The sequence below is a fragment of the Eleutherodactylus coqui genome, chromosome 6 (genome assembly GCF_035609145.1).
Source record: "Eleutherodactylus coqui strain aEleCoq1 chromosome 6, aEleCoq1.hap1, whole genome shotgun sequence".
Classification (NCBI taxonomy): domain Eukaryota; kingdom Metazoa; phylum Chordata; class Amphibia; order Anura; family Eleutherodactylidae; genus Eleutherodactylus; species Eleutherodactylus coqui.
Window position 1 is genome coordinate 19,019,829 of NC_089842.1, and position 144,179 is coordinate 19,164,007.

The 144,179-nt window shown below is 44.9% G+C and overlaps 3 protein-coding genes and 1 long non-coding RNA gene across 5 annotated transcripts; 1 reads left to right on the forward strand and 3 right to left on the reverse strand.

Annotated features, from left to right (window-relative positions):
* Window positions 1–307: 307 nt before the first annotated feature.
* ETV2 (ETS variant transcription factor 2) lies at window positions 308–4,786 on the reverse strand. The gene is made up of 6 exons (XM_066609261.1): window positions 4,711–4,786; window positions 4,065–4,220; window positions 2,363–2,794; window positions 1,572–1,688; window positions 868–989; window positions 308–771 (listed from the first exon to the last, which is right to left on the reverse strand). Exons 1-6 carry the CDS (start codon window positions 4,784–4,786, stop codon window positions 553–555), a joined length of 1,122 nt encoding a protein of 373 aa, XP_066465358.1. The 3' UTR covers window positions 308–552.
* Window positions 4,787–54,295: 49,509 nt separating this feature from the next.
* Window positions 54,296–64,758, reverse strand: LOC136631909 (uncharacterized). The gene is made up of 3 exons (XR_010793095.1): window positions 64,672–64,758; window positions 64,436–64,554; window positions 54,296–54,651 (listed from the first exon to the last, which is right to left on the reverse strand). It is a non-coding gene; the product is annotated as an uncharacterized lncRNA (long non-coding RNA).
* On the forward strand, window positions 64,616–119,384 carry LOC136631908 (Friend leukemia integration 1 transcription factor-like). 2 transcript variants are annotated; one of them, XM_066606386.1, is made up of 9 exons: window positions 64,616–64,751; window positions 102,905–103,080; window positions 103,900–104,066; window positions 105,910–106,113; window positions 106,247–106,324; window positions 106,410–106,472; window positions 107,229–107,273; window positions 112,419–112,466; window positions 117,415–119,384. In XM_066606386.1, exons 1-9 carry the CDS (start codon window positions 64,734–64,736, stop codon window positions 117,918–117,920), a joined length of 1,305 nt encoding a protein of 434 aa, XP_066462483.1. In that variant the 5' UTR covers window positions 64,616–64,733; the 3' UTR covers window positions 117,921–119,384. The 2 variants fall into 2 exon arrangements, with proteins under 2 accessions (XP_066462483.1, XP_066462484.1); XM_066606387.1 differs by lacking the exon at window positions 64,616–64,751 and adding an exon at window positions 64,907–65,121.
* A 3,447-nt stretch (window positions 119,385–122,831) lies between these two features.
* Window positions 122,832–133,008, reverse strand: RBM42 (RNA binding motif protein 42). Its single transcript, XM_066606389.1, has 10 exons — window positions 132,862–133,008; window positions 131,186–131,315; window positions 130,979–131,066; window positions 129,413–129,544; window positions 129,212–129,336; window positions 128,239–128,364; window positions 128,058–128,162; window positions 127,870–127,990; window positions 125,048–125,242; window positions 122,832–123,358 (listed from the first exon to the last, which is right to left on the reverse strand). The coding sequence occupies exons 1-10, from the start codon at window positions 132,915–132,917 to the stop codon at window positions 123,246–123,248; spliced, it is 1,191 nt and encodes a 396-aa protein (XP_066462486.1). The 5' UTR covers window positions 132,918–133,008; the 3' UTR covers window positions 122,832–123,245.
* Between the last annotated feature and the right edge of the window lie 11,171 nt (window positions 133,009–144,179).

A 144,179-nucleotide genomic window follows, 5' to 3' on the forward strand; every position in this document is an offset into this window, starting at 1 on the left:
TGATATCTGCACGCTTTCGAGGCTACAAGGCGTATTACTAGCCTGTTAAAGAGGCCTTGAAGGCTTGTTTACATCTTTTTCTGCTTACCCAAGCCTGATGAAGGGCCTTGTATCCTCGAATGCTTGTATCCATTTTCTGGTTAGCCAATAAAGGTATCACCTCTCTAATACGGTTGTCTTTTATTATACACATATTTACCATCATAGATGCTTCTGGCTATCTCAGTAGCGCACTATTTTTGCTCTACATAGGGAAGGAGAAAAAGTTTTGGCCAAGATTAGCCCCCAAACTTGTAACCCCACCCTTCAGTCACGCTCACGTATCAGCGATTGTTAGAGCGCCACCTTCCATAATCCAACATTTAGTCCTTTATAGCGCCCCGTGATTGACCCATCACCCCATTGCGACCAGTGTCTACAGTATTCCTCAGTGCTTGTACTAGGGTGGTCTTACGCAGCTTGGCTGTAGATTGAGGTAGAGTCTCAAGATCAGTCCAAGACACAAGACCTGTATGGAGTCCTCAGTCTTTGGCGTGGAGCCATCTTGGCTCTTCACAGGTTCTTCTGCTTCTGACTGTGGCTCTTGGGTTCTTGCTGTCCTTGTGAGGGTTTGTTCAGAAGATCCTGGAGGTTGCACACGAACTTGTAGACGTAACGTTGGCCGCCGGTCTTGTGGATGATGTTCTTGTGGTAGTAATAGCGCAACCCACGGCTCAGCTTCTCGTAGTTCATCCTGGGCTTGTTCTTACGTCTCCCCCATCGACGAGCCACCTGCAACAACGACCATGAAGGAAGAGGTCAACCAATGGCCCAGAGGAATAGCCAAAGCGAAGATGGAGGGTGAGACATACAGGAGGATGAACCTACCTCATTGGGGTCAGAAAGTTTAAACTCCCAGCCATTGCCTGTCCAGCTGATTAGTTTCTGACAAGAGGAATCTTGTAGTAATTCCAGGAGGAACTGCCAGAGTTGGATTGGACCAGAACCACCTTAAAGGGAACAAGAAGAATATATGTTGTCAATGGGCTGTATCACACACAATCAGCTGAGATACATCCACTTAGCATTGAGTATGATACAATGGGTTTAGATACAGTGACCCAGCAGACCATGCAATAGATTTTAAGCTTAGATACATCCACTTATCAGGCACTATCACACATAATAGGCTTAGATACATCAACTTAGCATACAGTAGGATTAGATACAGTGGTTTCAGCAAACTGTATGATACATTATAGGCTTAGATACAATCTATTAGCAAAAAGTATCATATGAAAGGATTAGCTACAGTGGCTCTGGAGACTATATGATACATTATAGACTTGGATACATCCACCTATCAGGCACTATCACACACAAGAGGCTTAGATACATCCACGTAGAAGGCAAAATCGCCCAATATTTGGGTGATTCTTTGTAAGAATCGCCCATTCTGCCCTATGGGAACCTGAAAAAAAAAAAATCACACTCGCAGGAGAAAATCCCTGGTTTACAAGTGTGATATCATTCCGACTTTCTCGCCCGTGCGAATACCGCGTCATGGAGCTGCAGACTGTGGGAAGGCTCACCTGATGTCGGGGACTTGTCCTTTACGCCCTTCTGACCGTGAGCGTGGTAGCAGCCTTCTTTATCGAGTCTTGAGACGTCGGACGTCTGATGGAAACCGGGTTGGTTGTAGTGGAAACCTGGAAGATGACAGCGTGTTACATGAAGTCACTGACTGATGAAATCGCTTTGCGCCGGCGCTGTTTGTTCTGATGTTTCGTCACTCTGGATTCACAAATCCTCTGATACTCGTTACCTGCGCTGATACATTGTAACGGACAATCAGGACAAGAAGCAGACTGGCACTGCTGGGGTGTATTTATGTGTGATTCATGGGCCTTGTGAGAAGCACAGGAATCACACATGAAAGGAACCCTTTTAAATGGTGATGTTTCGGTGTCGCAGCTTGTCCTATTTTTGGGTGATTCTGAATCACCCATTATTTCCTATGGGAGCAATCTCACTTGCAGATAAATGCGATGTTCACTAGGAATTTTTTAAAGTCGCATCGCACTCGCATGAAACTTACGCACATGCGGGTGCAATGCGGCTACGCTGTGGTTTTTTAATAATGCCATCTCACAGAAGGTCGGGCTGCAAAAGGAAAGATGCCCGTGTAAATAGACCTACTGAAGACAATGGGTTCTATCTCTGAGCGAGTCTTGTGCGTCTCACAGCGCACAAATTTCACACTGGAAACTTTTGTGTGTAACAGCAAGCAGAGATCTTATGAAGAGTTCAAACAAACTGTCTGTAATGAAATGTAGTCGCAGGTGACTGGCAAGAGGCACTCTTGGTTATTAGACCATCTTACCTGTGAGGGGCGCTCTCTGCACCATTTGGTCAGCAGTGACATTCATCTGTAAGCTGGTCTGTGTTCTCAGATCTAGGTTGCAGTTCATCCAGGTGGCATCATCCCAGCTGTGCCAGTCTTGAGATGCCCAGGAGAAGCTTTGATCTCCCACTGAACCAGCAGATGTGGAGTACGTATCTGACATGGTGAAGGTCAGCTCCTCCTGGGTGTGGTATAAGGAGTTGTCACTGTGGTGGGTGGAGTGAAGCTCCTCGTGGGTGGGGTATAAGGAGTCATTGCTGTGATGGGCTGGGCGATGCTGCACCTGCTCCTGGGTGGGGTAAAAGGAGTCATTGCTGTGGTGGGTAGGGTGATGCTGTAGTTCCTCGGTCACCGCAGGGTGTAAATTTTGGAATGACTGCAGATATTCCTCCCGGCTTGCGGACTCCAATCCTAGGAGGAAGCAAAATTATGTTTAGCCAATTCTGCTCAATTTAAAGGGGCAGTGTATCATTTTTGCTTCAATTAATATATCTGACCTTTATAAGAGCAGCATGTCAACTAGATATAACTGAAACCTGCAGTGTGGAAGCCACAGTAGAACCACAAGTACCAGCATGCCTCATCAGATCATGGGCTAACAACGGTGGGCCTCCAGCTGCAATGGGACAACCATTCTTAGCATAGGCTGAGCACAGTACTGAATGATGGGACTTATACTACCATCACTGCTCATGGGGTCTGAATGAAAGCGGATGCTGGGATTTGTAGTTCTGGCTGCTGTTTTATAATGACATTGTTATTAACCCCTTCCCACCTGGCTGGAAAAGGGTTCCCAGAATTGGACATAAACTTATGTCATATGGATGGCACCGGCTCAGAAACTGTGACTAACAGCCGACTTCGTACTGCAACAGTGGGGAATGGTGAGAACACTAATCCCTGCTGTTAACCCCTTACATTCAGTAATAAATGTTGCTTGTGACATGTAAATGGTTCACAGAGAAAGGGTGCCGACCTCTGGAACAGCATCGGCCTGCTGCCAATGTATTATCAGTACCTACAGGGACATAAAACATGTACGAAAAACTTAAAAAAATAGTAAAAAAAAAGTTTAGCAACACTTTCCCCTCTTTGTTTATTGCAATAAACTGAACACATTTTTTATGCTTTTATTCTTATGCTGTTAAGAAAAAAAGCAAAAAAAAAACTAAGCCCCAAAACGCAATTAAAAGTGGTCAAAAAAGCCCTCACAGAGCGCCGTCCTTGGAAAAATAAAAATGTGATGGGACTTTGAATGCAGCGATGCAAAAGAAAAATATGTTTATTTAATTATGTTTTTTATTGTGAAAAAGTGGAAAATCCTAAAAAAATATATATAGAATTTTGGTATCGTCATAATTGTACCAACCCACTCAAAAAATGTCTCACGTCACTAACGCTGGAAAGAAGAAATAAATAGCAGAATTGGTGTTTTTTTCTCCTCACCCTCCAGAAAAAATTAACAAAAGTTATACAATACATTATATGTACCAAAGAATGGTATCAGTAAAAACTACAGCTCGCCACGCAGAAAACAAGCCCACATATGACGGTGTAGACGGGAAAGGAAAAAGGTATGGCTTCTGCAAAGTGGAGATAAAAATCCCCTCCAAAAAAATCACATAGTCCTTGTGGCCAAAAAAAGGCCTTGTCAGTAAGGGGTTAAACACCTTCTGCCTACCTTGGCTGTAGGGTCCCCAATAACACAGGGGCTCCTCTGTGTAGGTACCGCAGGAGAGAGGGGTGCTGTCCGGGCACACAGCTGGATTGGGGTACAGATTCTTTCCTGTATCCAGTTCGAGTTCCGGGAGGAGCGCTGCATCTTCATATCTAAAATCTAGAAGAAAAATGGGGGTACTACTTAATTTTGTGTGTAAAGCCCACAGGGCCAATCACAGCTGGCATCCCCTGCAGGTCTATAGCCTGGCTACAATGTTACAATTCAGACTTTGTGGCTGCAACATTGTAACAAATTGTTTACAAACATGAATGTTGCATTCAAAACCCAAAACTTCAGCATGTCCTATTGATCTGCGATTCCACAGAAAACCCGCCCATTATTTGCTATGGGCAAGTTAAAAATCGTATCCCACTGGCATCGCCCGCGCACGGACATCTGAGTTTCATGCGATGCGATTTTAAATGTTCCTATTGAAACGACATGCAGTTTTCACGCACGCGAAAATCGCGTATGTCGCAATGTGAGCGATTTCCTTGCAAGTTCTGTCCATCTTGCAATCAAAAGCATGAAACTCTCCATGTAAATACACCATAGGATATCAGCTGTAACTGGATTTAACCCTTTATCACACAGAGTGGCCTCTTACCTATGGAAGCTGTGGCGTCCACATTGGGGACCTCCTGGGGGGTCATCTCAGGACAGTAAAAGCTGCTGGATGCCATCTGGGATAGAGAGAAGAGAAGACATGACTGCAGATGTCAGATCTGACACGGAAGAAGTGTGTCTGTATATCAGGGTGCTGGTGATGAATTAGGGGTGACATATAGCTAATGCAAATGACTGCAGCAACAAGTCAGAAACCCCCAGGGATACAATATAGGGTGTCAGGCTGCTGAAGAAGAATTTGGGAGTTGCAGTCAATGAGGGTTCCTAAGTGTATACATTAAGGAGATGTGGCGAGGAGTTAAGGGTGCACAAATAGGAAATTTGGGGTTCAGGGTGCCTGTGAATTATATAGGTTGAAATATGGGGGCTAGCTGTACAATTGATACTATAAGGGAACTGTGTGAAAGTTGGGGTGCTGAATATAAGATTAGAAGAGAATAGATCAGATCTATAGAGAAATCTAGGGTGCAGTAGAAGTTGGGGTAAATATGGGCTGCAGGTAGAAGTTGGGGTCAGTGTGGGCTGCAGGTAGAGGTTGGGGTCAGTGTGGTTGCAGGTAGAAGTTGGGGTCAGTGTGGGCTGCAGGTAGAAGCTGAGGTCAGTGTGGTTGCAGGTAGTAGTTGGGGTGCAGTGTGGTTGCAGGTAGAAGTTGAGGTCATTGTGGTTGCAGGTAGAAGTTGGGGTGCAGTGTGGTTGCAGGTAGAAGTTGGGGTCAGTGTTGTTGCAGGTAGAAGTTGGGGTCAGTGTGGGCTGCAGGTAGAAGTTGGGGTCAGTGTGGGCTGCAGGTAGAAGTTGGGGTCAGTGTGGTTGCAGGTAGAAGTTGGGGTCAGTGTGGGCTGCAGGTAGAAGTTGGGGTCAGTGTGGGCTGCAGGTAGAAGTTGGGGTCAGTGTGGGCTGCAGGTAGAAGCTGAGGTCAGTGTGGGCTGCAGGTAGAAGTTGGGGTCAGTGTGGGCTGCAGGTAGAAGCTGAGGTCAGTGTGGTTGCAGGTAGTAGTTGGGGTCAGTGTGGGCTGCAGGTAGAAGCTGAGGTCAGTGTGGTTGCAGGTAGAAGTTGGGGTCAGTGTGGTTGCAGTTAAAAGTTGGGGTGCAGTGTGGTTGCAGGTAGAAGTTGGGGTGCAGTGTGGTTGCAGGTAGAAGTTGGGGTCAGTGTGCTTGCAGGTAGAAGTTGGGGTCAGTGTGGTTGCAGGTAGAAGTTGGGGTCAGTGTGGGCTGCAGGTAGAAGTTGGGGTCAGTGTGGGCTGCAGGTAGAAGTTGGGGTCAGTGTGGTTGCAGGTAGAAGTTGGGGTCAGTGTGGGCTGCAGGTAGAAGTTGGGGTCAGTGTGGGCTGCAGGTAGAAGTTGGGGTCAGTGTGGGCTGCAGGTAGAAGTTGAGGTCAGTGTGGTTGCAGGTAGAAGTTGGGGTCAGTGTGGGCTGCAGGAAAAAGTTGGGGTTAGTGTGGGCTGCAGGAAGAAGTTGGGGTCAGTGTGGGCTGCAGGTAGAAGTTGGGGGCAGTGTGGTTGCAGGAAGAAGTTGGGGTCAGTGTGGGCTGCAGGTAGAAGTTAGGGTCAGTGTGGTTGCAGGTAGAAGTTGGGGTAAGTGTGGCGTCCCTCACCTCAGTCTGTAGCTGCTGCTTGGTGCTTCTCTATAGCAGTGTCCCAGGACATTCAACTTTCCCTCCCTGCAGCCCCCTATATACAGGCAGACCCTCTCTGATTGGTGGCTGGGGATGTGACGTTCCTTTCGTCTCCAAACTTTTAAGGGGGGAGAATTTCCGTGATGTCACAAATCACAACTCCAGACTCCTGGGGAGGGGGTCTTATCAGTGGGGTCATATGGCAGCCTGACACCAGGGAGATGGGGGGGGGGGGGCTGACAAATGATGTCCAGGAGTCATTACTGAGAGAATTAATGCTGAACTATAAATATCCTGCAGGGGCCAAAGTGACACAATATATTCTGGAGAAGCCGACTATTATAAGGCAGGGAGGAAGATCCTATATAATAATCCAGATATACCTGAGATAGGTGGATAGATAGATAGATAGATAGATAGATAGATAGATAGATAGATAGATAGATAGATAGATAGATAGATAGATATGTGATAGATAGATATTAGATAGATAGATAGATATGTGATAGATAATATCTAGATAGATAGATATGAGATAGATAGATATGAGATAGATAGATATTAGATAGATAGAAAGATAGATATTAGATAGATAGATATGAGATAGATAGATATTAGATAGATAGATATGAGATAGATAGATATTAGATAGGTAGATACGAGATAGATAAATATTAGATAGCTGGATATTAGATAGATAGATAGATATGAGATAGATAGAAAGATAGATATTAGATAGATAGATATGAGATAGATAGATACGAGATAGATAGATATTAGATAGATAGAAAGATATCAGATAGATATTAGATAGATATATAGATAGATATGAGATAGATAGAAAGATAGATATGAGATAGATAGATATTAGATAGATAGATATGAGATAGATAGATATTAGATAGGTAGATACGAGATAGATAAATATTAGATAGATAGATATGAGATATATAGAAAGATAGATAGATATGTGATAGATAGATATGAGATAGATAGAAAGATAGATATTAGATAGATAGATATGGGATAGATAGAAAGATAGATAATATCTAGATAGATATTAGATAGATAGAAAGATATTAGATAGATATATAGATATATATGACATGGATAGAAAGATAGATATTAAATAGATAGATAGATAGATATGAGATAGATAGATAGATATGAGATAGATATTAGATAGGTAGATACGAGATAGATAGATATGAGATAGATAGAAAGATAGATAATATCTAGATAGATAGATATGAGATAGATAGATATGAGATAGATAGATATTAGATAGATAGAAAGATATTAGATAGATAGATAGATATGAGATAGATAGAAAGATAGATATTAGATAGATAGATAGATATGAGATAGATAGATATTAGATAGATAGATAGATAGATATGAGATAGATAGATATTAGATAGATAGATAGATATGAGATAGATAGATATTAGATAGATAGATATGAGATAGATGGATATTAGATAGATAGATAGAAAGATAGATGATAGATAGATAGATAGATAGATATGAGATAGATAGATATTAGATAGATAGATAGACAGATGAGATAGATAGATATTAGATAGATAGATAGGAGATAGATAGATATTAGATAGATAGATAGATGATAGATAGATGATAGATAGATATTAGATAGATATGCGATAGATAGATATGAGATAGATAGATAGAAAGATAGATATTAGATTGATAGATAGATAGATAGATATTAGATAGATAGACAGATGAATATGAGATAGATAGATAGAAAGATAGATATTAGATTGATAGATAGATAGATATTAGATAGATAGATAGACAGATGAATATGAGATAGATAGATATGAGATAGATAGATATTAGATAGATAGATATTAGATAGATAGATATGTGATAGATAGATAGATAGATATGAGATAGATAGATAGATATTAGATGGATGGATAGATAGATACGAGATAGATAGATAGATAGATAGATAGATAGATAGATAGATAGATATGGGATAGATAGATAGATAGATAGATAGATAGATAGATATGATAGATAGGAGATAGATAGATAGGAGATAGATAGATAGATATTAGATAGATAGAAAGACAGTAGAGATGAGCGAGCGTACTCGGATAAGCACTACTCGCTCGAGTAATGTGCTTTATCCGAGTATCGCTGTACTCGGGTCTAAAGATTCGGGTGCCGCTGCGGCTGACAGGTGAGTCGCAGCGGGGAGCAGGGGAGAGCGGGCGGGAGAGAGGGAGAGAAAGATCTTACCTCCGTTCCTCCCCGCTCTCCCCTGCAGCTCCCCGCTCCGTGCCGGCACCCGAATCTTCAGGGACGAGCACAGCGATACTCGGATAAAGCCAATTACTCGAGCGAGTAGTGCTTATCCGAGTACGCTCGCTCATCTCTAAAAGACAGATATTAGATAGATAGGAGATAGATAGATAGATAGATAGGAGATAGATAGATAGATAGATAGGAGATAGATAGATAGATAGATAGGAGATAGATAGATAGATAGGAGATAGATAGATAGATAGATAGATATGAGATAGATAGATATGAGATAGATAGGAGATAGATAGATAGATAGATAGATAGATAGATATGAGATAGATAGATAGATAGATAGATAGGAGATAGATAGATAGATAGATAGATAGATAGATAGATAGATAGATAGATAGGAGATAGATAGATAGATAGATAGGAGATAGATAGATAGATAGATAGATAGATATGAGATAGATAGATAGATAGATAGATATGAGATAGATAGATATGAGATAGGAGATAGATAGATAGATACTGGAATAGATATACTGCATATACAGTATATATATTTGTCTCATCTGGTGGCACCTCCGTGTACCGGATGGAAGCTTCCACTCTCTGTGAGCCGACATGGTTCCTGCTATAATGCACACCCGTATCTGTTATACATAATAATCAATGTGACGGCCGCACCCAACCAGATCCCCTTGAAAATTGATGTGCGCTCTATACTACATGTGCGCCATTGTTTTTTCTTTCTTTTACACCTGAACGATTACGGTGCTCATTTAGTCCAATGAGAAATGCCCCCGCAGCACCACACAGTCGCCCCCTCTGGGCCGGGCAGGCGAAATGCAGAGCCAAGTCAGAGGATCCAAAGCAAGTCCTCAGAGTTATCCAGCAGAGAAAAAGAAGCCCTACACTTGAAAACACAGCGCCGAGGTCGAAGCGGATCTGTTCCACTTGTTATGGGGGAATGAAAACACCTTCTGCTATTCTGCACCCACTCATGCCACGGTCCTTATTTATCACCGCAGGCGTCATGGAGCTCATTTCTAAAGCTTCCCTCATACAAGTTTTTGTGGCTTTTTTTAGGTTTTCATGCGCCTTTTACACACATTTTTTGATTTGAGTTGTTTTTATATATATATATAAATAGAAGTCTGCGGCAAAAGTGAGGAAACAGGCTGGAAAACACAATCCCGCTGTTTGCCGTCATTATTCCGACAGCGAACATCTGGCCGCGGGGTTCTTCTGCACTTGGTGTGATGTCACCCCAACAATCGGAAAACTCCGCAGATCTGTGACCGTTATGGTTACGCCAGCTGATGAGATATAGTGCTGTATATGGTGGAGGGGGGGTTATATTATATACACCGGACTGTTATACCCCTCGCCGCTGTCATGTGACGTCTACATGGACCTGGTGGTCTTTTTCTTCGATACATAACATTCCGAGTTGTGATTCCCCATCATCCATGTTCTCTGCTCCGTTGTCTACCCATGTGGCTGTCAGCGCATGCTGGGAGTTGTAGTTCTGGTGTCTGTATCACTGACTGTCCCTTTCATGTTCTCGGTGTGATTCTGGGATCGCCCCGCGTCAGCAGAGCGGCTGCCCTTATCTCTGAGGACTGATTTATTTTATCTCCTCCCCGGCTGCTGCTGCAGATAAAGGAACATATTAAATCATTGTCTCTCGCCAGCGAAGCTTGCACTCTAAATGATTGCAGTCCGACTATTCGGCTGGCGGTGAATTGGCGCACTAGGCACTTCAGTTCCTCATCTCTTTCTCTAGTGTCCAAACAGTCCTACAAGGCGAGGAATTAACGGTAGAGATTCTCCAATTGATACGCGAATCCGTTTTTTACTGCCAGTTGGCGACCGCACATCACGCGTTCATGGCGAACAGCGGACAACGGAGATCATAGGGTGGGATCAGTGTCGTCAATGGACGACGAGAGCGAGAAAGAGCGGCGAAATAGGATATCAGCGAGCGTGAGGGATGGACTCACCGGACTGTGTTAGCGCAAAGGGTTAATATGGTGCCAGTAAGTTTGAGCAAGGCCGTGCAGGGGTTAATGCCGTTATGTACGTGTCATGCATAGAGTGTAATATAGTCTGTGAAATGTCTATGATGTCCTCAGGATGAAGGATGTGAAATGGCGCAGTGAGGCACACGGCCTAAAGCGTATACAGAATCGACGCGGGAGAGAGACTGATGGTTGATGATGATGATGATGCGAGACGATCTCTGGATTTATGGGACGTCAGAGACGCTGCTCCTACGGGGCGTTTGTGGTCGGGGTCTACGGCCGCACTGATAGTGATGTATGTAGCATCTATGCTGCAGATAAGAGGCAAATGATGCTGAAAGTCAGGTTAGAGTCATGTGCCTTGCTGCTGCCAGGAGGAGTTACAGAGGATGCATCCGGATGACGAGAGATGCCCAGTAAAAATAGGAGTACTGTCACTTTAAGGGTGACTACCCACTACAGTTCTTTTTCACTGCGAAATTCGGAGCATTTTTTTTCCAGGTGACTATGGGACCTGTTAATGTTTAAATCGCATCGCGCAAAATCGCGATTTCGCAGTAAATTGCGTTTTTGCCGCGATGCGTTTTTAACATTAGGAGGCCCCATAGACACCTGGCAAAAAAACGCAGCGCGTCCTATCTAGCACGCAAATAGCCCATTAAAATAAATGTTATGTATGGAAAAGCAGGAAATTCGCCAGAAACGTGCGTATTTCCGCGCAGAATCACAGGATTTATGCTGTATTTTTACACGCACAAATTTGCGGCGTATTTACGGTTCATTGCGTAATATTAAGAATATGCGAACCTGCGGAGCGAGACTTCATTAGCTTAATATTAAGTGAAGATTTTTTTTTTTTGTAAGAAGATGCCGCCTCTGCCTCCGTCTGTCATCGCCGCGCCACCCTGAACCCGCGTCGCACCACCAGCCGCACCATGGGCCAACTATTGTGAAAAACCGCTGCTTCCAGGGATTATTCAGGCGCTGATCGCCCCGTGTAAAGGCATAAAATCAAACAGCCTTACATGGGGCTGCAGGACGATCTGGAATGACAGACGCTGCAGATTTGTTCAGACCTCACATGTGGGGGGGGGGGGGGCAATCCTCAAATCATGAAGATCCAATTAGTCGGGATAAGAAAGTGCTGAACACAACCTGGCCAGAGAGATAAGCTACTGGAATCCACCCCGCCAAGAGTGTGGGGGTCAGTTATCATCCCGCCGGCCTGCAGGACCAGAGCAGTCAAACAAGAGGAATCTACTTTTTGGAGAGTAACCTTAGATTTACTGCAGTAAGCAAATCTGTGCTGATAGCGAGGACTACGGGGAGATGGCAAAGGGGCAATCAACCAGTGCCATCCACAGTCACTGCAGGATGAAGAAACATGCCACAGACTGTAGTGTCGCATAGGAGGGGCGAGGAACCAAAGTAATGGGGTCTTCCGACTCAACGCAAGAGCTGCGGCAGCTGCACCTCAGGATGCCTTCACATCAGAGAGCATGACCAATGTCATGTTCTTAAGGTGCATTCACACTGCTGACAGCGAGTCACGCCCGACTTTCACCCCCTCAACCCGTTTCTTGTAGGAGAGAATAGTAAGGATTGGTGCGCCTCACATCGGCTCTTCTTCCTGATCCCATAGCAGTTGCTGAATCCGTTTTTACAGACTGAATCTGAACTGTATACAATGCTAATCCCCTGTGTTATGCCTATTGTAGATCCTCGGGGGCGGGCCATGCCAAGGGGATTGCACAAACACCAATAAGAGTCAAGCCCCGCCTCCTTGGACCCTGAACTAGGCAAAACACAGTGTATAAGTTTTACCTAGAGGTTCTTTATCATAAGATGACGGGATTGGTTACCCTTAAAGGTCATTGTGATACCTGCCTGCCTACTCCACCGATCGCACTTGATTTCGCTGGAAAAGTTTCCATCTGCTGCTCATTTCCCCTGCAATGACCACTGCTGGTAAAATAAAGTATTGCACGTGTGTAACATACAGATGGACTGGTTTGTTAGCAGCTGATGGAAGGCGGTCTTGACCATCACATCCATGTGCCCCAAAAGAACATATTGAAAGGGGCTGCGGAGATGAGACCCCCCTTTACGAACAGCCTGGTCTACTTCAGATGGTGAAATGCAAATCTTGCAGATCTCATGGACTATTGGACGTTTTCATTGACCAATCAGGTTATAGTGTGCAAACTACTTACCAATGTTCAATTGTTCGCAAACCCCCCCCCCCCCCTTCATCATTTGTCAGTGGGGTTATCTGGGTTTGGGAAAAATTTGTTTTCCCCCTAAAAAAATATGAGCTGCTTAAAAATATTTGTGCCCCTCATAAGTATGTGCACCCCCAAAGTATATATATATATGGCCCCCAAAATTTGATTCCCTTTTGACAACTTCTTCTAGATTGTTTCTGACAAGGAATGTTCATCAGCTTCTGGCGAGCGTTATAGTAAATGCGTCCGGTCACCTGTAGCTCCGCCCCTAATGCTAGATTTTCGTAACGTGGCAGGGCCACAAAAAGTCTCAGTTTTACATGTTCACCAAAATTCCAAGATTTCAAAGATTTGGATTCCATGAAGAATGCTAGAAATGTCCTCAGCGTTTCGTAGAGCCGGGGGAGTATTTTGCGCAGCGAACTTACCTCTTAATTTACTAATTTAGCAATTTCTTCCTTCTTTCTATATTAAAGGGGTTGTACCAGAGTTTCAGGTTATCCCCCATCCACAGGATATCCACAGCATTGGGCATAACCAGCTGATCAGTGGGGGTCTCGCCGCTGAGGTACCTGCTGATCTTAAGAATGGGGGTCTCATGTCCCCCATCCTCCTCACCACATATATTTCCATCAGCCCCATAGACATAAATGGAGCGCTGACCGTGCATACTCAGCCAGCATTCTGTGACATCACTGCGGGGGGGGGGGGAGAAGCGACGCCAGCAGTGACAGGGGGGCGGGACATGGGAGTCCTGTTCTCGATATTAGCGGGGGTCTTAGCGGTGAGACCCCCACCGATTAGCAGTAGCACTGGGGATAAATTATAATCAACTTGTCATTTTGTTTCCATTTTTCACCTTTTTTAAAAATCTTTTTTCTGTATTTTTTACCCGCGGCGGAATTACGCCACAGGACGCAGTCAAATCCGCGGCCGTGGCAGTCTACGCCAAAAATCGCAGGACTACCTGCTGATTTTGATGCAGAATTGCGGCAGGTTTTAAGCCGTTTTCCATTCCGCATCATAATCTGCAGGTCGCCCCGGAGCCCTTAAGTGCCCCCCTGCCTCCCCTCACCCCAGGCACACGCACAGCCGCCCCCTCCGCTGACCCCGGAACAGCAGGAACTTCTGCTCACAGGATTGTGTTTAGATAAGTGTTTTCCACCGCAGCAGAACCCTCTTTGATGGATCTCCGCAGCCGCCTTCTTATTTTGGGAGATCTCACTGACAAATGATGTGGAAGTTGGTCTGGGATCCCAGAGGGGACGGCTGCGCACTCATTACCCCTCCGAGTGAAAGTGCTTTTATCAGGATCCCATTCCAGCATTCGATCCCCACTAATCCCAGCGTCCGCCCGAAATAAGGCGAAAATAGGAGAAAAAGGGATTAATAACGATTTATTACCTGGAAGGAAAATAGTAACAAAATATCAACGAAATAACCAAAAATAGAGATAAAATACCAGCAGGATCCGTTCAGCTCACATGTCTGTCCTTTAAAGAAGCATTCCCATCACTACAAGCTATTCCCTATGCGGGGGCTTGGAACTCATCGGCTGATCGGTGGCGGTCCGACCACTGGGACACCAATGATTCCGATATTTCAGCCCTGGCATGTCCCAAAGTGTGGACAAAGGAGGATGTGCATGCACACCTCCACTCCATTCACTTCAATGGTGGCACCAGACATGGCCTGTCTTAGCTACATGCGGCCCACAGGATTACACAGGGCCGGCCGCCAGCTTGTAACGAAGGTAGCATGGAAGCTGTTGTTCCCCTTTGGCCTGCCCAGCCAGATGATCTTCTTTCTCGGTGTGGCAGCGTCTTGTGGAACTACATGAATCATCCTTTTCCTGGCTCTGTCTCTTCCCCTCTGATGCTTTGAGACTCTGCTACTGTATTTATGCTATGAGCTTGGTTCTGATATTGTATCTGTGTCATGAGACTAATTTATGTTGTACTTGTGTTATCAGTGTGACTGTGGTGGTGAATTTATATACTGAGCTTCGTTCTGGTATTATATCTATGTACTGAGCTTGATTCTGGGGCTGTATTTATGTCATAAGCTGGGTTCTTGTATTGCTTCTATGCACTGAGCTTGGTTGTGGGGCTCTATTTATGTACTGATTTTGGTTCTGGTATTGTATCTATGTACTGGTTTGTGCTGCTCTTATGTTATGGGTATGGTTCTGGTGCTATAATTATGCACTGAGCTTGGTTCTGGTGCTGTATAAATTCACTAAGCTGTTCCTGTGTGAACATGCTGCCATCTTGCTGCTTTCTGTACAAGCATAACACAGGCAGACTGCCTACTAGTGCAATATATAGTGTTTTCTTATGATGGGAGGGAGGATCGATATGTGAACCATCTCATACAATCTATCCCATCATCTACTTATACCCAGCACTGTAACAAGGGGGCGCTCTAATAACTATGTATAGATATATCATGGGTCAGTACAGAGATCTCTCCCAGCATCTATTATACCCAGGACTGTAACAAGGGGGCGCTCTAATAACTATGTATAGCTATATCAGGGGTCAGTACAGGGATCTCTCCCATCATCTATTTATACCCAGGACTGTAACAAGGGGGCGCTCTAATAACTATGTATAGATATATCAGGGGTCACTACAGAGATCTCTACCAGCATCTATTATACCCCGGACTGTAACAAGGGGGCGCTCTAATAACTATGTATAGCTATATCAGGGGTCAGTACAGGGATCTCTCCCATCATCTATTTATACCCAGGACTGTAACAAGGGGGCGCTCTAATAACTATGTATAATATATCAGGGGACAATACAGAGATCTCTCCCAGCATCTATTATACCCAGGAGTGTAACAAGGGGGCGCTCTAATAACTATGTATATATATTAGGGGACAATACAGAGATCTCTCCCATCATCTATTTATACCCAGGACTGTAACAAGGGGGCGCTCTAATAACTATGTATAGATATATCAGGGGACAATACAGAGATCTCTCCCATCATCTATTATATCCAGGAGTGTAACAAGGGGGCGCTCTAATAACTATGTATAGATATATCAGGGGACAATACAGAGATCTCTCCCATCATCTATTTATACCCAGGACTGTAACAAGGGGGCGCTCTAATAACTATATATAGATATATCAGGGGTCAGTACAGAGATCTCTCCCATCATCTATTATACCCAGGACTGTAACAAGGGGGCGCTCTAATAACTATGTATAGATATATCAGGGGTCAGTACAGAGATCCCTCCCATCATCTATTATACCCAGGACTGTAATAAGGGGGCGCTCTAATAACTATGTATAGATATATCAGGGGTCAGTACAGAGATCTCTCCCATCATCTATTATACCCCGGACTGTAACAAGGGGGCGCTATAATAACTATGTATAGATATATCAGGGGTCAGTACAGAGATCTCTCCCATCATCTATTATACCCAGGCCTGTGTCTCTACATCTAGAGAAAAGAAGATTTCTACACCGACATAGAAGGGCGTTCTTTACTGTAAGAGCCGTGAGACTGTAAAACTCTCTGCCTGAGGACGTGGTGATGGAGCACTCGATAAAAGAGTACAAGGGGGGTCTGGACGCCTTTCTTGAGCATTACAATATTATACATTATAATGATTAATAACTTCAGAAGGGTCGGTGATCCGGGGATTTTTCTGATTGCCAGATTGGAGTCAGGATGGAATTTTTCTCCTTAAATGAGAAAAATTGGGTTCTTCCTCATTGGGGTTATTTTTTGCCTTCCTCTGGATCAACATTGGGGGTAATAAGCTGAACTGGATGGACATTTGTCTTTTTTCAGTCATGTGTTACTATGTTCCCCCCCTCCCTGAAGGTCCGCTGCTGTGATGGAATATTCCTCGCTTGTCATTACCTCCAGCTCATGTTCTGCTCCTTATTCCCTTCCGTTGGGTTAGTTTGTCATTTGAGGGTCACTCAGGTCAAACCTCTCAATCCTCCCCTTGTTCCCTACAGTATAGCATTCCTGATCAGCTCACTGCAAGAGAAACTTCACAAGCACATTAAAGCTGTATCATCCCTGGGATCGCTGTAGGAGGCGAGCAGAGAGGTTTGTGCTCTTATATCGTCAGCGCAGATTAATTCATAGAAGTCTGAACTTTGGTTTCATTATCCAGAGTTCCAAATCCCCAGCATAGACATAGAGCTCCATGACAAAATGCTAGCTACCTGCAGCCACCACTAGAGGGAGCCCAGGAGCTTACTGTATACTGGTTATTTGGTATATTGAACTCCGTAATAAGACAGTATACAGTAAGTGCCCTCTAGTGGTGACTGCAAGCAGGCAAATAATAAGGTACCCCCTCTATCAGCTAAATTGAAAATACGCTGAAGCTTAACTCCAAAATATTTATTGACTTAAACAGGCATTTTGCGCTTTTTGCGTTTTTTCGCTTACACTCATGTGAAGGAGCCCTAACACTTTGGCCCGACAATTGCCTCTTGTAGAAGCACCACCACCGTCTGCAGGATCAGAGGAGAATTTGATTGCACAGATCCAAATTGTGAAGTAGCGGCTTCCAAGCAGCGGAGCTCCTGCTGTGGGACTACAACTCCCAGTGTGCACTGGGCCGAGGCGTCCCGAGGCCAGAGAGCTCTGATGTCCGGTGCATGGTGGTCGGGGCTCCAGCACAGATTGTATAGGTGGATCCTTCTGCAGACATCAGCAGACTCCATCAGATAAGCCCCTTATATAACAGCTCTGCGGACCCCCTACAGGAGGCCAGGAGCTGCACACATCGCACCGAGCAGCCACTAATCCCCAGATGAGGAGACACCAGACCCCAGAGCTCCTCTGATGGAGACACCAAGACCCTGTTTAATTATGAAAGCCTGATCTGCCAGGGAATCTGTGGAGTCTGGGGGGTCCGCGTCATCATCTTTAAGGAGCTTGTGGTCCTATAATCAGCATTAGTCATCTGCAACTTTCTAACGTATTTTGTGTTTCTATTCCTCACCATTGTGATGCCATCTGCTTGCTGTCAGTGAATATCACACTTGTTTGCATGCAAAGGTTGGAATCCCACCCTGAGCTAGTCCTGCTTACACCTCTGAGGTTTGTTACAATGTATCAATGTGAAGAAGCCTCTGTGAACACAAATCTCTCTCCTGTCCTGATCTACAAATTGAAAGCTCCACTGATACATTGTATCAAACCCTCAGCTCCTATGTAAGATAACTGCCATCTGTCAGATGCTGCTGCAACAGATCCCACCATCCATGCAGGGCACGGGCAATTGGATCAGCTCTGACAGTCAACCATAGATTTGCCCTCCCCTGGTTGTGCTACTGTTGTCATATAGTCCTTGCTGTGGCATGTTGTGTGAATGGAATGCTAGAATTACAGTAAAGCCTGACACACAGGTAACACAGAAGAAAAGAGGAAGCAGGGCAATGGAACGGCATAAAAGTGAATATGTACTTGTCATTCGGGTGTCAAGCTTTATCGGCAGGCATTAGTCACTTGCTTGTCGTGACCAGCTAGACTGACTTTGGTGGTGCCTCTTCAATGAATGTGGCTCAGCCACATTTGAAAAACTCCATCCAGATGTTGCCCTTGGTCAGAATTGAACCTAGGACCCCAGTGCTGTAAGGCAACAGTGCTAGACACTGAGCCACCAGGGAGCGGGAGAAGAATAAATATAAAGACAATATAAAAACTCCATCCAGATGTTGTCCCTGGGCAGATTTCAACCTAAAACCTATCACTGCAAGGCTACAGTGCTAACCACTGAGCCACCGCATTGGTTCTTTCTTCTCCAGAGTACAAGAAGAAGGAGTAGGATAAACAGAAAGACTCTGTGGTCAGATTTGAGCCTAGAACTTCTGTACTGCAAGGCTACAGTGCTAACCACTGAGCCACCACACTTGTCCTTTCCTCTTGCAGTGCTGGAGTTCTAGATGCAGTTTTTTTGGTCTTTGGGTTTATTCTTCTGTGCCTCAGGAGAAGGAAGAACAAGTGTGATGGTCGGTTGTTAGTGCTGGAGTTCTAAGTAAGGGCAACATCAAAATCGAGTCCTTGCAGAAGTTGTCCTTGATGAGATTTGAACTTGGGACCCCAGCTGCAAGGCTACAGTGCTAACAATTAAGCTGCATCCATCGAGGAGTCACAATCACCCAATTTGGATGTATTAGGGATCTTCTGGAAGCCAAATTCATGAACCTGATTTGGACTCCCATGGATTGTAATGGGAATCGGGATCCGGTCATCCCTATTTCCGATTATTCGTAAATTCGAGCCGATCAGCCCCAAACTGATTGCTCATCACTATCCAACCCCATCCATATGTTCCTCCATCAATGTTCCTGTTAGGTCGCTGCACTGTAGATAACCCCAATCTATTGCCTTTATTTGGTGAACTGCTCAACGGAAACAGTTCGGTGACGGGTTCAGCTCTGCTACATCTGTCCCAACCCCCGTAGACGTCTTACGTCTCCTTCTTGCTGCTTATAACGTTCGATGGAAATTTCTATAAAAGATCCAATAAAACTCCTCCAAAAACAAACATCTCACCCCATTAAGCGTCCGGGACCCTCAGTCCATAAACCTTGCCCCCTGAGCTGACACCTTCAACTCTTATGTCTGAGATGGGGGGGCAGTTAGGATGAAGGTGATACATTTATGGGGCAGCCGCTGTTTATCTGCAGCCTCTTCCTCGCCCATTAAAGCTATTTTGCCAAGTGCAGAGCTTGTTGTTCTTTCCTTTCGGCATTTCCTGGTGTTTTCTCACAAATAAACCCGTCCTTGTTGTTTTTTAGGGTTTTTTCCGATCTCCCTTTTAGCTTCTAACAATGAAATCCGTCCCTTTAAATCCAACTGTAATGTATAAGTACATAATGAGCAAATCCAACCCCAAAAACCCTACATGAGCCGGCCCTTTAATTTTAGGCATAAGAATGTAAATGGAAAAAATCCCAGTAAATTTAATCCCAGCGCTTGCCCGCCACAACCGCCCCCCACCCCCACCCCTCCATCCTGATGCCTATATCATTCCAGATAGACTTGACATTCAGGTGCATGAAAAGCTGGGTGACAAACAATGCAGTCATTAGTCAGGTCTCACACTCCCAAAGTGTGCCCACCCTCCCTAAAAAAAGACATTATAAATGATAGTGTTTACAGTGCGGTTACCTTCAGTGATCACATGTGATGTCTTGTCTGATTGGAGTTGTCTGCTTTCGTTTTTCTTCTCTACCATGAATACATCTTCCAGCTATGACTTGTCTCTGCACACTCTTCCTATCCTAACCCCTCCTTTTAGTGCCCCCCCCCCCCCCCCAAAAAAAACATTCTCTGGCTTTTGGTGCCTCTGCAAAGTAATAATGCCCCTCTGTGGCCCTACACAGTAATAGTGCCCCCTTGGTAGTCCTACTTAGTAATAGTGCCCCCTCTGTTGCCCCACTTAGTGACAATGCACCCTCTGTGGCCCCACTTACTAATAGTGTCCCCACGTACTGATAGAGCCCCTTCTTTGGCCATACCCAATGATAGTGCCCTCTTTGTGGCCCCACTTAGTGTTAGTGCTCCTTATATGACCATACTTAATAACAACATCCCCAATTGAGTCCTTACTAGCAGTAGTGCCCCCTCCTGGCCTTTGCAGTCTACAGCCCCACTACTGAACCTCCAACAGCAGCATCAGAAGACCTGTCTTCTTCCCTCACACAGTCCTAGCTGATACTATGCACTCTATGTACAGCATACCTCCTCTCCCGTCTCCTGCACACACTGCACTGCGAACTGGAGATGGGAGAGGAGTTAGACCGTACACAGAGCGCATAGTATCAGCTGGGACTGTGAGGAAGGCAGTTAGTTCTTCTGATTCTGGACCAGAGGTTCAGGAGAGGCCTGGTGAGTTAGCGGGAGGGCAAGGAGCAGGACCTTTCACTCCATGGCCCCCTATGCCTCTGGGCCCCTGATGACTCCCGCATTTATTATTTTACCTCATTTAGTATTTTCCTGTATTTTCTTATTAGTTTTTATTTATTTTTTTTATTCTTTAGATATTTTTAATTATTATTCATTATAATTTTTCTTTTTTTTCGTGGTGTTTTTTTCCCTATTTCTGATTTTAGGTGAATCTCGGGGTTTGTGACCCATCGCACTGTTTTACAGACCCACTTTACTGCGATCTGCTCCAGGTAGCAGCGCCGGGTCCTCGATTTACAAGGTAGCTGCTAATGGAAGTAAATAAACACGGCTCGTTCTGCTGCAACGTTGATTTTGATGTAATTAATTACCAGTAACGATGTCTTTAGTACGCTGCAGGGCGGGCGGTCCTGTGCGCGGTCCTTACAACAATGAAAGTGGTACCTTAAAGTGTGTGTATATGTATATATATATATATATATATATATATATATATATAGGGTTATTATAGGGTTATAATCCTCCTGCTGTGACCCCCCATAATGACACTCTGATACAGATATTTTATATCAATGGAAGCAGGAACTAAAAAAATTTTAATGTAGTAAAACTGTCCACCATAAGAAGGTCCTTGTTGCCCATATCAACCAATCAGAGCGCAGCGTTAATTTCTAGATATATATGTATACCATATTTTTCTGACCACAGGATGCAGATTTTATTTTGCTGAAAAGCGTGTGCACCTTATCGTCCAGAGGCAGGGGAGGTCTGGTAGATCCAGAGCCCCCTGACCGCTGCCTTATTGATCTGACAGTGTGCTGATCGATCATTGGGAGAACTCTGCAGCCATTCATACCATGGCTGCACAGTCCTCCCTTTTCCTGCCCCCCCCCCCCCCATGGCACATAGCACTGGATATCACTCACATATCTTCCCCGGGGAGCGGGTCTTCCTCAGTACACACAGGGGGAAGACAATAGTAGCAGCAGGACCGTAGATGATGTCATAACCATGTGAGCAGGAGCAGCTAGAGGGGGTCATGTATTACTACACACATATGTGGGGATGCTGTGTTAATAAAATCAATGTTTAACATGTCAGCTGCAGGTGTGTGTGTGCATGTAGCAGAGCTGTGTATGTGTGTGCGTAGGTGTGTGTGCATGTAGCAGAGCTGTGTATGTGTGCGCGTAGGTGTGTGTGTGCATGTAGCAGAGCTGTGTATGTGTGTGCGTAGGTGTGTGTGCATGCAGCAGAGCTGTGTATGTGTGTGCGTAGGTGTGTGTGTGCATGTAGCAGAGCTGTGTATGTGTGTGCGTAGGTGTGTGTGTGCATGTAGCAGAACTGTGTATGTGTGTGCGTAGGTGTGTGTGTGCATGTATCAGAGCTGTGTATGTGTGTGCGTAGGTGTGTGTGTGCATGCAGCAGAGCTGTGTATGTGTGTGCGTAGGTGTATGTATGCATGTAGCAGAGCTGTGTATGTGCGTGCGTAGGTGTGTGTGTGTGCATGCAGCAGAGTTATGTGTGTGCATGTATGTATCAGAGCTGTATGTGTCTATATGAATGCTTTGATTTCAATTTTTTTTAAACCCCACTGATATCAATGAGGTAAAAAACCAGATCCACATAATTCTGTTTTATTTCTGTCTCTCTGCTCCAAAACCGGAACAGGGAGATGGAAATCCAAAATAAGGTCAGCTGCACACGGCCGTGACGGGCTCCGCCGCGGAATATTCCATGGCGAAGCCCGTCACGGCGCCCCCCAGAGACCCCATACTTACCAGCGGATCCGGATCCGGCCACGTCACAAGACACGCCCACAGCGTCACATGACACGGCCGGCAAATAGAGCATGCCGCGGGTGAGGTCAGGTGATTTCACAGTGCGGAATTCCGCAATGGAATTCTGCACCCTGAGCATTGAGCTATTAGGTTCAATAGAACCTAATAGCTGCGGGCGACGCGGCGGATTTTCGCCGCGCATTACGCGGTGGAAATCCGTCCGTGGGAAGGAGGCCTAAAAGTAGATAGAATTGCACCCAGCAATATAACTAAACCTATTCTGCATTGATTATACAATGTGTCTGATTGTATCTAAGTACCAATTATAAACAAACACAATGTAACTAATTACACAGACGGCGGCACCAATCATCATCCACAGTGCAGGGAGGAGGAGTAAAAGCCCGACTGGGTTCACACAGGGCGGATTCGCTGCGGCAGACCCGCCAGCGGCCACTAATCCCGGGTTTAGCTAGCCATGTGGACGTGATTTGTCAACACTCTCGTCCACACAGGGCGGCGCTGCGGCGCAGATTCCCAGGACGCAGCATGTCCATTCTTCTTTTTCTTCTGCTGTGGCCGCGCTCTCCTCTATGGGAGAGCCGGCTGCAACAGAAAAGCGTGCGACAAGCCGCTCCAAAAGCCGGCTAAGTGCCGCGGGGTTTGAAACTGATCTTTCCCGGTGAAAATTTCACGGTTTTTCGCTGCAGCAAAACCGCGAGATTTCTGCCGAGAATACGACCCGTGTGACCCCAGCCTCACACGGCCGACAAATGGTTCAGATTCCTACAATCAGGAATCTGAATGATTATATTGCTCAGTGTAAAGGCACGCCCCGGCTTAACGACGACCGAGAATCCTATTGGTTGGAGCAGTTACAGATGGCGGTATGTGCGACTACGCTCACCGCTCACTTATGAACGACCGCCTGTTTACTGTGAATGGAGGCTGGCTGGAACGCTCCCCGGCCGCTGCACCTCCATTCACTGAGCGATGCTCGTGCCTGTGTAAAAGCAAGTAACGGTTATCGCTGGCACAACCTGTCAGGCATCTGCATCCAACAGGCCGCCCCGTGTAAAAGGGCCCTAACCTGGACTAATAATCCCCACTTAAGTCTCCTTCAGATCAGCGTATCATAAATGTGCACACTTCAGCGCAATGTATTTGCGCATTTTAATGTACTTTTTGCGCACGCCGGACAGTGTTTTTTATGCCCGGGACACAAGCACGCCCCGATTTATAAGCCTAATGAGGTCCAGATGTGTTATTTGTTTCCCGGAATTGCGCAGTGTATTGTGCATTCGCGCAACCACCGAAGACTTCTAATGGGGACCTTCAGTGCGCAAAAAGAAAGAACATGTCCTATTTTTTTGCTTGCGTGCATCCATGGGTTCTATTCCCCGTGTTCTGCACATGGGTATTGTCTCAGTTAGTGCAGGGATCCAATATTTTTGCAATATTGGTCATTCATCCTCTATCAGCATTATTACACAATAGTAAGTAGCAGATCCCGGCCCAATTATGTGTCCGACTCCACAGCAAGCAAACAGGGGATCCGATATTTCTGCAACATTCCACCTGTTAGTAACACTAAGGTTGCCTGTCCGCGGGCGGGTTTGAATTGGGTTCCACATGGCGATAATCCGGCCGCGGGGCACACAGTGAAGGCTCTCCATAGTGTTGCTGTGTGCAACATGCTGCGATTCTCTGCGGCCCGCCTATCTGTCAGATAGGCTGACCGCGAAGATCCGTCTGCCGGCTCCTGGTCCCAGCTGGCGATTCCCGCGGCACAGATCCCCTGCGGGATACGGCAGCGCCCGTGGACAGGCAGCCTAAGGCGATAATATTTAAATGCACAAACAATGCAAACAAAAAACAAACAGCAAGAATAAAAATACATGAAAACCGATGGGATTGCAGGATTATCTCCGCATCGATCCCTTCCGAAGACAAAGTTACAGATATGCTTTATATTCCGCAGTCAATTAGGGATGCACATTTTTTTAGGGGGCGGTAAGTTTGGTCCGTTCTAAAAAATGGAGGTCACCTTCGCTAGGTCTGCGGATACGCCCCAGCGCCCTACAAAGCTAAGGGTTAACCGCTTCCTGCATTTGTAGTAGCTGAAACTTTACAAGCTGTTTAACAAGTTGGGAGATCCAGTTACCCCCGGGTGCAGGGAGGGGGGGGGGCAGGTTAGTGGCCGTCACATCAATCAGCGGTACCTTATAAAATAACAGCAGAGTGAAGGCCTCGGACCTGTTTCCTCCCCCCCCATGTCCCTTCTGTCTGAGGCTATTTTAAGCTCTGTTGTTTGAACTTCTAAGCCCCCAGAGGGGTCTGCAGGGAGGACCTGAGACCCTCAGATAAGACCTCACTGATTTGGAAACTTTTGGCTGAAATAACATTAAGGGAAGAAGTTGGAAAATTGGTCACTGAGACGCCCCCCACCCCGTGCCTCCTCCATCACTTACCAAGACACCTTATACCTCTCCACTAATAGCCAAGCCCATCACCTCTCACCCTGCACTACAACCTCAAGCATGTCTGTGCGTGATGTCCGCAGGGTGAGCTGACCAGTGAAGGGGAAAATGACCTCAGGGAGGCAGAAAGTGCTGCAAGACCATCCAATAATGCATCGTTAGCAGGAAAAACAATTCCTCAAAAATGTCGTTATGTTCCGATTGGACCAAAAATGATAGAATTGTTATCACCGGACCGGGAGATAATGGGCCAGTCTACTGCCCATAATAATCAAACGGGGGGCCACTGGGCCAGTCTGTGGTTCCAGAACCATGAATGGCCAATCTAGATGAATCTTCCTGCACAGTATCAGCCTTAGCTTACATGGCACCCTGTGCAGAATTTGGGGGGGAACACCCCACCCCCACCCCATCATAATAAAAAAAAAACACTATGTATTGCTCTGATAGGCAGTCTGCTTGTATTTTGCTTGTATAGAAAGCACCAAGATAGCAGCATACCCACAGTAGTAGAGCTCACTGCATTAATACTGTACCAGAACCAAGCTCGTAACATATATATATATATATATATATAAAACCAAGCCCAGTATATAAACGCTGTACCAGAATCAGGCTTAGTACATAAATGCAGTACCAGATTCAAGCTCATAACATAAATATAGCACCAGAACTAAGCTTATAACATAAATATAGCACCAGAACTAAGCTTATAAGCAGAGGCGTAACTTGAATACTTTATTCATAGTATGGGCTCCCTATATGGAGAAGAGATGCCTTATGGGTCCCCTAAGGCTCCTGGGCCCGGATGCAACAGCATCCCCTATAGTTAAACCAGTGCTTATAACATAAATACAGAACCAAAACCATGCTAGTACATAAATACTGTACTAGAACAAAGTTCATAACATAAATAAAGCACTAGAATTTATATTATGGTTTTGGTTCTGGTACTGTATTTATCTCCCTAAGTTACAGTACCAGAACCAACCCTATAACATAAATTCAACACCAGAACCTATCTTAGTACACGACTATAGCACAAGAACCAATGTCATAATGTAAATTCAGCACCAGAACCAACACTATTACATAAATGCAGTACCAGAACCAAGTTCATAACATGAATAAAGCACCACAATTAAGCTCGGTACATCAATACAGCAACAGAACCAAGTACAGGGCCATATAAAGCGATACCAAATGTGTTTTTTATTGTTTCGGGTTTTTTTAATGTAAAAGAGTTTTTTTCAACTTAACCCCTTAATGACACAGGACGTAATGTTATGTCCTGCACTTTCGGGGTGTGAATGGAGGGAGATCGCGGGGTGATCTCCCTTCATACAATGCAGGCGCCGGCTGTTTCTTACAGTCGGCAGCTGTCCGCAACAGCTCCGATAAGCCACGTAGCTCATCTGAGCTGTTAACCCTTTAATAGCTGTTGTCAATTCTGACAGTGGCATTTAAATCCCCCGACCGATGCTCCGGGGTCTTGTATGGCCCCCCCCCCCTTCCCGTGATGAGATCGCGGGGTGACGTGCGGTTGTCATGGCAGTCGGGAGTCTTCTGAAAGGCCCCAGGGCTGTCTTAGCAGAATGCCTATCTAGCCATGCCCGAGGCGTGACTTGATAGAATGCCTGTTAGAACACAGTATGATGTAATGTTATGGCATTACATCATACTGCAGGAGCGATCAAAGCATCACAAGTTCTTGTTCCCTCTGGGGACTAAAAAAAAACAACTAAAAGTTAAGTTTAAAAAAGTTTTACTAATTATTTCAAAAAAAAGGTAATAATAAAGTTAAAAAAAAAAACCTTTTGCCGTATGTATTAGAAAAGAATCTAAATAATAAAACAAAAATACAGATTTGGTATCGATGAGTCCGTAAAAGTCCGATCTATCACGATAATGCATTAGTCGCCACGCATGGTGGACGTCGTCAGGAAAAAAAAACGCGTTATTTTGGTCACTTCTTATCGAAAAAGAAATGTAATAAGAAGCGATCAAAAAGTCGTATATACTCCAGAATAAATGCCAACGGGAACTCCAGGACGTCCCGCACAAAATGAGGTGAAGCACAACGACGTGGATGAAAACATTAAGAAGTTATGAAGAAAAGGATTAAAAATATTAAATATAAAAAGAATATAGAAAAAAAATAAAAGTAGTCCGGCAAAAAATAAACTATATAAACTTGGTCTGGTAGTAATCGTACTGACCGCCAGAATAAGGTTATCAGGTCATTTTTGTTGCAGTGTGCACGCCGTAGAAACAAGACGCACCCAAAGATGGCGGAATTTCGGGTTTTTTCCATTTCTCTCCCCTAAGAATTTTTTAAACCTTTTTCAGTACATTAAATGGCACCATTGAAAAAGACAACTCGTCCCACAAAAACAAGCCCTCATACAGCGACGCCGATGGATAAATAAAGGAGTTATGATATTTTAAAAAGGGAGGGGGAACATAAATTGAAAAAAAGGGGGCGGTCCTTTTCTATTTTTGATAACGTTATTAAACCTTTTTAACACTTTTATTTAGTTCCCATGGGGGACACGAACTTGTGATTAGAGATGAGCGAGTATACCCGCTAAGGCACATTACTGGAGCGAGTAGTGCCTTAGCAGAGTATCTCCCTGCTCGTCTCTAAAGATTCGGGGGCCGACGCGGGTGACAGGTGAGTTGCGGCGGGGAGCAGGGCGGGGAGAGGGAGAGAGAGATCTCCCCTCCGTTCCTCCCCGCTCTCCCCCGCCGCTCCCCGACCCCCGCCAGCCCCCGAATCTTTAGAGACGAGCCGGGAGATACTCGGCTAAGGCACTACTCGCTCATCTCTACTTGTGATCCTTGATCATTTGTACTATTTACAGCAATACTCCAGTATTACAGTATATTGTACATTTCAATGCTGCCTAAAGCCTCCCGCAGGCCACAGGCAGAGCTTAGAGGGGTATTTTGGACATTTAACCCTTGCAGCATTCATGGCCTTGCCTCATTATAGGTGAACAAGAGTTGATCGACAGGTTTGCTCCTCAGGATCCCTGGTAATCAGCTGATCTCGGTCCTCTGCACTCACTGGGCCAGATGCTGACAGCTCCATCCACAGTGGGGTCGCAGTCAGAAGTGCAATAGAAGGTATACCTCCTATTGAAGTCAATGCTACACCTTCCATTGCACTTTGAGATCCGCACCCAATGCAGATATCCAGCCTGGTGCAGTGAGTGTGGGGGCTGGGATCAGGTGATCGCCGGGGTCCCGAGCGGTGGATATGTCTTTAACTACTTCATTAATGCCTAATGTAAATTTACGTTGGGTGGCTATAAAGTACGGACGGGGTGGGCTCAGGAGACATTTCTGCTCCATATGCAGCAGCTATCAGCTGTTTCTGATACCAGTAACTACCGAGATCATTGTTAGCCCCGATGGCGGCACTTAACTGTTTAGATGCCACGGTCAAATCTGACCCCTCCCATGCCCCATTGGCATCCCTTGCAATGTGATTGGAGGTTGCATGGCTGACCCCTGAAGGTCCCAGTGCTGCCTTGCATAGAAGCCTATCAAGCCCTGTTTGTGAAAAGGCTTGATAGGCAACATAAAAAAATTGCTATATACAGCAATACTAGAGTATTGCAGTATATAGTGCAAGCGATCAAATGATTTTTTTTTAGCAGTAAAGAAAGTAAGAAAATATTAAAAGTTGAAAAAAACACCCTTTTCACATTTTTCACATTAAAAAAGTTAACAATTAAAAAGTCCCACATATTTGGTATCGCCGTATACGTAAATGTCTGATCTATTAAAATATCGCAATATTTGATCCCAGCGTCTATCTAAGGGCTCCGTTAGAAAAGCATTTTTTTTTCTCGCATAAACAGCCGCACGAAGAAAAAAAAACGCACATCGCACGAAGAAAGAGCGCGTGAACGGGTGCATTGGCACGAACATGTCCGATCTTTTGCAGGTGCAGTTTTTTTTAGCGCTTGTAAAAATCGGACATGTGAGCGCTTTCATTGGAAAGCATTGGTTCTAATCGAGCCGCTTTTTTCACGCGCCTATCCATGCACGAGGAAAACGCTCGTCTGCACACTTGCACTTTTTTGCGCATTTTTTTCACCCGATTGTCAATGGGACTTTATAATGTTAAAAACGCATCGCACAAAAATAGCAAAGCACCAACGTGTGAGGCGATTTTAACCCTTTGCAATCCAATTTCCGATTCACGGTTTCCTAGGGGGTTTTCTCCTTCTGCCATGATAGAATGGCGCCATCTGCTGGCTAGAGCCAGTACTGCTGTATGGGATGCTGTATACCGCATGTCAGTTTGCGCACGTGTTTTGTACGGATCACCTCTACAGCGTGCGGACAAGATCTTGAAAATCTCATTCGCTCTGCTGTTACTGTAAATGCCGCAACTTTTCCATGCGGAGGTTCTGTACGCTGAATCCGTAGCGAATCCGCCTGGCTGACAACCCCGAGGGAAGCTGTAATAGCAGCCATACTGGTTGTCACCCGGCTTTTCCGAAATGAGATATGACCACGGAATACTTGTTCAGGCAGCGATCGGGAGTTTTTCTTGGTGTTTTTTCTGTAGACCCCAGTCCATGACTCGGGCGCCGGGCCCGTGTGGCCCCGAGGAGGGCGCTCCAGATTTTACAATCTCTGGCTCATAACAATGGAGGGCCAGATGCACGTACACAATGAAGCGGGACAATCCTGAGAGTCAGAGGGGGCACGGCGGAATGCAGGACGTGGGGGCAAGGGCCGCGCAGGAAGTGGCTCTTAGTCCTGGGTGTTATGACAGCGGGCAGGAAGTCACTGATGGCACTTTGTAGATTGTTACATCTCAGCTCCTGAAGTCCCATCATCCACAATCAGGAGCTACCCATCATTCACACACACAATGGATGCAGAAGGGGGTGGAGGGTACAGGGCTGCGTGGGCACCAAGCGGCAGCTTGTAGAAGCAGCAGTGATACATAAGTATATAGATATATACACTGTACTGCAGCATCGGGACATTTACGGAACACTACAGTTTCGTCAATCTTTTTATCTGACACCCACTGGGCAAATGTCTCCATGCCCTTACTATTGGGGACCTTCCACCACACACCCATCCTCTGTAAGCATGACCCGCTCTCAATGTGCCTGCTATTTTTTAGATAGAATAAGGCTGTATTCACTATCCTACCAAAAGTAAGTGAACCCCTGAGCAAGACTCAAGAGTAATATTTACTTTCATACGCTAATACTTAGCAGGGCTCCTTTGGTCCTAATGACATCAGATACTCTTCGTGGCACAATGCCTGATACATTTCAGCTGGTATTTCCCTCCATTCATCCTGCAAACGTCTGGTAAGTTTTCTAAAAGGAAATGGGCGCTACCTGTATTTCCTCACCCGACGTCCCAAAAATATTTAGTAGTGTTCAGGACTCTGTGCAGCCTGTCCAATCGTGGAACATCCACATCCTCGCACCAACATAAAACAGCATTGGATGTGTGACAAGGCGCGTCGTCTTGTTGGAAGTATGGCCGACCATTCCCCGAATATTGCCACATTGTCAGCAGCACATTACTGTCTACAATGTCAGGGTCACCTCCGTGTTCACGCTTCTCATCACTACAACCAACAAATCAAGACCATGCCAGGTAAACCATCCCAGACAATAACAGAAGCTCTGCGGTACTTAACTGTTGGCACAGCACACTCAGGTAAATGCATTCCCCAGACTCCTCCACACCCGGGTACATCCATCTAGTGTGAGGATGGGGGAGTGTGATTCATCACTCCATATAACATTCTTCAATTGCTCAACTATCCAATGAGGACTCTCCTTGCACCATTGTAAATGGGCCAATGCATCTTCTTTGAAAGAACTCATCAGACCTTTGCAGGTTGAGTGGAGGGACACACAAGCTGAAGTGTATAGGACATTAGTAGAAAGTGTGCCGCTGAGTGTATCTGATGTCATTAGGGCCAAAGGCGGTGCCACTAAATGTGAACTAATGGAAAAAAATACTATATCTGATTCTTACTCAAGGGTCAAATTCAATTTAATAGGATTGTGTAAAGTCACTGTGTAGCACTACTATGTGGGCACTATAATGCAGCATTATATAGGCAGTGCAGTGTAGTAGGATGTAGACTGGGCAATATTGTGTAGGCATTGTATGGTGTTATTCTGTAGGCAGTATAGGATAATGTTATATATATACTGTACGGCAGTATTATGTACCGTGTTTCCCCGAAAATAAGACAGTGTCTTATATAAATTTTTGTTCAAAAAAGTTTAACTTTTTTACATGTATAGCTGCCTGGACACTATTTAAATTGCCTTTTTTTAATTAACTGTTAGCAGGGCTTAATTTTGGAGTAGGGCTTATATTTCAAGCATCCTTAAAAAGCCTGAAAGATCATTTAGCATCCTCAAAAATTCTGAAAAATCATGCTATGTCTTATTTTCAGGGTATGTCTTATTTTCAGGGAAACGGGGTAGACACAGTTTAGCAGTATTATGAGGGCAATGTAGGGTGGTATTATGGAAAGTGTATAGAGGTCTTCTGTGGAAACTGTAGGGACATATTATGTAGTCACCGAAGGCCAGAATTATATAGAAACTGTATAGCAATATTAGGCACATCATGGCAGTACTATTGTATGTCTTGTATAATCCAGACATCGCATAAACATGTTCAGTGCTTTGTAGCAGTATGATTTAAACACAATATGGTAATATTAAGTAGACACTATAGTGATAATATGGAGGCATACATGTCAGTCAATATAAGGGCAGACTGGATGAGCCATGTGGGCTTTTTCTGCCATCAATATGCTATTTCTCTGTTTATGGTGTAGAATTTATGGAGGTTTGAGGTAGGCAGTATATTGCAGTATTATGTAGACACTATATGGTAATCTTATGTATGCAATGTATGGCAGTATTAAGTCATTATTAGGTAGAAAAGCATTACAGTGTTAAATGCAGAATGTACAGCAGGGCAGTAATATGTGGTGTACTGTGAAGCAGTATTATGTGAGCACTGTATGGCATAGGCTCTATATGGCAGCATTACACACTGAGTGGCAGTAGTGACAGAAGAAGAGACTCAAGGAGTTATATTTACTGTAGGAAATGATCTTTATTGCAGTAAATCAGCTGAGACGGCGTGTACATGTATCACAATAAGACTCAGAGCTCATTGCAAAGAGATGGCACAAGAATATCAGCCGTTTACCACAGCTGCAAAACCACAAGAACAAACACACGCAACCTCCACACGTTACAGCAACTGCAGCCGAGCGCAGACACACAGATGTCAGAGGATATCAACAGTGGAACAGGAGTTCTTCTACATAGCGGGGGCTCATATATACTGGACTATAGCTACTACATAAAAGAACATAACTACTATATCACTGCCGCCATATACTGTAAATGTTATAATACTGCCCACGTGTACAATAATATACCTACTATAATACTGTTCCTATGTACAAGAATATAACTACTATAATACTGTCCCCAAAGTACAGGAATATAACTAGTACCGGTATAATACTGCCCCCTATGTACAAGAATATAACTACAATAATGCTGCCTCCTATGTACAAGAATATAACTACTATAATACTGCCCCCTATGTGCAAGAATATAACTACTATAATACTGCCCCCTATGTACTAGAATATAATTAACTACTGTAATACTGCCCCCTATGTACAAGAATATAACTACTATAACACTGCCCCCTATGTACAAGAATATAACTACTATAATACTGCCCCCTACGTACAAGAATATAACTACTATAATACTGCCCCCTATGTACAAGAATATAACTACTATAATACTGCCCTCTATGTACAAGAATATAACTGCTATAATACTATTCCTATGTACAAGAATATAACTACTATAATACTGCCCCCTATGTGCAAAAATATAACTACTATAATACTGCCCCCTATGTACTAGAATATAATTAACTACTGTAATACTGCCCCCTATGTACAAGAATATAACTACTATAATACTGCCCCCTACGTACAAGAATATACCTACTATAATACTGCCCCCTATGTACAAGAATATAACTACTATAATACTGACCCCTATGTACAAGAACATAACTACTATAATACTGCCCCCTATGTACAAGAATATAACTACTATAATACTGCCCCCTATGTACAAGAATATAACTACTATAATACTGCCCCGTATGTACAAGAATATAACTACTATAATACTGCCTCCTATGTACAAGAATATAACAACTATAATACTGCTCCCTATGTACAAGAATATAACTACTATAATACTGCTCCCTATGTACAAGAATATAACTACTGTAATACTGCCCCCTATGTACAAGAATATAACTACTATAATACTGCCCCCTGTGTACAAGAATACAACTACTATAATACTGCCTCCTATGTACAAGAATATAACTACTATAATACTACTCCCTATGTACAAGAATATAACTACTATAATACTGCCTCCTATGGACAAGAATATAACTACTATAATACTACCCCCTGTGTACAAGAATACAACTACTATAATACTGCTCCTATGTACAGGAATACAAATACTATAATACTGCCCCTATGTACAAGAATATAACTACTATAATACTGCCCCCTATGTACAAGGATATAACTACTATAGTACTGCTCCTATGTACAAGAATATAACTACAATAATACTGCCTCCTATGTACAAGGATATAACTATTATAATACAGCCCCCTATGTGCAAGAATATTACTACTATAATACTGCCCCCTATGTACAAGAATATAACTACTATAATACTGTCCCTATGTACAAGAATATAACTACTATAATACTGCCCCCTATGTACAAGAATATAACTACCATAATACTGCTCCTATGTACAGGAATACAAATACTATAATAATGCCCCCTATGTACAAGAATATAACTACTAAAATACTGCCCCCTATGTACAAGAATATAACTACTATAATACTGCCCCCTATGTACAAGAATATAACTACTATAATACTTCCCCCTATGTACAAGAATATAACTACTATAATACTGCTCCTATGTGCAAGAATATAACTACTATAATACTGCCTCCTATGTACAATAATATAACTATTATAATACTGCTCTCTATGTACAAGAATATAACTACTATAATACTGCTCTCTATGTACAAGAATATAACTACTATAATACTGCTCCTATGTACAAGATTATAACTACTATAATACTGCCCCTATGTACAAGAATATAACTACTATAATACTGCCCCTATGTACAAGAATATAACTACTATAATACTGCCCCTATGTACAAGAATATAACTACTATAATACTGCCCCCTATGTACAAGAATATAACTACTATAATACTGCTCCTATGTACAAGATTATAACTACTATAATACTGCCCCCTATGTACAAGAATATAACTACTATAATACTGCCCCCTATGTACAAGAATATAACTACTATAATACTGCCTCCTATGTACAATAATATAACTACTATAATACTGCCTCCTATGTACAAGAATATAACTACTATCATACTGCCCCTTATGTACAAGAATATAACTACTATAATACTACTCCTATGTACAAGAATATAACTACTATAATACTACTCCTATGTACAAGAATACAACTACTATAATACTGCCCCTTATGTACAAGCATATATCTACTATAATACTGCCCCTATGTGCAAGAATATAACTACTATAATACTGCCTCCTACGTACAAGAATATAACTACTATAATACTGCCCCCTATGTACAAGAATATAACTACTATAATACTGCCTCCTATGTACAATATAACTACTATAATACTGCCCCCTATGTACAAGAATATAACTACTATAATACTGCCTCCTATGTACAAGAATATAACTACTATAATACTGCCTCCTATGTACAAGTATATAACTACTATAATACTGTCCCCTATGTACAAGAATACAACTACTATAATACTGCCCCTTATGTACAAGCATATATCTACTATAATACTGCCCCTATGTGCAAGAATATAACTACTATAATACTGCCTCCTATGTACAAGAATATAACTACTATAATACTGCCCCCTATGTACAAGAATATAACTACTATAATACTGCCTCCTATGTACAATATAACTACTATAATACTGCCCCCTATGTACAAGAATATAACTACTATAATACTGCCTCCTATGTACAAGAATATAACTACTATAATACTGCCTCCTATGTACAAGTATATAACTACTATAATACTGTCCCCTATGTACAAGAATACAACTACTATAATACTGCCCCTTATGTACAAGCATATATCTACTATAATACTGCCCCTATGTGCAAGAATATAACTACTATAATACTGCCTCCTATGTACAACAATATAACTAGTACAAAACTGCCCCCTATGTACAAGAATATAACTACTACAATACTTCCCCCTATGTACAAGAATATAACTGCTATAATACTGCCCCCTATGTACAAGAATATAACTACTATAATACTGCCCCTATGTACAAGAATATAACTACTATAATACTGCTCCTATGTACAAGAATATAACTACTATAATACTGCTCCTATGTACAAGAATATAACTACTATAATACTGCCCACTATGTACAAGAATATAACTACTATAATACTTCCTCCTATGTACAAGAATATAACTACTATAATACTGCCCCCTATGCACAAGAATATAACTACTATAATACTGCTCCCTATGTACAAGAATATAACTACTATAATACTTCCCCCCTATGTACAAGACTATAACTACTATAATACTGCCCCCTATGTACAAGAATATAACTACTATACTACTGCTCCCTATGTACAAGAATATAACTACTATACTACTGCTCCTATGTACAGGAATACAAATACTATAATAATGCCCCCTATGTACAAGAATATAACTACTAAAATACTGCCCCCTATGTACAAGAATATAACTACTATAATACTGCTCCTATGTACAAGAATATAACTACTATAATACTGCCCCCTATGTACAAGAATATAACTACTATAATACTGTCCCCTATGTACAAGAATATAACTACTATAATACTGCCCCCTATGTACAAGAATATAACTACTATAATACTGCTCCTATGTACAAGAATATAACTACTATAATACTGCCTCCTATGTACAATAATATAACTACTATAATACTGCTCCTATGTACAAGAATACAACTACTATAATACTGCTCCCTATGTACAAGAATATAACTACTATAATACGGCCCCCTATGTACAATAATATAACTACTATAATACTGCCTCCTATGTACAATAATATAACTACTATAATACTGCTCCTATGTACAAGAATACAACTACTATAATACTGCCCCTATGTACAAGAATATAACTACTATAATACTGCCCCTATGTACAAGAATATAACTACTATAATACTGCCCTCTATGTACAAGAATATAACTACTATAATACTGCCCCCTATGTACAAGAATATAACTACTATAATACTGCCCCCTATGTACAATAATATAACTACTATAATACTGCCTCCTATGTACAAGAATATAACTACTATCATACTGCCCCTTATGTACAAGAATATAACTACTATAATACTTCCCCCCCTATGTACAAGAATACAACTACTATAATACTGCTCCCTATGTACAAGAATATACCTACTATAATACTGCCCCCTATGTACAAGAATATAACTGCTATAATACCGCTCCCTATGTACAAGAATATAACTAATATAATACTGCCCCCTATGTACAAGAATATAACTGCTATAATACTGCTCCTATGTACAAGAATATAACTACTATAATACTGCCCCCTATGTACAAGAATATAACTACTATAATACTGCCTCCTATGTACAAGAATATAACTACTATAATACTGCCCCCTATGTACAAGAATATAACTACTATAATACTGCCCCCTATGTACAAGAATGTAACTACTATAATACTACCCCCTATGTACAAGAATATAACTGCTATAATACTGCCCCCTATGTACAAGAATATAACTACTATAATACTGCCCCCTATGTACAAGAATATACCTACTATAATACAGCCCCCTAGGTACAAGAATATACCTACTATAATACTACCCCCTATGTACAAGAATATAACTACTATAATACTGCCCGCTATGTACAAGAATATACCTACTATAATACAGCCCCCTAGGTACAAGAATATAACTACTATAATACTGCCCGCTATGTACAAGAATATAACTACTATAATACTGCTCCTATGTACAAGAATATACCTACTATAATACTGCTCTCTATGTACAAGAATATAACTACTATAATACTGCCTCCTTTGTACAAGAATATAACTAGTATAATACTGCTCCCTATGTACAAGAATATAACTACTATAATACTGCACCTATGTACAATAATATAACTACTATAATACTGCCTCCTATGTACAATAATATAACTACTATAATACTGCTCCTATGTACAAGAATACAACTACTATAATACTGCCCCTATGTACAAGAATATAACTACTATAATACTGCCCCTATGTACAAGAATATAACTACTATAATACTTCCCTCTATGTTCAAGAATATAACTACTATAATACTGCCCCCTATGTACAAGAATATAACTACTATAATACTGCCCCCTATGTACAATAATATAACTACTATAATACTGCCTCCTATGTACAAGAATATAACTACTATCATACTGCCCCTTATGTACAAGAATATAACTACTATAATACTTCCCCCCCTATGTACAAGAATAGAACTACTATAATACTGCTCCCTATGTACAAGAATATACCTACTATAATACTGCCCCCTATGTACAAGAATATAACTGCTATAATACCGCTCCCTATGTACAAGAATATAACTAATATAATACTGCCCCCTATGTACAAGAATATAACTGCTATAATGCTGCTCCTATGTACAAGAATATAACTACTATAATACTGCCCCCTATGTACAAGAATATAACTACTATAATACTGCCCCCTATGTACAAGAATATAACTACTATAATACTGCCCCCTATGTACAAGAATATAACTACTATAATACTGCCCCCTATGTACAAGAATATACCTACTATAATACAGCCCCCTAGGTACAAGAATATAACTACTATAATACTACCCCCTATGTACAAGAATATAACTACTATAATACTGCCCGCTATGTACAAGAATATAACTACTATAATACAGCCCCCTAGGTACAAGAATATAACTACTATAATACTGCCCGCTATGTACAAGAATATAACTACTATAATACTGCCCCCCCATGTACAAGAATATAACTACTATAATACTGCCCCCTATGTACAAGAATATACCTACTATAATACTCCTCCCTACGTACAAGAATATAACTACTATAATACTGCTCACTCTGTACAAGAATATAACTACTATAATACTGCTCCTATGTACAAGAATATAACTACTATAATACTGCTCCTATGTACAAGAATATAACTACTATAATACTGCTCCTATATACAAGAATATAACTACTATAATACTGCCCTCTATGTACAAGAATATAACTACTATAATACTGCTCCCTATGTAGAAGAATATAACTACTATAATACTGTTCCCTATGTACAAGAATATAACTACTATAATACTGCTCCTATGTACAAGAATATAACTACTATAATACTACCCCCTATGTACAAGAATATAACTACTATAATACTGCTCCTATGTACAAGAATATAACTACTATAATACTGCCCCCAATGTACAAGTATATAACTACTATAATACTGCCCTCTATGTACAAGAATATAACTACTATAATACAGCCACCTATGTACAAGAATATAACTACTATAATACTGCTCCTATGTACAAGAATATAACTACTATAATACTGCTCCTATGTACAAGAATATAACTACTATAATACTGCCCTCTATGTACAAGAATATAACTACTATAATACTGCTCCTATGTACAAGAATATAACTACTATAATACTGCCCCCCTATGTACAAGAATACAACTACTATAATACTGCCTCCTATGTACAAGAATATAACTACTATAATACTGCCCCCTATGTACAAGAATATAACTACTATAATACTGCCCCCTATGTACAAGAATATAACTACTATAATACTGTTCCCTATGTACAAGAATATAACTACTATAATACTGCTCCTATGTACAAGAATATAACTACTATAATACTGCTCCTATGTACAAGAATATAACTACTATAATACTGCCCTCTATGTACAAGAATATAACTACTATAATACTGCCCCTATGTAGAAGAATATAACTACTATAATACTGCTCCTATGTACAAGAATATAACTACTATAATACTGCTCCTATGTACAAGAATATACCTACTATAATACTGCTCTCTATGTACAAGAATATAACTAGTATAATACTGCCTCCTTTGTACAAGAATATAACTACTATAATACTGCCCCCTATGTACAAGAATATAACTACTATAATACTCCTCCCTATGTACAAGAATATAACTACTATAATACTGCTCACTTTGTACAAGAATATAACTACTATAATACTGCTCCTATGTACAAGAATATAACTACTATAATACTGCTCCTATGTACAAGAATATAACTACTATAATACTGCTCCTATGTACAAGAATATAACTACTATAATACTGCTCCTATGTACAAGAATATAACTACTATAATACTGCTCCCTATGTAGAAGAATATAACTACTATAATACTGTTCCCTATGTACAAGAATATAACTACTATAATACTGCTCCCTATGTACAAGAATATAACTACTATAATACTGCCCCCTATGTACAAGAATATAACTACTATAATACTGCCCCTATGTACAAGAATATAACTACTATAATACTGCTCACTCTGTACAAGAATATAACTACTATAATACTGCTCCTATGTACAAGAATATAACTACTATAATACTGCTCCTATGTACAAGAATATAACTACTATAATACTGCCCTCTATGTACAAGAATATAACTACTATAATACTACCCCTATGTACAAGAATATAACTACTATAATACTGCTCCCTATGTAGAAGAATATAACTACTATAATACTGTTCCCTATGTACAAGAATATAACTACTATAATACTGCCTCCTATGTACAAGAATATAACTACTATAATACTGCCCCCTATGTACAAGAATATAACTACTATAATACTGCCCCCTATGTACAAGAATATAACTACTATAATACTGTTCCCTATGTACAAGAATATAACTACTATAATACTGCTCCTATGTACAAGAATATAACTACTATAATACTGCTCCTATGTACAAGAATATAACTACTATAATACTGCCCTCTATGTACAAGAATATAACTACTATAATACTGCCCCTATGTAGAAGAATATAACTACTATAATACTGCTCCTATGTACAAGAATATAACTACTATAATACTGCTCCTATGTACAAGAATATACCTACTATAATACTGCTCTCTATGTACAAGAATATAACGACTATAATACTGCCCACTATGTACAAGAATATAACTACTATAATACTGCCCCCTATGTACAAGAATATAACTACTATAATACTGCCCCCTATGTACAAGAATATAACTACTATAATACTGTTCCCTATGTACAAGAATATAACTACTATAATACTGCTCCTATGTACAAGAATATAACTACTATAATACTGCTCTCTATGTACAAGAATATAACTAGTATAATACTGCCTCCTTTGTACAAGAATATAACTACTATAATACTGCCCCTATGTAGAAGAATATAACTACTATAATACTGCTCCTATGTACAAGAATATAACTACTATAATACTGCTCCTATGTACAAGAATATACCTACTATAATACTGCTCTCTATGTACAAGAATATAACGACTATAATACTGCCCACTATGTACAAGAATATAACTACTATAATACTGCCCCCTATGTACAAGAATATAACTACTATAATACTGCCCCCTATGTACAAGAATATAACTACTATAATACTGTTCCCTATGTACAAGAATATAACTACTATAATACTGCTCCTATGTACAAGAATATAACTACTATAATACTGCTCCCTATGTACAAGAATATAACTACTATAATACTGCCTTCTATGTACAAGAATATAACTACTATAATACTGCCCCCTATGTACAAGAATATAACTACTATAATACTGCCCCCTATGTACAAGAATATAACTACTATACAATATTGTGCTCTTCGTAAATCCATACACAGCATTATATAAGAACATCTTTCAGCACTGAGCCTTGTTCTCACATCTATCATTGACTAAATACTATTGTAATGTATGTCTGATAACTGATATACTAAATCTGTGACCAATTAGTCTCCTGTATAACAGACCATAACCCAGGCTGTCCTGGTGGTGAATAGTATACTGCGAAACGGTGCTACTAAGCCGTTCCGGTGTATCTAACACCAGATTGTGCTCACAAATGAAATATAGAACAGCGCCCCCAATTGGTCTACTCCACGGGACTTTATTTCACCCTTATCATTCAGATCATTGTTTACACCGCGGTGTATTTTATTATAGTAAATGTAACAACGTTTCTGGTGGAGACCCTTCATCAGACAGACAGAAGCAGTTGGTTGCAGGCTACATCGCCTCAAAATAAGCTTACTGAACAATAAGCCATGTATCTAATTCTATCATGTGATACTTCCTGCTGCTCCTGTACATAAGCATATAACTACTATAATACTGCTCTGTATCTAATCCTACAATTTGTGATACTATCTGCTGAGCCACTGTATCTCATCCTATCCTGTGTGATACTGTCTGCTGAGCTGCTGTATCTAATCCTACCCAGTGTGATACTGTCTGCTGAGCCTCTGTATCTCATCCTATCCTGTGTGATACTGTCTGCTGAGCTGCTGTATCTAATCCTACCCAGTGTGATACTGTCTGCTGAGCCGCTGTATCTAATCCTACCCAGTGTGACACTGTCTGCTGAGCCTCTGTATCCAATCCTATCTTGTGTGATACAGTCTGCTGTGTAATCTTATTATGTGCTATACTGTCTTCTAAAGTGCTGTATCTAAGCCTAGCATTTAGATACAGTCTGCCGTATAGACTTCAGCCTCCATCATGCTCAGGATCTTGCAGGATGTCAGTATTGCCCAGCTAAGTGCTGCAGTTCCTCTGCGCTGCCTTCCAGGGTGCTGCCATCCCGGTCCTAAGAGCTGATCCTATCCGTATCAGCAGGAGATCGCATGGCCCTATAATTCTCCCAATGTAAAAAAGTTGAGAATCACCAGTCTGTGGCCCCCACAATAATCTCTACTAGAACAGTGCCCCTAGTGGCCGCTCACACCACGGACACCAATTTACATGTCCATTACAGGAATAACCTGCAGATTGCGGAAGTGCTTCTTGCATCCTGCGTTCCCATCTATGTTTAGCTCCAGATCGCTGAACGTACGTGAACACGCCCTTAAGAAATGGGACCTTGTATTTCAATTTCTCATAATTTACAAGACCTCTGTTTGCTGTCATTAAACGGAAACATTCTTTTTAATGCTCTGTGCAGATCTTCTCTGTCTCACTGCTGATAGTTTGTTACAATGTACCAGGGTCTGAGAGGGGCTCATTATTGGGATGTGAGAAGCTGGAGGGTCGTATCCATGAATTGTCCCCCACTGGGCCGTTCTGTCCAGACTGTTAGGGGGTGTTGGGACCAGTGGATGTGTGAGGGCACACAAGGTGACCGGGCTCAGGACGCCCCCTACAGACCACCAGTAAAGAGGAGCGTCTGTAGGGGGCGTCAGCGATGGATTCCAGGTTTAGTTTGCGTGCTGACGACGGCTGTGTTCGTGTCCGGGGGCCTCAGGGTAAGCGCCCCAATGCTGCCTTTGCTACAGAGCAGCACACTGCCCCCTGCTGGAGTGATGGACTGGGGGTGGCCTCCATGCCCACTCGTATCACATCCTGTATCCAAGCTAGAGGCGGTACAACAGGGTACTGGAGCCTCCATGCCCGTCCGTATCACATCTTGTATCCAAGCTAGAGGCGGTACAACAGGGTATTAGACCCTCCATGCCCACCTGTATCACATCTTGTATCCAAGCTAGAGGCGGTACAACAGGGTACTAGAGCCTCCATGCCCGCCCGTATCACATCTTGTATCCAAGGTAGAGGTAGTACAACAGGGTACTAGAGCCTCCATGCCCGCCCGTATCACATTTTGTATCCAAGCTAGAGGTGGTACAACAGGGTACTAGAGCCTCCATGCCCCCGTATCACATTTTGTATCCAAGCTAGAGGTGGTACAACAGGGTACTAAAGCCTCCATGCCCCCCGTATCACATCTTGTATCCAAGGTAGAGGCGGTACAACAGGGTACTAGAGCCTCCATGCCCCCTGTAACACATCTTGTATCCAAGCTAAAGGTGGTACAACAGGGTACTAGAGCCTCCATGCCTGCCTGTATCACATTTTGTATCCAAGCTAGAGGCGGTACAACAGGGTACTAGAGCCTCCACGCCCCCCGTATCACATCTTGTATCCAAGGTAGAGGCAGTAAAACAGGGTTCTAGACCCTCCACGTCCCCGTATTACATCTTGCACCCAAGCTAGAGGTGGTACAAAAGGGTACTAGAGGCTCCGTGCCCGCTTGTATCACATCTTGTCCTCCTATGTGGCCCCTTAGGCACCAAAGCCTAAGGTTGGCTTCACACGGCCGTTACAGGCTCAGCAAGCGGAATTCCGCAGCGCAGCCCATTACGGCGCCCCCCCAGAGACCCCATACTTACCTCCGGATCCGCCGCCAGACGTCCCGCATGATGCTTCGGCGCGCATGCAAAATAGAGCGCGTGACGCACCAGCCATGTCATATGACACGACCATAGTGTCACATGACGCACCGGCCGTGTCATAAGACGCGGGTGGCGGTAGGCGGGGAAGCGGTTTCACGCTACCGTATCTTCCGCTGTGCTACAGTGGAAGATAACGTGACGGACGGCTTCCATTGACTGCAATGGAAGCCGTCCGCGCGTACACTCGAGGCAAACAGAACATGCTGCAGGTGAGCACGGGAGAATTCACGGTGCGGAATTCTGCATCGCGAGCATTGCGCTTTTAGATTCAATAGAACCTAATAGCTGCGGGGCAATGTCGGGGATTTCCACCACATAATACGCGGTGGAAATCCACCCGTGTGCAGCCACCCTAAGGCCTCATGTCCACGGGGAAAATTAGGCCCGCCGCGGATTCACCATGCAGAATCCCGCAGCGGGTCCCTCCTTTCCCGCAGACATGAGGCCTAAAAAGATTAACTTACCTGCCGGACGCTGCGAATCTTCCCTCCGTCGCGGCCGGATCTTCTTTCTTCGGCCCGGAGGATGTGCCGAGCACTTCCGCCAGGCCAAAGAAAGAAGATCCGGCCGGGAAGGAAGGGAGACCTGCAGCGTCCAGGACAGGTGAGTTTTAATTCAGGTACGGGGATTCCGCGGATCCGGTCGGCTTCCATAGGCTTCAATAGAAACCTGCGGGAGTCGTCCCCGCGGAGGAGTATTGATCCTTCTGCCCCCCCATTAGGAACTGTATTATGTTGGGGGGGGGGTGAGAATGATAATTTTGCCCCCCATTTAAAAAGCGCATTATGTTGGGGAAGGGTTGATAATTCTGCCCCCCATTATGAATTGCATTGTGTGAGGGAAGGGTTGAGGTTGAATCGCCTGGCCCCCCATAATTGTATTATGTTGGGGGAGAGTTGAGAATTCCGCCCCCCTCCCCATACATTGAATTATATATGAATTATGTTGGGGGAGGATTTATGCCCCCCATTAGGAACCGTATTATGTTGGTGGGGGAGAATGATAATTCTGCCCCCCCCCCCCCATTTATAAATTGCATTATCTTGGGGAAGGGTTGATAATTCCGCCCCCATTATGAATTGCATTATGTGAGGAAGGAAGGAAGGGGGGGGTTGAACCCCCTGGCCCCCCATAATTGTATTATGGGGAGCCATAATACAATTCCCCCCCACTGTGAATTGTATTATGTTAGGGAAGGGTTGATCATTCTACCCCTTAATTAGGAATTGTATTATGTTGGGGGGAGGGTTGAGCCTTCTATTCCCCCCCCCCCCCCCCGCGCCCCCCATTATGAATTGTAGTATGCTGGAGAGAGGGTTGATCCTTCTACCCCTCAGATTGAATTGTATTATGTTGGGGGAGGGTTTATAATTTGCCCCCCCATTAGGAACTGCATTATGTTGGGGGGGGGGGGTTGACAATGATAATTCTGCCCCCCCCCCCCCCCATTTATAAATTGCATTATCTTGGGGAAGGGTTGATAATTCCGCCCCCATTATGAATTGCATTATGTGAGGAAGGAAGGAAGGGGGGGGTTGAACCCCCTGGCCCCCCATAATTGTATTATGGGGGGCCATAATACAATTCCCCCCCACTGTGAATTGTATTATGTTAGGGAAGGGTTGATCATTCTACCCCTTAATTAGGAATTGTATTATGTTGGGGGGAGGGTTGAGCCTTCTATTCCCCCCCCCCCCCCCCCCCGCGCCCCCCATTATGAATTGTAGTATGCTGGAGAGAGGGTTGATCCTTCTACCCCTCAGATTGAATTGTATTATGTTGGGGGAGGGTTTATAATTTGCCCCCCCATTAGGAACTGCATTATGTTGGGGGGGGGGGGTTGAGAATGATAATTCTGCCCCCCCCCCCATTTATAAATTGCATTATGTTGGGGAAGGGTTGATAATTCTGCCCCCCATTATGAATTGTATTATGTTAGGGGAGGGTTTATAATTTGCCCCCCATTAGGAACTGTATTATGTTGGGGAAGGGTTGATCTTCCTGCCCCCTGCTATGAATTCTGTGATTTTGGGGGGTGCTGCTATTCCTGCCGCTGCTGTTGGATTGCTGCCTCCTGCGGCTCTAGATGTAGATAGAGAGGCCGCAGCAGCAGAGAGACTTATCTTCATCTCCCCTGAACCAAATGTCATCTAACCATGGAAACTGTGAGTCACCCCCAAACCGAGGCGGAGGGCGGTGCAGCCCCCAGAGCCGGGCGGCCCCACCTAGTGGTGCCCTTCTAGAGTGGTTATTATTAGACAGAGACTCCATGCCATCAGTAGGAGGGTGCAGTCCTGAAGACACGACTGGCATTCATAATGCAGGTCACTATTCTTCCTAGTAGTAATATTGTAGTTAGTTGCTATTATCAGCTTCAATTAGTAGCAACTTTATTAACCCCTTAAGGACGCCCTTTTGTTTCATTTTTGTTTCTTCTTCACTTTCAAAAAATCCTAACTCTTTTTTTTCTCCATGGATGTGTCTGTCTGCGGGCGAGGATGCCAAGCCGTGTGGGCAGAGATGATCTTGGCTTCAAGACGTTTTCATAGAGGGGGATCTGATACTATTATCCCTTAAGGACGCGGCCGTTTTTAGTTTTTACATTTTCGGTTTTTCCTCTCCACTTTCAAAAAAATCATAACTTTTATTTTTCCGCCAATGTAGCCGTCTGAGGGTTGTTTTCTGCGAGACGAGTTGTATTTTTCGATGATACTATTCAATGTGCTGTGGAGTAAAATGCAAATAAAAAAACAACACAATTCCTCTATCCCTGCAGCAAAACGGACAGAACTTTATTCCACGGGTCACTTGTGATGCTGCAAAATTTATATCGTTTTTTTTTTTTTTTTTGCTGCACTACTTTAAAAAATAAAATATTTTTGGAAAAAATTGCCATCTTTTTTATGTATTTTTTTCTATCCGCACAGTTGTGGGCGGGCTCATGCCTTGTGGGCCGTCCTGTAGTTTCTATTGGTATCATTTTGGAGTACGTACAACATTTTAATCGCTGTTTACAAAGAAAGTTTCTTGGAGACGGAATGACCAAAAAAGCGTAATTTTGGCATTGTGTATTTTTTTTCTGACAATGTTTACCATGTGGGATAAATAATGCGTTACTTTGATAGATCAGACCTTTATATAATCAGTAAGACTTATATATACTAATTTTTCCCTTTTTTTAGCTCACATACGGTACTTGAACTTGCATTCATTTGATCGCTCCTGCAGTATACTGTAATACCATAGTATTACATTATACTGCGATCTGATAGGCAGTCTATCAAGGCTTGCCACCGGCCATTGCTTCAAAGGCAATCTGCAATGGCAGCCCTGGAAACCTTCATAAGGCCCCTGGTTGGCATGGCAATTGAAGGCCCTTCGCAATCTTATTTCCTGGTTGCCATTCGGGAACCCCATGAGTGCTGATCGCGGCAGTTGTAGCAGACATCAGCTGTCAAAGACAGCGAACACCCACGTTGTATGGAGCAGGATCTACCCCCAATCCGGCTTCATACAAACGCCGAACCTCTATGATGTAACTGTATGTCATTGAGTGTCAATGCTTCACAGTAGTGGAGATACTATCTAGATTACACGGATCGGTATCAGTAGTATGGATGATGGGTTGTACTGGACTGCTTGGTATCTATCAGTGCTCTCTGCCCGGCAGTGAAGTATTAATGTTATTACGTGCTGTAGCATAATAGTAGTATTACGTCCAGGTTATTAATATTAGTTTATTAGAGGAACTGGTTACAGTGTTCTTATTAGTCGGAGAACTGTGATTAGGAATGACAACTGCAAAAAATGGCCAAATTCAAATCAAAATCGACAATGAGGGGGCGTGGCCTGGGACATGAGGAAGTGAGACGTTTCCTCGCAGGGCTCCCGCTGAACACCGGCTCATAATCAGCCTACCTGGCAACCACCGGCGGCATCCGGACACCATGCAGCGGGGCAGACGATCTGGACTTCGGGGGATCCCGGACACTAAGAATCCGGGCCCCCTAGACCTATTCCTTGGGCAAAACACCGGGAAGAAGAGAGCCCCAGCAGAAGCCAAGATGGCGCCGACGCTCACTGCAGGGGGCGGAGCTTCCGCGCTCCCCGCTCCCGGCTCGGCTGCAACAGCTTCCCCTCACAGAGGTCCGCAGCGTGAAGAGAAGCAGGGGACACCAGACCCCCGGAGAGGACAGCACTCCCCACAGCAGCCTCAGAAAGGAGCAAAGGACTCGGTAAGGCTCCCGCGACAAGCCCCGCCCACCTCGGCAAACATGAAAACCGGCACTCAGGGACTCCCAGGAACAGCCCCTGGTCTAACTGGGGAGACTCTCACAGCAGGAGGGCCCCCACAAGCAAGCTCCCCCACCAGCAAACTATATGGGCATGGCCACAAGGAATATAGCCACAGCATGTCAGGGAGTGAGTCTAGCTCCCCCCAGTGGCAGGAGGGGGAGAACGCCACAGTCTCAAAACATACCCACAATAAGGGGGGCCCCTGCCAATCCCCATCCTCAGCGTACTATGAGAAAGACGAACCGCCATACGGATCTCCAGAATGCTAGCACAACGAAAGCTGCAGTGGCCAAACTGAATCACCCCTACCAGCTACTAAGCCACAACCAGACCCGAAAGCCCGACCCAGAACTAAACCAACAGAGCCAGCAGACGAAGATGAGGGCTGGGACTGGAAGGCCCACCTAAGAAATATCCCAACACGTAACGAGATAGACGCTCTTATAACAAAAACCGCAAACTCCCAAATGCAAGCCATAGAAGCGCTACAAACAGAAATCCAACAGATAGGCCACAGAGTAGCTGACTCTGAAGAATCGCAAGCGCAACTGCAGGCGCAGGTAAACGATCATCATATTCTACTAGACCACTCTATACAGATATCGACCATATTAACACAACTGGACGACATTGAAAACAGAAATAGAAGGAATAACATTCGCATCAGGGGCCTGAGCGAAGAGGTGGACTCAACAAAGCTGGAAAGATGGGCCAACAAATGCTTCAGAGACATCCTCAAAAGATCAATGGACAATCCGATAGAAATAGATAGAATACATAGAGCACTGGGGCCTAAAAGCACAGACCTGCCCGACCACGTGATGTCATATGCAGGATCCACTTCTTCAACGATAAAGAAGCCCTCCTGAGGAGAATCAGAGAAGATGGACCCATTACATACAAAGGCTCAGCCCTCCTGGTTCTCCCTGATCTATCAAGAAGGACCCTGCAGCTGCGCGGAGCCCTAAGACCCATCCTATCTACATTAAAGGAAAAGAACATTCCATACAGATGGGGATATACCTTTCAATTACAAGCTGGAAGGGACGGCAATACTGCAATCTTTAGAGGCCTCAGCGACCTTCCCAAATTCCTAGCAAAGCTAGAACTTCCAATGATCTCAATCCCAGACTGGCCTAAAGTCGGGACGCCGGAACCTCGGCCACCGAGAGAGGAATGGCAAGTGGCCGGACCAGCCAGAAGGCACTGAGATACGAGACAATGCTATTCCCGGACAGACCTACCACACGAGAGTGGCCCATTTCCGCAGATGCCGCAGTAGCCGCCGGAGTCGTCCTCGTACGACTTGAAGATTGCCTCCATAAGGACATACCCTTCCAAGGGTCCATTTTTGGAGCCGGAGTTTGGGGGAGCCAAACCCCTGTGTTCTAGTCGCGACTCCTCCAAACTAGGCCAGCAACACTGGTTGTTGCACTAATAATTGTTTACTCTTTTGGTAGCGCTATACGCTACACAATTCCCCTTTCTTTTGGACGGGTCTGCCCTGGCCTCAGACCCAGTCCCAACAACAAAGCAGAACCATGGTAGTGTACTACTTAGTCTATTCTTTCTTCTATTTCTCCACTATTTGTCCCCTCTCCCCCCCCCCCCTAACTCTTCCCATTCTTGCTGGGCTCCCCCCTATCTCACTCATACAGGCGGAGATCCCCTGCGGACGCTCCATGCAGTCTGGCACCGCCCCCCGGGGAAAGACCAATGGCTTCCATAACAGTAAGTTCGTACAATGCTAGGGGCCTCAACAGCCCAGGGAAGAGGAACCAAATCCTATACAGCTTCCACAAAAAACGGATCATGATGATCCTTTTCCAGGAAACTCATTTTACCGCCACTAACACCCCTAGCTGTCATAACCGATATTATCCACACTGGTACCATTCCCCACACCCAGACCGCAAATCCTGCGGGGTATCTATAGCATTCCACAGATCATTGACTCCCCAGGTCTTATTAATTGAAAGAGACAAAGAGGGAAGATATTTATTCTTAAAAATAAAATGGTCCAACGACATCTACACTATTGCTAACCTTTATTTACCTAATCAAGCACAGGTTTCCTACAGATCCAGGGTTCTTCGGAGACTGGCGGAGTTCTCAGAAAACACCACCATTATAGCCGGAGGCGACTTTAATATGGCGCTGGACCCGCTCCTGGACACATCCTCCGGCCGATCCTCCGTCTCCCGCTCAGATATCCGCAAATTCAAGAGGACACTGGTGAGTCTACATCTCATTGACCTCTGAAGAACACTCCACCCCTCTAACAGGAATTACACTTACCACTCCCAGATTCACAACTCATACAGCAGAATAGATTATATATTCGTCTCACATAGACTCCTAGATGGTCACCCAAAATGCTCACTCGGTAACTTTACATGGTCAGATCATGCCCCTATATATGGCGAGCTAAGTCCCAGAAGGCAGGACTATAGAGGTTACAATTGGAAATTAAATGATAACCTACTTAGAGATCCAACCTGTATGAGCGACCTATCCAGAACCATAACAATTTTTCTTGAGTCTCACGAGTCGGACCCTACTCCAGCCCCGATCAAGTGGGAGGCTTTGAAATGTGTAATGAGAGGGGTATTCATGTCACACGGCGCGAGACTCAAGAGGGAAAGGTCATTAAATCTAAAACAGCTACTACTGGCCCTAGAGACGAGAGAGAATGCGAATAAAAAAAAGAGCTCAGACACCTTGCTAATGGAAATAACAAATATAAGACATGAGATCCTCTCCATTCTAGACCAGAACACCCTGCACCTGAGGGACAGATTTCGGGCAGGATGGTACGAATATGGCAATAAAAGTGGAAGATGGCTCGCAAGAGCCCTGCATCCACGAGCTCCCCAGACAAACATTTTATCCATAAACACCCAGACGGGAAATACAGTACACACCCCGGGAGAGATACTAGAGACCTTCAGGACATTCTACGCCAAGCTCTACAACATCCCGCGCCCAGGGAAATTGGGCTCAGTTACCCAAGCCAACGACATCAACCACTACTTACAACAAAACATCTTCAAAACCATCCTACCCGAGGTAGCCGAAGCACTTGAGGAGGACTTCACCCACGCAGAACTAACGCAGGTTATGAAGGACCTGAAAGTAGGGAAAAGCCCCGGACCAGACGGTTTTACCCCGAGGTTCTATAAAAAATGCGGCGGCCAGATAGCAGAACTCATGCTAGCGGCCTTCAACGCGGTCTCCCGGGGCTCCCTCTTCCCCCCTCAGGCACTACAAGCCCATATAGTAGTTATCCTGAAACCAGGAAAGGACCCCTTATCGTGTAATAGTTACAGGCCCATCTCTCTCATCAACAACGACCTTAAAATTTTCTCCAAGATCCTAGCTAATAGACTAAATCCACACATCCCTCAACTGATCCACACGGATCAGGTGGGCTTCGTCCCGGGCAGGGAGGCACGGGATAATACGATTAAAACCTCCTCTCTGATCAACATCGCTCATAGATCAGCTATCCCCCTGTGCCTGCTTGCTGTGGACGCAGAAAAAGCCTTTGACAGGGTAAACTGGAGCTTCATGGAGGAGACGCTGAGGGGGGTGGGCCTGGGACCGAGAATCCTCTCCTGGATTATGGCCTTATATAGTTCCCCTTCCGCCCGTATCAGAATTAACGGAATACTATCAGACTCATTCGAGATCAGGAACGGAACCAGACAGGGCTGCCCCCTATCTCTGACCCTATACATTATAGTAATGGAACCTTTAGCTGAAGCCCTACGAAATAACCCCGACATACAGGGTGTGAAAGACAGAGACCACAAGCTGTCCATCTTCGCGGACGACTTGCTACTATACGTTTCAAACCCCCGGATCAGTCTGCCAGGAATTCTTAGGGAGCTGTCCAGATTTGGGAAGCTCAGTAATTTTAAAATGAACGCACAAAAGTCCGAAATTCTTAATATTACCCTACCATCTCTGGAAATCGACGCATTGAGAGATGCCTTCCCCTTCCAATGGAAAAAGAGTTCCTTGACATACTTAGGGATACAAATCCCAGCTAAATCCTCCCTGACTTACGAACTGAACTATAGCCCCTTATTGACAAAACTGGAGTCGGAGTTAGAGGGGTGGTCCAGGCTGCTACTCTCCTGGTTTGGAAGAATTAACGCATTAAAAATGACCATCTTACCTAGAATCCTGTATGTTTTCCAGACAGTCCCCTGGGACCTCCCAAGACAGTTCTTCACTCGCCTACAGAAACTCATGGGCAGATTTGTCTGGAAAAACTCCCCCCCTAGAATAAGCTACAAGATTTTGACCCGGCCTAAATCCTTGGGAGGGGCAGGACTGCCAGATCTCGAACTATATCACAGGGCGGCGATGGGTAGCTGTATCCTGGATACAATACATCGCACCGGCGAGAAATCTTGGGTGGCCATCGAGTTGGGTCAAAACCACTTCGATCTACGCGGGGCTTTCTGGATCCCGGGTAGGGTAGACTGGAAAAAAGGAGCCACACCCCTCACCCTAAGCCTGATCCAAGCCTGGGCCCACCTCACGAGAGGAGGACAGGTAGTAACGATCCCCGGCCCTCTGACACCCCTGGTAGGGAATCCGCAAATCCCTGCCACAAGATCTAATTCAAATCTGGCTTTTATGCCAAGTAGCCCGACCCCGCGGATCCGGGAGATCGTAGATGCGAATGGGATACGTCCCTTGAACGAACTGAGGGAGGGACCTGGATCAAGGCCAGGAGACTGGATGCAGTACTTCCAGGTGAGAGATTATATAAGGACTCTCAAAGCCCCCGAGTCACTCACGGCGGAGCTCACCCCATTTGAGAAAATATATGTCGACAGCACCCCCCCAACACATGTAGTATCTCTGCTGTATGGGTTGTTGATCAATGAGCGGGCGAAGGGAGTCCTACTGAGATGGGAATCGAAGTGGGAGGAGGAACTGGGAGGCCGGCTCTCCGAAGAACTCTGGACCAAATCCTATACCCTCTCACACAAATTGTCAATATCGGCTAAAGCCCAGGAATTAAATTACAAAATAGTAACTCAATGGTACAGGACCCCGGACAAGCTCCATAGAATCTTCCCGGAAATATCAAACGAGTGCTGGAGGTGCCATTCAGAGGTAGGCACTATGCATCACATATGGTGGAGCTGCCCGATGGTTGCTCCCTTGTGGGGTGATGTTGCCAGACTGTACGGAGCGGTAAATAGATCCCCCTTGGACCTGTCCCCCGAGATCACCCTCCTCTCTATGTTACCAGGCTCTTTATCTCACGCCAAAAAAGGGTTACTGAGACACTTCATCATGGCTATGAGGCATTCCATAGCCCAACACTGGAGACAAGAGGGGGCGATGCCGAGGGTGACCTGGGTGAATGCCCTGGAATCTATTAAATACATGGAGGAACTTGTGAGATCGGACCGAGATCCGAGCCAGACAACAGATGACACACATAGCACATGGAACGTATGGATAGACTTCAAGGGTTCGCCCGCGTTCTCCAGGTGGCTCGAAGAGGGGGCGACTTAGGAGACGGGGACGGAACCCCCTCAGTGGACTGATGGACGGAACTTAGCCTCAGTCTTGACCTTAAGCCAGGCCTGGTACTGGGGTTAACCTTAACATAGTGCTAAGCACTTACCATAACGACACCTTAACCACAACATCTACACGAGAGATGTGGGAACCCAACACCCTACCCCCTACCCACTACCCAAGCCCAACATCCCTAACATCCCTCCCCCCCCCCCTATCCCCTGGCTTCCTTTAAGCCTACTTCTCAACCTGCTCTAATCCACTTTCACATTCTATTCTATATTCTTCTTTATACAGTTTTTTATTTCCACGCATGCTAGGATAGCCCAATACAACAGCTAAAATTTATTTTGATTCTGGTTTAAACTAAAGAGGGCTCTATATTCCTCCCCTCGGGAGGCCCAGCCGATGGGGATGCAGGGCGGATCGCCCACCCGCCTGACGGGTCTCCTCGCGCCTGATCCTCTGGAGGGGTACGCTTAAAGGTAGTTGGTTTCATAGTTGAAGGTTTTATTGACCGTTTAGTTATCTGATGGAAAATAGCAAACAATGTGTCTTTGTATCAGTGCAAGATAAACATCCAACATTATTGTACGTAAACCTGCCAACAATGGAGATACAAGCACGCAACCTGTTACATGTAAAGTTAAACGAATAAACATATTTTGAAACACAAAATCGACAATGAGGTCATAGAATGCAGGTGAGACTTCATAGAATGTGGGTGAGACTTCATAGAATGTGGGCGAGACTTCATAGAATGTGGGCGAGACTTCATAGAATGTGGGCGAGACTTCATAGAATGCGGGCAAGACTTCCTCTTCCTTGGCTCCAAAATTGACCAGGCTGGAGAATCTATGCCACAAATGAAACATAGGATGTCACTGGGGCGAAGCACGATACTAAACATGGATAAAATCTGGAAAAGAAAGGAAATCTGGAAAAGTGGGGATATCGGCAGGATAGCGCAAACCATCATTTTCCCCAGAGCCATGTATGGATGTGAGAGCTGGACTGTGAGGGAAGCTGATAGAAGGAGGATTGATGCGTTTGAGCTGTGACATAGTATGTTAGGTCGAAAGGAGACAATGTCCATGCAGTTCAACCTGTTTCAACCCCCCCCCCCCTCCCATGTTGATCCAGAGGAAGGCAAAAAAAAACAACAATGAAGCAGAAGCCAACTTACTCCATTTGGAGGAAAAATCCCTTCCGACTCCATAATAGCAGTCAGAATAATCCTGGATCAATGTTTGAAAGTTCCCACCTTACTCCAAGACCCGGATCAACAACCCCGCTGGTTATTTAATGACTATATCCTGTAATATCACTCTAGAAAGACATCTAGTCCCTCTTATACTCCTCTATGGATTTTGCCATCACCACATCCTCAGGCAGAGAGTTCCACAGTCTAACTGCTCTTACAGTAAAGAACCCTTTTCTGTGTTGGTGATGAAACCTGCTTTCCTCTAGACATACAGGATGCCCTCTTGTTACCATCGCGGTCCTGGGTATAAACAGATCCTGGGAGAGATCCTTGTATTGTCCCCTCATGTATTTATACATGGTTATTTGATCACCCCTTAGCCGTCTTTTTTCCAGGGTAAATAATCCCAATTTGGATAGCCTCTCTTGGTATTCCAGTCCCTTCATTCCATGTATTAGTTTAGTTGCCCTTTTTGAACCCCCTCCAGCACTGTGACATCTTTCCTGAGCACCGGTGACCAGAACTGTGCACAGTATTCCATGTGAGGCCTGACAAGTGCCTTATATAGTGGAAGGATAATGTTCTCGTCCCTCACCCCTATACCTCTTTTAATGCACCACCAGACTCTATTGACTGTGGTGCTGGCGAAAGCTGCGGTGTACGTCCTGGAGAAGTCCTGAATCGTAAGACCCAATATATCACAAGATGACCGGGCTCAGGCTCACGGATTTTGGCCATATAATGCGAGCAGAGGAGCTAGAAAAATCTATAATGCTTGGACAGATCAGAGGCAAAAGAAGACCGGGCTGCCAAAGAACACGATGGCTGATACTGGCAGAGCGGATACTGGCATGGATATCACACAACTGAAGGAAGCCGTGCAAAAGCGAAAACCATGAAGAGAGCTCACCTTTAGGGTCGCCGAGGGTCGTAAACGGTTAAACGGCGAACAACAACAACAATTATTAATCAGTTCTTACCACAGCATTAGTATGTAGTTGTGGTAATAATACTATCGGGGTGCGTTCACACGGGCGAGTTACTCATGTGAGTTTTGGGCACTGCGAGACGCACAAAGCTCGCACTGAAACAAATCATTGTTTTACTGGGTCTGCTTACTTGTGCAATTTTTCCCTCGCAGCGATGTGAGAATCTGCAGAAACTTTGCTCATTGCTTCCAATGGGTGAGAAAAAACTTGCTTCGCACTCACATGTACATTCGAGTTTATGGGCGATTTCTAATTTTTCCTATTAAAAATACATGCGAATTTTGAAAAATCACTCGTTTAATGACGCCATTCTCTCGCAAATCGCAGCGTTTTCGCACTGAACATCACAATTTTACAAGCACAATACCGGTTGGAGTTTCTCGCCCGTGTGCATGCACTCATAGGGACCTTTCATAGCGAATGGAATATTCTGCAACAGCGCTATGGAATCTGCCCTCCTGCAGAGCATTCAGCCCCACAATCTGCCAACGTGTGGATTCTGATGGAAATTCTGCTTAAAAATGTGCAATACTGCAGACTTAAACCTGCCAGTCACAGCCGGCTCCTGCTGCAGATGGCACGAGCTCAGCTTCTAAACCTTTGCCATGGACATACGTACCAGCCTCCCCGGACGTAAACTTACATCATATAGTGTTAAGGGGTTAGATGTCCCAATTGGGGCTTAGATGTCTCAAATGGCCCCGCTGTGATAACATTTCGGGGGTGCCATCCAGATGTCATGGCAGCCTGGGCACTGGAAAGCCCCTAGGGCTGCCATGATCATTTGCCTATTAAAGATGTGCCCGTAGCCTGTGGCATTCCTTTAAAAGGAAGCTTGTTGAACCATAGTATAATGCGATACTACTATAGCGTCAAAGGATCACAAGTAAATGTCCCCTATGGGGACTAATTAAAAAAAAGGAACATAAAGATTTTTTTAATTATTATAAAAATAAAAAATATTAAAATAAAAAAACCTTTTCCCAGTTTGTCCCGTCTGAAACATAAAAAAATCACTATTAGTAGTAGTAGTAGTAGAAGAAGTGGTGGTATAAGAATTATCAGTAGTAACATAACTATTAGTAGTATGAGTAGTCTGACTGTTATCAGCAGTTGTAGTAGCAGTATGAGTGTTAATCAGTAGCAGTATGTGTTAGGGTGTGCTGCTGGGATCTGTTGTTCCATATGGGTTTTCAGCAGCGCAGCCCCCACAGGTGGGGGTTGATTGAGCTGGCTGGGTGTGGCTTTCTCCAGACAGCCAATCCCTCAGGTCTGCTGCTCATATATACCAGCTCCTCTGCTAGAGGCTGCTGGTCTTTCCTCTTTATGCTCAGTGTGAACAGTGCCATGTTCCTACATGTCTATGCATGTGCCAGACGTGTGGTGTGAAGCGTCCTTTTTAGGGTGCATGGTGTTCTGTGTTGTAAGCAAACCCCTGGCATGTTGGTGTGAACTGCGTTCAGTTCTGCTGCGTTTCGTTTGTCATCTAGGTAGGTCTCTAGGTCCCAGTGCAGGGCCGTCCCTGTCAGCAGCCAGGTTTCATGTGGAAGTTGTCTCATTATAGTAGGGATCTGCGAGACGAGGACCCATGAAGGGCTCGCGGACTTAAAGGGGTTGTCCCGCGAAAGCAAGTGGGGTTATACACTTCTGTATGGCCATTTTAATGCACTTTGTAATGTACATTGTGCATTAATTATGAGCCATACAGAAGTTATCAGAAGTTATTCACTTACCTGTTCCGTTGCTAGCGTCCTCGTTTCCATGGAGCCATCTAATTTTCAGCGTCTAATCGCCGGATTACCTTCACCAGGTAAGTAAGAAGTCACCGGAGCGCGGGGATTCAGGTAAGCACTATTCCGTTTTCTTTTTTAACCCCTGCATCGGGTTTGTCTCGCGCCGAACGGGGGGGCTATTGAAAAAAAAAACCCCGTTTCGGCGCGGGACAACCCCTTTAAGTATCTTGGCCAAAATATGAACCAATACCTCCTATCGTATCTATTTACACCTATTTATGTGTGCAGGTATGCTTGGCCGTGTTTTGGGCATTTGTTAGTCAGTGTGTTATGTCGGTCCAGGAGTCCAGGTCACAGTTTTCCGAGTTTCGCCAGTCTGCCAGTATGAAGTACACTCCGCGGTTCATGTCCCAGTTTGACGTAACAGTATGAGTATTATTAATAGTAGCAGGATGAGTATTATCAGTAGTAGTATGATTACACTGTGCAACAAATTTTTAAAAAATTTTCGTAGATGAGAGTACCGTATATACTCGAGTATTAGCCGACCCAAGTATAAGCCGAGTCAATAAGTTTTACCACAAAAAACTGGGAAAGCTTATTGACTCGAGTATAAGCCTAGCTATACCCGCCGGCTCCATTGAGCACAAAATGAAACCCCTAGATGTGAGAGCATCCAGGGGTTTCACATTCAAAAATACCAATGTCGCAGCTAGACGTAAGCATTTTTAGCATGTCTACAGTGAGAAAAGAGCGGATTCTTGCAATGTTCTTGAGTAGTTGTAGTATGAGTATTATCAGTAGTACTTGTAGTATGAGTATTATCAGTAGGAGTAGTAATGACTATTATCAGTAGTAGTTGTAGTATGAGTATTATCAGCAGTAGTAGTAGTATGAGTATTATCAGTAGTAGTTGTAGTAGGAGTATTATCAGTAGATGTTGTAGTATGAGTATTATCAGCAGTAGTAGTAGTATGAGTATTATCAGTAGTAGTTGTAGTATGAGTATTATCAGTAGTAGTAGTAGTAGGAGTATTATTATCAGTAGTAGTTGTAGTATGAGTATTATCAGCAGTAGTAGTAGTATGAGTATTATCAGTAGTAGTTGTAGTATGAGTATTATCAGTAGATGTTGTAGTATGAGTATTATCAGCAGTAGTAGTAGTATGAGTATTATCAGTAGTAGTTGTAGTATGAGTATTATGAGTAGTAGTAGTAGTAGGAGTATTATCAGTAGTAGTAGTAGTATGAGTATTATCAGCAGTAGTAGTAGTATGAGTATTATCAGTAGTAGTTGTAGTATGAGTATTATCAGTAGTAGTAGTATGAGTATTATCAGTGGTAGTTGTAGTATGAGTATTATCAGCAGCAGTAGTAGTAGTAGGAGTATTATCAGCAGTAGTAGTAGTATTAGTATGAGTATTATCAGTAGTAGTTGTAGTATGAGTATTATCAGCAGTAGTAGTAGTATGAGTATTATCAGTAGTAGTTGTAGTAGGAGTATTATCAGTAGAAGTTGTAGTATGAGTATTATCAGCAGTAGTAGTAGTATGAGTATTATCAGTAGTAGTTGTAGTATGAGTATTATCAGTAGTAGTAGTAGTAGGAGTATTATCAGTAGTAGTAGTAGTATGAGTATTATCAGCAGTAGTAGTAGTATGAGTATTATCAGTAGTAGTTGTAGTATGAGTATTATCAGTAGTAGTAGTATGAGTATTATCAGTAGTAGTTGTAGTATGAGTATTATCAGCAGCAGTAGTAGTAGTATGAGTATTATCAGTAGTAGTAGTAGTAGTAGTATGAGTATTATCAGTAGTAGTTGTAGTATGAGTATTATCAGCAGTAGTAGTAGTAGTATGAGTATTATCAGTAGTAGTAGCAGTTGTAGTATGAGTATTATCAGTAGTAGTAGTAGTAGTAGTATGAGTATTATCAGTAGTAGTTGTAGTATGAGTATTATCAGTAGTAGTAGTAGTATGAGTATTATCAGTAGTAGTTGTAGTATGAGTATTATCAGTAGTAGTTGTAGTAGGAGTATTATCAGTAGAAGTTGTAGTATGAGTATTATCAGCAGTAGTAGTAGTATGAGTATTATCAGTAGTAGTTGTAGTATGAGTATTATCAGTAGATGTTGTAGTATGAGTATTATCAGCAGTAGTAGTAGTATGAGTATTATCAGTAGTAGTTGTAGTATGAGTATTATCAGTAGTAGTAGTAGTAGGAGTATTATCAGTAGTAGTAGTAGTATGAGTATTATCAGCAGTAGTAGTAGTATGAGTATTATCAGTAGTAGTTGTAGTATGAGTATTATCAGTAGTAGTAGTATGAGTATTATCAGTAGTAGTTGTAGTATGAGTATTATCAGCAGCAGTAGTAGTAGTATGAGTATTATCAGTAGTAGTAGTAGTAGTAGTATGAGTATTATCAGTAGTAGTTGTAGTATGAGTATTATCAGCAGTAGTAGTAGTATGAGTATTATCAGTAGTAGTAGTAGTTGTAGTATGAGTATTATCAGTAGTAGTAGTAGTAGTAGTAGTATGAGTATTATCAGTAGTAGTTGTAGTATGAGTATTATCAGTAGTAGTAGTAGTATGAGTATTATCAGTAGTAGTTGTAGTATGAGTATTATCAGTAGTAGTTGTAGTAGGAGTATTATCAGTAGAAGTTGTAGTATGAGTATTATCAGCAGTAGTAGTAGTATGAGTATTATCAGTAGTAGTTGTAGTATGAGTATTATCAGTAGTAGTAGTAGTATGAGTATTATCAGTAGTAGTAGTAGTATGAGTATTATCAGCAGTAGTAGTAGTATGAGTATTATCAGTAGTAGTTGTAGTATGAGTATTATCAGTAGTAGTAGTATGAGTATTATCAGTAGTAGTTGTAGTATGAGTATTATCAGCAGCAGTAGTAGTAGTATGAGTATTATCAGTAGTAGTTGTAGTATGAGTATTATCAGTAGTAGTAGTAGTAGTATAAGTATTATCAGCGGTACCACCTGTATTACCATTATTACTGTCCTTTATATCAGTGATAGCAGTTACTTCTCATGTTATTGTCTCATGTTACAGTCTAGTATTATAGTGATGGCAGTAAGTCTGCACCTCATTATTAGCAGTATAAAATATCAGTAGCAGTAATACTGTGAGTATTATCAGTAGGAGTTGTAGTATGAGTATTATCAGTAGGAGTTGTAGCATGAGTATTATCAGTAGTAGTTGTAGTATGAGTATTATCAGTAGTAGTAGTAGTATGAGTATTATCAGTAGTAGTTGTAGTATGAGTATTATCAGTAGTAGTTGTAGTAGGAGTATTATCAGTAGAAGTTGTAGTATGAGTATTATCAGCAGTAGTAGTAGTATGAGTATTATCAGTAGTAGTTGTAGTATGAGTATTATCAGTAGTAGTAGTAGTATGAGTATTATCAGTAGTAGTAGTAGTATGAGTATTATCAGCAGTAGTAGTAGTATGAGTATTATCAGTAGTAGTTGTAGTATGAGTATTATCAGTAGTAGTAGTATGAGTATTATCAGTAGTAGTTGTAGTATGAGTATTATCAGCAGCAGTAGTAGTAGTATGAGTATTATCAGTAGTAGTTGTAGTATGAGTATTATCAGTAGTAGTAGTAGTAGTATAAGTATTATCAGCGGTACCACCTGTATTACCATTATTACTGTCCTTTATATCAGTGATAGCAGTTACTTCTCATGTTATTGTCTCATGTTACAGTCTAGTATTATAGTGATGGCAGTAAGTCTGCACCTCATTATTAGCAGTATAAAATATCAGTAGCAGTAATACTGTGAGTATTATCAGTAGGAGTTGTAGTATGAGTATTATCAGTAGGAGTTGTAGTATGAGTATTATCAGTAGTAGTTGTAGTATGAGTATTATCAGTAGGAGTAGTAATGACTATTATCAGTAGAAGTTGTAGTATGACTATTATCAGTAGTAGTTGTAGTATGAGTATTATCAGTAGTAGTTGTAGTATGAGTATTATCAGTAGGAGTATAAATGAGTATTATCAGTAGTAGTTGTAGTATGAGCATTATCAGTAACTGGATATGTATAAGCAGTACTACTGTCCTTTATATCAGTGATAGCAGTTACTCTTTACCTTATTATTAGTAGTAATGACTATTATCAGTAGAAGTTGTAGTATGACTATTATCAGTAGTAGTTGTAGTATGAGTATTATCAGTAGGAGTAGTAATGAGTATTATCAGTAGAAGTTGTAGTACGACTATTATCAGCAGTAGTTGTAGTATGATTATTATCAGTAGGAGTAGTAATGAGTATTATCAGTAGAAGTTGTAGTATGACTATTATCAGCAGTAGCATTTGTATAGCCACTACTACTTTCCGTTATATCAGTGACAGCAATTACTCTTCCTCTTATTATTAGCAGTATAGAACATTATCAGTAGTAGTGTGACTATTATCAGTGGTAGTAGTAGTATGGGTATCATCAGTAGCAGTTGTAGTAAGAGGATCATCAGTAGTAGTAATAGTATGACTGTTATCAGTAGCACTTGTATAATCAGTAGTCGTGTGACAGTGGTAGTACTATGGGTATTATGAGTAGCAGTTGTAGTACAAGTATTATCAGTTGTAGTAGTAGTATTAGCAGTAGTAGTAATAGTATGAGTATTATCGGTAGCATTTGTAGTATGATTATTATCAGTAATACTGGTAGTATGACTATTATCAGTTGTAGTTGTAGTATTAGTATTATCAGTAGTAGTAATACTATGAGTATTATTAGTTGCAGTATTTGTATACTTTCCTTTAGATCAGTGATAGCAGTTACTCTTCATCTTATTATTACCCATATGGAATATTAGTAGTGTGACTATTATCAGTGGAAGTAGGAGTATGGATATAATTAGTAGCAGTTTTAGTATGAGTATTATCAGTTGTGGTATTAGTAGTATGAGTATCATCAGTAGTAGTAATAGTGTGACGATTATCAGCAGTAGTAGTAGTATGACTATTATCAGAAGTAGTATGGGTATAATTAGTAGCAGTTGTAGTATGAGTATTATCAGTTGTGGTATTAGTGGTATGAGTATCATCAGTAGTAGTAATAGTATTACTATTATCAGCAGTAGTATGGGTATTATATTATTATTATTAGTAGTAGTAGTAGTGGTATGGCTATTATCAGTAGTAGTATGAGTATTATATTAGTAGTAGTAGTAGTAGTAGTATGGCTATTATCAGTAGTAGTATGAGTATTATCAATACTAGTTGTAGTGTGACTATTATTACTATTAGCAGCAGTATGGGTATTATCAGTAGCAGTTGTAGTATGACTATTCAGCAGTAGGATGTATATACATAACCATTATTACCGTCCCTTCTATCAGTGACAGCAGTTACTCTTCATCTTAGCATTAGCAGTATAGGATATTACCAGTAATAGTAGTATGAGTATTATCAGTTATAGTAGTATGAGTATTATGAGCAGTAGGATGTATATAACCAGTATTACCATTTTCTATATCAGTGGTTACTCTTCACCTTATTATTAGTAGTACAGAATATTATCAGTAGTAATTTTAGTATGACTATTACCAGTAGTTGTAGTATGAGTATTATCAGCAGTTGGATATTTATGGCCACTATTATCCTCCTTTATGACAGTAGTTACTCTTTACCTTATAATTAGCAGTATAGGAATATTATCAGTAGTAGTAATATATGAGTATTATCAGTAGCAGTTGTAGTATGAGTAGTATGAGCAGTAGGATGTGTATAAGCATTATTACCGTCCTTTCTATCAGTGACAGCAGTTACACTTCATCTTAGCATTAGCAGTAGTAATTGTACGGTAGTATGACTATTACCAGTAGTTGTAGTATGAGTATTATCAGCGGTTGGATATGTATAGCCACTATTACTCTCCTTTATATCAGTAGTTACTCTTTACCTTATTATTATTAACAGTATAGAATATTATCAGTAGTAGTAATATGTGAGTATTATCAGTAGCAGTAATATATGAGTATTATCACTAGTAGTTGTAGTATGAGTAGTATCAGTAACAGTAGTATGAGTATTATCAGCAGTTGGATATGTATAGCCACTATTACTCTCCTTTATATCAGTAGCTACTCTTTACCTTATTATTAACAGTATAGAATATTATCAGTAGTAGTAATATGTGAGTATTATCAGTAGTAGTAATATAGGAGTATTATCAGTAGCAGTAATATATGAGTATTATCAGTAGTAGTTGTAGTATCAGTAACAGTAGTATGAGTATAATCAGCAGTTGGATATGTATAGCCACTATTACCCTCCTCTATGACAGTAGTTACTCTTTACCTTATTATTAGCAGTATAGAATATTATCAGTAGCAGTAATATATGAGTGTTATCAGTAGCAGTTGTATTATGAGTAGTATCAGCAGTAGGATGTGTATAAGCATTATTACCGTCCTTTATATCAGTGGTTACTCTTCACCTTGCTTGTAGTCTTATAATATTGCATTGCAATCCTCAGGCTCATCCCGAAGACTCCACAGACCCCCATCTGAGGACCATAAGGGTCCCACCCCTCCTTACACCTGCAGACCCCCTCACCTCTGCTGGAGGGGGCTGCTGACCTGGGACATTCTTGATATAGATACCCCCTTTCCCTCCCCTACATACACACTAGCACTCCACCTGTACCCCCCTCTATTCCATCCTTGTGGGGGGCTCTCTTCCACCTGCTGGAATGAGCTTTCTTGGAGTCTTCTCCTCAGTTGCGCCTTTGCTTTCCCCTTCTTCTGAGCAGCACATTCAAGACTGAAGGTTCCAGTTGAAGTTTCATTTTTTTCTTGAACATCTGTCACCAAGAAGGAAACCAAAAAGTGACATCACTTCCCCAAAAAGAGGGGACACAGAGTCAGAGAGCAGTGCAGGCTCACACCCAGCCGGCCCCAGCTCTGCTGCAGAACCTCACCTGGACATGGCCTCCTCCTGAGGCTCCTGCAGCACTTGCTCCTCAGCTCCACAGGAGGTGACATGGATTGCACCATCAAGGTAGGTGATGATGGAGCTGCAGGGGAGCCCCAGGAGCCGGACACCATGGACTGCAGCCACCCCCTTCCTTCTTCCCCTGTGACACTCAGCCCTGGGGCGGTTATTCCGAAGCCCCCACTCTTTCCTTTTGGTACCAGATTTCCTCTTCCTTTAGTGGTTCATGTCTCAGCTTAAATAACAACAAGCAAAAAGCTCCAGTTCTAGAGCTCAGAGCTGGGACTCTGCACCACCAGGGGACCAGGATGGGGACCCAGCAGCTGACACTTGGGGGGCTCAGCAGGTCTGGGGGGCAACTACAGCTCCCATCTGCTGTCAATGGACAAAAAAGGGAGGAAGAGTCCCTGGTGCCCAGAATCCTGGGGATGAACAGGTGGGTGATGGAAGGTGCCCAGAGGAAGCGTCATCAGGGGTAGGGGAGAGGAGACCTCACCCCAGAAATGGGAATATACAATAATGACCCCAGGAAGGTGTAATATAGGATTATTGCATATATCTAGAGTTAGGCTATTGATTTAATTATTGCATAAAAATCACAATATTTCTAGGTGTGAATATTTTTGAAAATATTTTTGAATTTTTCTTTTTTGCCTATTTTCAGGTTTTTTTTTCCGGATTCAATAAATGTAAAAAAAATGTTACATTAGGTTATATTGAAACTATATAGTTATCATTTCTATTATTTGCTGTTTTTATTAGTTTACATCATATATATATATATACATATATATATATATATATATATATATATATATATACATATATATATATATGTGTGTGTGTGTGTGTGTGTGTGTATATATATATATATGTGTGTGTGTGTACAGACTCTCAGTATTAGTATTTTTCTTTTGTGTATATATATATATATATATACATACTTGTTTATCTGTATCTCCCAAACAGATACATAGACATTTATAGATAGACTCGCATATGTTTTATTTTAGGTGTTTCTGTTTTTTGATACTTTGTATCTTCTGTGTTTGGTTTCCTTTTGATCACCTTCTTCCGCCCGATACATTATAATTACATCGCAGTTTCTCTGTATTATAGTTCTAATCATTTGCGCTCTCCAGAATGGACTCAGTGCGCCCTTCGTGGTTATAAATTTGGACTTCAGCACTAAAATAATTTGTGTCATCCAGTAAAGCTGAGCAGATCCGCAGCGTCTAGGCGCGAATCTATTCTACAAGCCCATGGGGGAGGAGGATGTCGGTGGCGGTATAGGGTTACGGTATAGTCACATGGGCCATTTCTACCTGCCCGATTTTTGGACAAAAACAAAATTGGACTGCGTTTACACAAATATAAGCGCAGTATTTTACGGGGTCCCACGGGCGGATCTGTAACAAACAATCTGAGCCACAGAAGCTCCAGCAGGTTTACTTTGTCCTGTTTCGTCTTTGGGTCTCCCAGTGAAGTCTATGGATGCGTTTAACAAAATGCATTGCGCTCTCTGATTTGATTGTGATCCGTTTTAAATAGCTGTAACCTTGGGGACCATAAAGAAAAAACTGGTTGTTTTTTGTGTGTAAAAATCTGTAGCAAAGCAGATTAAAAATTGTGTATAAAAAACGCAGAAACACAAAAATCACAAAAAAAGACTGATTCTTCAGCACTGAAAAACTAAACGCCCGCGGGCCAACAGCCTTTAGGTGATTGACTAGAAAAACAAAGATTTCCATCGGTATCTGGAACAGTTTGTCAATTATTCATGATATTTTTTGCAGTTTACATATTTTATGCATTTTTTTGTTTTTACTCGTTTTGTATCACATTTTATATTGCTTTTCTATATCTTTGTATTCTCTCCGTATTCCTTTTCTTGCTTATAAAGCTCCATCATTTTCATTTCATTGTTTATATATTTCTTTTCTTCTTCGTTTATTTTCATCTTTGGCTTTTTTTTATATGTATTTGTGTTATTGCTATTTTCATGTCTTTTTATTTTTACATTTAGTTATTTTACGTTTATGCGTTATTTCTTTTTTATTACATATGATTTTCATTTATCTTTAGTTATTTATGTTTTTTATTTATTTTTATGCATTTTTTACTTCTTTTGTATTATATTTTCGTATTATACTTTATATATTTATCATTAGATGTTATTTCTTTTATTTTCTGTCTTGTTTTTCTTTATTTAATCAATTTAGTTTGTTCATTATTTGTGCATTTATTGTTTTATTTTATATACATTTTAATACCTTACTTTTATTTTTTACCTTTGTTTTATTTTGTGTATTACTACCTTATTTTAAATTTTTTTTGTCTTTAGTTATTTGTGCATTTTACTCATTCTATACTTTTTATTTATTTTCTTTATAATTAGTCGTTTTTCAAGTTATTTTGTTTCTTGTTCTAAAAAACGATCCCAAATAATGTAACTGTAGTTTTATAAAGCCTATAGGAATCTAGACATGAATATATACCCTGTTTCCCTGAAAATAAGACATACCCTAAAAATAAGACATAGCATGATTTTCCAGAATTTTTGAGGATGCAAAATGATTTTTCAGGCTTTTTGAGGATGCTTGAAGTATAAGCCCTACTCCAAAATTAAGCCCTGCTAACAGTTAATTTAAAAAGTCAATTTAAATAGTGTCCAGGCAGCTATACATGTAAAAAAGTTAAACCTTTTTGAACAAAAATTAATATGACACTGTCTTATTTTCAGGGAAACACGATAGTATCTACCGCTGACCTCCATATTAGTCCAAATGACGAATATATTCTGCAACGCTTGTCTCCAACCCTCTTAGTTTGGCGAGACTCTAACTCGCAGTGTGCTGCTGCCAGGGCATGCTGAGGGTTGTAGTTGTAGCAGAGCTGGAGAGCAGATAGGTTGTACATGAGAGTATATTGGATGCAGTGATGCATTTAATGACAGATACAAGTCACATAAGGGACCTTTCACACATGAGCGAGACACACCTAAAGACGCGCCTTAATGTGCTGCTCCAGACTTCTGCTCCATAACCGGCAGTGGATTTTGGCGCAGAATTTTCTGCGTCTTTACATGCGCCTTACGGAAATATTCTGTACTTATGAAAGCTCCCTATACATTATAGTAGATGCGGACTAGAAACATTATGAACATTGACGAATTTTCCAGATAGCTGGACTCTTCTGGAGCTTACGGAGGTGATTAGTGGGGTCAGTGAGGGTTCGGGATAGTTCTATAGACAACCCTGCTTACAGTTTTTCTTAGGTGTTGTATATGAGGAAGCTGCTGTTTCCGCAAAGAGCAGCAAATTCAGAAAAGGAGGAGTTAACCCTTTGGGGAGAGAATTGCTTCACAAATACAGATGAAGCAGAGCTGAGTATGTCATTAAGGTTATGCAATATATACAATGGCAGAATTGTGATATCAAGAGTTGCACCGAACCGCATACTCAGCTCAGCTACATCTCTCTATTGTTTTACCATAATAACGCAGGAAAACGTAAAACCACATCGAATTATTACAGATTTATTGACTTATTGCAGATAACAAACTCAGCTCTGCTATGTTTCCATATTGCAGTGCCTTATTAGGCTTGCATAATAATGCCAGATGTAAAAACCTCATATAATAAAGGCTCATTTCTGGAGTCCCGGCTTATGACAAACTCAGTACTGCTACATCTCCATATTGTAGCACAGAAGAGGGTACTTAATGTGTTACTTTATGGAGTAACAATATAGCAGAACTGACTTTGTCATTTAACTCTTTGGCGTTTTGCAAGTAGCACATTGTGACAACTGAACGGATAATGCAGCAGGCTTTACCTGCAGTCCTATGTAAACACCACATAGAAAAATTGCTGATATCTTGAGTTGTGCCACATGACAAAGTCAGCTCTGCACGTCTCCATATTTCATTCCCTTATTAGGCTTTCATAATAATACAGGAAGATGTAAGACTGCATATTATCATTTCTTGAGTTGTGGCTTTCTACTGTATATTAGACCAGAAGATACAAAATCAGTTATATAATGTAGTATTTTGTAGAGGAGTGATGTAGCAGAGCTGACTTTGTCATTTAACTCTTTGGGACTTTGCAAGTAGTACATTGTGATAACTGAATTGATAACGCAGTAGGTTTTACCTGCAGTCCTATGTAAAACCACATAGAACAAATGCTGATATCTTGAGTTGTGCCACATGACAAACTCAGCAGCGTTCCATCTCCATATTAGGTATCTATAATAATGCAAGATGTTGTATGAAACTTCTTGAACTGTCATTGAACTTCTTGAAACAGTGTCATTAGTACATTGTGATACCCGGTATGATTTACCTGCAGCCCTGTGTAAAACCACATCTTATACCTACATGCTGACATCTCGAGTCGTGTAACAGGACCAACCCAGCTCTGCTACATCATTATGCAAGTGAGGCTTTCTGATACTGCTAGAATATACTTCATTGCTCTAGCTGAGTCAGAAAATATCAAGTATAAAACCCGCGACCTGCGTGTTACGTAACTGCGCCTTTTTCCCATTCGTCCCTGAAAGTTGTCATTCGTTGGCAATACTGCGCCGTCTCACCCACTAAACATGGCGGTCATATCTGTCACGCAATTTAGGAGACTTATATTATACCCCCATGCCACCGTTTAGTTCACAGTGACAGGTGACACGGGATTATCTAGTTTCAACCCGGCTGTGCGGCGGTCACCATTGCTGCGGCTGCCGGTGCTGAGACCCCAGATGTTGTATCACTGTAGGTTGGTGTCAGTGTTGTGTAACCTTCCATCTACTGAAACTGCTTACACAAGACTGCGCTATTAACCCTTCTCCTGCTGCAGTGAAGTATATAGGCAGAGTACATATACAAGAAAAAATAAGAATCCCGCAGCGGGTCCCTCCTTTCCCGCAGGCATGAGGCTAAAAAGTAAGCATTACTTACCTGTCCGGACGCTGCGGATCTGCCCTCCGTTGCGGCCGGATCTTCTTTCTTCGGCCCGGCGGATGTGCTCAGCACGACGGCAGCGTGCCGCACGCATGTGCCGTACACTCCGTTTTTTTTTTAACTCCTGCTCTCCCGCGCCGCAGAGCAGGAATTCAGCTGTGGGTGTGCCACAGATCCGGACGGCTTCCATAGGCTTTAATAGAAGCCTGCGGGAGCCGTCCCCGCGGGAGACCCGCACTAAAATGGAGCATGCTGCGGGTGTTTTCCCGCACACGCAATCCGTGCCTGAAGGGAAAATGACATCCGCAGGTATTTAACTACCTGCGGGTGTCCAATGCATCCCTATGGGGTGGCGATCACGCATGCGGGTGACCCGCTGCGGATCTGTCCCCGTGGACATCAGGCCTTATACCGTTCATGTCTTTACTGTAATCATTAGTGTTGGGAGAGAACGATAATTACTTCTCCAAGAGCTAATTGGCAAAAGGTGTTTTATTGAAGGAGGTGAGATTGGCAGGTGTTTTGCCCATTAAATAAAGGCACAAAAGGCCTGGTTACTGACAATTCTGTTCTTCTCAAGAACTGGTCAGTGTGAGCCATGCGTTGATGTAAGCAACTTCCAGAAGATGTGTTATATAGACAGATGAGGCTACAAAACCTAAAGACCTGAGTGTATGTCAATCCACGGTTATTATCTACAGCTGGAGAACATTCAGGACTGTTCTACTCTCTCCAGGGGCGTCGTGTTAGATCACTCCAAGAGCACAGCGGGCAATCCTGAGAGAGGGGAGAAAGAACCCAAGAACAGCAGAAGACCTACAGAAGATCCTACAGACTGCAGAAACCTCTCTTTGTGTGTCCTCTATTAGAGAAAGACTGAGCAAGAATGGAGATCATGGAAGGAAACAAAGACGAAAGCGGCTGCTGACTAAAAATTACTTTGAGAACTGTGTCATGTGTGCCCAGGACCATCTGGATGTCCTACAAGGCTTCTGGGAAATGTTCTATGGACAGATAAGACAAAAAGTGGAATTTTTTAGCACAAATTTACAATGTGGAGGAAGAAGAACAACACTACACACCAACACCAAAACCTCATCTAACTGTGAAGCTTGGTGGAGGGACATCATGGTTTGAGGCTATGGTACAGAGGACATCGTAGTTTGAGGCTATAGTAGAGGGGGCATCATGGTCTCAGGCTATGAGGCTATGGTGGTGGGGATATCATGGTTTGGAGATATGATGGAGGGAGCATAATGGTTTTGGGCTCTAATGGAGGGGGCATCAGGGTTTTGGTTTGTGATGGAGCAGACATCATAGTTCAGGGCTACAGTAGAGGGGGCATCATGTTTCAGGCTGTGGTGGAGGAGATATGGTTTTGGGCTGTGATGGAGGGGGGGAAACTTGGTTTTGGTTTTTAGTGCAGGGGACTTCAAGGTTCAGGGCTATGATGAAGGAGGCATTGTGGTTTAGGATGGCTTTGCTCCTTAGGGTCTGAAAATCTTTGTGATCACTGAGGGAACAATGGATTCTAAGGTGGATTAGAACATCTCACAGGAGCATGTGAGGGCAGCCATCCATAACCTCAAGATGAAAGGCGTTGCATAATGCACAAGATAATGGTCCAAAAAACACAACTAATCGTCTAAAGAGTTGAGGAACAAGAAGGAGATTTGTGTTTTGGAATGGCCAAGTCAAAGTCCTGACCTTCACTGTATGGAGATGCTTTGGCATAACCTGAAGAGGGCTGTGCACACAAGACATCCCAGAAATACTGATGAACTAAAATGGATTTGCACCGACAAATGGTCCAAAAATCCTCCTCAGTGCTGTACAAATCCTATTTACAACTACAAGAAACATTTGGCAGAAGTAATTGCTGTAGAAGGAGGATCTAAAGGTTATTAAATCCAAGTGTTCACTTACTTTTTCTCTCTGCACTGTGGATGATTACAGTAAAAGACTTGAGTAAAAGTCGGCGTGTTGCCTATAATTGTGACTTAGATACAATCAGACCACATTGCATGAGTAATCAGTGCAGAAATCCAGGGAATTCCAGAGGGTTCACTTACTTTTCCTTGCAACTATGTATAAGGGAGAGAGACTCTAGTGGCAAATAATTGGTTCATGTTTGGGGTGTCTTTTGGGGTCAGAGGCTGGAACCCCCGGAGGACTCTCTGCTCTTCTGGTCTGTTAGTCCATCTTGCTCACACAGATACACATACAGTATACTCACATGCAGAAATATATTCACACGCAGATACTGGCAAACACACAACACATACGTGTACATACACGGATACATAGTTACCTACTTACTTAGGGCGGCTTCACACGAGGCTATGCGCCAAACCTCTCGCCACAACGTATTTGTGCATGATCGAGGTTTAAAGACGTGCATGATCTGCGTGTTGCGTGTGTGCCTGCACATTGCACCGTACTTTTCTCGCATGCAAGGCCGGTTCACCCGTGTGAAGTTAGTTCATGGCTAGTTAAAGTCTAATGAGCCCCAGCTGTCCTCATTCCAAGTGTTTTGTGCAGTGTCGCACCCTTGCCCTTGCGTATTTTCGCATCTCCCATAGACTTCTATGGGACTTTTGCTGCGCAAAACGCAATAAAGTAGAGCGGGTCCTACTTGTCCCCGTGTGCGCGGAATGAGAATGAACAACACGCTTAAGAGAATGAACCTATCTCCCTGCATTTTTTCAGACTCCTGTGCTTTGGTGCGAAGTTTGAAAAGTCGGCGAATGGGAGGATCTTTCCCTCGTTCAGGCACCACTGCGCTCCGTGCCGGCGAATGTAGCTGCGCCTACGGTCCTCTGAATCCTCTCTTAGACTGCAAAATAGGCGCTTCTCCATTACAATCAACTATCCGTCGCACACAGATACACGCTTACAGACACGGATACATCCAGTATACACAGACATACATAATGATACACACATGTCATGTCGTCCGTTATTTGGCCCTCCCGCTTGGTGGTGTAAAGATGCCAGAACGGATGCCATAGTTTTCTATGGGATTGTTCATGGCACCTGGCGCATCTTGTGACGGCGCCCTGCACCAGGCGGAGAAACTTTGCATGTTCGACTTGGACATAACTCAACTGGCTGGATGTATCTGCCATAAGTGAAATACGTGACGTCCTATATTGGTGCATATTACACGCCGAACGGGACCATTGACGTTCCAGCGTTTTTGGCTCCAACACCGGACGCAGAAGTGTAAGAGGAGGCAGCGCTGCCCTTGATTTCAGTGGGAGTGAAGCCCTCTATGCTGTCCTGCTGGACTGACAGTGAGACGGGGGTGGGAGGTGAGGGGGGGTGGCAGGGACCCCAAGCGTCGGGTTCCTGGTGATTAAAGGATGTCTGTCACCTATGGTTGGCCTATTACCCCAATATACTGCTATGTCCGCGCTGTCGTTAGGAACCACCCGTTACCTTCAACTTTTGCCAAAGTGTCTCCTATGCGAAGATATCGGCCAATATGTTTTTCCATATGCTAATGAGTCCTGGACCATCCAATGGCGGTCCGCCCCTGCCAGCGGTCCAGCTCTCTTCCAGCCTTTTCTCGCTGAGTGACACCTCCCGCTCTTCCCGCTGGAGACGCCATGTGTTTCACTTGAGCGATTGGGCGCATACGCAGTGAGCCGTTCTCAGCTGGACTGATGTCATGCGCTGTCGTCTGTGTGGCACCAGCGCATTGAAGGTGAAACACATGGCATCTCCAGCGGGAAGAGCTGGAGGCATCACTTTATTAATCAGAAATGGCTGGAACAGAGCTGGACCGCTGGCAGAGGCGGACCACCCAACTGACGGGCAGGGGCTCATTATGGTGCCAGAGGAACTTATTGTCTGATCTCTTTGCACTTTGGTAACGCCTGGTTCCTCATGGCAGCGCACGCATTAGGGCTCCCACGCACTTGCGTTTTTGGTGCGTTGCGTTTTTAACATTAGAAAGTCCCATTGACAATCGCGTTAACAAAAACGCAAACGCCAGTGTGTGGGGGCCCTGACAGTATATTGGGGTAATAGGCCAAATTCAGGTGACAGAGGTCCTTTAACTATTGCTTACCTCCCCTGAGGACGGCTCACCAGTGGTATCTGCCTGGAAAATCCCTTTCAAGTGTAACTGAACTCTCCAAAAACTTTTGGCATGTCATAGGGAGATGTCAGAAGTTTTTATTTCGGGGGTCCGGGTGCCGAGACCCCACTGATCACTAGAATGAAGCTGCACAAGCACTAGTTGAACGCCGTCTCTACTGACCAGCTGAAGACAGACTGACTAGGAGATCTCTGAGCCTTCTTGGACGATGGCATCTGCTGCTTTGTTCTAACGATGGTCGGGGGTCTCAGCACTCAGATCTCCAGCGATCAAAACTTTTGACACGACCCCCTATGACCTGTCAAGTTTTTGGAAAGTTTTTGAAAAGTTATTCCCTATCCAGAGGGTAACGAGTTGTTCATGGGAGTCCAATTATTGGGACCCCCACTGATCCCAAGAACGGTCGGACCCCCATGATCTCCTAGTTCTCAGCTTAATTTGGGAAAACTACTTTGAGTTCTTTATTAAGTACAGACGCAGACACCTACCTACAGACACCTACCTACAGACATAGAAACCTACCGACAGACATAGACACCTACCTACAGACACCTACCTATAGACCTAGACACCTATGTACAAACACAGACACATACCTACAGACATAGACATCTATCTAGACTAATAGACACCTACCTACAGACACAGACACCTACCTACAGACACCTACCAACAGACACAGAAACCTACCAACAGACACAGACACCTAACTACAGACATAGACACCTACCTACAGACATAGACACCTACCTACAGACATAGACACCTACCTACAGACACAGACACCTACCTATAGACATAGACACCTACCAACAGACACAGAAACCTACCAACAGACATAGACACCTACCTACAGACATAGACACCTACCTACAGACACAGACACCTACCTACAGACACAGACACCTACCTATAGACATAGACACCTACCTACAGACACAGACACCTACCTATAGACATAGACACCTATGTACAAACACAGACACCTACCTACAGACAGACACCTACCTACAGACTAATAGACACCTACCTACAGACATAGACACCTACCTACAGACATAGACACCTACCTACAGACATAGAAACCTACCTACAGACACAGACACCTACCTATAGACATAGACACCTATGTACAAACACAGACACCTACCTACAGACAGACACCTACCTACAGACATAGACACCTACCTACAGACTAATAGACACCTACCTACAGACTAATAGACACCTACCTACAGACTAATAGACACCTACCTAGAGACATAGATACGTAAATGCACACACAACTACTGGGGGCTGTTGGGGACATCTCCGTAGTCCCCTGCCTTGTCTACCCCACATTCATCTTGCACATTTACCCATCTCACTGCAGGGAGCGCTATATTGGTAATGCCTTGTACTGATTGATTTGAACTACAAGCACCTGGGAGCGTCAGGTGACAACCAATATGGCTGCCGTTATAGCGCCAACATATATAGCGAGGAATCAGCTTTAGCGGTCATGCACACGGGCGTGTTTTCTATCCGTTTATTTTACTGACGTAACACGGGCAGCATACGCCACCATTGATTTGCATTGGCGCATTCAGACGTTTGCGCAAATACCCTCAGCGCAGCATATTTGTCCAGGAATGAGGTTTGCGGGGGGCTAGGAGAAGGTTTTGCGTGTGTCTGCGCATATCACTGTTATCTTTGCACGCAGGAACAGTTCCCACGGGCGTGACGCAGCCTTTCCATGGAATTGAATGGCTATTAAAGCTTAGTAAGGGCCAGCTGTCTTCTTTACCTGCATTTTGCGCATTGTTTCACCCTTCCCCTTGCGTATTTGCGCACCGGCCATAGACATATACGGCAGTTTCGATGCGCAAAACGCATAAAGTCAGAGTACAACCTATTTTTTTGCACGACCCACTCATGAGGACGAGCAAATTGAAATCAATGGGTTCTAGTCTCTGCATGCGCAAAAATAAGCACAAACACGGCCGGGTTGACGCCGCCCTAGTGGAGAGTTGACAGTACATAACGTGGGCGGAGCTACAGATGAACAGACCCTATACATCACGCTCTTTAAATGACAGCTGTATTTGTGGTGAAGGGGTTAAATTGTCATCTGGCGCAGCAGCCGTTGGTGGTAAGAGACCCTGCGAGGGACCCCTGCTTGTGGTTGGAGATATGTCAGGTCCACGAAATACCACAAAGACCCCCCGATCCCCTCCCCCACCCTCGTTTATTTCAGTCCTGTGTGTTACATGACATGTTTCTTTGCAGTCTTGACTCCTTCTGTGATGCTAAGACCCCCTTCACACGGGCGTATTTACGCACACTTTGTATGCGCAATACGCAGAAACCATTGATTTCATTCAGTTCGTTGACTTGCGCATATTTTTTCTGCGCATTTCAGTAGTGGAAGTCAACGGGGATGCGCAAATGTGCACGCAATACGCTAGGAGACCGTGCAGGCAAAAGAACACATCTGGGGCGCATCACACTAATTAGCCATTTCAATCGGTGTGTAATTTTTGGCCACATACAAATGCACATGCCTAGATATGCTCATGCGTGCGCACATGCACATTCACTCGTGTGAAGGGAGCCTTAGAAGTCGTGGGGTGGGGGGTATGTTTTCCTGCCCCTGCTGGCACTTCTGGGGGTATTCAGTGGACTCAGTTGCCCCACTTGCCCTGATCTTATGAGACATTACATAGATCAGTGGTCCCCAACCTTTTTGGCATCAGGGACCGGCTTCAAGCAAGACCATTTTTACAAGGCCCAGCAGGGTGGGGTGGGACATGGGTGGGGCTTTGGTTATATGGGGCGGGGTTATGAAGGGGGTTGGAGTTTAGTGCATTCTTATTTAATTATGACATTTAGAATGTCCTGGCAGTATACACATAGGGCAGTATAATATATCCCCCCCCCCCAGCACACACATAGGGCAGTATAATATATCCCCCCCCCCCCAGCACACACATAGGGCAGTATAATATATCCCCCCCCCCCCCAGCACACACATAGGGCAGTATAATATATCCCCCCCCCCAGCACACACATAGGGCAGCATATAATTTATCTCCCCCACCCCTCAGTAATAGACAGCCCCCACCACTCAGTAATAAGTAGCCCCCTCCCCCAGTAATAAGCAGGTCTCCCGCCCTCCTAATAGGCAGGTCCCTCCCCCCCAGTAATAGGCAGCCCCTTCCCCTGTAATAAGCAGCCCCTCTCCCTGTAATAAGCAGCCCCTTCCGCTGTAATAAGTAGCCCCCACCCCCACCCCCCAGTAATAGGCAGCCTCCCCAGTAATAAGCAACCCCTTCCCCTGTAATAAGTAGCCCCCCCCCCCCAGTAATAAGCAGGTCCCCTCCCAGTAATAGGCAGCCCCTTCCCCTGTAATAAGTAGCCCCCCCCAGTAATAACCAGCCCCCCTATAATAGGCAGCCCCCTCCCCTGTAATAAGTAGCCCCCCCCCCAGTAATAACCAGCCACCCCAGTAATAGGAACCCCCCCCCCCCCCCAGTAATAGGCAGCCCCCCCCCCAGTAATAGGCAGCCCCCCAGTAATAAGCAGCCCCTTCCCCTGTAATAAGTAGCCCCCCCAGTAATAAGCAGGTCCCCCCAGTAATAGGCAGCCCCCCGGTAATAAGCAGCCCCCCAGTAATAAGCAGCCCCGCGTAATAGGCAGCCCCTTCCCCTGTAATATGCAGCCCCCCCAGTAATAGGCAACCCCCCAACCCATATACTTACCTCCTCCCTGCTGTCGCTCTCTGTCTGCTTGCCCTGACGTGTGCAGCCCGGAACGCTTCCCCCTCCCCCCGGGTCCTCTCCTGCAGAACTAATGAGCAGGGGACTCGGGGAGGAGGATCCTGGTTGCACACTGACGTCAGTGTGCGCTGGGATCAGCGCGATTACCAGCGGGGAGCTGCGGCGCCCCGCTGGTAATTGCTTCGGTGGTCAGCGGCGTCGGCACGCCGCGGGCCACATAGCACAAGGCAGCGGGCCGGATTCGGCCCGCGGGCCTTGTGTTTAGAGCAAAAGTTCCCGGCGGTGCCGCGGACCGGCGCTAAACACCCAACGGCCCGGCCCCGGTCCGCGGCCCGGTGGTTGGGGACCCCTGACATAGATGACTTCATTCATGGACAAGAGATGCTACAATGTTGTTGACAGGCAGTAGGGGGCGCAACAGCAGGCTGGTAGCTAATCCTGTAAGCAGGCCTGACAGACAGGGCCCATATGGGCATCAAATGTACTATAGGGCGCCTAAAAGGATGAGACCCTCTATGGGCTCGCCTGGTTCCAGCAGCTGTCTGAACATAGCTGAGTGCAACCTATTGCTTTATGTTATCAGCCATTTGTCTGTGTAAGGCCGGCTTCACACGGGCATATGTGTATTTAAGCGCATATGCCCTGCGTATTTGTGCAATGGGCATTGCATTTTTGCTGTCCTGATAGTGTGCTACAATGTATCAGTGCGGGGAGCGGGTATCCGTCTGGAGTTGTGTGACGCCGAGTACTTTGACGGTTTTTAGTTATAATCCTGGTTTCTCCTCCAGTCACATCCAAATGAAGAGACAAATATGGGGCTGCTATATCCGATGGTCATGTGATCTCGGATTCACCCCTTGTGAGGCGCTGCAGTTTGGCTCATTGCTGTGGGCACTGGTGTAACTTTAGGGGCCGCAACGGTTGCAATTGCGACCCGGCCCTAAGCCAGGGGGGCCCAGAGGCCCCCCTCGCCATGCTAAGGCTGCCTGACTGCACTGTTTTATGTTATACCATTGCCGAATACCAGTAATGATTCCGCTATGTGAGAAGGCGGCTTATGGGAACTTTCTCAATAACTTCTCCTTTGAGACATTTTTGCCGTTTTTTCGCTGCAGCTTTTACTAGATCTGAACAGAATCAACAGTCACAGCTGTCATTTTCACTTCCCCAATGCATTGCATTCATTCTGCTAACACAAAATCAGCACAATTGTGAATGCAGATTTGGATGTGACTGGAGCAGAATGCCGGATTCACACAAACGTATTTGCGCAATGTATTATGCACGGAATATTTGCGCCCACAATACGCAGTGAATTGCAATGGGTTCGTTCACATTAGAGTATTTTGAATACGCAAAAAAAATACGCAGCACGCTCTATTCTCCGGCACATTTGCGCAGGGAAAGAACATATATTGAACTAATTACACTAATCGCCCGTTACAATGAATAGGAGCGTGCTTGCGTTTTTTTTTTTTGCGTGTACAAATGCATTACTCACTGAAAAAGGAGCCAATAACGCACCACCTGATGGACCGCAGGGCGGCCCAATCGCCATAACGCCTGGTAGAATGCAGAGAGCCAGACTTCAATATGGAGGAGCTACCCGTAAATGCGCTAACACCCGTGTGACATCGGCCGTAAACATGATGTTAGGATTTACCACACCGTACAGATGATCTTCCCAATAGGAAACACTCAGACTCACATATAGCCGGGCTGACACGAGCGTAACTCGCAGCCTGCGGGCTCGAAATATACACGCGGCACGCCGCCAGTACGTAGTGACATTGTGTGTGGGCCGCCCATCGCCATCTACTATATTGGCGTATTGCTCGCATAATGCACGCCAAGATAGAACAGGCTGCGATTTTTCCTGTGTGCGTAATACACACAATTTATGGAAGCGGCAACATGGCCGCCTATGCGATAATAGTACAAAATCCATGCAATTACCATAAAGTCCTATGAGGCGGCCGTTGATGACTCTCAGATACAGAAACTTGAGATCAATGGAAACAGAAGCTCAAAAAGTTTTGTTGTACAAAATCAAAAATGTTTCCCCCGTCAGAGGTGATCAGTGTGACCCCTGTTGTCACCGGACACACAAGGAGCCTGGAGTCAAGTCCCTGGCATCCATGTTGTAGCCAATCCCGACTAACGGGTGCAGTGACTTCTAGGATGCCGCAGATCATGGTGGGTGGTAAGGGGGGCATGTAGACTCTAACCCTCCTCCAGAGGAAAATGACAAGGAGTAAGGTCCGGGGAGGCCAAGGAACAAGTTCAATATTGTCCCCATGCAGATGACCAATGGGTTGCCATGGCAACCAGATGCTAGACACTGGTGTCCGGGCCTGCCATGACCTTTTTGCCTTCTAAAAAATGCTATGAAAGTGATTTAAAAAGCAATATCTACCCTAAAATGGTGGCATTAAAACCTAAAGCTCGTCGTGCAAAAATTAAGGCTTCACGGAGCGCCGTCTATGGAAAAATAAACAAGTGATGGTACTTTGAATGCAGCGGCCATGGGAACGGGGAAATATAAAAGTGGAGTTTAAAATCCCCCTAAAATCGATGCATCCTTAAGGCCAAAATAGACACGTCACTAAGGGGTTAATAATAAAAACCTCATATTCACAGAAACTCAGAACTGTCATCAAATTTTTCGTCTCGGGCCGAAGCGATGTGCCAGCAAGCGAATCCGCCAGCAACCCCCCAAATGGCCGATTACTCATCGCTTGCCGGGAATTAAACATTGCAGCAACAGCAGAAGCGTTAGAAGAGCAGCGAGGGGCAGAGAGCGCCCCCAGGAGGCAAAATGGTGGGCACACAGTTCAGAACCGCGGGGAGGCGTCAGAAGCTGCAGTTGGCCAAGAACGGACCGCACATTCTCTGCCCCCGAAAATGAGGTTGAGGGAGACGGGGCTTAACACCCTTCTAACCCGTACAGCGAGGCGCAGCAGTCAGGGGCCCAATGCGCTGCTGTGCCCTACGTTCACCTTGGAGGGTCGCATACGCGCCCTGTAGACGGGTGGGGAAACTTCACCAAACTTTGTTAGAAAACTTTGCCGTTGCTCACTAATAACCGACTGGGAGACGTGACAATCAGGACACAAACGCCCTCCTGTCTCCGTTGGCAGCCATTGTGTCTCATATCCCCCCGGCGGCGACAACGGAAGAATAAGACATTTTGGACCTCATTTCGCAAAACTGTCTAACAGTAAGACGTCCTTGTTGCCCCTAGCAACCAATCACAGCGCAGCTTTCATTTTACCTCAGCAGCATAAGAAATGAACGCTGCGCTGTGATTGGTTGCTTTGGGCCAACAAGGACGTCTTACTGTTAGACAGTTTTGCGAAGTGAAACTTTTTGGGTTTCTGTTTTTTCCATTGATATCAAATTTCTGTATCTGAGTGTCAGTAAAGGGAGTTCTGGGGGTCGCAGCGGGGGGGGGGGGGGGGGTCATCTGTAATAACCCTCTATAATGTTCTGTGGAAGCTCCAATAATATGAAAGCTCTCTGTAATAAGAAAAAGTTCCACAACTTTCTTATAAGGTTTTTGTGCCAAGATTCCTGCTTGCTTTCAGTGAATGGAAACATAATTGTAATTAATGCTTCCTGGGCCGGGTCACACGGGGTGGAATTGACGCAAAATTTCCGTGCGGACTTTCTCCAGGCATTCTTATACCTGAGACTAAGCAGCAAAGTTCACCCGCTGCTGAAACGCGGCGCGGACACTGACATGCGTCACTGAGTTCAAATCCGTGACATGTCACTTGTATCACCGTTTCCGCGGACTCTCTTCTCGCTATGGGCAGAGATTCCCACAACGGATTATAGGCGGAAAAGCAGCTTCAAAACCACGCCAAATGGCGCGGGTTAATGGAAGCAGCCTTCCCGCTGCGGAAATCTCGTGGAATATCCGTGCGGTCCCGCTGCGACATTCCATGTAATTTCCATCCTGTGGGAACCCAGCCTTACAGCTGAGGGTTTGTTACAGTTGTATCCAGTCCAGACAATGCTCTGTGAGTACGGGCTCCTGTCCACGGGCTAATTTTCTCTGCGTTCCCCGCGGCGATAATCCGGCCGCAGGGAACGCAGTGAACGCTTTGCATAGCATTGCTATGAAAAGCGCAAACCTCTTGTCCACGAGCGGAGAATCGTTGCGATTCGCAGCATGCAATTCACGAATTCACTGCCGCAGGATTTCACAACGCCGGTGGACAGGCAACCTAAGGCTGCCTGCCTACGCGCGTTGCGGATCTCGGCCGCCAGGAGCAGGAGCCTGCAGACGGATCTCTGATAGATAGGCTGACCGTGGAGAATTGCGGCAATTCGCAGCATGCTACGATTTGCCACCCGCAAGCGGAGAATCGCTATGATTCTCCGCTCGTGGACAGGGCGGCTGCACTCTCTATAGCAACGCTATGGAAAGTGTTCACTGAGTTCCCCGCAGCCGGATCATCCCCGCGGGGAACGCAATCCAAAAAACGCCTGTGGACAGGCAGCCTTAAACACATCAGCAGCATAAAGGCGGCTGCACACGGCAGGGACGGATTCCGCATCTCAGATCCGGCCCTGCCAGCAGCGGCGTCCGCTCGTACCTGTTCTTTAAGTCTTCACTCGGTACTGCGGACGGTCGGCACTGATGGCGAGACATGTGCAGTAACGATTTTTTTTTTTTACTTCTTCTTTTCCTGTGGAATCTGCGACCTTTCCACAATTACATCCCTGAAGGTCCGCGGATCAAACGGCTTCCATCGACTTCAATGGAAGTCACCTGCGTGGAATCTGCAGAAAAATGCAGCATGCTGCGATTTTTCCTCTCCTTGCGGAAACCGCAATTGATTTCTGTAAGTGTGGAAGAAGAATCCATTCCCCGCAGCATGCTATGGGCGCTATTTGCTGCGGATCCGTGATCCAGACGCCCGCCCCGGATTCCACAGCAATTATCCGTCCGTGGGCAGGAGCCCTATATCATCCTCCTGTCCTGGTAGTTTGTTACAATGTGTCAGTGCAGGTTAGGCTGCTTTCACACCTGCGCTGGAGTCCATTTACGGTTTCCGTCTCTTTGCTCAGTTTTTGGAGGAGTAAGGGCGCCCACCCACTGGCGATTTTTTTTTCTTTGCGTTTTGCGTTTTTTCTCAAGAGCAATTAGAATTGAATGTACTCCTGTCCACTGGCGTTTTTTTTTGCGGTGCGTTGCGATTTTTAACATAGGAACTGTCAGTTGCATATGTGTCCTTATTTTTCTCCTAATGCACCCATGAATGTCAATGGAAATTAATGGAAAAGGCGCGAAAAAGCCGCGAAAACGCCGCAAAAACGCCGCAAAAACGCACGGAAAACGCAAACGCCAGTGGGTGGGCGCCCTTAGGGCGAGCACCCACTGGCGGTTTTTTACCTGCGTTTTGCGTTTTGCGTTTTTCCTGCACAGGCATAGAGATAACATGTGTTCCTGTCCACTGGCGTTTTTTTTGCGTTGCGTTTGCGTTTTTAACATAGGAGCTGTCAGTTGCATATGTGTCCTTATTTTTCTCCATGGAAATTAATGGAAAAGCCGCGAAAACGCCGCGAAAACGCCGCGAAAAACGGGCGGAAAAACGCGGAAAACGCAAACGCCAGTGGGTGCTCGCCCTTAAACTGAAATAAAAAGGATCCGTTTTTTTTCCCACATTGATCTCAATAGGGTTTGAAAAAACCCGAAAGCGAACGGAAAGGCATCGGCTTTTTTTTAAACCCCACTGAAATGAATTGGGGAAAAAACGGATCCTTCTTATTTCAGTTTCTCTAAACCAAAAATAGAGCAAAAAGTTGGAAACCCTTAACTGCCCACAAGGCAGGTGTGACAGCAGCCTAGGGGATTCTTCACAAGGACGTATGAGTTTTTGCGCACATCTTAGCGCAACGTATTTGCGCTAAGAATAAGGATTTTTTTGTGCGTATTGTCCCATTTCACTGCACTTTGTGCGCACGCAGGGCGTACGGACATGATCCGATTTAGTCTAATGAGTTCCCGATGTGTTTTTTTCCCACTGAATTGCGCAGTGATTCATGCTTGCGTATTGCGTGTGTATTTGCGCTGCCTCACGGACTTCTATGGCGACCTCTGATGCACAAATACGCAGAAAAATAGACCATGTTCTGTTTTTTTGCGCACACAGAACGCACGCGCACAATTGGGAAATGTGTATGAGCCCATTGACATTAATCAGTTCCATTCTCTGCACATTGCGCCAATACATGTGTGCAAAAATGCACGCCTTTAAACTTTATTAACATAACTCAGGGGGGCGCTGACGAGTTATTACCGGTGACCTATGGGGGCTTCAGCCCATGGACCCCCCACTCATATTCTGCCAGCATATACACCGCTCCTGAAGGGAACAGTTCCAATAGCTACATATTAGAAAATCGCTCATAAAGCAACTCCTTAATGCTTAACCCATTAAGGACCAAGTACCTTATATTTACAGCGCTTGGTCTTTAATGGGTTAAAGTTGCCTTTCATACGATTGTCTAATATGTAACAATTGGAATTGGACTTTAATCCGGGCCAATAGTTAAAATAAAGCTACTGCCATCTAGCAGAAGCAGGTTGGATTCCCGGGTGTCAGCGACAGCCGAGTACCCGGAGGAGGAGGCAGAGGGAGTTTAGAACCGCTTCTGCCTTCTCCTTCACAGGCTGCATACGGCTCAGTAAGTACTATGTAGAGAATGCAGGAAGCGGCACTGCCGTTTCCTGTATGGGACCCAAAGATCATGTGACCGCGGGTGACCCCTAGCATGTCAGAGCTGAAGGCTCTTAGCAGACCCCAGCTCTGTCAGTGACTACAAGGGGGATGTTTCCCCTGTAACTGGGGCTCCTACGGATGCCCCAGCTACAGTGGGAAATAAAACACTACAGTGTGAATGACCCCCAGAGGTCTGATATGACGTCATGGAGGACAGAGATGTTAGGAAGAATACAAAAAAAGTGTTTAAAAAGTTACAGAATAAATAAAAATATATAAAAAAAAATAAGAAACCGACCCGCCGCGACCAAAACCGGCGCCATATAATACAAATTATATATCAGAACGTCTGAAATAAAATGGCGAACGCAGTCCGGGACCTTAATGGTAACGGAAATATAAGCCCTTTAATAATGAAGAACTGCAAACTTGAAAAAAAAATTCTTTTTCCAGTTTTTGTGCACATTATCCCTAATAAAATAGAAAAACGGACAATGAAAAAAGTCACTAAATATATACGTGACGGGAAAAAAGTTGCAAAAATAATTTGGGCGGGCCGGGAAAAAAAACTAGGACGATAAAACCACCACCTGGGCGAAATCCCTAATAGTGTCTGGTCCTTCAGGGGTTAAAGGGATTCTCCATCACCGCAGCTTTCCTCTTACAGATGGGCAGCTTTATGAATCCATGGCTTGCTGGGACTTGTAGTGAGGAGCTGCCCGCCTTATCACGGCTCTTTGTCCCAGTCTCGCCACACATCTTCCCCGGCAGGAAGTTGTGCCTCCATTGTGATAGTCGCTCTTATCTGCAGCTCCAGATGGAGGAAATTTCCGTTCCAGCATCCGGCGTATCCCCCCCACCCTCCACAATCAGGGAGAGGTCGGCACCCGCAGGACAAACACTTCTAGAATGTCCCCCAAACCAGAAGCCTCCATTTGTAGAAACTTCTAGATTTTTTTTTTTTCCTAATGTAATGGAGGTTTAGATGACGGGGTCTGGGAAAGCTGGGTAGAAGTTCTAATGTAATAGAGGTTCAGATGACGGGGTCTGGGAAAGCTGGGTAGAAGTACAAATGTAATGGAGGTTCAGATGACGGGGTCTGGGAAAGCTGGGTAGATGTTCTAATATAATGAAGGTTCAGATGATGGGATCTGGGAAAGCTGAGTGGAAGCTGTAATGTAATGGAGGTTCAGATGACTGGGTCTGGGAAAGCTGGGTAGAAGTTCTAATATAATGAAGGTTCAGATGACGGGATCTGGGAAAGCTGAGTGGAAGCTCTAATGCAATGGAGGTTCAGATGACTGGGTCTGGGAAAGCCGGGTAGAAGTTCTAACGTAATGGAGGTTCAGATGATGGGGTCTGGGAAAGCTGGGTCAAAGCTCTAAAGTAATGGAAAGTCAGGTGACTGGTAAGAATCTGGGAAGTCTAGATGGAAGCTCTAATGTAATGGAGGTTCAGATGACAGATATTTGGTAAAGCTGGGTAGAAGCTCTAAAGTAATGAGAGTTCCGGTAATCAGGGTTCTTGGAAAGCTGAGTAGAAGCCTTAATATAATAGAAAGTCTGGAGATATGTTCAAAAGCTGGGTCGAAGAACTAATTTAATGAAAGTTCAGCTGACAAGTGAGGATCTGGGAAAGCTGGGAAGAAACTAATGTAATGGGAGTTCAGGTGATCAGAGGTCTTGGAAAGCTGGGTAGAAGCTCTAATGTAATAGAGAGTCAGGAGATATGCGCATTTATTGGCAGTTCAGGTGACAAGTGGGGATCTGGGAAAGCTGAGTAGAAACTCTAAGGTAATGGCCATTGTGATGACAGGTGAGGATCTGGCATTTTCCTGGATGGAATAGCGCCACATCTGCGCCGAAGTCTCCGTACGGCGTAACCGCTGCAGAGCGGAGCATAGCCTCAGTTGTCATAAGCATCAATCTGTGTCTCTGGCCGCCGTTGGCACCGTGGCCTCGGTGAGTTCAGGCAGATGGTGGCAGGGCGAGGCTCGGGTGCGGTGCCACTTGTGGTTAATCAGATTGCGCAGCCGGGTCACATGACGTCTGATGTCCTTCCAGATCATCTATACAAAAACTCAATTCCCGCAGCATCCAGAGTGTCCCCGTCTGTCACCTGCTTAGAGGGGTCTTAAAGTGACACTGCGGCTTTAATTAGCATTAACACATCTAGTATCCAGCATCCTTGTAAAAGAATTACATTACCGTTTTTGCTGTTTTTTTCTCATTTTCAGTTACGTTTTATTGTATGATGTGTTTTTCTCCACCTGGAAACCATCAACAAGTTGCTGTTGGCATTTTCTGTACCTAGCAGTCTCTTTTGCAATGCCAGCCTTCGGTTAGCTGGCACCATGTGCAGAATCTACTTTGGTGCCCCTGCCCCATTATAAGAAAAACTATCTACTGTATAATGCACTGATAGGGGGTCTGCTATCATAGGGGGTCTGCTATCACTGATAGGGGGTCCGTTATCACTATGTCCGCCTAGTTCAGAAATCAGCAATATAGTCAGCAGTGCACCAGCACAAGAACAGTGAATAAATACTGTACCAGAACCAATATAACATAGATAACCCACTAGGACCAAGCTCAGTACATAAATGCAGCCCCAGAACCAAAATGATAACATAAATACAGCACTGGAACAAGCCCATAACATATATACAGTACCAGAACCAATCTCAGTGCATAAATCCAACACCAGCACCTAATCTAAACTTAAATGCAACACCAGAACCAAGGTCAATACATAAATACAACACTAGAGGCAAATACAGCAACAGAACAGCTCAGTACAGAAATACAGCACCAGAACCAAGCTTATAACATAAATACAGTACCAGAACCAAGCCCATAACATAAATACAGCACCAGAACAAAGCTTATACCATAGATATAGCACCAGAACCAAGTTCAGTACAAAAATTCTGCATCAGAACCATGCTCATAACATAAATACAGTACCAGAACCAAGCTCATAACATAAATATAGTACCAGAACCAAGCTCATAACATATATACAGAACTAGAACCAAGTTCATGACAAATACAAGACCAGAATTAAGCTCATTACATAAATACAACGGCAGAACCAACCTCAGAACATAAATACAGTATCATAAACAAGCTCCGTGAGTAAAAACAGTATCATAAACAAGCTCAGTGAGTAAATGCAGTACCAGAATCAAGCTCAGTACATGAATATAGTACTAGAGCAAAGCTCAGTACATAAATACAACACTAGAAGCAAGATCATAAAATAAATACAGCAGCAGAACAAAGCTTATAACATAGATATAGCACCATAACCAAGCTCAGTACAGAAATACTGCACCAGAACCATGCTCATAACAAATACAGCACCAGAATAAAGTTTATAACATAGATATAGCACCAGAACCAAGCTCAGTACAAAACTTCTGCACCTGAACCATGCTCATAACATACATACAGTACCAGAACCAAGCTCATAACATAAATATAGTACCAGAACCAAGCTCATAACATATATACAGCACCAGAACCAAGATCATAACAAATACAAGACCAGAATTAAGCTCATTACATAAATACAACAGCAGAACCAACCTCAGAACATAAATACAGCATCATAAACAAGCTCAGTGAGTAAAAACAGTATCATAAACAAGCTAAATGAGTAAATGCAGTACCAGAACCAAGCTCAGTACATAAATATAGTGCTAGAACAAAGCTCAGTATGTACAACCCTAGAAGCAAGATCATAACATAAATACAGCACCAGAACCAAGCTCATAACATAAAACAGCACTAGAACTAAACTTATAACATAGATATAGAACCAGAACCAAGCTCATAACAAATACAAGACCAGAATCAAGCTCATTACATAAATACAACAGCAGAACCAACCTCAGAACATAAATACAGCATCATAAACAAGCGCAGTGAGTAAATGCAGCACCAGAACAAAGCTCAGTACATAAATACAACAGCAGAACCAACCACAGAACATAAATACAGTATCATAAACAAGCTCAGGGAGTAAAACAGTATCATAAACTAGCTCAGTGAGTAAATGCAGTACCAGAACCAAGCTCAGTACATAAATATAGTGCTAGAACAAAGCTCAGTACATAAATACAACACTAGAAGCAAGATCATAACATAAATACAGCACCAGAACCAAGCTCATAACATAAAACAGCACTAGAACTAAACTTATAACATATAGAACCAGAACCAAGCTCATGAGTATTTGGTGGTCATATGTTATATGCCGGGCATTCCTAGGTGATCGCACTAATCACAAACTGTCAATTAAATGTGACAGCAGCTTATCCTGCTTGCTGACAGTTTCCACTTACCAATATATTTTTATAAGCTGAACACTGAGTCAAATAGCTTGGAAAATACATAAAACACTGATCTGTGTGTCTACTGGTGACACGACCTCTCAAATTTGCATGTGGTTTCCACAAAGAGGCGTCTTACAGAGAAGTTGGGTCGTGTATCACAAAGTTTTACAATTGTATTAGTGAAGGAGTTCACCAGATTAGAAAAACATGGCTGCTTTCATCCCCAAACAGCGCCACACTTTCCCACAGGCTGTGTCTGGTATTGCAGCTCAGCCCCATTGAAGTGAATGGGAATAAAATGCAATACCAGACCCAACCTGAGGACAGGGGTGGCGCTGTTTTTTGAACAAAAAATAGCCATGCTTTTCCAAACATGCACAACCACTTAACCTAAGGGTGGCTTTACCCGGGACAACTATTACCTGCACGGTCTCTCTAAAGAGCCGCTAAAGTCTACGAGCGCCGGTCGTTTTTGCATTTTTACACATTTGTGTTGCGATCACTGAACGAATTGTTGGGATCATTTACACGGGCTGAAATAGTCATCACCGACTAGTTACGGGGCGGGTTGGCGGGCGGGTATTTGAGATTTCAACCCCTCCCCAACGCACGCTCACTGGTTGGAGTCCATTGAGCCACATAAATACGTATGAGCGGTCTTGCAGTAAAACCACCCAGAGATCGCTGCGGAAGACCAGCAGGGACTGTTCAGTCGAGGATCACTCGCTCATATTTATGGGAACCAATGAGCATTAAGTGGGAGGGGCAAAAGGGGCAAAAAAAGCGGGAACCAATCAGCGTTCGGTGGGAGGAGCACACGGAACAAGCGCACACCTTCCAGCAAAGTTGTTGGCTAGTCGTTGAAAGACAACGACTACCTCTTTACACCAGACGACAATTAATCAACCAGCGACTACTTTTAGGTGTGCTGAAATGAAACGACTAGCGAACAAATTCCCGACTGTCGCCGTATTGCGCGACTATTCGGACGATAGCTCTCCGGCGTAAAGCCACATTAAGTTGGTCGGAGCTGAAGTGGCACTTTAAGTCGTCTTACCCCAGGCTGGGGGTGAGATTCAGATACATCAGGGTCACCTGACTATAGCGCGGGGGCGCAGGTTAGGCAGGAGCGCGGTCGCACACGTCACTTGTGGTTTCTTCGCTCTTCCTGTTTACCAGGGAAGCGTCTATCTGTTCAGTAATCGACGGTTTTCACACCTCTCACTATTTTTGTCAGCGCTCTGATCCCCCATGAGCGGATGTGACGGTTTCTGTGAAACGGCTGCTGCAGTTTGGGCCTCAGAGCTGAAAGCTCAGACGTTCCTGAAATACTTGGGTGCTATGCCATACGGACACCACAAGGGGTGCTGTTTATTCAGGAGTCTGTGATAAGTGACAGGAAAGAGCACGGACACGCTCACAGCAGAACAGAGGATTTCAGGAGACAAAAGTGCTGAACAGATCATATACTGAACGTTACGTGCGGGTATTTGTTGTACGCAATTCAGTCGCGAAAAAAAAACACGCAGCGCGCTCTATTGTCCCGCGCATTTGCCCGGGAAAACAACGCAAATTGGACTGATTAAACTAATTGGCTATTTCAATAGCGGAGAACATGGCTGAGGGGTTTTTCGTACGCTCAAATGCATACACAAAAAGTACAGAAAAAAACGTGCGTGCAAACACGAAACGCCAATCGGCAAAACCGCAGCGCAATTGCTTGCATAAATGCGTATACGCTGGTGTGAATCCGGCCTTACACAGCCTTCGGGACTCACTTCTAAGAGCGCAGAGGGGGTAGTGCCGATCCTGTGGGAGGCTGCAGACTGCGGGCGGCTTCACACGGGCGTGGACGCGCACGCATTGCGCAGGGAATGCAGACCATTGTTTTCAATAGATTCATTCTCCCTTTCCCTTTTTCGCTTGTGCAGAAAAAAAGCGCGCCACACTCTATTTTGGTGGGCAATGAAATGCGCAATTTCACAGGGAAATCAAAAACAGCGGCGACTAATTAGGCTGCACAGTCTTTTACGTCACGGTGTGGGTGTGTCCCGCGCCGATGTGAGCGGTGTCCGGCAGCCGAGAAAGTACAGTAAAATGCGCAGACACAAGAAAGATAGAACAGGTCCTATCTTCCCAATTTTTTTTTCGAACTTGTGCGCTATAGCGTGGAGTTGGAATAGTCTGGGCATAAAGCCCGGTTCGTTTGCTAATACGCTATGTAGCGGCGAACATATCAGCGCACGCCCCACGTGTTTTTGCTCTCAGGGTGGTTTGAAACTAACATGGTTTTGTTCCCTCGTCCCGCTGCGATTATCAGGGCCGCATAACGGGACAAATCGGAACCATTGATTTTTTTTTTCCGTTTTCACTATCAGGATTCTCGCCTGTTAATCGTACGGCGAGAGAAGACGCCGGATCTTCCCCAACTTTAGGTCATTTTTGGCAGAACGCCGTTTTGTTTTTTTTTCCACTTTTCAAAATAAAACCCCTTTTTTTTCGCCTCGTTGCATCCAGAGTCCCATCATTTTTTTCCAGGGGCGGGGCTCTGTGGGGGCTTGTTTTTTTTTGCATGACGAGCTGTAGCCTTTATTGGTACCATTTTGGGGTTAAAACGGCTTTTTTAATTCCTTTCATTGTGTTTTTTTGCGGAGACAAAATGAAGAAAATAAGCATTTTGCTTGGTTTTTTTGCCATGCGGGGTAAATATTGCGTTCCTTTTATTATACGGGTCGTTATGGATACAATGCTACCAAAAATGTGAGATTTTTGAAAATGGGGCTTCTCAGAATAGCGTTCTGTCTGCTCTATGTTCGCCGTTTAAGCGTTTTAAACGCAACATGTCCCCCATGGAGATCCATGGGGAGTGTTTTCAGCGCTGTGTTTTCAGCGTTTTTCTGCGTTTTTGAACACAACGTTCGATGCCGCCGGGAGGGAAAGTGAAAGTGATGACATCATCGGCTTTCCTCGCCTGCGTTGTTACTGCGCTAATAGCACAAAGCCGCTCCGCCATTGTAAAAACACTGCGTTTACAAATGCAGAGTTTTGACTAACGCTTGTGTGAGAGTGGCCTTTTTGAGCCAGAAAAGCTATGATTGCTAATGCATTGCAGTACTTCTGTACTGCAGTGCATTATCGCTCACAATAGCGATTATAGGCAATGGCATGCTGGGATATCAGTGTCTGGATCCGCCCTCCATAATTACATCGCAGAGGGCTGATGACATCACAAAGGGAGTACGCTCCTTATGTGAACCCTGTACATGCTACAATGTACATTGATCGTGGCATGTAGGGGATAACAGCGGGGATCGTTGCTCTCATTGATCCCTGCTGCTGTCGGCTATTAGTCACAGCTTCCTCCCAATGCGCGATGGCGTGGGTTTACTACAGAGCAAATACTGATGGCAGTTATGATGTCCATAATATGTTCCTGACGTGTTACTATCTGCTGGTCTGGCACTGGCTTAAGAGAGAGAGAGGACCCCAGCAGCACAGAGTATGTCAGGAGAGGAGTTGTAGCAAGCAGGACCTGGAGGCAGATGGAGAGGAACAGGTCGCAGCAGCACAAAGTTTTTCAGAACTTTTCAAATCCAACCGTTTCACAAAAAGATTTTTTTGCAATTTTGCAAACAGCTCTCGGTCTGTTGAGAAAAAAAGGCGCAGCCGCCGCACCGCAGCGCTGCGGGAGATGCCTCACCGATATGGACACGGCAGTCATTGTGAAACTCAGATATGATACCGAAGCTTTTGCTTGAAGATACCAAAAAACCATCAATTCTCTTGGAGAGGAGTAGGTTGGCCAGATGCCCGTCAGTATTACCGAGCTGCCGTCCTGGAACGACTGAAGCATTCAGGCCGCGCCACTTTTATGGAAGCTTTTACACCACTTTCTGGTTTTACAGAAAAAAAATCACACAATTTGTGTATTTGTGCAAAAAGTATGCAACAGTATGAAATCTTGCTGCATTTCCAAAAGTGGGTGGGGCTTGTTGAGAGGGGGCGTGGCCACCCCAACAGATATATGTATAAATTATACCAGAATTCTACTCTAGGTCGGGCCTGCCGTACATTTCTGAGACGGCGCACGGAGCTGCCGGGATACGCTGAATGCGTGAAGAGGCCCGCACTGCCGCTGTGCCTGTTCATGTATTAAGCACGCTGTAAGCTGGGGGGAACTATACGAAGCCTGGCTTAGAACGCCATTCTTTGAAATGGGGTCATACACATGAGTCATTTTTTCCCGCATCGCAATCTTTGTGCCCCCACATGGCCCATCGGGGGTGGCGGCAGCATTGCACCGTGCGCTGGGTGTGATACGAGGTTTCCCATTAAAAACTGTCAGCCGCGGCGGAGGATCGCTACTTCCCCGAGGTGATGCGAGACGGTTTTGATACAAAATTGCATGCTAGCGCGTGTGATTTCGGAGTTCCTCGGCCCAATATCGCGCTCAGCCGTGTGAAATTAGCTTTATGGTTAGAAGATAGCAGTAAATTGTGGGTGGAGACGGAGGGCCACTTTTCGGTGAAGCACAACATTAGAGACGGCCTGCGGTTTGGTTTTGTGGACCCCTCCCCCGCCATTCCCCTTTCCTATCCCATTATAAAGGATCTGTAAGACAGCAATTACGCAAATATTCTTTTTTCCCGATTATAAGGAATACGCATTCTCTGTTTTGGAAGCCTTCAAACCCGACTGAAATCTAACAAGCTGGGTTGTGTAAAGCGGGGCGCTATGATCGAGTTCTCCACCCCAGGATCAGGACCGTCCGACAGGTGTTGTAGTCCTTGGAGGGGTCGAGGGGCCAACTTCGGTCAGGCAATGCAGCGTCCTTCTTGGGATGGGCACTACCCCCCCCCCTTTTTTTTACTATTCAAGGGGACTCCGACGTGTTGCGCAGACACAGGTTGCCACGCCCAGAGGGTACAAGACTTAAACTAAACTTTATTTACAACATACTCTTTGAAAAAAGACAATACAAAGTTTAATAGTTCAATAAAACTTAGGGCCATGCAGGCGCGTAGCTAAAGGCTCACGGGCCCACGTGCAAAAGTTTATCTTGGGACCCCCCAACTTTTCTTAACCCCTTGGCCATGCACCACCCTTTTCACAAATTATCCCTGTAGTGACCCAGAGCTGTCACTTTAAGTGTTATTCTTGCTCAGAGAGAATAGGATAAATATGCGTTTTAAGTGTTTTACGCTTTCTGCTGGTTTGATCTCCTCCTTGTATGGGCTGAATTGATGTCTATATCGGAGTCGGTGACTGAAGGTTCAGGCATAATGATATAGAGGGGCAGAACAGCCTCAGTTACTCGGTATTATGTATTAGTTCTGCCTCTCAGCCAATCAGCTCTAAGCTGTTGGAAGACCACAGAAGTTTATAAAAACTCTTGTACAGTTCCAGAACCTTCAAGAAGAGGCATGAGGAGTAGCAACAAGTGCAGACAGCGGGTCCGGGGAAAGTTATCTGCAGTGTTATTTCTGAGGCCGAGGAAGGAGCCAGATACAATGTTGTTAGGAGTCTTCCCAGGGCCGCAGTAAAAAACCTGGGTAAGTAGTACGGGACTTTGTTGTAGGCAGCGGTACCTCCAGTCACCGTCCCCTGAGCTGGATGTATGGACACGGACTGTATTGAATGTCTCCCTATTTGCCACCTGAAGCTACAATAACTGTAAGTTTTGCTGTTAATCCCTTCCTTCTCCCAACCATCCAGGAGCGTCTGGGGGTGGACAATACTTTCTCCAGCATGATGGAGCGCCATGTCACAGGGCAAATGTGAGAACTTGTGTGGCTCGATGAACAACACATTAACATTTTGGTCAGGAAACTGGCCGGATCTCAGTCCTATTGGGAAGTTGTGGTTAATCCTCAAAAACGGATGAACAAACAAAACACAGCAAATGTGATAAACTCCAAGCACTGATTAAGAAGGATGGGTTGTCAAGATTTAGCCCAGAAGCCGATATCCAGCGTGCCAGGGCGAAGTGCAGAAGTTTTGAAAACTAAAGGTGCTTTTACATGGGATGACCTGTGCTTTTACCCAGGAAGGAGCGTTGCTCAGTGAATGAGGTTCCGGTCTGCCCGCCTCCATGCACAATAACCAGGCAGTCTTTCATAAGTGAGCGACTGCCTGTTCACTTGGGCCAATTCATTGTTCGGTTTTCTACATGCAGAAACTGAACAACGAACGAGAAACGAATGACTTCTCATTGGTGGTTCAGTCGGGGAGTGCCTTTACACTGGAAGATAATGTTCAAATTCTCCCTGGATCGCGGAAATCTGAATGATTTATTGGCCCGTGTAAAAGCACCGTAAGGGCCAATGCGGTAAATATTGAGTCTTTGCCAGAACTTGATGTATTTGTCAATAAAAGTTTAAAAACCTATGAAATGCTTATGAGGCCGGATACGGACAAGTGTATTCTCACATGTCAGTAATACGGATGCAAATTACGGACGCATTTCAGATGACATTACAACGATCAGTATTAGCCTCCATATCTATATATATAAAGGTGAAAGCCCTCACTGACTGACTCACTCACTCACTGACGGACTCACTCACTCACTGACTCACTCACTGACTCCCCACTAATTCTCTAATTTCCCAATGTCGTACAAACAGGAAATTTGTCCCGACCATTCTTTATGTCCTAATAGGAAAAGTAAAGGGGTCACAACTTCAGTATTCAATTCTTAGCATGGAAAACTGTGAAAATCCGAGACAGTTCTTTTCTCAGAAACCATAAAGCCTAGGGAAATCATTTATATACTGAGGAGAATCTGCCTCACCTCTATGTGTATATACTGAGGAGAATCTAACTGACCTCTGTCTGTACATACTGAGGTGAATCTGCCTCTCCTCTATGTGTATATACTGAGGAGAATCTACATTACAGGGGGCGTTACCTTTAAGGGTGTAAAGGGCGGAGCGTGGGAAGGACATCAGTACATGCAGTCTGAAGAGAATCTAACGGTCCCCTATGTGTATACATATTTTTTTCTCGGTTCCTCTGAAGCGACCACGACTTCATAAAATTTTACGTGTGAATGACTAGGGAAATCATTTATATACTGAGGAGAATCTGCCTCACCTCTATGTGTATATACTGAGGAGAATCTACATCACCTCTGTGTGTATATACTGAGGAGAATCTACCTCACCTCTATGTGTATATACTGAGGAGAATCTACATCACAGGGGGCGTTACCTTTAAGGGTGTAAAGGGCTGAGCGTGGGAAGGACATCGGTACATGCAGTCTGAGGAGAATCTAACGGTCCTCTATGTGTATACATATTTTATTCCTCGGTTTCTCTGAAGCGACCACGACTTTATAAAATTTTATGTGCGAACGACATGTAAACACCTGTACCAAATTAATGCAGGCGAAGACGGGTATATAAGCGAAAAATAGTTCATGCTGCTTTTTTAAAAAAACGTCTGTAAAAAATGCAGGCACGTGAATAGTCCTGTTGATTTACATCAGCCCCATAATATGGTCAGCAAAATTCGGATCAGATGTAGAGGTGAAATACGTTCGGCCAAACCTGGCGTAATTGTACTTCAGTAAACCATAGAAACATCTGTCCAAGGCCGGCTTCACATGGACGTAAGCATAGCAATCCACACATTGGCTCTGCGTATTTTTACGATGGGCATTGCGTTTTTGCACACATCTACGAATTTTACGTGCATGTATGCCCTGCGCAAATTAACATGCAAGCATGCTCTTATTGATTTCAATGAGCAATTAAGTTTAATTAGTTTAATCTGTGCTACTTCCATATGCAATCGTCACAAAAATAGAACATGCTGCATTTTTTTTTTTTGCGCGACGGAAATGCGCATGGAAAAAACGCAATTGTTATCAGTGGATTCTATTCACTATGTATTGCGCACATGAATTTTGCACACGTAATACGCAAAAGAAATCCATTCCTGTGAATAAGCCCTAAAAGATCAAAAAACACCGAAGCAGAAAACTTTCAATCTTTGTTTTTCGAAACTTTTGAAATATCCAGAAAACGAGTCGACTGCCGGTATTTAGTCGCAGGTTTCTATGGCGTCCCTGATATGTGGCCGAGGTGCATGGATTCAGGATCCAAACTTTTTGGGAAAAATTAGGGAGTTTTTTTTAAATCTGGGATTTACAGCTTTCCAGTAATCCTGGATTCGCCTCCAGCGCTTCTCACTCTCAGCTCTGATAAGGCGGCGGTGTCACACACTAACGGTAACAAGAGCTAAAATGGCTAAATATTGGAAGTTGGCCAAAATTCCAACATTAATGGAAATTATATCAAGACAATAATAGCCATTAGTACAAAACCACGATTGCTGCTTCTTTAACCCCTTAGTGACGCGACCTATTGTAGCCAAAGAATGCAACAATTTGGGGGGATTTTCATCTCCACTTTTCAAAAACCATAACTTTTTTATTTTTCCGTTGACATGGCCGTATGAGGGCTTGTTTTTCGTGTGGCGAGCTGCTGTAGTTTTCCTCAGTACTGGTTTTTGTTTATGTTATATATTCCGCTGGAGAGGGTGTTGAAATTATTTAAAAATAACTTTTATTTGAGCAAGGTTAACCCCTTAATGACCGCTCATACGCATTTTTACAGCGGCAGTTAAGGGGCTTTATTCTTATGTAATCGCCTTTTTAAGGCACTGCATCAGAAGCCTAGCACAGCTGCTCGGCTGTTGGATGACAGGCTGGCACTTGCTCAAGCAAAGGGGACCAGAGGAACCTCCAAACCCCGCTGCTTTACCCATTACATACCGTGGCCAATGCAGCTGGGGCATGTAAAAGGCTAACAGAGGAGGAGGGGACTCCCTCTGTCACCCGTCGGACCCCTGCGGGGTCCAGATGGGTTCGCTGTGGCACCCGGAGGCTTGAATATGGCCTCCAGGTCTGCCAGCTGCAGTGGTCTATTAGGATTCATATGCTTTATAATACACTGCGATACTGAAGTATAGCAGTGTACTATAAGAATGATAAAAGATGGTGATAATCAAGTCTCTTAGTGCTCAAAATAAAATACTTAATTATTTCCGCATCATTATGTATAGAATGAGCGTAGTCAACAGACTTAACACTGTCACAGATATCACTTAAATACGGCAGTATATAGGTCTGAGGGCTTGTTTTTTGCATGACAAGCTGTAGTCTTTATTGGTACCATTTTGGGGTACACATGGCTTTTCTGATCACTTTTATTGCGTTTTTTGGCAGGTGAAAAATATTTTGGCTGCTGTTTTTTTTAGCTTTTTTTTATAGCATTTGCCATTTGGGCTAAAATGTGTATTCCATTTATTGTACAGTTCATTATGGATGCAGCAATACCGAAAGTTCTTTGAACAAGAGGAAAAATTGTGCAAAAAAAGTTGTTTTTTTTTACGTTTTTTGTGTCCTTGTAGGGAATTTGATCACCCTAAAAAATACACTGTATTATTCTGTACTGCAGTAATACATTATGGCTTATCCTATCCATGACAGGCCATTGCACACCTGGACGCCATTGACAGTTATCCAATTGCCATGGCAACCCATCGGCCCGATTACATGGTGGAGGACCGATGATATCACCGAGGGTGCGCCCTCCATCTGTGAACCTTTTACATGTTGCGATCAATATTGATTGCACCATATAACAGGTTAACAGTGGGGATCGGTTTTCTCACTGATCCCCGCTGTTGCAGTGGGAGGCTGGCTATCGGACACTATAGGATGGAACTGTACGCCCTTGCATGGGAACTTCTCACCCAAGGCGTAAATATACACCCGGGGCAGGAAGAGATTAAATAACTAATGGGGGCTTTATGAACAAATAAGGGTAAGTAGATCAACTATAGCTATAAGTCCAAGTGTGATCTCTTCATACAATACCTGTTTCTGAAGGGGGCTGTTTCTGTCACCGTTTGGCATCCTGCAGTGCTATTGCACCAGTGGGTTCGCATGGCGGCTATAAGCCTGACAAAGGCCTCCATGTTTGCAATGTAGTAGACAGAGTCTAGTGGGCTGCTGTCATCTGCCTACTAGAATGCACTACATTAGTAAGTAATAACCTAGCAATCCGACGACTGCATCTTCAAGATCCTTTGCGGAAAAAATAAATAGTGTCAAAAAATGCAAAAAAAAGTTTAGATTTAAAGAAAAAAAATCCAGTTTGAAAAAATAGACATTTTTTTTTCTGCACAAAAACTATTTAAATGGATAAAATATAAGAAAAAAATTAAAAAGCAACACGTGATAAGTATTACCGCATTCATAACGTCCCAGACAATGAAGAGATTTTATTTATTGGCCACGGTGAACACCGTAAAAACTATTGTAAAAAGTAACGCCAGAATTGCTATTTTTCTTTTGTTTGCTTCACAAAAAAAAAGTCAATAATAAGCGATACAGACGTCACATGTTCCTTGAACTGGCACCAATACAAAAGGACAGCTCTTCCCGCAAAAACTGAGCTCCGCTGCCGGAAACATGAAATTGTTTTGGCTCTTAGAACGCAGAATTAATTGTTTTACTTTGGTCTCGTTCACGCGAGCGCTGTTTTAGCGCAGTGTAGGCGCGTGAAGAGATTACGGCTATACGCACTAAAGGTTGCAAGAACGGGTGATTTCCAGCTATTTTATTTAGCCCGTTGGCATCGGAGGTGTGTGGTGCGTGTAATCCAGCTCTATGGAACGCTCGCACCAAAGATAGGTCAGGTCTAGAGATGAGCGAGCATACTCGCTAAGGGCAATTGCTCGATTGAGCATTGCCCTTAGCGAGTACCTGCCCGCTCGGGAGCAAAGATTCGGCTGCCGGCGGCGGGCGGGGAGCAGTGGGGGAGAGCGGGGAGGAACAGAGGGGAGATCTCTCTCTCCCTCTCTCCCCCCCGCACTCCCCTGCTCACTGCCGCCACTCACCTGTCACCTGCGCCGGCAGCCGAACCTTTGCTCCCGAGCGGGGAGATACTCGCTAAGGACAATGCTCGATCGAGTAATTGTCCTTAGCGAGTATGCTCGCTCATCTCTAGTCAGGTCCTATCTTTGTGCTCTATGGAGCTAAGAGGCGACCTGCAGTGGCATGTCCTATTTGGTTAGGTGCGCAAATTTAGCGTGTGTAACATTCTTTCATGTGAACGCTTCTATAGGAAACCATCGCTTTTTTCATGCGCCCCTAATGTGCGAAAACGGCACTTGTGTGAACAAGGCCTTAAAAACTTGTTTTTGGGGGGGGGGCAAAAAAAAGTTAAAAATCTCCATAGACTTGGTACCGCGGTAATCGTGCCGATCAGATAAGAAAGTTATGATGTTGTTTTTACTAAATGGTAAAGTTATTTGGTCCTTAAGGTAAAAAATAGGCTGGTCAGCAAGGGGTTAAGCAGATTTCATCAATTGAAGTGAATGTTTCTATCCACGAAGTTCTGTTTTCGGGGATTCAGGCATAAACCATAAATGAAACCCGGGACGGAATCAAAATGCACTGTGAACAGCCCAAAGACAAAAAGTTGGGATGGATCACCTACAAGTGATGGATTCTCCACGGCCGATGATAGACAACAGTCTTTATAGACATTTGCGCAGTGCAGTCTCGGATCTTTTCTCTCTGTCCCTGATGGGTTGGTTTGTGGGGTAACATTAGTTTGTGTAATCTGAGGTCTGTGGAGCAATATCCTCCGACTACAAAGTAAAGCAATGTGGAGGAGGTCAGGTATGAGATGACACAGAGCGGGCGCAATCCTGCACCGCGAAGAGTTGTAATCGTGTTTACGGAGCAAGCGCATTAATATTATCCCCTGATGCATATTGTTTATTAGGAGGGCAGGAACATGGCACTGGGGGTGGCGTGGGACCTCACCAAATATATGGGCATACTCTGATGAGGTGGCAGATCGTGACCGGGGGAAGGAATATCCTTTCAGACCTGGATCAGTGACCTGGATACTGGACAGCTTGTAGCGCTACTTGGCGTTGGTGGCTGCACGGAAACAGAATGCCCAGAGGTTCTGAATTGGATCCAGGTCCGGGAAACGTGAAGGCCAGTCAGCACCATCATCATCCAAGAACTGCCTACACGCTCTGGCCACATAAGGCCGCGCATTGTCCTTCCTCAAGAAAACCAAGGCCCATTGTACCATGGGAAGGTCTGACAATGGCTCGGAGGACTTCATCCCAGTACCTTTCAACAAAAAGCCCTATGTGGTGCAGAGTGTTAAGGTAACATAAATGCAGTCCTAAGCGCTCTCTTACGACCTGAAGGTTGGTTCAATCCCCACTTGGTTCAGGTAGTCGGCTTAAGGTTGACTCAGCCTTCCATCCTTCTGAGGTCGGTAAAATGAGTACCCAGCTTGGTGGGCGATAAAGATGACTGGGGAAGACAATGGCAAACCACCCCAAAAAAAAGTCTGCCAAAAAATGTCATGATGTGACGTAAAGGTAAAGTCCCCCTTGCACCAGGGGACTTTACCTTTGTCTACCTATCAACAGTCAAGGTCATATGGAGGTTTGTGCAACCCTCCAAGGATATTACTTCCCAGACCAACTGCCGAACCAGTCATACCGGATGATGCATATCTTTCATGTCTGTCACACGTGCTCAGTGTGAACCTACTCTCATCTATGAAGAGAACGGAACGCCAATGGTGGACCAATTCTGGTTAATGAGAGCTGCATGTTGCTGGGTTGTGAGCACAGGTCCCACTATAGGACATCAGGCCCTAATGCCACCCTCATGGGCTCTGTATGAAGGTTTGGTCAGTGGCCCACTGGAGGTCATTTTGTAGGGCACTGGCAGCATTCCTCCTGTTCCTCTGGTTCTGATGCTGGTTGATAGCCTTCCACGAGCCTGTCCAACTTTCCTCATGTAACAGCCTGTGTCCTGGTATCTGATTCATGCTCGAGACTTGCCGGGAGACACAGCAAACCTTCTTGTGATGGCACGAATGGATGTGGCATCCTAGTTGAGTTGAACTACCTGTGTCACCTAGTTGGGCTACAGGTCTTTATACTTGCCAGCGGCTTGGCCACTCAGAACATGCGGCTTGGTGTGCTGCAAGATAGTCTTGCCCCCTCTGGTTTGGGACCAGGTCAGATAGGGGGACAAGGAACAGAAGAGCAGGCACTTTTCGGCACCGGGATACTCGTCCTAAGGGGTCCCAATTACCAATCAGAGCCATCGCTGAGGTGGGGAGGACGGAGAGGCACAGAGAAGCGCCAGTAGTTTAATCGCTTGTCAGCATTTATTGAAGATCAGCCAGTGGATGGGTGAAAACTTGAAGACAGTACCAGTCTCTGGAATATGACTTTAAGCGTTCCCGAGATTTTTTTGAGTAACGTACATCAGTATACACCCTTCATTGTAAACACATGCTTATATACCCATATGACATCATTGCACAAGGATATGATGTCATGTGACTACCTGGACTTGATGTCACTAGTGTGATCTGTTGTCGGCAGTAAAGTAAATTGAAAAGCGCAAAAACTATTCACCTTTAAGTGGACAACCCCTTTAAGCCATCAGGGGGGTCACTGGAGAACGATCTGCTGACATTGTGGTATGATAACAAAATAAGCCCTGTAATCTGTGGAATTTCCGGAGAGATAAAGAATCGCGGCTCCGATTAAAATATATTTATATTTTGATAATAGCATCTAGAACTTTCTTGGCTGGAGTCGCTGCCATTGTTGTCGCGTCCCCTGGGAAAACTTCATTGTTACGCCGGTCTATGAACTATTTACTCATTTGCTATAGTTAAATGGACTTGAGGGGTGGCTGGTAATTCGGTACAGTTGACTATGAGGTGGGGAGATGTTTCATAATCCCCTCTGTGAGCCATCCAGTAGAACCAAGAGAAGTCACATAACAGGAAGTGTCCTCTGCTCGGGAGTCAGGGAGGCAGGGCTAGCTTCTTCTTTCCCCCTGATTGACACCCCTGGTGCTATTTAGTGGTCTCATTTGTACCCATCGATTCAGTTTTTCACAAGACATTTTACAGAAGACCTAATCTGTTGTAGTTATGGTGATTAACCCATAGAGTGGCACCCTTTCAAATCTTCAGATGCCAATTGACTGGGCTTGTGTACCCTGTAGATCTCAAGAGATCTTAGCAACAAAGTCATTAACTAACCACTTAGCCACCAAAGAGCTTGTAGCATCTAAACTAGGATGTCCACACTGGACAAAACCTTTAAACCTTGCTTTTTAAAGCAGGGCATTAGTAATTATCTTTCTCCATCTTGCCGAATTGCCAAAATTGTACATTAAGATCTTGATAAGGAAAGCACCGTGTTAGGTTTTTGACACTACGTATCCTGTTTTCTTTTCATCCAGGAGGCCCTTTCGGTGGTCAGTGAGGACCAAACGCTCTTCTCTCCTCTTCTGATGAAGACAGAATTGCCCGATGAATACATTAAACCACGAAGGAGCCTAGCAGAGACTGCATGGGCGACCGCCACTGAACGTCTGCAGAACATTAAACAGGAGACTGAAGACCAATCCAGGAACAGGTGAGGTCCATCCTGAGGCTATATTGGGTTGATAAAGTCTAGATAAATATATGTATCCAGAAGTATTCTGGAAATTATGAGAGTAGACAAAAGTCAAGAACTACTAAAATCTCCGCACAATGTGATTCTACCATTGTGGATTAGACCAGTGATGAATGCCACTCAACATCTCCACCATCTTTAAAAAAAACCATCCTTCTATAAGCAAAGAGAAATGTGTTATCCACTACTTCAGGAGACCAAGGATGGGCTTTGGTGTCGGTAGGACATCTATCCAGCCCTAAGACTATTATACTTGGTGTACACAAAGGGTTCAGGGTTCGATCAATGCTTGGGCAACTGTTCGAAGTGGAGAAACCTATCTCGCACCTTGTGTTTGATTTGCAGCTGAGACTTGTGATAGCTCTAAACACTCTAGGTATTACATTCTAACTACGGACAGGTGGCTGCTGAGCTGAGAAATCAGGTTTTAGATTTCTTAAACCCCAGACAGATTAGTAGAACGTTGACACATTGAGATCACTCTGTTATGTGAAGGAATCACCTAAAGAAAAACTTTACACATGAAACAGCACCCCTGGTGGTTAATATATCACATAGCATACCAGAAAACATTTCCCACTCTGAGGTACGTTATAATATCAAAAATCATCACAATGGCAGCCAAGGTCTAGCTTATTGTTATTGTTTCATACTGTGTACAGTGAATGCAGTACCAGTCACAGCCTGCAGACCTGACTAGCGCTATTTCAGAAAGAAAGCAGCTGTATTATTTCATAAAAAATCCTTTAATACATCAATGCTTTTTCTTTTGTTCAGACACGCCCTAGTTGGGGTACTAGTATTAGAAGACAGTAAAACAGAAGAAGCGACTGAGACTCCACATACCAACTACCAGTCCAACTACCCCGACACCATGAGTAATGGGACCGAGTCACCGAATCATATTAAAGGCAATGAGGAAAAGAGGGTGATCGTTCCTGCAGGTCAAGAACTAAGGACATTTTATTGTTTTAGCAGTATTATAGTAATTATACTAGAAGTGGGCAGTATTATAGTAGTTGTATTCTTGTACATAGGGGACAGTATTATAGTACGGTAGTTATATTCTTGTACATAGGGGGCAGTATTATAGTAGTTATATTCTTGTACATAGGGGGCAGTATTATAGTAGTTATATTCTTGTACATAGGAGCAGTATTATAGTAGTTATATTCTTGTACATAGGGGCAGTATTATAGTAGTTATATTCTTGTACATAGGGGGCAGTATTATAGTAGTTATATTCTTGTACATAGGGGGCAGTATTATAGTAGTTATATTCTTGTACATAGGGGACAGTATTATAGTAGTTATATTCTTGTACATAGGGGGCAGTATTATAGTAGTTATAGTCTTGTACATAGGAGGCAGTATTATAGTAGTTATATTCTTGTATATAGGAGGCAGTATTATAGTAGTTATACTCTTGTACATAGGAGGCAGTATTATAGTAGTTATATTCTTGCACATGGGGGCAGTATTATAGTAGTTATATTCTTGTCCATAGGAGGCAGTATTATAGTAGTTATATTCTTGTACATAGGGGGCAGTATTATAGCAGTTATATTCTTGTACATAGGGGGCAGTATTATAGTAGTTATATTCTTGTACATAGGAGGCAGTATTATAGTAGTTATATTCTTGTACATAGAAGCAGTATTATAGTAGTTATATTCTTGTACATAGGAGGCAGTATTATAGTAGTTATATTCTTGTACATAGGGGGCAGTATTATAGTAGTTATATTCTTGTACAAAGGGGGCAGTATTATAGTAGTTATATTCTTGTATATAGAGGGCAGTATTATAGTAGTTATATTCTTGTACATAGGAGGCAGTATTATAGTAGTTATGTTCTTGTATATAGAGGGCAGTATTATAGTAGTTATATTCTTGTACAGAGGGGGCAGTATTATAGTAGTTATATTCTTGTACATAGGGGCAGTATTATAGTAGTTATATTCTTGTACATAGGAGGCAGTATTATAGTAGTTATATTCTTGTACATAGGGGGCAGTATTATAGTAGCTATATTCTTGTACATAGGGGGCAGTATTATAGTAGTTACATTCTTGTACATAGGAGGCAGTATTATAGTAGTTACATTCTTGTACATAGGGAGCAGTATTATAGTAGTTATATTCTTGTACATAGGGAGCAGTATTATAGTAGTTATATTCTTGTACATAGGAGCAGTATTATAGTAGTTATATTCTTGTACATAGGAGCAGTATTATAGTAGTTATATTCTTGTACATAGGGGGCAGTATTATAGTAGTTATATTCTTGTACATAGGAGCAGTATTATAGTAGTTATATTCTTGTACATAGGGGCCAGTATTATAGTAGTTATATTCCTGTACATAGGGAGCAGTATTATAGTAGTTATATACTTGTACATAGGGGGCAATATTATAGTAGTTATATTGTTGTCCATAGGAGCAGTATAATAGTAGTTATATTCTTGTACATAGGGGGCAGTATTATAGCAGTTATATTCTTGTACATAGGAGGCAGTATTATAGTAGTTATATTCTTGTACATAGGAGGAGTATTATAGTAGTTATATTCTTGTACACAGGGGGCAGTATTATAGTAGTTATATTCTTGTACATAGGGGGCAGTATTATAGTATCTATATTCTTGTACATAGGGGGCAGTATTATAGTAGTTATATTCTTGTACATAGGGACAGTATTATAGTAGTTATGTTCTTGTCCATAGGGGGCAGTATTATAGTAGATATAGTCCGTATTTTAAGCTAAGAGGATTGTCTTTCTAACTACAGACCCATTGGCTTGGACGCAGGAGCATGTAGCTCAGTGGTTGGACTGGGCAGTGAAGGAATATGGACTGTGTGATGTGAATGCCTCATTGATGCAGGGAGTAGATGGGAAAGAACTGTGCAGAATGACCCGGGAGGACTTCCTACGAATGGCATCCCCTTACAGTACTGAGTTGCTGATGTCACACTTATCATATCTCCGTGAAAGTACGTACCCCCAAATATCTTAAAAGCCGATACAACACTGCAATATGAACAGAAATTCCATGTTTAACAGTTTCGTGCTTGCAATGCATTTCACTTCCATCAATGATCCACATTGTCTTATTCATTCCCACAGATTGCCCAACCCTCACATATTCTGTGGTTCCCGTTACTCCGGCTCATCCAATGTCGCCACGGAGCACAGTGAAGTCAGGTAAGTTGATCCGCCGCTGGGAAATATGTGAACTGTCCACACGTTTTGCCATCATAGCGCCTGATTACGGTTCCTGTATTTGCAGAACCACTGTATGATGATGTGGGGAGAGCAAGTTGGAATTCCATCAACAGTACAATCCACAGAGGTGAGAAATCGTGCTGTATGATACCTGAGCAGGGCGAGCGCCAACTTCACTGCCATTGACATCAATGGGAGCACTGCTGGTGGCGCTCCCATTTCCGGGAGTGAAGCCGGCTTTCCAACCTCTTCCTCTGAGCACTGATGACGACGTCTACATTGTCAGCAGGCTGGACGATCAGCTGATGGATGAGTGGCGAATCCAACTATTGATAACTTATACAGAGGATAGGTCATCAGTTAAGAAATCCTGAACCACCCCTTTAATCTCCTGTCCAGTGGTGGCCGTAATACCCCTTTAATTCTCTACAAGATGATCATACCAACAAGTTGATGCTGTCAGCAATTATAAGTGAGCGTGTCACACACATATATATATTCCACCCAAAATGTGAGTCCCCTTTCACTTTAGCCTTGTTTTTTGGGGGGCGCCATTTTTTAAAAGGCGAATGGCATCCAACCGTACACATCAGCAATCGTTTTCCAAGAGGATGAATAAAGGCCCCTCCCTCTGTAACAGTGCAAGAATAGCCTGCGGGAGGAGGGTGATGCCAGGTTGGTCAATTCCCTAAACTATCTGGAAACTCATTCTTCCAACTAAAAGGGAAGAGGGTAAGACCTCAATCAAAATCTGTGGTTCCAATAGTCCAGCAATTGATGGACCAAGAGTTCCACTAATCCAGCATATTTACCCAAGACCCCCTCCCCCTAAGATTAATATGAATAAGTGAATCTAATAGAAGTTCTTTATATTTTACTATAGGTTCTCCACCGCAGTCTAAGACAATCACAATACGCAACACACCAGGTGAGTGCGGATTTACACTATCCTACCTAAGGTAAGTGGACCCCTGAGCAAAAAAGTATTTATTTCTATATGTTAATACTTTGTGGGGCCTTTGGCCCCAATGACATTGGATACTCTCTGCGACCAACTTTCTACTACTGTCTGTTATAATGTAGCTGGTATTTCCCTCCATTCATCCCGCAAATGTCTGGCGAGTTCTGCCAGAAAAGATACATCGGTCCGTTTACAATGGTACAAGGAGCGTCATCATTGCACAGTTGAACAGCGGAAGAACGTTCTATGGAACGATGAATCTTCCCTGCAATCTTCAAAAAAGAAGATCTTTTGCCTGAGTGTGTTGTGCCAACATTTAAAGGGGTTATCCAGGAAGCAACACACCGGGGTCAGAGTGGAAGCACGGCTTCAACCCCTATGTAGTGGCCAGCGCTCGTAACTGCAAGTGCAGCTTTCATTGAAATCCACGGCAGCTGCACTTGTAATTGCAGGCACAGCTCCCATTGATGTCAATGGGAGCTGTGCTTGCAATTATGAGTGCCCGTTTCTACACAGGGGTCGGAGCAGTGCTTCCACTCCAACCCTGGTGTATCCCAACGACTGCTTCCTGGGTAACCCCTTTAAGTACAGTGGAGGTTCCATTATGGTCTGAGGATGGCATGGTCTTGGTCCGTTGGTTACAATGGTAAGAACCATAAACATAGAGGTGAACCTACATATTCTAGATAATAACGTGCTGCCAACAATGTGGCAATACTCTGGGAATGGTCGGACATACTTCCAATAAGACAACGCGCCTCGTCACACATCCAACGTCATTTTACGCTGGTCTGAGGATGTGGATGTTCCACAATTGGACCAGATGCGCAGAGCCCTACTGAACATCTTTGGGATGAAATGTAACGTCGGGTCAAGAAAGATGAACAGTGCCCATCTTCTTTGAGAGAACTTGCCAGACATTTGCAGGATGAATGGAGGGAAATACCCACTTCAATGTATCAGACATTAGTAGAAAGTATACCAAGGAGAATATCCGATGTCATTAGAGTCACAGGAGACCCACTAAATATTAACACATTGAAATAGATACTGCTTTTGATTCTTGCTCAGGGGTTCATTTACTTTTGGTAAGGTAGTGTTTATACTTTGTAAAAACATTATAGATGAGCGAGTATACTCGGTAAAGGCAATTGCTCGAGCGAGCATTGCCCTTAGCGAGTACCTGCCCGCTCGAGACTGAAGGTTCGGGTGCCGGCGGTGGGGAGGGAGCTGCAGGAGAGAGCGGAGCGGAACAGAGGGGAGATCTCTCTCTCCCTCTCTCCCCCCCGCTCCCTCCTGCTGACAGCCGCTACTCACCGCTCCCCCACGCTGGCACCCGAACCTGCAGTCTCGAGCGGGCAGGTACTCGCTAAGGGCAATGCTCGCTCGAGCATTTGCCTTTACCGAGTATACTCGCTCATCTCTAAAAAACATCAAAGAAAAAAGGAATGATACTCAAGGAAAATGATCCCGAAAATTAAAAACTGTAATCAAATGTTATTAATAGCAATCTATAATATAATATGACATCGAAAAAGGGGAAACACATAAGGGCCAAAACAAGTAGAACCAACAGAGAGAACAGGGATGTTCTTGTGCCATCTTCTGGCCTTCTTACTTCCGCAGTTGGACCTGGAGGAGGACAATCCAATGTATGTTCTCTGTGTTGGTTCTTCTTGTTTTGTCCATTTTGTGTTTCCTATTACAACGCTGTATATTATATACAAGTATTACTATTCATAACGGGATACATTGTATTACTCTAGGCGGTCGCCTTCTTTGAGCATCAGTCCTTCTTTATTTGCTGTTTTTGTATGTGTGGTCATCCTCCTGTTGGTTTAGTGAAGGTTTATATAGCTGCTTATACTTATATACATTGTAGCCCAGATTATTAGGGAAAGATTGGGGGGAGAGCAGGAAGTGGTTAGGAAATGGGCTTCTTTACACAGGTGTATTTTGGGTCCGTGTGCTGTCCATGTGTGACTGCACATGCTCAGTACACGGACCCATTAGGGCGGCTTCACACACAGCGTACAAACCATGTGGAGGAGACTCCTAAAATCTCCTGCAGCGGGAAATTTCTGCATAGAATCCTCAGCGTTCCTGAAATACAGGGGTCAAAATCTGCAGCAAAAAAAAAATGCAGCTAAATCCGTACCATTTCGGCGTATTTCCAGCAGCGTATTTCTATCGTATTTGCTATGTTTTTTGCGGTAGAAAGCCCACAGCAAATACGTTAAATGTGAAGGTCCTTTTACAGTCAATGGGGTGTTCACTAGAGATGAGCGAGCGTACTCGCTAAGGCTAACTACTCGAGCGAGTAGTGCCTTATGCGAGTACCTGCCCGCTCGTCTCCAAAGATTCGGGTGCCGTCGGGGGCGGGGAGGCGGCGGGGGAGAGCGGGGAGGAATGGGGTGGAGATCTCTCTCTCTGACTCTCTCCCTCCTGCTCCTTCCTGCTCACTCCCGCAACTCACCGCTCTCCCCCACCGGCACCCAAATATTTAGAGACGAGCGGGCAGGTACTCGCTGGAGTAGTTTGCCTTAGCGAGTACGCTCACTCATCTCTAGTGTTCACACATGCCATTTTTTTTACATGGACCCATGTTCTGAGCACGTCCCATTGTGGTGTATTGTAACGGACCAGAACTGCCCATTCATTTCAATAGATCCTCCAAAAAAAGACGTGAACACGGAGGACATCTGCGTGCGCTCCGTTTTGTACTGTTCATTGGTGAGTAGAGATGAGCGAGTACACTCGCTAAAGGCAATTGCTCGAGCGAGCATTGCCTTTAGCGAGTACCTGCCCGCTCGAGACTGCAGGTTCGGGTGCCGGCGACGGGCAGGGAGCTGCGGGGGAGAGCGGGGCGGAACGGAGGGAAGATCTCTCTCTCCCCCCCCCCCTCCGTTCCCTCCTGCTGACTGCCGCTACTCACCACTCCCCCGTGCCGGCACCCGAACCTTCCGTCTCAAGCGGGGAGATACTCGCTAAGGGCAATGCTCGCTCGAGCAATTGCCTTTAGCGAGTATACTCGCTCATCTTTATTGGTAAGCAATTCTAGGGAAAAGAATTGGGGTTTTGTTGCACGTAAGAATCACACCTGAACACCCAGATCACACACGGACATAAAAAACGGAAACATGCAACGCATACAGGATTGACACAGACATACACGGACATTAAAGACGTTTGTTTCTCGCACACATTGTTTACACTGTTCACATTTCACCCTGAAAAGCCGGTTAAATGAATCTGGTTTTGCGTGGTGCTGGGTGAACCCGAACTGCTGAACACCGTTTCAGCTTGAACCGAACCGAAAGTTTTGCCAAAATTCGGAGAATCAGCCAATCTGAAATTTAGTTTACATGCAATCTACGCACACGAAAATGTAATTTACACAAAATAGTTGCATTTTTATATTTTTGAAGACTTCTTAAAATTATTTTTGCTTATTTCATCTTTTAGTCCATTTTTTGTCCCATTAAGCAATTAATATTTCCCATTGTGATTTTAACCTCACAACGTACTAGCATACCCATATCATAATGAATTACCCTCTGAATACATCAAGTGGCGCAGGTGCAGGCCTCTTGACAAGGGCGTAACTAAAGGCTCAGGGGCCCTGATGGAAAACGTGAGCTGGGGCCCCCCTCTATCTGTATCTGTACCCGTACCCATACCTAAACCATGCTGCACAGAGACATAACTTGAAGCTCCCGGGCCCCAATGCAAAACCTGGAACAGGGCCCCCAACTATAATGCTTTATTCATAGTACTGGGCTCCCTATATGGAGAGGAGAGGCCTTATGGGCCCCCTAAGGCTCCTGTGCCCGGGTGCAACCGCATCCCCTGCACCCTCTATAGTTACGCCCCTGCCTCTTGATGTATTCAGCACATCCCGGCAGCTCCGTGCGCCGTCTCGGAAATGTATGTCAGGCCCGACCTAGTGTACATGTCCGGTATTATTTCACCAGTTTCTGGCATAAATTATACACATATCTCATGGTCAGGGCGGCCATGCCCCCTATCGACAAGCCTCACCCACTTATCGAAATATCGGCAGGGTGAGGGCTTATTTACACGAGTGTATATTGGCCACCGTTTTCACAGCCGGGCGATATACGCTTCCATCTGAGCAGTCCCTCCCTTCCTGGTGTTTGCAATGGGGGGCTCGGGTAGGGCTAAGCTCCGCTCTGTCCCGCCCACTCCCATAGCCAGCAATTGAAGTAGGCGGGACAGAGTGGAGCTTAGCCCCACCTCCACCCCTCCTATTGTAAACGCCAAAGTGGAGGAGAGAGGCAGAGAGATGGGGAGGGAACTGCTTAGATGGAAGCGTATATTGGCCGGCCGTGAAAACACCGGCCGATATACGCTCGTGTAAATAAGCCCTTAGGGTAGAATGATGAAAAGTCGCACACTTTTGCACAAATACCCACTTGCGCAAAATTTTTAAATTTTTCCTTAATGCCAGAAAGTGGTGTAAAAGCTTTCATTAATGCGGCTCGACTTTTTGTGCTGTGTAGGTCGCGCTATTGCGCACATCTGCGCTTCTTGCTGTACTTTCTGCACCGCTGGGGACCGTTCACATCAGTTCAGGACCCACCCACGCTGTGCTACCTAATTAGTCCCTGGTGTTTTTGATTGTCCCACAAAATTGCGCAGCTCATTGCACAATTTGCGGGATCGGGTGCACATCTGGGCATCCCCCATTAACTCCTATGCACACCAAACTAGAGCAAGTTCTATTCGCTGCACGTACACGCTCGTCTGAAGCCGCCCTAATACTTAGCTGAAGGCTTGTTACAATTGCATCCAGTCTGGACAAACGTCTCTGGACTTCAGACTGATACAAGTTACCTGCACTGATACATTGTAACAAACTAGCAGGGCAGCAGTGAGATTTGTGCTGCCAATGTGTTTGCCTCATATAGCATTGTCTGGACTGGTTGCACCCTGAGTGAGTCATGCTTCAGTAGTTCCTCGCATTCATTCTCAGCAATCAGAGATATTGAAAATGATGAGGAAATGAAACCCAACGGAAATTAGAAAGTTTTGTACTAAGAAAATGAACTCTATATAATGAAGTCATTGACTGGAATATTTCCTTTGCAGATCCGTATCAGGTGTTGGGACCGACAAGCAGCCGTCTGTCTAATCCAGGTGAGAGCGCGGGTCGCACAGGTGGCTGACTGCTTAATGCGAATGGGAGGGTGTCGCTCTTACCTGAGTCTGGAGGAGGACAGCAGAGTCTAGAGGGGGGGAAGAAGAGATGTCTAGTGGGAGGAGTGTGGAGTGTAAAAGGGGACAGAGGAGTCTGGAGGAGGACAGAATAGTCTGAAGGAGGGTGAGAGGACAGAGGAGTCTGGAGGAGGACAGAGGTGACTGGAGGAGAACAGAGTAGTCTGAAGGAGGGTGAGAGGACAGAGGGGTCTGGAGGAAGTCAGAGGAATGTGAAAGAGAACAGAGGGGTCTAGAGGAGGAAAAAGGTCTCTGGAGGAGTCTGGAAGAGTGTGCAAGAGGACAGAGGGATCTGTAAAATGACAGAGGAGTATGTAAGAGGAGAGAGGGGTCTGAAGGGGACAGAGCAGTGTGAAAGGGGACAGAGGAGTGTGAAAGAGGATAGAAGGATCTGGAATTGGACAGTGGAGCGTGAAAGATGACAAAAGGGTCTGGAGGAAGACAGAGGTGACTGGAAGACAGAGGGGTCTGAAGGAAGACAGAGGAGTCTGGAAGAGTGTGCAAGAGGACAGAGGGGTCTGGAAAAGGATAGAAGAGTATGTAAGCGGACAGAGGGGTCTGAAGGGGACAGAGGAGTCTAGAGGAGGACAGAGGAGTGTGAAAGAGGACAGAAGGATCTGGAATGGGACAGTGGAGTGTGAAAGATGACAAAAGGGTTTGGAGGAGGACAGAGGTGACTGGTAGACAGAGGGATCTGGAGGAGGACAGAGGAGTCTAGAGGAGTCTGGAAGAGTGTGCAGGAGGACAGAGGGGTCTGGAAAAGGATAGAAGAGTATGTAAGCGGACAGAGGGGTCTGAAGAGGACAGAGGAGTCTAGAGGATGATAGAGGAGTGTGAAAGAGGACAGAAGGATCTGGAATGGGACAGTGGAGTGTGAAAGATGACAAAAGGGTTTGGAGGAGGACAGAGGTGACTGATAGACAGAGGGATCTGGAGGAGGACAGAGGGGTCTAGAGGAGTCTGGAACAGTGTGCAGGAGGACAGAGGGGTCTGGAAAAGGACAGAAGAGTATGAAAGAGGAGAGAGCGGTCTGAAAGGGATAGAGGAGTGTGAAAGGGGACAAAAGGATCTGGAATTGGACAGTTGAGTGTGAAAGATGACAAACGGGTCTGGAGGAGTGTGGAGGAGGACAGAGCAGTTTGAAGGAGTGTGAAAGAAGCCAGAGGAGTCTGGAGGAGGACATAGGTGAATGGAGCACAGAGGGGTCTGGAGAACAGAGGGGTCTCAAGGAGGATAGAGTAGTCTGGAGGAGGACAGAGGCGTATTTAAAACTAGGGGGGTCTGAAGGGGACAGAGGAGTGTGAAAGGGGACAGAAGGGTCTAGAGAAGGATATATGAGTGTGTAGACGACAGAGGAATCTAGCAGCAGTGTACTCCCCTCTGTCCGGAAGAATACTTGCTGAATATACAAGCATTCGTTTGACAGCCAGCTAATGTCTATGGCCAGCCTTGGGATGAATTTAAGCATTGTGCTCATATTATACTTTTTCCACAATTCTGCAAAAAAACACAGAATTATGACCACAATGTGTGAATATATACAAAATCTGGGATGTGGGGTTGACCTACAGCTGAAATGTATTGTAAATTGGGAACTCCGGACACAGTTTACATTTACATTTAAGATACATGACATGTTCCTGAGTTACAGAGAGAAGACATGTCATCAAATGAAATAAGTGTTGCCTTGGCGGTGTGGTTAGGGTCATTGTCTTGTTGGAAGGTGACCCTTCTGCCCAGTCCGAGGTCCCTTGCACTTTAGCTCAGATTTTCATTTTTTCTGTACTTTGCTCCATTCGGCTTTCCATCCACCCTGACCGGTCTCCCTTCCCCCAGCATGATGCTCCACCACCAGACTTCCCAGGAGGGATGGTATTGGGCAGGTGATGAGCGGCGCCTGCTTTCCTGCAAACATAACTCTTAAAATTGGGACAAAAAAGTCCAATCTCGGTTTCATAAGACCAGAGAATCTTGTTTCTCGCAGTCTGAGGTCCTTTAGATGCTTTTTGGTAACTCCGGGTGGCTTTCATGTGTCTTACTGAGGAGGCTTCTATCTGGCCGCTCCACCATAAAGCCCAGAATGGTGGAGGCTGCAGTGATGGTTGACTTTCTGGAAGTTTCTCCCATCTGCACACAGGATGTTTGGAGCTCATCCAGAGTGACCGTTGGGTTCTTGGTCACCTCTCTTACAAGGCCCTTCTTCCCCGATGACAGTTTGGTGGGTCTGCAGCTCTAGTAAGAGTCCTGGTTGTTCTTCCATGAAGGAATTATGGAGGCCGCTGGGCTCTTGGAAACTTTCAGGGCAGCAGAAATGTTTTATAGCTTCTCCTGATCTGTGCCTCCACACAATCCTGCCTCTGAGCTCTACAGGCAGTTCTGTCTTCCTCATGGCTTGGTTTTGTCTCTGATATGCATTGTGAGCATAATTAAAATTATGTCCAATTAACTGAATTTACCCCAGGTGACTCTTATAAAGGTGTAGAAACATCTCAGAGATGATCAAGAGAAACAGGTGACCCCAGAGCTAAATATCAAGTGTCCTACCGAAGGGCGTGAATACTTATGTTATGTCAATGCAAAATGTTAGTTTTTAATAAAAAAAAAAAGTACAAAGATTTTGAATATTCTGTTTTCACTTTGTCATTATGGAGTATTGAGTGTAGAATCATGGGGAAAACCTGAACTTTTGCAAAATTTGCACAAGGCCACCACATAACAAAATATAAAAAAGTGAAAGGGTCTGAAGACATATATCTATATATAATAGCCACAGGCAAATAATCTGTCAAGAAGTACGTTGATTAAAAATCCGGGGGGTCTTGTGTAGATAACATTGCTCCATAGGCTGCACAACCTCCACGGGCTGGGGGTAAAGCTGTGCGGATTTAGTAATACCTCACAAGCTGCTCTGTTGACTCAATATTGTGTAAGTAAACATTACCATGTTGTAATGTTGTAAGGCTCATTAAGGAGCATCTTCTCGCCTCACCCTGATGATTGCTGCTGATTTCCTCCGTTCTCTGGTTTCATAGCCCCCTCTTCCTCCACCATCGTCCACCAGCGCCTGCTCTGCTGGCAACCACTTGTAGGTCTCAGTAGGCAGAAAGCAGATTACACTTCTCCGCATGACGTCTGGCCCTTTAATTACTTGCGCTTAGAGTACAAATGTGTAAATGTTTTCCTTCGGGGATCCGAAATAATCCGGCTTGTAATTAATTAGCTGTAATCACCTTATAATGGCTTCATCCCCGAGAGTAAAGCTGTCTGTACAAGAGCTACAGTTCAGCCATATTGGTTCATTTCAAATATATCATCTGATGGCTGGTAGGACATATATTGACAAGCCAAAAGTCATGGGACAGGAAGTAATATCATGTAGGACCCTCTTTAGCCCTGCAAAGGGCAACAACTTGACGTGTTGTTGATTCCATAAGTAGATGGAAGATGTCTGGAGGGGTGTTGAGCAGCCTGGATGGGTGCCCCCCACTTCTCTGAGGTATTTGTTGGTTCCCGGTGTGAGGCTCATGTGGGGTCAACGGGCATCATTCATACGAACTCTACAACCAATTCTGGACAAGTTGGGCCCAATGCACTATCCTGCTGGAATATCCATCATTGTGGGGTTACATGAAGTCCATTAAAGGCTGTAAATGTTCACTAAGCAGTGGAACGTAGCTGCATCGATCAATGGCTTGACTAGGCAGAGCAGCGGACCCAACCCATGCCATGAGAACACCCCACACCAGTATGGAGCCACCACCAGCCTGACAACTGGGGTCCATGGCTTCATGGGGTCTGCACCACACATGACCCTACCATCAGCCCTAAACAACTGGTACCGTGACTCGTCGGACCACACAACATTGCCAGTCCTCTAGGTCTAGTTAGTAACCTCACACGCCAGGTGAGGCGCTGTGCCCGGTGTTGTCATAATAACAGAGGCCTTCTGGTGGGTCTTCTGCTCCTGTATTCCAAAGAAACCGAAGATCGCTGCGCTGACCTACAGTACATGGTACACATATGGGGCTCCGGCATTGAAAGGGGATGTGATTTCTGCCGGAGTCGCATTTCTGTTCAGACGGACAATTCTAGCCAGAAGCCGCCAGTCGTGTTCATTAAGCACTGGGCGGGCACTGTGCTGTCCATTATGGATGGTATTGCCTTCTACGAGGTATTCCCCAGACACATGTGACACTGTGGATCAAGGAATCTTAAATGGCCACACAACTTCAGCCTTGTGTGCTGCAGAGTTTCAAGGCAGCAGAAATGCAGTCCTAAGCTCTTGCTCATCACCTGAAGGTTGTGAGTTCAATCCCTGCAGGCTCAGGTAGCTGGCTCAAGGTTGACTCAGCCTTCCATCCTTCTGGGGTCAGTAAAAATGAGTACCCAGCTTGGTGGGGGTATTAAATAAATTACCCGAAAGCGCTGCGGAATAAATTGGCGCTATACAAATAACAAGATTTATTTATTTTTAAATGGCACGCCCCATCAGTCTGGCACCCGCTATCATGCCTCGATAATTCCCATCGCCTTGTCATGAGCCATAACCCCTTACAGCTTATACAGCTGCAGGCGTTCCCGATACATCACTTGAGATAACGCCACTTCTTCATCAATTTACATACCGCTATCCCATGACTTTTGGCAGGTTAGTGTATATGAATCCCAGATGGAGGGCCACTTTGAATTTTCCGTTGGTCGTTCCTCCATTGTACTCGTGTGCGGTCCTAGCGGCTAGTGACAGGTGATCATTGTCCCCGTACACGGAAATGATCTGACGTACAGCCAGTCATCCATTTTACATTTTGTGCCACTGTATCAGATCCCCGATGACTCGTCATCGCTCTCACCGATTTCCTTTTCTCCGTAGGAAGCGGCCAAATCCAGCTGTGGCAATTCCTGCTGGAACTCTTATCGGACAGCGGGAACGCCGGCTGCATCGCCTGGGAAGGAGTGAATGGAGAATTCAAGATGACCGACCCGGACGAGGTAGCGCGGCGCTGGGGGGAACGTAAGAGCAAACCCAACATGAACTATGACAAGCTGAGCCGGGCGCTGCGCTATTACTATGACAAGAACATCATGAGCAAAGTTCACGGGAAGCGATACGCCTACAAGTTCGACTTCCAAGGAATCCAGGTGGTCCAGCAGTCCCACAACAACGACCCTTCAGGCTGCAAATACCAGGATGGGAACTATTATACCCAGCAAGCCAAGGCAGCTGTGCCACTACCGCCCCACCATAACCAGTCCCCTACCCTGCCTGCCATTATCCCAGTGCAATATTTCAGCACGCCCCCTAGTGCCGGAATGTTCCCAGGACAGACAAGGCCACATGGCGGCCAACTGGCCTCACATCTGGGGGCTTACTACTGAGTCGCAGAAGGACAGTCATAACGATGGAGGTGGAACTGCAAAATGGTTGATGAAAGGCGAACTATGAAAGGGATGTATACGGTCAATACCTTACGGTGAACTTCACCGTCAAAACACGCAGCTTTCTGACGCGGTTTTTGGCGCGGATCCACATGTGGAATTTGCCCTGTCAATGCTCAAAATCCCAATACGGAGATTTTTGTTTCCGTGATTTTTTTTTTTTGTCAAGAAGTGAGATGTCACTTCTGGCGTGAAAACGCGTTTTTTCCGTATCGCATGCGGATTTTGCCCGCTAACACAACAAATTCTGCTTGTGGATCCGCGCATTTTTGATGCTATTTTTCGAGGCAGAGTTCACGTGGAGAATTTGGTGGTGAGTTCCGCCATGTGAACGTATCCTTGGGCTTCCTTCAGGCATGGTCTTTTTTTCTTTTCTGGCGCCAGAAGAATTGCGTGCAATTTTTAAAAATCATACCTGCAGTTTTTCGAACTCACGTAGGATTTTTGTTTGGCGTTTTTTTTTTACCTATAGAAAAAAAAAACTTGAAAACAAAAAACACCAAACCGAAAGCACGCCGCGATTTTGAAGGAAACACGAGGAACCTAAAGAATACATGACAAAAAGAAGAAAAAGCCTTAAAAAAAACCCACAACGTTTTTCAGGGTGTTCTATATTTTGCTATTGACCTTCAGCTAACGTCCGGATGCAAAGTTTTTTTGCCATAACAAAAAGCCTGCTGATAAAATGTAGCGTTTTTGTGAAAATTCCAGTAGGCCTCATTTATCAGAGTGGTCTGGCAGCGAGACTGTCCTTGTTGCCCATAGCAACCAATCACAGAATTGCTTTCATTTTACCTCAGCAGCCTGTTGCCGGTAGCAACCAATCAGAGCACAGCTTTCATTTCTTAAATGGGTGAGGTAAAATGAAAGCTGAGCTCTGATTGGTTGCTATGGGCAACAAGGACAGTCTTACTGCTTTGATAAACGAGGCCTGCTGTGTGAAGCGGGCCTTACAGAGCAGTAGCCCCTAAACACCTTAGTAATTAGGTGCCCAGGAGTCTATTACACGCTATTTAACCCAAGAGTGGCAACCAATATGGCCGCCATTACTTCTTCTATAGGCATCATCACTCAACTTTCCCAGATTCCAGAATGGCAAAGCGGGAACAAAAGATGAATCGCTCGCTGCCTATTTAGTTAAGAGTGGCCATATTGGTTATCGCCCAGCTTTCCCAGAACTAGCAGCGACTGGAGGCAGGATATTTTCAGGGGATTTTTCCTCTTTGGGAGTCATTCTCTTAATAGAATGCCTCGTGGTGATGAGAATACAGGGGGCTTTGCTGGGTCGGGGGTCTCAAACCTGTGAATCTTGGAATCGGAGAAGTCTATTGGCATTTTCGTAGCGGTCATTTATGTTATTTGTGTTTTTATTGTATTTTACTTATTAAAGGCATTGGAACTTGACTTTTTCTCATGATTTGCGCCTTTGATCAACAAGCCTCATTGGTGCGGTTGGTGGAGGGGCACGGTAATGAATGGGTTAATCAGGGTTATATGGCCGCCGCTTCCTCTCATGAGGGGTTATAATCCGCAGGTTACAGATTGCGCTGTTACATTGTAACAATATGATCGCACTTACGGCGCCCGTACGCCACAAATGCCAGCGTGTGAACGAGATTTTTGCAAATCTCGTACGTTTTGCTGCTTAGTCTCAGGTTTAAAAATGTATGCGGACTTTCTGTGCAGAAATTCCGCCCCCGGTGAACGCAGCCCAATGCGTGTCGTATAAACCGCCGCTGCGGCTTTAGAATCTGCAGAAATATTCCGCTCCATGCGCAGATTTGTCCTCAATATGGTTTGCACAGAAAATCCGTACTTGTACTGTTACCCAAAATCAAAGGGTTAAAATCTACTGCGAATCCGAACCACCCTGGAGTGGCGAAATTTGCAGCAGATCCGCTTCAAAGTTCACAAACGGTGCAAATTTTGGCGTGTATGCGCACCAAACCGAAGGAGTGAAATCTGCTGATTGGCATGAAAGAGCATGGATTATGGTGCGAAATAAGAAAATCCTCACGAAAATCTGCTACTTGGAATTCACTCTTAAGGCTCACTCATACGAGCGGATTTCGGCTGCGTATTACACGCTTATTTTTGGCGCGTGTTATAGGCAGAGCTAAAAGCTCCTTCATTTACGTTGGGCCCTTGAGACCTGCGTTTTTCTCACACACATGAAAAAAACAAAACACAGCATGTCCAATTTTGTTGCGTATTACGCACCATTTTATTTCACGGGTGCATAAAATACGCAACAAGGCGGGGCTCAAGTGCTTTACCACTATGAGGGCCGGCGTATTGCCACAAAACAAATTTTTTTCATTCCCACTTTGTCGTTTACCGAGGTTGCGTATAAACATAATGGTAATTGCGTATGCAAAGCATTTATTACACTTCCATAGAGAACAATAGGGCTCTACTGCGTGTAATATGCTGCAGGACTTTTTTATGCGTGCATTATATGCAAGTCAATCAATGTACTTTCATCGACTCACCCCAGATATTGCGCACATAAGACACATTGAAATTCCGCTGGTGTGAGCCCGGCCTTAATACATGTGACGGCGTATTATGCGGGTAACAAGACGCACGTGTAAATGAGCCCTTAATAGACAGATGCAAGCTCTGAGGCGACCCGCACAAGACGGATGAGTGGAGGAAAATCTGCTGCAGCGTTTCTATTACGGTTTTCCAGTTGGGCGGGGTTAACGAGCTTCGCGGAATTTGCCACAGTTTCTATATATGTAATGGCATTTCTGTGAGGAATGTGTTGCGTTTTTGGGATGCGGAGCGGTGGCGCCGGTGGTCACCCTGACAAACTTCATTAACAAACGCGGATCTTAGAAAAGCTTTAAAAAAAAAACGCACCATTATCCTGTTCGTGGATGATGGTGCGGTTTTTATTTTACGTATTTAGCTCTTATGGCAAAAATCGACTGCAGAAACGCGGTTTCTGTGACATAACTAGACGTGCGGCGTATGGAAACCGCGGCATTTTTCAAATCTAAAGCAGAGAAATTCCACAATGTGTAGAGGACGTTTCGTAAAATCGCACTCACGCGCCGGTGGAGAATATCCGCACTTTTACGGCGTCTGCGAAGGCGGCCTGACCCAGCCGTGCAACAGTAGGTTACAGAGATTGTTGATCTGGCGACCAAAGTTGCCATGCAGCTTTACTAGAGGACGACTTACACAAGATACCCGCCGGGCATCAGATGGGCACCCGCTGCACATACAGCTGTAGCTGTTCACACCCCAATATACCTGGACAGCCCCCGAACATTCAGCCGTCATGTGACACTAGTGACATCACCGCTTCACAGAACATATGGGATTTTCCAGATATTTGAGATTTTGGGATGGGAGATGGATGGAAAATCCAGGATCCCACACAAGTGATGCAAAGACTTCCCCAGTAGCCTTAAATATAAGCAGCGGACACATAGACCGCAGTTACGCCGGCGAGCGCGGTATCGGTCCAACATAGCACCACTGCAGATGTGTTTTTCACCTGCCGTTTCAATAGTAAGCCGCACTCGCACGCACATCGCATCTCCATGGAAACGCAACTTTTTCAGTTCCATAAAAAAGGTGTTTTTTTTCCCGTGCGAGTTCCGTGCATCTCGCAACGAACAGACATTGTGCGTGAACATCACCCGTGTAAACACACGCTTGCTGCTGGATGCAGACATGATCCACCGGGTGAAGCTGCCATAAATAGGGACCCGTGACGGGGGCGGACACCCCCATATCCTGTGTAATCTTACACCCCGCAGGACATTATTGCACATCCTGTACACCGCACAGCTGCCTTCCTGTTTACCAGGAAATAGGACAATGACTAGAAAAGGCAGAGGGGGCGCCGCAGCTCATACACCGGGGGCCGAAAAGACAAGTGGGGTTTAGAGAAGGCCAAGTACGCACACAGGACCCGTCAGACAAGATGGGGTGGCATCGGGTCCAGAATGAAAGAAGGGTGCAGAGATGGGGGTACATTGCGATAGACCATCCTCTCATAGGGTACTGCGGCGCGCAGACGGACGAGTCAGGCCGGCCTCGCTGGACCGAATCGTAATACGCAGTGTAACAGTTGCAGCATTTTTCTGCATATTGAATTGCGCATCCCCACGTTTTTCGGGCATATGCGTGCGCACATAAGCCGGGAATGATGTCAGAGGTTGCCCAACCCCGTGGAGACACTTTTAGCGCTCACATCACATACGCGCCATTTTCTTGTGCTTTCCACTGTTGTTGCTGAGAGTTGTTAGCAGCGCTCCGAGAACCGTGTCTTCACTACATGAAGCCGCTCTCTTGGGTGTTTCTTCCACTTTTGCGCAGCCATGTACGATGCATCAGAGCAAGGAGTCTGCCCGTATCAAGAGTCACCATGGCATTATGGCCTCCAGTATCCACAGACACCAGCTTGGATGGGTGCGATGCCCCCTAGAGGCTCCTGAACAGTCTGCCTACAACATCCTCCGCATGTCTCCTATCAACATGCATAAAAGACGCAAAGTAATTGTGTTCGGAACGCAGCCACAGAGAACAGAATACGCACATAATACGCGGAAAACCAGAACATGCTGCATTCTGCTTTTTATGCGTATTACATCCGCATTAAATATATGCAAATGTGAGTGGACCGATGACAACCATGTACGTTCATTAACGCCACTTCACTCATAATATGCAACGAAAGTACGGTGGTGCGAGCACGGACTTATGGGGGTGCAGGGGAGTATGGTCAGTACGGGAGTAGACATTCATGTATTAGCTGTTGGGGTGCAGTGTGACCCCAGTATACATCCACAGATGATGGGGTGCAGAAAGATGGACCAATATCGCACTTGCGAAAACCTATTCACAATAACTTTATTTACAATGTACATCGGACCCGGCCGACACAGGTCAATGATTCAAGGGAGGAGTAAAAGAAATATATTGTAAAAGCCACATCAGAATGCAGCAGAGGAGGGCGGTATGTATATTTAATGACGTCCTGCGTGATGGGACTACACATTGTTTCTTAAGATTACGGTGCCCCCTGCTGGCCATTACTGGTAGTGCAGGGCATCTGATCTCTGGCGTCCACCGCTACTGGTCACATTAATGAAATACATTAGGGAAACCCAAGTCCTGTTTGTTCTACAGATCGGGCCAGATCAGGATCAGCCAAGAACCACCATTGAAAATAACGGGCAGTGTGGACACAGATCCAACTGAGGGGCGGGAGCCGTCACCGTCTGTTCAGCGATTCATGTCCATCTGTTATCTGAGACCGAGCTTCTTCTTTTCTCGCTGTTTCTTGCGGACGATGTCGATGTTGCGGTCCTTCCACATGCTCTTCCTAAGCTTGATGGGCCGAGAGCCGACATATTTACCTGCAGAAAGTAAAATGCATCAGAGGCAATGACAATCACCAGGTCCCCTTAAAAAGGACTTACCCAACTCTAAATAACTAATCTATCCTCGGAATAGGTAATCAACGGCGGGTCGGCAGGGGTCAGCCATCAGGAAGACCACCAATCAGCACATTCACTTCATTGGCTGAGACTTGCAATACTATGTTGGACCACTGCAGTGCGTATGGAGCTGTGTGCTTCCCTGCTTGATACACAGACAGCTGGCTTAATAAACAGCTGATTGGCAGGAGGCCTGATCAGCATACCGCCATTGTCAGCTACTGCTGACCAGTCCATCTGGACAACCCCTTTAAAGAAAATGGCCAGGAAGGAGGAAATATTTACTCAGTCCAATGATATTGGAACCTCCACTTCCAGATCTTCTCCAACACCAAGTCACGTGGTCTGCCCCTGCCATTGCCCATGGTGTCATCACCGGTAATATAACTAAGCCAGCCCCCTTCTCAGTCACAACCAATGCAGAAAAATAAGGGGCGTGACTTCGTTATCAAGAAGAAGTCTAGCAGCCACCCCCTCTGATGACATCACTGGTAATAGAAAGACCAGACCATGTGACTGTGGCAACTGGAGGTTCCTACATTGCCAATCAGGTGGGTAAAGGCCCATTGACACGCAAAGATAATCTTTCAAACAATTGAAAGTTTTAGTGATCATTTTGCATAAAGTGTTAATGAACACTAATGTCCATTAACACTTTGTCATCTACATTTGCATGTAAAAAGGGCCTCCAGGAGCTGTTTGCAGAGCACGCATGAGAGCTGGGCTCTGCACACAGCTGCATTGTTCTCCTGGGGGCTGCTGGCACAATACAATGTAATCTCCCAACTCCCGCTGAGAACACTGCAGTCTGTTGAGGGATACTTTAATCTCTCTGTGGCTGAACGATGGATTTTAAGTTCACCTTAAAATCATCGTTCAGACGAAAAGTGCACGATGGTAGCGTTTACATGCAATGATTATCGTTCATCTGCAGTCGTTTAAACGATTTTTGAGTGGTAATCGTTGCGTGTAAATGGGCCTTAAGTAGTTCCCCTCCCCCAACTATTTAAGAAGTTTACATTTTATGTAAATGTTTTGCAACTTTCTTATATCCTTTGTGTTTCACTTCCTCATCATCTTCCACGATCTCTGTTTGCCATCAGTCAAAAAGAAAACCTTGTGTACATTCAGTGGCCTAGAACCAATCCTGATCATCTCCATCTAACCCAGATGAAGGAATCTTACAGAATTATCAACCCCCCCAGATGTGTATCAGCCTCCGGGTATAAACAAAAAAATGTTCCATTCATGGGTGGATGCCATTGTCTGTTTGGTATGACAACCCAATAGCCCTCTGCGATTACCTGGTGGAGGCCGATGACATTACAGAGGAAGCACCCTGCTTGTGAACCCTTTACATTTCATATCATGGCATGTAAGGGTTTGACCATTCTCCGCTGTTGCAGAGGCAGGCTGGCGGTCACAGCTGCAGATGGCGCCCAGCTTCTGAGGCCGCGCCATCCATAGGACGTAAAATGTCCATTTACACCCTGGGGCAGGAAGGGGGGGGGGAAACTTTCAATTAGACTAAGTGTTAGTTAACTGAACAGATAGCCAGCGTGTGGTGCGGCCCCCCCATGAACCTGCAAGCAGCTCATCTCTACTCACCGTTCATCTCCCTCATTGCCCGGACGTAATCATTGGGGTCCTTGAAGCTCACGAAGCCGTAACCTTTAGTCTTGCCCGTCCGCTTGTCTCGAATGACTTTGGCTTTCAGGAAAGAGGGGTAGCGACTGAAAGCGCGGGCCAGGATGTCATCATTCACCTCGTTACCCAGGTCCCCACAGAAGATTCGGAAGTCGTCTGTTGGGTTAAAGACATTATAGGACACCGAGCCAAAAACCTCACGTTAATTATAGTCTAATCCATCTACACACCTCTACATATACAGGGATGGACAAAAATATGGAAACACCGTACGCAATGCATGGGATTTTAATCATTAGCACTGAGCTGCCATTTTGACTCCTGCTTGGCTACGAGTTTCTCACCTTACTTGTGTTCGCTTCACCTCTTCCCCTGCTCTGGGTGGGATTTGGTTGCCAGCTAGTAACAGCAACTGAGAGGCTCAAACTCCTGACCAATGGGATCTTGTTGCTCAGGTAGGTGTTCACTGCTGCCCGGCAGCATCTCTTCCATATTACCTCTATTTAATAATCGGTTTCTACAGGTCTTATTGTGATATGATTTATAATCCCATGTAAACTTAAGGCAAAGTTTCCATATTTTGTCCACCCCCTGTAAATATAGGTCATTTGTTATAAATGCCTCATTGTCATTGGACTAACAAGATGTCTAAATGAAGATGGCACCAAGAGGGGAGGAGTGCCGAGGGTTCTACAAGGGTGATGCTGGGACCATCCAATCTATATCCCTTTGCTGTACCGTCCTGGAGCAGACATGTCAGGGAGGGTCCCGTTTGGTGGTACCGCTGTACAGGCCTCTGTATAGACCACTATAATCTACGTAGACACCTTGGGGACCACTTAAAGACAATGAAAGTACAGAACCAACATGCAGCTGGAATAGTCACTGATCTGGGGGCGCCATTTATAAAGTATTACCTGAAGATAAACAAGCCTGATGCACGGAACGGCCACTTTATGAGCCCCCATCTAGCAGCACGTCGGACCCTCTTTGGGCTTCAAAACTGCAGCAATTCGCAGTTGTGTAAATTCCACTAGATGGTGAAATCGCTCTGCAGAATATCGGCCCCTGCGGACAGCAAGCTTCCCGTAGAGCAGCAAATTATATGGCGGTGCTGACATGTTCAGATCACCTAATAGGAAGGGGTCAAGTCTTGCTGCTTGCGCCAAATTCTAACCCCCCATCAGCATGGAGCAACAGAAATCTGGATCCATCTGACCAGGGGATGTTTTTTCGCTGCTCAGTGATACAAGTTGCGCTCTTTTGCCCGCTGGAGTCCCGTCTTTGTTTCTTTTAGACATAATGGAGCTGGAACTGGTCATCTGTGCTAACAAACAGCGAGTTGTGCGTTTGGACATGTTAGTTGGGAGCCCCAGCGTTGTATTCGGCTGCTCTTGACTGTGCAGCACCTGTTGTCAGACTGATTCCAGACACCCTCCTCTGACCCCTTTGGGCAACAAGTTTTTTTCAGTTCACAGGATCTCCTTTCACCGCGCGTTTTTCCTCGATCACGCAATTCTAGGTACGCTCTATACCGTTACATGAGAAAACCCTCCGCGGTTGTCAGCAAGGCCCCGGCTAGTCCAGCCCCGATGACCGGCCTCATTGGAAGTCGCTCCGATCGCTGGATTTTCCCATCCAATGTGGATTCATACTGAAACTGATCCACGGAAAACTTGTCACCTGATGTTATACCGCTCTCCGGGGTCACTGGTCTAGTTTACATACAGCAAACGCCAATTGTGAGAGGGCCGGGGGCTCTAATAAAGGGCCGTTCAGTGAAGGTTTACGGGAAATACTGCAGGTATAATAGCGCCACCTTGTGACATGCAGTGACACTGCATCCAGAACCAAAATGTAATCTATTGCTGCAAGTACAGATAGTCCCCTACTTGCGAACATTAGACTTACGAACTTCGCAAGATACGAACTATCGGTCCTGCACAGTATGATGTAATGCTATGGCATTACATCATACTGTGCAGGGACCTGACAGGCTTCTATCAAGCCTGATAGAAGCCTGTCCGGTCAGATCGCGGTTGCTAGGCAGCCGGGGGCCTTCTGAGAGGCCCTAGGGCTGTCTATGCAGAGCGCCTATCAAGCCGTGTGCTTGATGGGCACTCTGCATAGGCAGCCCTGGGGCCTTTCAGGAGGTCCCCGGCTGCCTTGCAACCGCACAGCGGTCGTGGGACGCTGTGCGGGCCCCCTGAACGTCGGGTGCAGGCTGTTTCTTACAGCGGGCACCCGGCAGCAGCAGTTCTGACGAGCCGCGCCACTCATCAGAACTGTTGACACTTTAAATACCGCTCTGACAGCGGTATTTAAAGTGTCAACAGTTCTGACAAGCAGGCGCAGCTCGTCGGAACTGCTGCCGCCAGGTGCCCGCTGTAAGAAACAGCCGGCACCCGACGTTGTATAGAGCGGGATCCACCCGCGATCCAGCTCCATACAACCATTTGTTCGACTTGCGAACAAACAGACTTGCGAACGGGCTCCTGGAACGGAACCTGTTCGCAAGTAGGGGAGTAACTGTATAGGATGACAACCAATCTCGGCCACCATTACAGCTCCCACGATGGGGCATAACCCAGCCTTCCTAAATTCATGGATGGCAAATCTGCCTGGTCATACAAGACCAAAGGAAGGGGAGGTGTTACAGATTCTCCATTCAGGGATCTAGTAAAGCTGGGTGACAGCCTGTATGGCAGCATACAGGAAACCTTCAGCTTTCCCAGAACCACAGTGCCCTCGCGGCCCCCGGAAGTGATGTGTGCAGCACCTACCAGTGTCCCACTCCAGGAGGCTTTGATCTTCCCAGGTGGTCCCGGCTGCGGTACGGATGCAGCGCTTCAGCTTCTCCGGCTTCATTTTCTTTTTATCCTCCTGCACGGGCTCCAGCACAATCTAGAAGACAAGGACTGTAAACACCCGGCCAGACTACAGACCCAACCCTCTCACTCCAGGCACGGACCTCCGGCTGTACGGGCTCTATCTCCGGCATGCTGGGACCAATCACGGCCTCTTCATAATTCAGCTCCTTGTCATCTATCAGGGCCGGCGGTTCTGGGATTTCCTCCTAAAGAAGACATCGGTGATGGGTGGAGCAGCGGAGGGAAGGGGCATGAGACAATGGCAATGAAGTGGGTCCTCACCTCTATCTTCCTTACAGGAGGTGCTGTATAGACGGTGGGTGCAGCCTGAATGACTGTAGGGTTGATTTTAGGAGATGACTGTACAACAGGGCGCGGAGGGGGCGGCATGGGACCCACTGGGGCCGGCTGCAAGATAAAAAGGCCTTAAATTAAGATATTAGCAAACTTGCAAAAACTCTGCTACTGTAATATTGCGGAATGCAGCACTGGCAGTGACTGGTAGAGCATAAACCATGATGTATACTCCGTTATACACTGCACGGCCCCTTTATTAGACCCCCATCTAGTGGGGGTGTTGGACCATCTTTGGCCTTCAGAACGGCAGCAGTTCATCACGGCGTAGATTCTACTAGATGATGAAATTGTTCTGCAGGAATATCGGCCCCTGCGGACAGGATGCTTCTTGTCGTTGCTGCTAATAGAGGTCCTGATCAGCTGACAGGAAGGGGTCATCGATTCATGCAGCTTCCACCAAATTCTGACCTCCATCAGCACGGTGCAACAGAAATCTTCGAAGTATTCGGACTTGTTAACTGGAGCACAAACATTCAGCTGCCTGTACATCAGAACGATTCCTGACATCCTCTTCTAACCCCTTTTTCGCTGCATGTTTTTCCTCGATCACACCATTCTTTGTATACTCTCGGCACTGCTGCACAAGAATACCCCACATGGTTGGCAGGGAGACCCCGGCTAGTCCAGCCCCGATGACCCGGCCTCATTGGAAGTCGCGCCGATCGCTGGATTTTCCCATCTAATGTGGATTCACACTGAAACTGATCCACAGAAAACTTGTCACGTGACTTTATGCTGCACTCCGGGGTCACGGCTCTAGTTTCCATACAGTTAGCGCCAATCGTGAAAATGTTGAGGGCTCTAATAAAGGGGTCATTCAGCGTATGTGGAGGTTTGCACTGCTGATTAGGCGCTAATAACATTTGCTCATTGGTATGTCACCGACAGGAAGACTCACCGGTGGGCCGGATCTCATGCTCATGGGAGGCGGCGGCATATGACTCATGAGTGGCGGCGGCGGACCGTGCATCGGATGGGACATCAGTGGCTGTGGGGGAGGCATTCCTGGGTGTCGGGGACCCACTTACAAAAAAAAGGAGTTTGATTAGAAACTGTAATGGAGAAGACGAGGCTTCAGAAAGAACAAGGAGTCACTTACTGGATCGCTGATGCTGCAGGACATGAGGGATGAATGATGGCCGGGGCATCACAGGGTGAGGGTCTGATGGTCTCTGTAACGCATGGGGGATAAAACTGGGCCTCATAATTGGGGGTCTTGGGGGCGGGATCGCTGTAATAGAGGGGGAAAAAAAAAAAGAGAAAACACACACCACATTAATAGTTTTAAACCATAGAATTAAACGGCATAAACCAATGGTAAATACATTAGATATATTATTGGAGATGCAACCTGTATTATACTTCAGAGCTGCATTTACAATGCTGCTGGATAACGAAAACTGTCAGCAAGCTTGTTGTCAAATATATTCTCAGGATGCAAACCAACAGAGCAAGCAGGATATGTAATGTATGTACACAGTGACTCCACCAGCAGAATAGTGAGTGCAGCTCTGGGGTATAATACAGGATGTAACTCAGGATCAGTGCAGAATAAGTAATGTATGTACACAGTGACGTCACCAGCAGAATAGTGAGTGCAGCTCTGGGGTATAATACAGGATGTAACTCAGGATCAGTGCAGAATAAGTAATGTATGTACACAGTGACGTCACCAGCAGAATAGTGAGGGCAGCTCTGGAGTATGATACAGGATATAACTCAGGTTCAGTACAGGATAAGTAATGTATGTACACAGTGACTCCACCAGCAGAATAGTGAGTGCAGCTCTGGAGTATAATACAGGATGTAACTCAGGAGCAGTACAGGATAAGTAATGTATGTACACAGTGACTCCACCAGCAGAATAGTGAGTGCAGCTCTGGAGTATAATACAGGATGTAACTCGGGATCAGTACAGGATAGGTAATGTATGTACACAGTGACTCCACCAGCACAATAGTGAGTGCAGCTCTGGAGTATAATACAAGATGTAACTCAGGGTCAGTACAGAATAAGTAATGTATGTACACAGTGACGTCACCAGCAGAATAGTGAGTGCAGCTCTGGAGTATAATACAGGATATAACTCAGGAGCAGTACAGAATAAGTAATGTATGTACACAGTGACTCCACCAGCAGAATAGTGAGTGCAGCTCTGGAGTATAATACAGGATGCAACTCAGGATCAGTACAGGATAAGTAATGTATGTACACAGTGACTCCACCACCAGAATAGTGAGTGCAGCTCTGGGGTATAATACGCGATGTAACTCAGGAGCAGTACAGGATAAGTAATGTATGTACACAGTGATTCCACCAGCAGAATAGTGAGTGCAGCTCTGGAGTATAATACAGGATGTAACTCAGGATCAGTACAGGATAAATAATGTGTGTACACAGTGACTCCAGCAGCAGAATAATGAGTGCAGCTCTGGAGTATAATACAGGATAATTAATGTATGTATGCAGTGACTCCACCAGCGGAATAGTGAGTGCAGCTCTGGAGTATAATACAGGATGTAACTCAGGGTCAGTACAGGATAAGTAATGTATGTACACAGTGACTCCACTAGCAGAATAGTGAGTGCAGCTCTGGAGTATAATACAGGATGTAACTCGGGATCAGGACAAGTAACATAATCATTGCAGAAACCTTTATTCTAACCTGGTCCAACAAAGGGGACAGGGGGAACTATTAGAGGAGCCACCACGTGTGCTGCAGCGGCTGCTCGTGCGTCCAGACTCTGTTGTACCTGTGAAGCGAGGAAGAATGAACACATCAGTTATCAGATACAATATAAATTGCACAACAGTTTTGCTGTACGCTGCCTGGAGTTGCAGAGCTGAAGTCGTAGTGCAGCTCCAGTCTTACCTGACTGTAGGTGTTTGTTGCTATAATGGGCCGGATGACAGGAACAGCAGGGATGGCCAGAGGTACGGGGAGCGGGACGGGTTCTCCGGGAGGCAGAGCTACAGGGGCGCCCAGAACCTCCTGCTCAAACCTGAAAAATAAAAGGCATAGAACTTACACATAGAAACGGCAGAAAGCAGCGAGAACGTACTGTACCACCAGCAGCGAGCAGGGAGGTACCGCACCGAGGACCCGCGCCATTACCGAGTCAGCAGGGTGTAATACAAATGAATTGAGAACTACTCCAGCTTTTGCAGAAGGCAGGAGTATATAGTGAAGGGTACAGGATCCCCCCATGTGATATGTGAGCGCAAAATTAAACCCTTTGTGCCCCATGAATTAAATATACGCCCCGGGGAGGATATTTACATCCTATGGATGACACAGGCCAACAAGCCGAGCACTCGCCATCCACCGCGACACCGGGAGGCTTATATGTCTCTATTAACCCCTTATGTGCTGCTAGCAATGCTAATCGCATCACGTAGAGGTTCCTAGAGGGACTGAAGTACTGCAGTGTACTATTAGCAGAACGATCAAGAGATTGCAGAGCAAGCCTCACACAGGGACCGGGGCGGCAGCACTGGGCAGCGAGCCGTCAAAATACAGGATTCATTTTTTCTTCTAAGTCCGAATAGTGTTTTTTTTTTTTTTTTTTTTTTTTTTAAAGGTCTCAGAAAACTTCTTTAACGGAGCAGAGCTGTGGGGAATCTATGGAGGACAGCATGTGGGGGGCGGCTGCCGCGAAGACGATAAAGGGCCATTTATACGGGCGATCATCATGGAAGGTTTGTTGAAAATGGGCGATTATCGTTACATCTACATGCAAACACACATGGTTTACGTCTCCTTCACTCTTTGTTTGCCGCTGACTTCAACCATCATACAAACCAGTGCGTCACACAGAGATCCGCATGTCTAAACGCTCTGCACGCACGCCGGCAACGTAGCGGTGAGGTTGGCGCTCGTGGAGGGGTCTGACAGTCGTCCCATGTCAGCTAAACAGTAAGCTGCTCCAGGAGAACCTTGCGCTGTGTGGGAGCAGCCTTAGGCCCCCTGTCCACAGGCGGTGCGAAGTCCCGTGGTAGATCGCCGCCGCCGAATCTCCGCCGGTCAGCCCTATCTGATAGATAGGCTGGCCACGGAGAATCGGGGCAATTTGCAGCATGCTGTGAATTGCCCGCCGCTCGTGGACAAGGGCCGGCGCTTTCCATAGCTATGGACAGGGGGCCTTAGACTTTCCGTTGAGCTGGTCTTCAGCTGGCAGCACCAGTGGTCCTTAGATGAAGGCTTCAGCTCACTCCTTCTACAGGGGTCTCAGCCACCATTATTCAGTTCCTGCGTGCAGAAAACGTGGGTTCGTCCGTGTGAACAGGCGGTATCACTAATGAGCAACTACCTGTTCACTGTCAATGGAGGCGGGACTGATCCCCGCCGCTCACAGAGCGATCACCGCTGCGACGGCTCACCAGGCACCTGCGTCCGACGGGTCTCATGTAGGGGTCATGGAGGCCCAAGAAAGCGGTCCTGGGTGATCCCACTGGGGAGCATCCCCCAGACCTGCCATCACTATACCATGAGGGCTAACACACAGCTGTAGGACTACAAGTCCCAGAAGCCCCGAGCATGTCACTCACAGCGCCATCTCCGCCTCCATCTCCTTCAGCTTCTCCTCCCCGCTCTTCCCCGCCATGATGCCGCTCTGCTGGCAGCTCAACAACCGAGAACTTCTCTCCTTCCGTCCTCTCCGGCGTATAGGAGTCGTACAGGAGTCGCACAGCTGACGTCACTTCCGCTTCCGGGCCGGGCGGCGCGTCACGTGACGTAAACAGACCGCCGCCATGTTTTGTTGCGCGCGGGAAGGTGATGGCGGGTTATAAATGCGGATGAGAACGGAAAACTGAACCCGCATCTCCGTTGGCATATTATTATATCCCACAGCACTTCTGCTCGATTCGCAACCTGATTGATTGATTGGGTGATTAACAGTCCATTGGATAAACGGTTCAGACCGGAAAAGGAAGTGGGGCCTTGTAACCCATAGCAACCAACCGCATTCTAGCCGGCTTGCTGTGGAGTGTTGCCTGTAGCAACCAATCACAATCCGGGTTTCATACCCCTCTCTACCCGAAAAAAAATGCAACGCGGGCCTTGATTGGTTACTGAATCCAGTCACCTCCAAGCTAAGCCCGCTGCGCACGAACAGATGTGCGTTGCAGAATCCACGGCGGTCGTCGTCCGCACCGAAGCTCCACAGCCAATACCGTTCATAGCACGCTGTGGAAAACCGCTTCTTCCTGCACACGACCGGAAACGAAGTGCGATTTCCGTGAGCGGAGAAAAAATTTGCAGCATGCGCTTTTTTTTCCGCCATTCCCGCACAGGCGGCGTTCATTGAAGCCAGTGGAAGTTGCCCGTCCGTTATTTACACAGTGGCCGGGGCGCGGATTCTGCTTCATCGCCTAGCAACAGCGCAGGAAAAAGAAAAAAGCTGTATTGTGCTTGCCTGATGGCGGCTCGCCGGGTCCATCCGCAGTACAGACGAAGAAGAAAAAGGACAGGCATGAGTGGACGCCAATCGGCACAGGGCCGAATTCCACTGAGGGCTCGTGCATTCGGAATCCCACCCGTTCGCGTGCAGGCGGCCTAAGGGTCCTCATAGAGGTGGGGCCGCCTTCACACGGGCGTAAGGGTCCTCGTAGAGGTGGGGCCGCATTCACACGGGCGTAAGGGTCCTCGTAGAGGTGGGGCCGCCTTCACACGGGCGTAAGGGTCCTCGTAGAGGTGGGGCCGCCTTCACACGGGCGTAAGGGTCCTCGTAGAGGTGGGGCCGCCTTCACACGGGCTTAAGGGTCCTCGTAGAGGTGGGGCCGCCTTCACACGGGCGTAAGGGTCCTCGTAGAGGTGGGGCCGCCTTCACACGGGCGTAAGGGTCCTCGTAGAGGTGGGGCCGCCTTCACACGGGCGTAAGGCTCCTCGTAGAGGTGGGGCCGCCTTCACATGGGCGTAAGGGTCCTCGTAGAGGTGGGGCCGCCTTCACATGGGCGTAAGGCTCCTCGTAGAGGTGGGGCCGCCTTCACACGGGCGTATTTGCGTGTGTAATACGCAGAGAATTGATTCCAATGGCTTCCGTATTTTGCGCACGTATTTTGGTCTCGCCAAAAAATAGAACACTTTCTATTCATCTGAGCATTTGCGCACCAATAGAAGTCAGTGGGGGGGGGGGGGCGCAAACGCACGTGTAATATGCCAGAAGATGCGTGAAACGCTGCCTAATGCTGATGGAACTAATTAGCCATTTCAATCAATGCGTTTGCTTGCCGCACGCAAATAAACGTACCCCGCAGGAGGAAAAAGTCCGAAGAAATACGCCAATACATGCGCAAAAAAAATCAATGTTCAGCGCGAGGCCTGCGCAATTACACTTCTGCTCATGTGAAGCCGGACGGAGGCTACCTACACACGGGCGGGTGCGATATTGGGCCGTGAAACTCGATACCGCACACATGAACGTGCGATGTACGTTTTTTTTAAGCAAAACCGCCTCGCCTTGGTGAAGTTACGATCTTCTTGCGCGAGTTTCACGAACGATAGCGGATCGGAAGTGTTTCCCAATGATTTCAATGTTAACCCTCGCATGCGCGTCGCACGACTGCGAGGCATTAAAGCTCCCATCGAAAACCCTGGGCGCTACGAGGCGAGGAACACGAAAAGTTAGAACGTGCCACGATGGGGGGTTCATATTTGTGCATCTCGCGTGATTTTCTCATACGTGTGAAAACGGCCTAAGATGGCGTCTCTATTCAGGAAGGCGCTGAAAGTTTTGGTTGGTAAAACCGGACTGCTCCCCATGTAATTGTCATGCGTGTGAACGGCGCGTGGTCTTCGCTCGCCTGTTCTTTCAGGTCTTTTCAAATGCCTCGCACGTAATTGGGATGCTTTTTTTGTTTTTTTTTAACGCTCCCATCAAAAATTCTTGAAAAAAATCGCATAAAGTAGGACGTGCAGCGACTTTCCGAACTCGGATTATTGATCCCAAAAAAATCACTTGTGCTAATTAACCCATTCAGACAAATGGCGTATTTTCCAGTGTAGCTCCGGCCATCTTGGAATCGGACAAAACTCATACGGGAAAATCGCCTGTGTGAATACAGCCTTAGCCTCCCTCACACATGCCGCAATTTAACCCTTTCCAGTCCCCTGTCTGACGTCTGAAGACATTCTGATTGAGGACTGTACAGCTCTGATGTAAGAAGACGTCCGGCAGGGTATTCTTACTGTATATTACTGGCCACTCTGTTGTCGGGGGGCCTCTCCAGCATGTCCGATACCACATTATTGGCTCTAGCCAGCAGATGGCGCCATTGTATAATGGCAGAAAGAGAAAGCCCCATAGGAAACTGAATCCAAAATTGGATTGCAAAGGGTTAAATCACTTCATTTTGCCGCGATTTTACAGCCCCCTGCGGCCGACAGCGGAGTTTCTCATATCTCATCATCGGTAAGGTGCGCTAAACGAGCAAGAATAGAACAGACTCCGCTCAAAAATCGCAGTGCTGGAAAGCGCTGCAATCCAGCGGCTGTCTCAGTGGTCATATTAAAAACGATGGGTGCGTTATACCTCCATTAGGACGGTGCTGTAAGCGCCGCACAAATCGCGGCAAAAAGCGCCCGTGGGAGGAAGGCCTCGGGGCCTCTTCAGACGGATGTATTTGTGTGCGGGAAATATATTTACATAATACACAGAGAATAAAACCCATTGAAGTCAGTTGGTTCGTTCTCATTTTACGTGCGCGTTTCGTGCGCACTCATATAGGACCTGCGCTATGTTTCTGCGTATTTGCGCAGCAAAGATCCCATAGAGATCTATATGTTGTGTGAAATTCTGTGGAAAGGACATCTGGACCTCATTAGGCTAAATGGCCGATCATGGCGGGGGGTTGTCACACGTGAACATGCCCTGCGTGTGGAAATTGGACAGTTCTATGTGCAGACACGTGCGCAAATGACCCTCATTCGCTGCACAAAAATGCTGTGTGGGCTTTTACCCGGAGCGATTGTTGCTCACACATTCACTTTTATGATCGCTGAACGAATTGTTGGGAGCGTTTACACAGACTGCTATATCACTTGTCAGCTAGTTAGGGGCGTGAGGTTCGTTGGTGGCTGCATATTTGAAATGTCGCTCCTCTGCTACGCACGCTCGTCGTCTGCTAAGTCCACTGAACGCACATAAATACTGTGAGAGCAGCCAAAATATTTCTGTGTTTCTGCCCTCCACTAACCGACCTCCTCCTGACATCTCCATCTCAGTGTGTGGCGCCACCATAACTCCTAGACAACATGCCCGCTGCCTTGGGGTCATATTTGACTCTGATCTCTCTTTTACCCCCTACATCCAATCTCTAGCCCGACCATGTCAGCTGCACCTCAAGAACATCGCAAGAATACGCTCTTTTATCACCTTAGACACGGTAAAAACGCTTATTGTCGCCCTCATCCACTCCCGGCTCGATTATTGCAACTCATTGCTGATCGGCCTCCCCTGCACCAGACTCTACCCTCTCCAATCCATCCTGAATGCCGCAGCCAGGCTCATCTTCCTGTCCAGCCGCTACTCGGACGCCTCTGTCCTGTGCCGGTCACTGCACTGGCTGCCCGTTAAATACAGAATTCAGTTTAAACTTACTACCTTCATCCATAAAGCTCTCCATAGCGCAGCGCCTACTACATTGCCTCCCTCATCTAAATCCACCACCCAGCCTGGGACCTCCGCTCCACAAACAAAATCAGACTGAGCACCCCTTTAATTCAAACCTCTCATTCCCGCCTCCAAGACTTCTCCAGAGCAGCACCGGTCCTCTGGAATGCGCTACCCCAAATATCTGGGCAATCCATGACTCACAAAACTTCAGGCGTGCTCTAAAAATGCACCTCTTCAGGAAGGCATACCGCATTCCCTAAACCAAACCCCTCTGTACGCTGCCTGATAAATAGTAAAACTTTATTGATCTTACATCATACTGCTATCGGGCAGACAGTCTATCAAGCCACCCCACAGGGATGGATAGATAGGCATTCTGCCAGGACAGCACTAGGGCCTTTCAGAAGATCCCTGGCTGCCATGACACCTGCACGGCTCTCTGCGATTTCATTGTACGGGACCCCCAAACATCGGGGGATTGAAATGCTGCTTTCAGAAATGGCAGCAGGATTTAAAGGGTTAACGGCTCTGATCAGTGGCGCGGCTGATCGGAGCTGTTGCCGCCGAGTATCGACTGTAATAAATAGCCAGTGCCAGCGCTTTATGAAGAGAGATCGCCCCGCGATCTCTCTTCATACATACCCCAACACTGTAGGAGGTAAATGTATGCCCTACAGCGTTCATATAGTAACTTTCATGTGTTCTATGTTGTGTCTGGGACTGGAAAAGTGCTCGGCCACAGGTGATTCTGTCTTTCTCTCTTTTTAATTGAGTGGCGATGAGATCTCATCCTCACTTTCAGTTTCTGTCCTCTTTCTCCAACATAAAGTCCCCCCAACAGGACATTTACTGCCCAGGATCAGGTACACAACATCAGACATGGAACATGTGACTGTCCCCGGGATCTTATAGTCCTGCTGTGTGTTGGGGATCCGTATCCTGTCCGCAGTCAGTATATGTGAGCAGGTCCTACAGCTCCTTACATTACAGGAATATGTTCCTTTTTGTGTGTCGAAGGACAATGCACTCCTGATTATAAAGTTCCTCAAATTAGGATGTTGCCTGTAACACAGAAGGTGAGGATACGGGAATATGGTTATCAGACGGTCACCCTTGTTCAGGGTATGGTGGAGTTTCGTTGCGGTTTTCCTTAGTACCTCTAGCTGTGGATTGTAGGTCACTACTAGAGGTACACGATTGATTGATTGTTTCTTTCCTTCTCTGTGTATTGGAGTAGTTGATTTCTGGGTATCCTGGTGGCTCTGGTGATTTGGTCATCAGTTGAGGTGGGATGGTAGCCATGAGTTACAAATGTCCTATTAAGATGGTATAGATGTTCCTCTCTGTTGGGTTGGAGCAGATCCTGTTGTATCTGATGGCCTGGCTGTAGACTATGGACTTTTTGATTTGCTTAGGATGGGAACCGTCCCATCTGAGGTATGTAGGCAGATCAATCGGTTTCCGGTATAGGGATGTCTGTATTGAGTTGTTTGAAATTTTTATGGTGGTGTCCAAAAAGTTGATTTCAGTATCCAAGTAGCTTAATGTCAGGTTTATGGTGGGGGGAATGCATTGAATCTCTCATGGAATTTTATTAGTTCTTGTTCGGTGTGGGTCCAGATGATTATGATTAGAGATGAGCGAGCATTGCCTTTAGCGAATACCTGCCCGCCCGAGACGAAAGGTTCCGGTGCTGGCGCGGGGGAGTGGTGAGTTGCAGGGGGGAGAGAGGGAGAGAGAGATCTCCCCTCCGTTCCGCCCCGCTCTCCCCCGCAGCTCCGTGCCCGCCGCCGACACCCGAACCTTTTGTCTCGAGCAGTCAGGTACTCGCTAAAGGCAATGCTCGCTCGAGCAATTGCCTTTAGCGAGTATACTCGCTCATCTCTAATTATGATATCATCAATGTAACCGAAGTAGGCCAATGGTTTACTGGAGCAGGAGGGCAGAAAGTCAGGCAGAGGAATGCGAGGTTATCTTGTGGGGTCACAGAAGAAGAAGAAGCACCAGTTATTTCTCTCCTACATACAGAGGAAACGGCATGTGACCCCCAGGAAGAGGGGAGAAGACAAGAGACTATAAGCTGGTCTTTGTTCAAGAAATATATTGGCGCTATGTATTAGTCCATTTGGTGGAGCAGATGATAAATAGTTCTTTCTATTGATATGTATAATTTTCTGAGTGTATGTATATATATATATATATGGATGTATGTGTCTATCTTTATATAATCTTTAACCCCTTAAGGACATGGCCTATTTTGGGCTTAAAGGGGTTGTCCCGCAAAATGAAGTAAGGTTAAACACTTCTGTATGGCCATATAAATGCACTTTGTAATATACATTGTGCATTAAATATTGGCCATACAGAAGTTATACACTTACCTACAGGGGGTCCCCCCCCCCCCCCTGTGTTGGCATGCGCAGATGACCTGTGCGGCGCGAGCACGCTGGAGCGGCCCCATTCAACGGGACAGTCTGCCCCTGTAGGTAAGTATATAACTTCTGTATGGCCAATATTTAATGCACAATGTATATTACAAAGTGCATTAATATGGCCATACAGAAGTGTTTAACCTTACTTCATTTTGCGGGACAACCCCTTTAAGGTCGCAACGATTTTTGGTGTATTTTCTTCTCCATTTTTCAAAAGTCATAACTTTTTTTTTTCCGTCGACGCGGCCGTATAAGGGCTTGTTTTTTGCGTGGTGAACTGTAGTTTATCGGTGCGACTTTTGGGTACATTGACTATATTGTAAAACTTTTATTATTTTTGTTATGATAGCAGGGAGAGAAAACGCATGAATTCTGCCATAGAGTTTTTTTGTTTTTTTTTACAGCGTTAATCATGCAGCACAATCCAATTTTTTCTGTGGGTCGGTACGGTTACAACGATACCAAAATTCTTACATTTTTTTTTAGGTTTTTCCACTTTTGCAATAAAAACCCTTTTTTTGGAATTTTTCTTTTCCTAATCGCTGCATTCAAAGTCCTATAACTTTTTAATTTTTTTATGTACGGAGCTCGCTGAGGGCTTATTTTCTACGATACGAGCTGTAGTTTTTATGGGTACCATTTTGGGGTGCATACGGCTTTTTTGATCACTTTTATTGCGTTTTTAGGGATGCAAAATGCTAAAAATTTGCATTTTGCCTCATTTTTTTAGCATTGTTTTAACGCTTTTTTCCGTGCACAGTCAAAAGCATGTGCAGCTTATTGTACACGTCGTTATGGACACGACAATACCAAATATATGGGGTTTTAATTATTTTTTGCCTTTTTTATGCTAATATGAAAAAAAGCATAAAAAAAGGGTTTTTTAACCTTTTTTTTACATTTTTCTTTATTCATTTTTATCATCTTTTTTTTTTCTACACAATTTGTGTCCCTCTGGGGGACTTACAACACTGCACTGATGAATGCTGTGATAAGGCACGGCAGGGCTACTGCCCTGCCATGCCCTATCGCTTATACAGCTTATACAGACCACATGTTGTGCGCAGCATGAGGCATATTCATCATCGTGCTTGCAGGTTACAACCAAAGCATGTGATGTTTGAAGAGTGAAGGACGCTCGAGCTCCAGCAGATGGATGAAGAACGCATTCTCTTTATCCATTTCATCGTTGTAATTGTCTACGATAACTTGGACACTGGGCGCCATATTTATTAGGTTCAATAGAACCTAATAGCTGCGGATTTCCTCTGTGGGAAACGCGGTAGAAATCTGTTCGTGGGCATTCACCCAAAAGCATATAAGTCTTAGGCCAGTCTCACACAACTGGATTTGAATTGCGGATTCCGTGATCGCCGTCCGTGCAGACAACCACGGTAAAACGCGGGTATTGAAAGGCATGTATTTTTGAATTTCCTTCACACTCGCAGGTATGAATTGTGTATTCCGCGAGCAGAAGGGAAATTGCAGCATGCTCTATTTTAAGGCGGATTCCGCGTGGACGGCCTCCATCGATGTCAGTGGATGACTGTCAGTGACCATGTACGGCCAAGTGGAAGAACTGTGACGGCCAATATGGACCAAATCGTATATGACTGCATCTGCGTAATGAACAGTCACCAGATGATCATTCATTCAATGGTGGTTCAATTAGCTACCTACTTCAATGTAAAGTGTTTGGCCGGCTTGAAAGAAGAAGGGACAGACCACATGTTGTGCGCAGCATGAGGCATATTCATCATCGTGCTTGCAGGTTACAACCAAAGCATGTGATATTTGAAGAGTGAAGGACGCTCAGGCTCCAGCAGATGGATGAAGAACGCATTCTCTTCATCCATTTCATCGTTGTAATTGTCTACGATAACTTGGACACTGGGCGCCATATTTAATAATAATCTTTATTTATATAGCGCCAAACATATTCCACAGCGCTTACAAAAATGGGGATACAGAAAGACAAAAGTACAAAAACCACGGTTACATAGTAATCAGTTGATGGAAACAGTAGGGGTGAGGGTCCTGCTCCAACGAGCTTACATACTACAAATAATGGGGGGATACAGAAGGTAAAGGGGCTGGAGATGTGCGCGGTATGGCGAGGTGGAGAGTGTAGGATGCTATATACAGACAATGGTCAGACATTAATGCGTGTGGTGGCTGAATCGGTGTGACTGCGGGGCGGTTGATGGCGGCTAGCAGGGTTGCAGTCACTAGGACATGGAGCATATTGTCAGGCGGAGTACAGAGGGGTTTAGTTTAGGAGATATGGTATGCCTCCCTGAAGAGGTGCGTTTTTAGAGCACACCTGAAGTTTTGTGAATCAGGCATTGCACGGATAGCTTTTGGCAGCGCGTTCCAGAGGACTGGTACTGCTCTGGAGAAGTCTTGGAGGCGGAAATGAGAAGTTCGAATTAAAGGGGCGCTCAGTCTGGTTTCATTAGCAGAGCGGAGGGCACGGGCTGGATGGTGGATTGAGATGAGGGAGGCAATGTAGGGCGGCACGGTGCTATGGAGAGCTTTATGGATGAAGGTAATGAAGGTAGTGAGTTTTAAGTTGAATTCTGTATTTGACAGGCAGCCAGTGCAGTGACCGGCACAGGGCAGAGGCGTCCGAGTAGCGGCTGGACAGGAAGATGAGCCTGGCTGCCACATACAGGATGGATTGTGGAGGGTAGAGTCTGGCACGGGGGAGGGCGATCAGCAGCGAGTTGCAATCGTCAAGACGAGAGTGGATGAGGGCAACAGTGAGCGTGTTTGGGCCACAAATTGGATGTGGGGGGTAAAGGAGAGATCAGAGTCAAATATAACCCCAAGGCAGCGGGCGTGTTGTCTAGGAGTTATGGTGGCGCCACACACTGAGATGAAGATGTCAGGATGAGGTCGGTTAGTAGAGGATGGAAATACCAGTAAGTCAGTTTTAGAGAGGTTTAGTTTTAGGTAGAGAGAGGACATGGTGTTAGAGACAGCAGACAGACAGTAAGTGATGTTTTGGAGGAAAGGTGCAGAGATGTCACGGTAAGAGGTGTATAGCTGGGTGTCATCAGCATACAGGTGGTATTGGAGGCCAAATCTCCTGATGGTTTGTCCAACAGGGGCTGTGTAGATGGAGAAAAGGAGGGTGCCGAGGACTGAGCCCTGGGGGGGCCCAACATCCAGGGGGAAGAGGAGATGAGGGGGCCGTGGACAGAGCCCTGGGGTACCCCAACAGCAAGATAAAGAGGAGGGGAGGTAGAGCCAGCAAAGGAGACACTGAATGAGCAGTCAGATAGGTAGGAGGAGAACCAGGGGAGAGCAGTGTCCTGTAGACCGATGGAGCGAAGCATTCTGAGGAGGAATTTGTGGTCAACAGTGACAAATGCTGCAGAGAAATCGAAGAGGATCAGTAGGGAGTAGTCACCCCTTGATTTGGCTGTCAGTAGGTCATTTCTCACCTTTGTAAGGGTGGTTTCTGTCGAGTGTAGGGGGCGGAAGCCGGACTGTAGGGGGTCTAGAAGAGAGTTTTCTGATAGATATTTGTAATCCTTCTTTGACCCTCAGCTGAGTATGACCTAATAATGGCGAATGGGCCAAGCATGCATTTTGGGCATGCTCAATGCAATGACGAGCATTCAGAGCATGTCTCTGAGTATGCTCAGAGTGCAATGATGAACACACCTATAGTTTTCTATTAACCAGCGTCTCTAGCCCGGACCCTAAGGCTGGGTTCACACAGGACGGAATTGCCGCTTGGGGAAAATCAAAGTTCTACATCATGCCATGGAGGTGCGCAGCTGCCTGAACATGCTGGGAGTTGTGGCTTCCCAAAAGAGTCACTAGGGGGCACAGGTGCTGTGAAATGCTTGTAAGGGGGATTGACAATTGTTAGCTAGCCTGATTGGGTAAATACTGTACATGCCAGCAAGGTCATGCAGAATATTAATGTTCTGGGAGGAAAGTGATATAATTGCTGCCATGTACTGAGGAAATGCTACAGCGATGGCTGTTTGTCATGCAGATGCTTGTGTTTAACTCCTTCCCCATTGTCACTTTTATTTTCCTCCCACTTTCAAAGAAATCATAACTTTTCTTACTGTCCCGATGGTAGAGCTACGAGGGCTTGTTCTTTGCAGAATGAGTTGTCATTTTTCAGTGGTACCGTTTAACTCACCACATAGTGTGTTTGACAACATCATTTCTCAGTGGGCTGAAATGAAAAATAAAACACAATTTCTCCATTTTGTTTTTATGGTGCTCATGATGCAATAAAATGACATCATATCTTTATTCTGGGTGTCGGGACGATTATGGCGATACCAAAGTTATATATTGTATGTTGTATACGCAAATAAAACACTTTGCTTTCTGATACACCTGCTAATCTTCTTAGAGGATCTTGTGGACAATAGTAATGCCCCCCTTTGTGCTCTCACACAATAATAATGCCCCCCTTTGTGCCCTCACACAATAATAATGCCCCCCTTTGTGCCCTCACACAATAATAATGCCCCCCTTTGTGCCCTCACACAATAATAATGCCCCCCTTTGTGCCCTCACACAATAATAATGCCCCCCTTTGTGCCCTCACACAATAATAATGCCCCCCTTTGTGCCCTCACACAATAATAATGCCCCCCTTTGTGCCCTCACACAATAATAATGCCCCCCTTTGTGCTCTCACACAATAATAATTCCCCCTTTGTGCTCTCACACAATAATAATTCCCCCTTTGTGCTCTCACACAATAATAATGCCCCCCTTTGTGCTCTCACACAATAATAATTCCCCCTTTGTGCCCTCACACAATAATAATGCCCCCCTTTGT

Excerpts from the sequence above, each read along its gene's own strand:
- RBM42 (XM_066606389.1), bottom strand. The coding sequence starts at position 132,917 with ATGGCGGGGAAGAGCGGGGAGGAGAAGCTGAAGGAGATGGAGGCGGAG. Across the intron at positions 131,067-131,185 it reads CAACAAACACCTACAGTCAG|GTACAACAGAGTCTGGACGC; the intron begins GTAAGACTGGAG and ends CTCGCTTCACAG. Across the intron at positions 129,545-130,978 it reads TGTCCCCTTTGTTGGACCAG|CGATCCCGCCCCCAAGACCC; the intron begins GTTAGAATAAAG and ends CCTCTATTACAG.
- ETV2 (XM_066609261.1), bottom strand. The coding sequence starts at position 4,786 with ATGGCATCCAGCAGCTTTTACTGTCCTGAGATGACCCCCCAGGAGGTC. Across the intron at positions 1,689-2,362 it reads GCAGAGAGCGCCCCTCACAG|GTTTCCACTACAACCAACCC; the intron begins GTAAGATGGTCT and ends GTCATCTTCCAG. Across the intron at positions 772-867 it reads AACTTTCTGACCCCAATGAG|GTGGCTCGTCGATGGGGGAG; the intron begins GTAGGTTCATCC and ends TCGTTGTTGCAG.
- LOC136631908 (XM_066606386.1), top strand. Across the intron at positions 106,325-106,409 it reads ACGGAGCACAGTGAAGTCAG|AACCACTGTATGATGATGTG; the intron begins GTAAGTTGATCC and ends CTGTATTTGCAG. Across the intron at positions 106,473-107,228 it reads CAACAGTACAATCCACAGAG|GTTCTCCACCGCAGTCTAAG; the intron begins GTGAGAAATCGT and ends ATTTTACTATAG.